At 37.9% G+C, this 124,700-nt stretch overlaps 15 protein-coding genes, 2 long non-coding RNA genes and 2 pseudogenes across 27 annotated transcripts; 7 read left to right on the top strand and 12 right to left on the bottom strand.

The window, feature by feature from the left end:
- Positions 1-6,644: 6,644 nt before the first annotated feature.
- Positions 6,645-11,374, top strand: LOC126602304 (formin-like protein 2). The gene is made up of 4 exons (XM_050269134.1): positions 6,645-8,740; positions 8,852-9,051; positions 9,209-9,453; positions 10,326-11,374. Exons 1-4 carry the CDS (start codon positions 7,284-7,286, stop codon positions 11,154-11,156), a joined length of 2,733 nt encoding a protein of 910 aa, XP_050125091.1. The 5' UTR covers positions 6,645-7,283; the 3' UTR covers positions 11,157-11,374.
- Positions 11,375-11,381: 7 nt separating this feature from the next.
- Positions 11,382-14,851, bottom strand: LOC126602309 (acyl-coenzyme A thioesterase 2, chloroplastic-like). The gene is made up of 5 exons (XM_050269138.1): positions 14,058-14,851; positions 13,287-13,464; positions 12,721-13,190; positions 11,972-12,100; positions 11,382-11,712 (listed from the first exon to the last, which is right to left on the bottom strand). Exons 1-5 carry the CDS (start codon positions 14,673-14,675, stop codon positions 11,560-11,562), a joined length of 1,548 nt encoding a protein of 515 aa, XP_050125095.1. The 5' UTR covers positions 14,676-14,851; the 3' UTR covers positions 11,382-11,559.
- Positions 14,852-15,683: 832 nt separating this feature from the next.
- Positions 15,684-17,481, top strand: LOC126602325 (sm-like protein LSM36B). The gene is made up of 5 exons (XM_050269162.1): positions 15,684-15,739; positions 16,540-16,688; positions 16,868-16,981; positions 17,073-17,181; positions 17,314-17,481. The coding sequence occupies exons 2-4, from the start codon at positions 16,574-16,576 to the stop codon at positions 17,117-17,119; spliced, it is 276 nt and encodes a 91-aa protein (XP_050125119.1). The 5' UTR covers positions 15,684-15,739; positions 16,540-16,573; the 3' UTR covers positions 17,120-17,181; positions 17,314-17,481.
- A 13-nt stretch (positions 17,482-17,494) lies between these two features.
- LOC126602314 (BTB/POZ and TAZ domain-containing protein 3-like) lies at positions 17,495-21,351 on the bottom strand. Of its 4 annotated transcripts, XM_050269147.1 has the most exons (7): positions 21,171-21,351; positions 20,931-21,036; positions 19,191-19,586; positions 18,954-19,084; positions 18,542-18,848; positions 18,085-18,398; positions 17,495-17,779 (listed from the first exon to the last, which is right to left on the bottom strand). In XM_050269147.1, exons 3-7 carry the CDS (start codon positions 19,530-19,532, stop codon positions 17,650-17,652), a joined length of 1,224 nt encoding a protein of 407 aa, XP_050125104.1. In that variant the 5' UTR covers positions 19,533-19,586; positions 20,931-21,036; positions 21,171-21,351; the 3' UTR covers positions 17,495-17,649. The 4 variants fall into 4 exon arrangements, with proteins under 4 accessions (XP_050125104.1, XP_050125103.1, XP_050125105.1 ...); XM_050269146.1 differs by lacking the exon at positions 21,171-21,351 and having other exon boundaries at positions 20,931-21,076; XM_050269148.1 differs by lacking the exon at positions 21,171-21,351 and having other exon boundaries at positions 18,954-19,048; positions 20,931-21,076.
- Positions 21,352-25,188: 3,837 nt separating this feature from the next.
- On the top strand, positions 25,189-46,824 carry LOC126602313 (UDP-glycosyltransferase 74F2-like). The gene is made up of 3 exons (XM_050269145.1): positions 25,189-25,269; positions 44,399-45,007; positions 45,927-46,824. The coding sequence occupies exons 1-3, from the start codon at positions 25,240-25,242 to the stop codon at positions 46,698-46,700; spliced, it is 1,413 nt and encodes a 470-aa protein (XP_050125102.1). The 5' UTR covers positions 25,189-25,239; the 3' UTR covers positions 46,701-46,824.
- Positions 25,240-27,263, top strand: LOC126602312 (UDP-glycosyltransferase 74F2-like). Its single transcript, XM_050269144.1, has 2 exons — positions 25,240-25,878; positions 26,305-27,263. The coding sequence occupies exons 1-2, from the start codon at positions 25,240-25,242 to the stop codon at positions 27,076-27,078; spliced, it is 1,413 nt and encodes a 470-aa protein (XP_050125101.1). The 3' UTR covers positions 27,079-27,263.
- On the bottom strand, positions 31,561-33,639 carry LOC126602327 (uncharacterized). Its single transcript, XR_007616076.1, has 3 exons — positions 33,098-33,639; positions 32,875-32,992; positions 31,561-31,848 (listed from the first exon to the last, which is right to left on the bottom strand). It is a non-coding gene; the product is annotated as an uncharacterized LOC126602327 (long non-coding RNA).
- A 1,877-nt stretch (positions 46,825-48,701) lies between the features above and the next one.
- On the bottom strand, positions 48,702-55,186 carry LOC126602307 (uncharacterized). Its single transcript, XM_050269136.1, has 14 exons — positions 54,397-55,186; positions 53,818-54,130; positions 53,395-53,541; positions 53,220-53,308; positions 53,032-53,124; positions 52,443-52,569; positions 52,186-52,250; positions 51,863-52,037; positions 51,334-51,528; positions 51,143-51,190; positions 49,608-49,754; positions 49,439-49,521; positions 49,221-49,336; positions 48,702-49,046 (listed from the first exon to the last, which is right to left on the bottom strand). Exons 1-14 carry the CDS (start codon positions 54,951-54,953, stop codon positions 48,964-48,966), a joined length of 2,238 nt encoding a protein of 745 aa, XP_050125093.1. The 5' UTR covers positions 54,954-55,186; the 3' UTR covers positions 48,702-48,963.
- Positions 55,187-55,983: 797 nt separating this feature from the next.
- LOC126602323 (40S ribosomal protein S24-1-like) lies at positions 55,984-58,090 on the bottom strand. 2 transcript variants are annotated; one of them, XM_050269159.1, is made up of 6 exons: positions 57,770-58,090; positions 57,505-57,546; positions 56,996-57,166; positions 56,815-56,863; positions 56,360-56,446; positions 55,984-56,266 (listed from the first exon to the last, which is right to left on the bottom strand). In XM_050269159.1, exons 1-6 carry the CDS (start codon positions 57,842-57,844, stop codon positions 56,262-56,264), a joined length of 429 nt encoding a protein of 142 aa, XP_050125116.1. In that variant the 5' UTR covers positions 57,845-58,090; the 3' UTR covers positions 55,984-56,261. The 2 variants fall into 2 exon arrangements, with proteins under 2 accessions (XP_050125116.1, XP_050125117.1); XM_050269160.1 differs by lacking the exon at positions 56,815-56,863 and having other exon boundaries at positions 57,770-57,991.
- A 1,779-nt stretch (positions 58,091-59,869) lies between these two features.
- LOC126602311 (integrin-linked protein kinase 1-like) lies at positions 59,870-64,165 on the bottom strand. Of its 3 annotated transcripts, XM_050269142.1 has the most exons (13): positions 63,608-64,165; positions 63,413-63,562; positions 63,105-63,179; positions 62,889-62,993; positions 62,521-62,606; positions 62,182-62,302; positions 61,995-62,074; positions 61,701-61,763; positions 61,461-61,582; positions 60,956-61,041; positions 60,509-60,633; positions 60,252-60,383; positions 59,870-60,131 (listed from the first exon to the last, which is right to left on the bottom strand). In XM_050269142.1, exons 1-13 carry the CDS (start codon positions 63,845-63,847, stop codon positions 60,125-60,127), a joined length of 1,392 nt encoding a protein of 463 aa, XP_050125099.1. In that variant the 5' UTR covers positions 63,848-64,165; the 3' UTR covers positions 59,870-60,124. The 3 variants fall into 3 exon arrangements, with proteins under 3 accessions (XP_050125099.1, XP_050125100.1, XP_050125098.1); XM_050269143.1 differs by having other exon boundaries at positions 63,512-64,165; XM_050269141.1 differs by having other exon boundaries at positions 63,413-64,164.
- A 3,156-nt stretch (positions 64,166-67,321) lies between these two features.
- LOC126602319 (60S ribosomal protein L2, mitochondrial-like) lies at positions 67,322-69,340 on the bottom strand (annotated as a pseudogene).
- A 4,282-nt stretch (positions 69,341-73,622) lies between these two features.
- LOC126605795 (acetolactate synthase small subunit 2, chloroplastic-like) lies at positions 73,623-77,909 on the top strand. 3 transcript variants are annotated; one of them, XM_050273230.1, is made up of 12 exons: positions 73,624-73,937; positions 74,028-74,241; positions 74,460-74,543; positions 74,644-74,712; positions 74,899-74,982; positions 75,103-75,255; positions 75,709-75,795; positions 75,921-76,025; positions 76,122-76,244; positions 76,749-76,901; positions 77,126-77,191; positions 77,419-77,909. In XM_050273230.1, exons 1-12 carry the CDS (start codon positions 73,681-73,683, stop codon positions 77,500-77,502), a joined length of 1,479 nt encoding a protein of 492 aa, XP_050129187.1. In that variant the 5' UTR covers positions 73,624-73,680; the 3' UTR covers positions 77,503-77,909. The 3 variants fall into 3 exon arrangements, with proteins under 3 accessions (XP_050129189.1, XP_050129188.1, XP_050129187.1); XM_050273232.1 differs by lacking the exons at positions 77,126-77,191; positions 77,419-77,909 and having other exon boundaries at positions 73,623-73,937; positions 76,438-76,788; XM_050273231.1 differs by lacking the exons at positions 76,749-76,901; positions 77,126-77,191; positions 77,419-77,909 and adding an exon at positions 76,486-76,742 and having other exon boundaries at positions 73,623-73,937.
- Positions 77,751-78,984, bottom strand: LOC126605801 (2-alkenal reductase (NADP(+)-dependent)-like; annotated as a pseudogene).
- Positions 78,227-79,288, top strand: LOC126605802 (uncharacterized). The gene is made up of 2 exons (XR_007617041.1): positions 78,227-78,372; positions 78,702-79,288. It is a non-coding gene; the product is annotated as an uncharacterized LOC126605802 (long non-coding RNA).
- A 32-nt stretch (positions 79,289-79,320) lies between these two features.
- LOC126602655 (2-alkenal reductase (NADP(+)-dependent)-like) lies at positions 79,321-82,969 on the bottom strand. Its single transcript, XM_050269572.1, has 5 exons — positions 82,718-82,969; positions 82,506-82,646; positions 80,402-80,518; positions 80,090-80,142; positions 79,321-79,459 (listed from the first exon to the last, which is right to left on the bottom strand). The coding sequence occupies exons 1-5, from the start codon at positions 82,967-82,969 to the stop codon at positions 79,321-79,323; spliced, it is 702 nt and encodes a 233-aa protein (XP_050125529.1).
- A 1,643-nt stretch (positions 82,970-84,612) lies between these two features.
- LOC126605800 (2-alkenal reductase (NADP(+)-dependent)-like) lies at positions 84,613-108,798 on the bottom strand. Of its 2 annotated transcripts, XM_050273239.1 has the most exons (5): positions 88,012-88,403; positions 86,860-87,037; positions 86,004-86,170; positions 85,505-85,587; positions 84,613-85,207 (listed from the first exon to the last, which is right to left on the bottom strand). In XM_050273239.1, the coding sequence occupies exons 1-5, from the start codon at positions 88,252-88,254 to the stop codon at positions 84,829-84,831; spliced, it is 1,050 nt and encodes a 349-aa protein (XP_050129196.1). In that variant the 5' UTR covers positions 88,255-88,403; the 3' UTR covers positions 84,613-84,828. The 2 variants fall into 2 exon arrangements, with proteins under 2 accessions (XP_050129196.1, XP_050129197.1); XM_050273240.1 differs by lacking the exons at positions 85,505-85,587; positions 86,004-86,170; positions 86,860-87,037; positions 88,012-88,403 and adding exons at positions 107,841-108,090; positions 108,172-108,349; positions 108,466-108,798.
- Positions 93,680-94,524, bottom strand: LOC126605594 (outer envelope protein 64, mitochondrial-like). The gene has a single exon (XM_050273001.1). The coding sequence runs from the start codon at positions 94,451-94,453 to the stop codon at positions 93,680-93,682; it is 774 nt and encodes a 257-aa protein (XP_050128958.1). The 5' UTR covers positions 94,454-94,524.
- A 2,537-nt stretch (positions 108,799-111,335) lies between the features above and the next one.
- LOC126602654 (uncharacterized) lies at positions 111,336-111,767 on the top strand. Its single transcript, XM_050269571.1, has one exon. It carries the CDS (start codon positions 111,336-111,338, stop codon positions 111,765-111,767), a length of 432 nt encoding a protein of 143 aa, XP_050125528.1.
- A 7,337-nt stretch (positions 111,768-119,104) lies between these two features.
- On the bottom strand, positions 119,105-121,806 carry LOC126605797 (F-box/kelch-repeat protein At3g06240-like). Of its 2 annotated transcripts, none has more exons than XM_050273235.1 (2): positions 121,662-121,806; positions 119,105-120,848 (listed from the first exon to the last, which is right to left on the bottom strand). In XM_050273235.1, the coding sequence occupies exon 2, from the start codon at positions 120,732-120,734 to the stop codon at positions 119,385-119,387; it is 1,350 nt and encodes a 449-aa protein (XP_050129192.1). In that variant the 5' UTR covers positions 120,735-120,848; positions 121,662-121,806; the 3' UTR covers positions 119,105-119,384. The 2 variants fall into 2 exon arrangements, with proteins under 2 accessions (XP_050129192.1, XP_050129193.1); XM_050273236.1 differs by lacking the exon at positions 121,662-121,806 and adding an exon at positions 120,997-121,072.
- Positions 121,807-124,700: the final 2,894 nt, after the last annotated feature.

Raw genomic sequence — 124,700 nt, 5'->3', positions numbered from 1 at the left:
AATCCATGGTATTGGACTAACACCCACATCACAAGTTTATTACTAAATAATGAAGGCGTCATTTTGAATTATGGTCTAGTGGGGTCTTAGGACGGATTCTCTTTAAAAGCGAATTGGAACTTCATTTTTACTAACTCATTGTGAGGCTCAACCTACTTTCCCACTCTTTTAATGTAGATAATATCGTTTGTTAAAAAAAAACTAAATAATGAAGGTAAGCTAATTGCATGTTATTTTATGTGTTCCCACTTTTTGGAATAGTTGTTACGTGATGTACCATTTTATGATTTAGCTATAAATCGATGTATGTCACTTTTTAAGATATATTTATATAAAATAAATACATGTATTATAATTTAAGTTAAATAATAATATCACGTGACAGTGTTTTAAAATATTTCTCAAAAATGATTGAATACATGTACTTGTGGGCCAGTTTTCCAAGTTGTACACAGTAGTACTACGCCACTATACAAACATGCCTTTTGTGCGTCTGGTTTATCCAATAAAAAGTTGTATCGATTAAGCTTAATCAAATATTAGTTAATGTATTAATATTAACAACTAATCATACTCAATTCGTATTAAGCTAGAAAAGCTACACAGTAAAATGATCACTTGCTCAATATGTGTCGGCACTTTGTCACCCATTATCTTTTATGTTTTGCAAATGCATCATTTTAGTCCTTTTTGTTTTGAATTAGTCAATTTCGTGTTTTGTCAAATTTTCCGTGCCGGTCATTTTCGTTAGTGATAATGTGACACAAACGTGGAACTAGAAAACCAATCGAATTGTGTCATGTGGATTTAAATAAAATTAAAAAAAATTAAAAACCAATAAGAAAAAAAATATAAAAAGATTGATACAAAAAAATGAAACATAAAAATAGGTTGTTATCAGGGAACTTGTGTTATTGTAAAGTAAAATACAAAAGACATGATGGAATTTCGAGAGATTGTAACATGCAATTGAACGTGAATAGAGAAATGCTAACATAGAAATTTGTTACATTCCGGAAATTTTCATGAGAGAGAGAGAGAGAGAGAAAAGGGAGATGTTTCATTATAAAATTGATGTGCAATATGAAAAGTAACATAATTTTTTATTATGCAATGTCTATTCTTCTATCAATGTATTCATTCTTAAAATGTCTTTTTAGTTATGACGAATATTGAAACTTAATAAGTGGACAACACAACAGGATAATTTGAAGTGCGTAAACTTGGCTCTGATAAAAAGGTCGTACCCAGTGCACAAGGCTCCCGCTTTACGCAGGGTCTGGGAGAGGTGAATGTCGGCTAGCCTTACCCCCATTTATAGAGAGGCTGCAACCATTAAAAAAATTAATATTTCACTATAAAATCAATTTATAATAAAAAGTAATCAAACTTACTTATAAGCTGTATAAAATTATTCTCCCGATTAATATGAGATTCATTTTAAGTAGAGTGTTTTGAGAGTAGGCCGAGCAAGCAAATTTGATATATATATATATACACACACACATACATATTGCTTAATGGGAGGGATCCCTATTTTTTTTTTTAAATGAGGACACGGTCTTCACCGTTAGATTTAACTTTAATGAAATTATGTGGTTGAGATTGTATGGCTTGTGTTTTAATCTTAACCTCACAATTTTATTAAAACCAATGGGAAGCGTGTTCCCATTTTTTTAAAAAACATGGGATCCCTGCCCATAAGCAACCTGATATATATATTGTACAGTTTTACAGCAGCTGGAGAATAGTTCTCTCTATCAGTTTAATGTGGTATGGCAGAGTCAGACTAAGGCAGAGAGAGAGAGAGAGGAGCACGACGCGTTTCAAGTTCTGAGGACGTCTGTGAGTAGAAATTTTTTATTACGGAATACCGATGATATATCATGTGTTTTTATGTAAATAGTGAGAAATTTTATTTTTTAAAGTATTAACTTTTTAATATAGATATCTCACAATTTGTATAATGACACGTGATGTACTATCTATTGTGCCGGTCATATTAAAAAAATCTCTCGTCTGTGAGGTGAGGAGGTCAAATCGTGCGTGAACCACGCGTTTAAACTGTGGGACTAGGATTCTCTTCCATTCTCTAATTTTTTTTATTTTGTTTTTCTCTTTTTATAAAAAATTAATATAAAATATTAACGTGACTTAACTGTGACTGTTCAAAAATAAAAAAAAGAAGAGAAAAAATAGAGGGAAAAGAATCTTACCTGTAAACTGTGCCATGCATGCAGTCACTCACTTTATATATGTATAAAGTTTGTACGGCTTGGCATAGCCTACACTTTTGACTACTTTTGCCTTATCTCCAATTTGCCGACGTTTTGACGACTAGCGACTTAATTACATGATATGAAAACACCGTTATAATATTATACTACGACTAGTAGTTTATTTGTGATATGTCACATTGACATGCAAGTGTTTTAACTTTGTAATATTGTTGGGTAATTTCGAGGGAGGAACCGAATGATCAAGATTTTGTTTGCTTGTTTGGTTTGGTTGTTTCAACGTAAATTAATGGATTTGAACCAAAAAAAAAAACACTGTAAATTAATTGAGTAGGACGTCGGCGTGGGGGTGGGAGGGGGAGTGGGAGTGGGCGTGGCCATTGTTTCGTTTGTTTTGTTTCTTTCTCTCTTTTATGTTTGTCTGTAAGTTTTGGCCATAACGTAAAATGCGTTTTGTGGTACTTGAATTCGGCATGGAATGATAGAAAGCGACTTGGTTTTAACTTTATACAAGATGCATGGTGGTGGTGAGGAGTCATTTTCTTTCATGTTTTTTAAAAGCATATATATAGACAAGTTTAATTTGTTAATTAGGGTTTACGTGTTACCATATTTGCTTTCAGTCGATCTCAAAGCCACAACTCATGTCTCATGAGTCATGAGCATGCCATTCTTTCATATATTATTGAAGGGATGGCCACCCCTATATCTCTCTTTTCTCTTCCTGCATGCATGGTCTATAACGCATGCATACGTATGAGCATGCTTGTCTGCTTAAACGCTTGAATGTAGCGTTGGTTCGCGCGTACATGCATACAAATAATGCCGTACGTTAGAATTTGCATTTTCATTCACAAAAGAAGAGTGTTGAGTAGTTACTCAGTACTACGATCTAATAATATTCATCTTTACTTATAAGTGAATGGTTTTAGGTTTGAATCTCGTGGATAACGAATTCGATATCAAATTAGATTACTCATTGTGTGGCTAAACCAAACTCTCTCATCCCTTTAGCGTAAAATATAACGTTGTACTGAAGAAGAAAAATTGGGGAGTACGTATTTGAATGTGTAGTAGATCGTACGTCCTAATATTTAATGTCTCTCCTAAAAACTGTTTGTGGACAAATTAGTTCAGATCATATATAACACACTACTTCATGACTTGAACAGTATACAGCAACGTTAATAATTTGATGGACCGACCTATTAATTATTGTAACAACACTCTTAATTGTGTTCCAGTGGATCCCCATCTTCCCGGCTAGTGTTTTTAGGGTTATATACCCCGTAACGACTCGTAAATTGTTTGTTTTTATATTTATTTAATTTGTTCTTTGTAGCATTTTGAAGTAGGTGTATGCATGAAAGGGAACCGATCCCAATAATTTGAACCCAATAATCATTTGATTTGACTTTTTGAAATTTGATCTAACGGTTACAGTTATTATAATTTTTAGAAAAATTCTCTGTTTGTAATCGTTATATCAAATTTCAATGGTCCGTATCATTTTATCCTTAGGCTCATATTATTGGGCTCTAGAGGGGATCCGGTTCCACATGAAAGAACCTAACTCAATTTCAAAATATGTCACTTAGAACTACGGTATAATGATATTCCTCTTTACTTAAAAGTGAAAGGTTTTAGGTTCAATTCTTGATAAAGACGAATTTGAACTATATTATTACTAGCACATTGTAAGGTTTAGCCTACTCCCCTACTCTCTTAGTGTAAATAATTAGGAAAACTAATGAAAATGGCTTGAAAACTTTGAGTTTTAATGATAAGGACAAAATAAAAGGTAAAGTGAATAGTACCAGGATTGACTTTTTAGTGTAAAAATGTGGTTTTTCGTTAAAGTGAACAGTACCGGATGCTTTTCGTTAAAATTCCCTAAATAATTTTGTTTGTTCAAAACAAAAAAACCTCAATTTCAAAATATAAATTATCGATCCTTTTTAAGGTCTAATAATTAATTGTTTTTACGTAAACTAGTAAAGTGTAAATAAAGGGCTTTAAAATTTATATTTAGCAATTGATGGCTTGGGTCAAAACTAAGATTCTCATAAGTTTAGTTTTGTTGTTTTATCTATATTCTTTAAGCAAAAAACACTTTTGAGTTTTTGTTAACCGCTTGCGCTTTTGTAGAAAATATCAAGGGACAGATTTGTGACACTCATCTTTTGTAATTTATTTCAATTATCCGATTGGTCTACATTTTATAACATTATTGATAGATCATCTCTATAAAAAAATCAGACAAATCGAAAATCAATGAAGGAAATGAACGAATACGGTTTTGTAAAGAAACACTAAATTTAATCTAATGGTCATATGGTTTTAAATTTTGAATTTTTTTTATATGATCTTTAAAATGCATTACAGAGTGAACCTTACAAAAACGTATATAAAAAATTGTATAAAAAAATATGCCAAGAAGAGTACACACACACATATATAATATATTTGTATATATAGATATATTAAATCCCGCAACTACTTTAGTATCAATGTATATATAGTTTGGCAGCGTTACGGGTATAATGGAAGATATATATAGCTACTAAAAGCCACCACCGGATGGTCCCAACAAGTAGTCTATGATCCATTATCCATACCAAATTCTGAAGGCTGCCAAAAACTTTTTCATTTACCTTTCCATTTTTGTTTATTTTTTAGGATATTATTGATGATACATTACCGACATGAAAAAAAATAGAGGACAATATGCAAGGAAATAGGGTGGCAAATTCTCAGTCAAACCAAAATGGTAATTTTTGGTTTGACTTGATTTGGGGCCTCACATTTACGATTTAGTTGTCACCCTTTACTATTTATTTATCATCTTATAAATTGATATTTTTAATATAACTAGCATATGCCTACAATTTTTTTTAATACATCCATATTTTTACATTAATAGAATAGGAAGTTCGGTTAAGCTACATAATGAAAATCCTAATTTGGTATCGAATTCGCCATCTACGAGGTTCGAACTTAAAACCTCTCATTTCAAAGTGAAAAAAAATATTACCAGACTGTAGTACTGAGTGTTATCTACCTACACACTTCTTTTTTTTGTGTGTTAACGTTTTATATTTTGTTTTTAAAATGGGGAGGGAGAGAGGGAGAGAGAGAAGGTGGGAATGGGAGTGAGAAGAGAGGTTTTTATTGTTTTTTTCAAAATTTTAGTATTAGATATATGCTAAAATTAGGTAATGCTTTAATAAAAAAAACAACAAAATTTAATTTAATTTTGTGAAACTACAGCCCATAAATTTTTTTTTATAATAAAAGACTAAATAGTCTTTTTTCCGTCTTTTAGTTGAATTTAGTTAAGATATTAGAGATTAGAATGTTTATGCAATGGGGCTCCATATGTGTTTAAAAGGGAAGAGATCCCCTCCGGATCTCTCCCACCAAGTCCTAGGGATCCGAAGATCCGGACCATTGAAATTTGATCAAACGAGTAGAATTATTATAATTTCTAGAAGGCCTTCTGTTTGTAACTATTGAATCAAATTTCAAGGGTCCGAATTGCCGGATCCTGAGGACTTGATGTGAGAGATCCGAATGAGATCTCTTTCCTGTTTAAAATTGCTAAAGATTGTTAGGTTGATGATTAAACTATATTACCATAAACAAAATAAGCAAAATAATACTGGATGCGTTCACTTTATATGAAAGAATCTAAGGAGAATTTGTGTTTATTCTTACAAAGAAGATTTTAAAAGCATAAATAAATACTTTTTAAACAAAGATACGACCCCACTCCACTCCAATTGATGTTGTTTAACTTTATTTGTCTCGATAAAAAGCTTAGATAATGTAATGCCTGATTAAACTATCATCAAACGCAGATTAACAAACAAAAGTTTTGCTAATCATTTTGGTTTTTGTAACACCAGAAAAATATTAATGAATATTCAAAAATCGAAAAGCCTCACCTCACCTCACCTCACTCCTCCTCAGCCTCTCCGCCCAAGACACCACGGTGCACCAGTCACCAGGTGGTGAGGTGGCCACAGGCAGGCACCCAGTGGAGAAACGTCCCCCTCGCACTAAAGATCCGTGGGATCCCCTCGTCCCCTCATAAAAAGGCTTTTCCCTTCTTTCCTTCTATCTCAGTTACCAGTGATCAGTGACACTGTGACAGTACCAGAACAAGCTCAAAATTTTACCACTTTTCTCAAGTTGTGCAACCTTCACTAAAATCTACTTGCTTCCGAAGCAATGATTTAACGGTTAAAATTTTCACGATATAAGATAATTGGGAGTATTTTAGAAAAAGTTTGAGATGTGAAAAGATAAGAAAAGAAAAATGGTAAAACAGCTAATGCAAATGTGGAATCCTGAATCTTCAGCAGTGCAGTGAGCGAGTTGTGTGATAATTGCAAGAATCTTTCACACAATGGCACAGCCAAAAGAAAACTCCAAATCCCAATAAAAGCTAGGCATTTCAGTCTCTTACAAATTTTAATCTCTTTCTCTCTCTACTCTCTCCCGCTCCCTACTGCAGAGAAAATATTTTCATTGTGACCGAAACACAATTGATACATCACATGTTTTAATAGAAATGATGAGAAATTTTATTTTTTAAGATATTAACTTTTTAGCATATATATTTCATCATTTATATAATAACAAATGATGTATCATCTCGTGTACCGTTCATAAAAAAATCTCTCTACTGCAAGCTATCGTCTTTACCTTTCTTCTCTGAGTTTACAGGCTCATAATTATCACCTCCACTTTTCTTACCGTATTTCTCTCTCTTTCTCTCTCTTTCTCTCTCTCTCTCTCGCTCCCTCCATAGGTGAAAACTGAAAGCGAAAGGAGTAGTAGGTCACTGTAATGGCCTGAAATCTGGACAACTACCATTCTCTTTTGTTTCTTCTGCTCACAACCGCCACCGCCACCGCCATAACCATGTAGACTCTTTACCCCTCTCTTACTCTCTCTCTCTCTAGCTCTCAGAGCTACAACGTTCTTTTCCTACAACAAAGCACTGTAAAATAAAGACGCTTTTGAACTCCAACCACCACAATGCCACCTCTCAGTCTGCTGATGATCCTCTTGCTCACGTTGCTCTACTTCACCACCACCGCCACTTGTTACCGCCACCTCCTCCACCAGCCCCTTTTCCCCTTAGAGTCTTCCCCTCCAACCCAACCTCCATTCTTCTCTCCCCAGTCCCACCCAACCCAAATTCCCAAACTACCCTTCTCTTCCTCCTCCTCAACCCCTCCCCTAAAACCTTTCTTTCCCTCCTCCTCCTCTCACTCCCCACCGCCCCCTCCCTCCCCTACTTCCCTCACCTCCTTCCCCGCCAACATTTCCTCTATCCTCTTACCCAAAAACTCCTCCTCCTCCTCCTCTTCCCACCGCCACGTCATTGCCATCGCCATCTCTGTTTCTGTCACTGCCTTCATCCTCATCGCCTCCGCCGCTGCATTTCTGTACTACCGTCGACGCCGGCAGCCTAACCCTACCATACCCGACGATAAGGCCTCCAGAAACGACAGTCTCCGTCTGTTCCCGCCAAACACCGCCTCCTCCGACGCGGTTCACAATCATCGTAGTAGTACGCCCAATACCAGCAGAGAGTTCCTCTACCTCGGAACCTTAGTTAGTCCCCGACAAGGAACCGACGAGGAAAACGTTGCGAACACGAGCAATGCGGGCTTGGCGTTCGGGGTGTCGAGCCACTCTGCCTCGCCGCCGTATCAGAGACTGGGCTCGCCGGAGCTGAAGCCACTTCCGCCACTTCCCAAGCACAATTGCAGACGGAGCTTCAAGAATTCCCAACTGGGTTCCGATGATGATGAAGAGGAGTTCTTTTCCCCCAGAGGGTCTTCCGCGAGTCCCAAACATGGTAGCGGAAGAATAACAAGCCCTGACAGAGTGTTTAAAGCCGTCGATGGCGTAAACATCGGAAGTAGAAGCTTCAATTCGAGAACTGCGTCATACCCATGTTCGAAATCTGCTTCCCCAGCAAGTTCTTGGTCTCACACGGTCTCGCCGGCGTTGAATTTGAGCCCCAGAAGCTTGAAATCGAAGTCGCCGGACTTAGTAATCAATTTCTCAGCTCCGTCGCGGCCTCCTCCGATACCAGTGTCATCGTCCCCATGCTTCTCTTCGTCGTCCTCAAGAAATTCTGACCTTATCGGGCTGAAGAACCACTCTCCAGAGATAAATAAGAGTTTTGTTCCGGTAAGACTTCCACCTCCGCCTCCGCCACTGTCACCACCGAGGTTTTGGGAAGCCCCGGCGGGTCCAAGTCGCAACACAGGGCCACCGGTTCTTATCACTCCTTCCCGGCCGGCTGTGCCTCAGAATTCGGGACCCATTTTGGCGGGTGAAAGTTCAGAGAGCAACGAGATGGTGGAAAAGAATGATGAGACTCCAACAAAGCCAAAGCTGAAACCTTTACATTGGGATAAAGTTAGGGCCAGCTCAGACCGCGCCATGGTGTGGGATCACTTGAAATCCAGCTCTTTTCAGTAAGACAAGAACAAACTCTTGGCCGTTTCTTTTCTGTCGATTTCCGGCGCTAAAAGTCGGATCCTTTAGCTTTTTGTTGCATTTGCCTTTTAGTGAATTTTGTGTTGCAGGTTGAATGAGGAGATGATTGAGACATTGTTTATGGTAAACAATTCGGGTTTGACACCGAATGACAATGTCCGGCGACAGATTCTTCCTTCTGTGAATCAGGAGAACCGTGTGCTTGATCCGAAGAAGTCTCAGAACATTGCAATTTTGTTGAGGGCGCTTAATGTTACCATTGATGAAGTCTGTGAAGCGCTTTTGGAAGGTAAGTAGTGATATTAGATGCTTGCTTATTGCATTTTGTCCAATTTTAACATGTTCATCTTGAATTAGTGATGTTGCACATCGCAATTCAAGTTCCGAAATGAAGTTTGATTGAATTTGTTTGCATTTATATGAACTTTTGTAAATTTTGCAAGCAGGTAATTCAGATGGACTTGGGACAGAACTTCTTGAAAGTCTATTAAAGATGGCTCCAACCAAAGAGGAAGAACGGAAACTAAGAGAGTTCAAAGATGAATCACCTTTTAAGCTTGGCCCAGCTGAGAAATTTCTGAAGGCGGTGCTCGATATACCTTTCGCGTTTAAGAGGGTGGATGCAATGCTCTACATTGCCAATTTTGATTCAGAAGTAGATTATCTGAAAAGGTCTTTCGAGACTGTGGGGGTAAATCTTGTAGTCTCTTTTTACTTATCATTCGACGGTGCAATAATATCTATTTTGTTGATTCATTCTCATCCTCAAATATCTTGTTGGAGGTAGCTAATGAGCATCTATCTGTTTAAATTCAAACCCTCCTGTCGTTGATGATGGGCAGAAAGACTTGAGTTCATGCCTCATGATCTTTATACAAATAAAAAAGTTGAACAGTTAAAAAGTATTATTTTTTGGGTGCCTTCCCTCTTTTATTTTAAAATTTTTGTACAAAGGAACTGATTTTGAACTATGTTCAGTTTATTGTCGTGTTTGGTTCTGGTCATCTTCTCTTGGTCACTTTCCACTTCCAGTTCCAGTTAATCCTTTTTCGATTTTCGTTATGGTCCAATCAATTTAACTATTAGTGCTAATCCTAGCCAGTTAATTCTGTCTCGTGTTGTACGCTGTTCAGGATGCGGATTTTTTTTCATCATCTTGTTCTTGAAATCTGATTAACGTGGTTTAAAGAACTTGGTGATTGTTACAACTGTGGGCATTGTGCTGCTCAAAAGGATGATTGGCCTGTCTGCTGTATTCAACATCTCTGTTTACCCTATCGTAGAAGCTGACTGTATACAGAAAACTAAGAGAGTTCAGTAAACATGTTTATATGATTGCAAAAAATGAGTTCTCTGTCTTATTTTATGGTGTGAATTATTGTATTAATTGTAATTCATGTTACTGAACTCTTTCAGTCATCTTAAGTAATGTCAATTTCATAGGCCTAAACGAAAGTGATGTAGTTTTCCTTGCAATTCATATTTACATATGCTTCTCAACTTTGCCCGAGTTATTCTGCATAAATATTACCAGCTATTTCTGATATAACTCCCTTAATACAGGCAGCTTGCGAAGAATTAAGGAACAGCAAAATGTTCCTGAAGCTTCTTGAAGCGGTGCTCAAAACTGGGAACCGGATGAATGTTGGCACTAACCGTGGCGATGCCCATGCCTTCAAGCTAGACACACTTCTCAAGCTTGTAGATGTGAAGGGAACAGATGGGAAAACTACTCTCTTACATTTTGTTGTGCAGGAAATCATCAGAGCTGAAGGTTCTCGTCTCTCAGGCATGAATCAGAATCAAATAGCTGAGGAAAGCCAACAAACTTCCTTCCGGGATGATGTCGAGTTTAGGAAGCTTGGCCTGCAAGTTGTTTCAGGATTGAGTGGGGAGCTCACCAGTGTAAAGAAGGCTGCTACGATGGATTCAGATGTACTTAGCAATGAAGTTGCAAAAATTGCTGCTGGAATTACGAAAATAGCAGAAGTTGTAAAATTGATCGAAGGCAGTGCATCGAAGGAGAGTAGCAAAAAGTTCTTCGAGTCCATGAGCGGGTTCTTGAACAAGGCAGGGGAAGAAATTGTAAGGATTCAAGCTCAAGAGAAAGTTGCATTCTCTATGGTAAAGGACTTAACAGAATATTTCCATGGGAACTCGGTAAGGGAAGAAGCTCATCCCTTCCGAATTTTCACGGTGGTGAGAGATTTTCTTTCTATTCTAGATCAGGCGTGCAAGGTGGTCGGAAAAGTTAATGAAAGAACTATAGTTGGGTCAGCCCGTCAATTCCCCAGGGTTCCGAATGCAACCCTTCCACCGTTTTTTCCAGAGCTCGGTGCAAAGCAGCATTATGGTTCCTCGGATGATGAAACCGTGCTTCGACATAGTGCTTGATTTTACGCTGGCTGGAGCTTTTGATGGATTGATTACCGTTTTAGGTTAAGCACCCTGCCTTGTACTTTATATATAATACACAAGATTTTGGATTTGTTCATCTTGTGTAATATATATTGAGGAAATTAGATCAGAAGATGTAATAAGTTGTAGCAGCACAATATTTTGGTCTGATGTGTAAATTTATTTAGTTATATTTCCAGCTTGTGGTTCACCAACTGCAGATTTATTTTTTATTTTTTATTTATTCCCAATTCTCTCATCCATTGCATTTGATTTTTGAAATATTATAGTTAAATACAAAATGTGCAAAGATTATTGATGCTCTGCTCAAATTTACACAAAAATGTCTTCACTTGACTGGAGGATTTCCACTGATGCTTGCCTTCCCTCCTTGCCAAGTTCACAATGCAGCAAACTGGGAGTTCTCAGCATCCATTCGTTCAATCACCCGCCATGCTTCCTCTTCCGTAGAAGGAACTACATTTCGAATCCGGATCCCATCCTTCATGGCTTCAGGAGGGACAGAGAATGTGAAGTAGAATTTGTTTGATACCTGCTCAAACATATAGCAGACATAAAACGAAATTTAAGTATCTACATGTTCCCAGATCGAAGCCTTAGTAAAGCAGGGAAAGGATTTTCCTTTTGTAATTCCTACGGACAGCATTTCATCTTTCGTACAATTTGAGATACGATATCTGCCTGGAGAAATTTTTTTACAGAGATGAGAGAAAATGGCGATGAATAGATTCATTTGAAAGGCTTGGTGGAAAAGCTGCCTTCAGAATGTTGTTGCTAACTCAGGTACTCACCTCACTGGACCTAAGCTCAGGCTGTGTAACATGAGCAACGACTTCCACATTTATTAGAGGTTCAGCTGGGTTCTCAAGTTCTGTATAGAGAACACAAGACTTCAACCGGAGAAAGTTTCCTACATCGACCTGCATCAGCAAAGTAAATATCATTAATCCCCCAAAACCAGACCATTATTTGGTGTATCAGTGTATCAGTTCAGTTTGTATTCCCAGATACTATTTTCTAAATCATTCTTTTGCTATGTGGAGGGGCAGTTGACAAGTTGCAATCTAACCACATGAAGTTTAACAAGGGAAGAACACAACTCAATATCAGATTAAAAGGTTATCCAAGCCATGATCACATACAAAGAGAATAACAAGACTGCAGATTAACTTTGGATGCGGCATTTACTAATAATTAACCGAAGACAATATGTCATTCCATTCTTGCGTTACAATTCGGTATATACACAACCATATTGGACTCCTATTAGTAGAAGGGAACTGAGTGACATATTCCCCGAATCAGATAGGGGAAAAACAAAGAAACCAATAGCAAGAGCTCATGTTTGCTCATAGTACAATCAATAAGTGCGATAGTTTTCAATCATAAACTAATGTGTTTATTTATATCCTGTGCTATCCTAAAATGATACTTATTCAGCATGATATGTCTCTAGACAGACAGAGAATTAAAACAATGCTCATGGTACCATTCCAGTTGGATTATAAGATATTGATAGGTAATAGGCTCAGTTACTTACAGGTCTAACAAAATCAACATGATCAACTTCCAGGAAGTGTGGTGCTACACCAGCAAATGCATATGTTGTTGAGAAGGCAATTTCAAATGCTCTTCGCATCAAAAATCCTCCAAAGATCCGACCATGGATGTTCCTCTGCTGTGGCTGGCAAATAAAGGAGTTCTGGAGGCAAGTATCCCTTATTAGAATGCTGTCTCGGTCTGCCAGTGCTGGCATGTCACAGAAAACTCGACCTTCGGCTAACAGGGCGTTGAGTCTGTCTGTGTCCTGGTTTTCTGTATCTGTTTTACGTTCAGCTCTCTTCTTTTTCCTCATTTTATTCCTCTTATCTGCTTCTTCCCAGAGCAATTTTTCTCTCTCTGTCTCAGGCGATATCTGGTTAACCGGAGCTGATTTTCCAGACTTAGAATCACGGGCTACAAATGTGAAGTTTGCAACAAGAGCAGCAGACTCTGATGTGTAAGAGGATCCTGCAAGTCAAGTTTCGATAGTCAGCACATGATAAATAAATCTGATATATTTTAGCAACAAGAAACTACAATATTTGGTTATGTAAACTTCAGTACCCTGCAAAGATTGAGTCACTTCCAGCTGAATCTCCATGGATGACTTCCCAACCCATACGACAGCACCGCCTATATTCAAATCCGTGTCGACAAGGATAGGTTTTTTCATAACCATCTTGTCAACAGAAGCAGTCACCAATAGCAGAGGCCTTCTCGTGCCATCTTCATAGCAGCAGTGCTGGTCAAGTTAAGAAAAACACCAGGATCATTTTTAAAGAAGTGGCAACACTCATTTACAAATCGAACTAAAAATATAACTCGTTACAGAGAAGGCTTATTCGTGCTAGCCTCACAAACCAATGCTACACATTTCGAAAAGTTCAGGCATTTACAAATCTAACAATTTAGTTAGAGGATTAAACCGAAACTTGGGTAAAGATATAGTTCATGGACTAATGCTTCAATTTACTAAAGGAACCATTTAACCAGCTTTTCTTAACAATCCAAATTCCAAACCTGCAAAAAACAAACAAATACTTACTCTCAATTGCAAAATCTAATAATGCAGTTCGAGGATCGAATTGAAATTTGGGTAATAGTTCTGGGACTAATGCTTCAATTTATTCAAGAACAAAAACCGAGTTATCAACTGTTTGTTTTCCCTACCAATCCGAATTAATGCTTCAATTTATTCAAGAACAAAAACCGAGTTATCAACTGTTTGTTTTCGCTACCAATCCGAATTCCAAACCCGAAAGAAATCAAACAAAAACATACTCCATTGCAGCAAGAATTGAACAAATCTTTTAAATAATTGACTTAAATTGGTACCTTGAATGCAATGGTTCCAGCAAGAGCATCGAGATCCTCAAGCAATTTCCCCATCCTAATCCCATTCCAGGGGTTCCTGTACTGCTCTCTCAGTTTATAATCAGACGAAAACTTGTACAGAATACTGGTCCTGCTCTGCGCTGGAGTCCTTGCCACCAATTCACTCTGCGGAGGCGCGTCACTCAGTGCATCCCCATACATTTCCGATCTCGCTTCCCACAGGGCATTTGTGACAGGCGAGCTGTACATTCCAGGCCACAAACTGATCGGTTTTCGAATGGAAGAGCCGGCATCGATGGGCTGCGAACTGTCGTAGGATGAAGTGTCGGTGGAAACAACCGGCATTGGCTGAGAAGGGTCTGAATTTGCGGCTGAGAAGGGCCTGGTTTGAGTGAATGGCGGCGGAATAGGACCGAAAGGTGGGATTTTGAAGGTGGGTTTGGGGTGCTGTATGGGATTTGGTATGTGGGTAGTGGGTGATTCAGGTGGGTATGGTGAGGAAATTGTTGGGTTTGGATTTGGAGTGAGAGTGAAGTAGGAGGCGAGTGATTGGAAGGATGAAGATTTGGAATTGGGGGTGAAGAGGAGGTGGGGAAGTGGTTTTCTGAGTGGTGTCATGGTGGTTCTATGTGTGGAGAGAGAGAGAGAGAGAGAGAGAGAGAGAGAGAACGTCAGTCACATTCTGTGCGTACTGGAATAGGGAGGAAGGAAGGATCCGTTCCACTTTTGTAGCTGCAGGATGCTAATTTCTGGTAACTAGTACGATCGCCGCGCGAAATGGACGTGTTGGCGTTGGCGGCTTAAAAAGTGTTTTTATGATTTAAAAATATAAATATTGGGTCGATTTTTTTATTTTCTAAACCAAGCGCTCTTTTTTTGGTCAATAAATCAAGCGTATTCAGAAATACTTTAATTTGTTTAAAAGTATATTTGGTTATTTGAGTTTGTTTGGATGTGTTTTAAAATGATTGAAAGAATTTTTAGGGAAAATATTTTTAGGTTTCAAAAGCACGTAAAGTGTTTTTTGCAAGAAGCACCAGTTATGTGCTTCTTGAAGGAAGCACTTCAAGTGTTTTTCTATAATTTGCTTGCATTTTTACTAAGAATTGGTTCAAAAAATATTTTCATAAAAAACGCTTTTAATAATTTTAAAAGTACATACAAACGACAACACAGACTCTAATTTTTTTATAATTTACGAAAAGTAGAATTTGGCTTCTGATGCATACGCAGCAGGTAGAAATACTGCGATAGTCAATTAATCTAACACACAAGAAATAGTTAAAAGGACGAAGAATTGAAATACAAAGCTTCAATGCATGCGTTTACTACTTGAATTATAAATTTCTTGCAAAGAAACATATATTCAATGCATGTTTTATTTATTTATTTTTTATGGTGAATAATGCTAATTAACGTGATTATGTCCACGTCTGCAACTGCGGTTTTGACCCAGGCAAAAATAACGAAAAAAAAAAAAAAAAAAAAACTTGGTGGATGCAACAATAAGGCCCAATCACGGAGGTTGGAGGTGGGCTTACAAAATACACCCCAAGGTCCAAAATTGCCACCCTCATATATAAAGCTCTGTTGCAGTGAGGGCTTGCCGGTTAAAGTTAATCTCCCTCTCTCGCGCTCTCTCAAAAGTTGAAGCACCGGCAGCGGCAGCAGCACCAACAAAGGTGAGTGCTTTGATCCGTGTTATATTTCACACCATTTTTGTTTCCTCTTCTTTTTGTCTCAGCTGTTATGTCAACTACTCCTTATGATTTTTCAGTTTACAGATTTAAGGGATTTTCTGAACTTGCCCATTTTAGGGTTCTTGAAATTGAGCTATTGCCTGGATAAAGGTTAATTTTGAGATGCTTGTGACGATGAAAATGCAAAATTGGATAAACTCTGTAGCAGCATAAATGTGTTAAAGGACTTTTTTTGCGGAGAGTTTGTTGATTCCTTGGGTTGGGTCTGGCTCTTTTGATCTTCTTTTATTTTTTATTGAAAAAAAAAAAATGGTTATCCTTTGCTTGGGTACTTAATTTACATGGCTTGTTTCAAAGGCGTATACTTTATAATCAAAAGGATTATTCTTTTAGCACCCTTTGAGGTGTGGAATCGAGTAATTCTTCCAGAAAATAATTTGGAGGCTTATGTAGACCTGTAGACTTGATGCTCGTTACGCATCTCACGTTAGGTCATAGATAGTGTCTGTGTTAGCGTTAGAGTTAATCATCTGATACCAACAAGCTAAAATTCTTTGTTTGGATGGTCTTGTGTAAGAGTCACCCGGTTTGGTGAAGAACGTATTTACTGTTTTTTGCAATGCGATGATTGGTTGATGTGTCTGTTCGTCTCAGCAGCTCCGCTTTTGCAGTTCTTTCGGATATGTACTAGTAATTCATCATGATGGAGGTTTCTTGTCTTTCTGAGTTGTTGTCTTCTTTAGTGTTTGAATTTGGTTGGTTATGATTTGATATCATTTCAGGAGGTGCGAGCAGTTAAGATTTAGGATAGAAAAAATGAGTGGAGGTGGAGAGAAAGGGACAGGAACCACAAAAACTCCAGCAGATTTCCTCAAGTCAATTCGTGGGCGACCGGTTGTTGTAAAACTGAATTCTGGTGTTGACTATCGAGGTCTGTTTCTTTATTTCTTTTTTCATGTCTATTGATTTTTCTTTTCTCGCCTTTTCACTCTTGTTTTGTTGTATTATCTGGGATCAACATATTATCGACAAAGTTTGCAAGGTTATTTTATGTAGTAGGATTCAAGCTGAAGGGACCAGTTGTTTTGATGTCTTAAATTTCTTGTGCAGGTATCCTTGCGTGTCTGGACGGGTATATGAATATAGCAATGGAACAGACCGAAGAATATGTCAATGGACAGTTGAAAAATAAGTATGGCGATGCTTTTATTCGTGGAAATAATGGTAATTATCGAAGCATTATCTCTTTGTTTTTCTCTTTAGTGTTGCCTCCGCGAGAAAATAATTGGATTTTTGTATATTTGCATTAATGCAGTTCTATACATTAGTACGACGAAGAGAAATGTAGCCGACGGGGCTTAATTGTGATGTTATGAAGCCATGTAGATCATCTGCTGCCATGCTTTATGCAGTTATATTGTAATGTAAGCTTACATGGGATCATTCATGAGAAGGAAACAGAACTACTCGACTCGATACATTTTTTACAGTATCTGTTTTGGTAACTGTTATTTTGATGTGAATTCTTAATATTCTGATTTAAGTCTGGCTTCCAGGGATGATGATTCTATAAGTCTCCTTCAACGAAGATTACGGCGTTGCTTCACAGAGTTTCTTTGCTAGTTTATGCTTGAGGTCGACTTTTTCTACGCATAACGTTGTAAGACTTTCTGTATCAAAATGACATGGTCATCATCCAATTGAAATATCTTGGCTTACAAGAACTGCAGTGAGAGCTATTGACTAACAGCGTCGGATGTTTATTACATTTATTCGACCCCAAAAGAGAGACGATTCTTGGTACAATTCCCTTGGTTTACATTCTTGACACATTGCTTTAGTGAATGAGGATGGGTCTTTTTTGATACATTTTGCTTTTGAAACACAAGAGGTCATGAAAAACGTGAGCGCCAACCTGAGATAGGTCCCAGGGTATCCTTTGCTGCTACCACTTTACTCACCAACAGCGTCCATTTAGCCTCGTCTTTCTTGGTCTGCTGCTGCATTTTTTCCTTCAAATGCCTGAAACCACAAGAAGTGTAGTCATGACGATGACGACTCCAACCATCAAACCCGAGTTGCGTCATTCCCTAACATGACAAAGTAAAATACAACTCCGGCAGTAACAATATTGATCAGAGGTCGTGACTGGGACGGTGTAAAGTGGGGATATGATGGTGCCATAGAACCATTTCAGTAAAAAATTTCAAAAACCTTTCAAAGGGTAGTACTGACCAAATGCAGACCAAACATAAACTCAAATTCCAGTTTCTTACCCTGAAAACGTAGGGCAAAGAAAGAAGTGCAAGTGGAATTCTAATGCGTACCTACACAAAGGGACCTTGCATGATTCAGGGTCGTTGCAAATACGAGAATGCAGTTCAAGAAGCTGCCACATGCGTTTGCAGTGACCACATCCACCAGGAACCCGGGCTTTACAGCTGGAGAAATGACGAACTAAGGTCTCAAGCCCCTTGCAAGCAGGAAAACCACAGGCCACTTGGCTTCCCTTAAACACCTTGTCACGGGGACCTATAGTCCTACATCCATCCCTGCATATGTGAAGGAGGGCTTCCATTGCCTCGTACAGTTGCAAGTACACTTTTTTCTCTTCCTTTTTCTTCAACCTCTCTTCTTTCCTCTAGCACAAAAATTTGAATCCATGATCTTAAAATTAAATGAGATATCATCTCGAAACCTAACATACATGTATTTTTTGTTTCTTCCCCCAACAAATACAGAGGTAAGGTAAGATATTTGAAAAAGGAAGAAAAACTAGCTTACAGAATCTGCTTCAACAACAAACTCTAGCAGCTCTTGTTCAAGTGCAGGATAAACTCGCTTCATCACTTTCCAGCCTTCGGTTGATGATATGGCTTTAAAGTCCTTCACAATCATGCGTACACAAATTAAGGATAGCCGCGGTGCATCACAGTTCCTCGCCAATTGAAGCACATCGACAACATTTTCTTTCGTAATCCATCCCTGCTCAAGAATACATATGCAAACTCTTTTCAATGATGGAACTGAGTAGGAGTGTGACAAAACCAACAGATGGAGAACAAATTTCTTCATCTCTTCCTTTTCATAGCTGCATAGGAGACACGAGAAAATGTTTCACGAAATTTGGCTAGAATAAGAAATTAAGAATTAAAAAGGGAAGGGAATCTAACTGAACAACATAGCTCCAACATACCAGGATGAGTAAAGAAAACGAATGAATGTATAGACTGCTTCATACGGTACCCCAGGAATCTTAATGTATCTCATACAATTTTTAGCTTTTGATTGCTGCAGGAATTTACCGAGCACCGGTGACGCAACAGTCTGCATATTCAACACAAAAAGAAACTTTCTAGCCACATCCTGACCTAGAAATTTCATTCAGGATTTCCAAAGGAATAAAATTGTGGGGTCAATTCAGATAACTTACCAGAACACTAGAATGGACTGGAATACACGATCCGTCCTCTGTGCAAATATAGACATCAGCACCATATGCTTCTTTAAAAAGCTTGTCCCATGTATCCAGTGTTTCATCTGGGACATAGCAACGCTGTGAAAGCCTTTTGAAGTGCTTATTTTGTGTATATGCTTTACTAGGGACAGGAGGTGGTTTTGGGATATTATGGCTACAGGACATAGAAGAGGTTGGGTCTTCCAGAACAGGTAAAATGTCGTCTGGGTTCTCTTCCTCTATACTTATATTGAAAGATCCAGAAAAGGTTTCGCTAGTTGAGGACGGCCAGGGTGAGTCAAGAGTAGGTGAAGCCATCGGCTATTGTGGTTTATCTAAAATAACTATAAGAAAAAAGGTATGATAGAAGATCTGCACAAAAAAAAAAAAAAAACGAGCTTAAGACACGCTCTAAATAGTTTTCAATGTTCTAACACAAATTGTAATTACACTAAGATGAAACAGCGCATGGAATATATCTCCTACAATACTTAATAACAAAAGATATTTCGGAAAAAATGATCTACTTATAGGTATGGCTTGAATGGTATCTCATGGTTGGATCCTAACATGAAAATCCACTAAACAAGTAATGTCAACAACTGCAAACGAAAGAAAGAAAAGACTTTGATGCCTCATATAGGAAAAGAATAAATTGCAGAAGCCGTATTGACTGCTAAAATTACTTGTGAAATGGAGGAACATTAGAAATTTCTTTTGTGCCAATCTCAAAACCGGCGATGCAGGAAAGATATGTTCCCCAAACCAGAACGACTGCTAAAATTAACAAGAAGATGGTTGAAAACACTTTGGTTATACCTTACATGCTCCAGTTTACAGGAAACAAGGCATCAACGAATCTAGACACGAATGTAAAAGTTTTTAACTTCAGCCGTACCGTGGATATATTTCTTAATCCCAAGTATGATAACAACACTAATTAAAAAGTAATCGTACTCGGTAAGCAAAAATTAAAATAACACATCTGAGACAAATGTCTAAACTTGCTCGTGCAACGCTGATTTAATTATTAAAATAAGACACAAGAGACTGAGAAAAGGGCCGAAAGGCTGATCCCAGTGGGTTCGGTTCGGTTTTTTGCCGAAAACAGAACCAAAATTACTATTTCATCCGGTTCAGTTTTTTGTTTGCTTAGGATTTTTCGACTTCGGTTCGGGTTTTTTTCATTTTTTAACCCACCCCTAGATCCCAAATGCACCAACTACCAGGAGGATCCCAAGGTTTCTCCAATTACATCCGTTTATCGTACATTGTACTGTCAGAAATCATTGTAAATTTTTTTATTTAAAATTGAATATAAACAGTACTTGATAAAAATTAACTGCACGATGAACATATATGATTATAAGATCCCCGGAATCCTCACAAAGAGGATCCGGCGAGGATCCTCTCTCTCTCTCCATCGACTAAACCTAATCCAATCTTCTTTCAACACAGTTTACAACATTCACATTTTTTATATATTAAAAAAAAAAAAAAAAAAAGCTAGTTGATAGGCTAAAAGTAAAGGACAAATTTTTATTCTTTTACTGTAAATAATAGAGCTAGTTCATATGCTTAGTACTATAAAAATTCACAGGAAAAATGGATTGAATGAACAAACTTTGCCAGCTAATTAACTGGATTGTATTAGTCCTAATGCCCTGTTTGGCTATCGAGAAAATTCAAGAAAATTCAAGAAAATCTGAATCATACCTTAGATAAAAAAAAGCAAATCTTCTCAGAAAAATTCTAGATTTGCGCCGATCTTCTCCACAATCCTGTCACTCATGCTAGATACACACTCAAATGCCAAACGAAGCTGAAACCAACAAAATAATCAAAAAAAATTAATGAATTAAACGAAACTGTAAGAGTCATAATAAAATTATCTCCAAAATCTACCAAAAAAAAATCAATAAAAACCTAGAGAAAACTGGGAAATTAAGAAATCACCTGGAAGAGCGATTGGATGACTGGAGGATGTGAGAAATAAGAGGGCTCGAATTCGATGAATGCGTACAGTGTTGGAAAGCGGAAAGAGATGAAGCGCACGGGATTGCAGAGGAAGAAGAAATGAGTCGGTGACAGCGACGGACGTGTGTCTTTCTTCTCCTAAAATACGAGGGAAGTTGCTGCATAAACCATACTCGTCTGTTATTTATTGCTCACTTTTTCCTTTTTTTTTTAATATTTATTTTTTTCATTTAATAAATTTATTGAGATTTTAAGTTATTCTTTGAAATTTAAGTATACTCAATCAGAATTGTAAGATAATTTATTAAAATTCTTAGAAATTCAGTTGTATTCAGTTATAATTTTAAACAAATTTATAACATTTTAGTTGTATTTAATTAGAAATTAATTTTTTTTAAATCTTAAAAGTAATGAATTGAAGAGAATTTGAAATTTTTTATAATATATTTTAAGCATTTAAAAATTTTACTAAAAATAGAAACCAATTTATTGGTTGGATATTTTTCCTTCATGAAGGGTGCTAATTTTGGTAATGAGATTCGCATCAGCGACCAACTCATTAGGAGTCAACTTCATAGTAATCGATAGGACTGAAGCTTAGCACAAGTGGATAGTAACGTCAATGCTAGTTGTTGCCGTCGTAAGGATAAGAATTTAGGGGGTAATCAGAAGTCGTTACGAGATATTTCTAAATACTCATACAATATCACGTTGTATGTAAAGTTAAATTGTATGATGTTTTGTATTTTGATTTTAAATATCTAGCGGTAAGTATTATCTAGTGAGATGTTATATTTTGAACAAAGTTGGTTATGCATGTGCATATTATATAAACACTCTTTCTAAAATCTAGAAATGCCAAAATTGTTCGTTAGAAATTTTATGAATCCCCACAATCCTTGCCCAATTGCCAAATATCGGGGAGTTCGTAACCACTAATTATACACATAAGTAGGGTTATTGTCAAGTATTAAAAAGATAAAAAATAGAAAGAAAATGGAAATTGTTGCGGTAGAAAGAAAATGGAAACAAAATTGGAAATTGTATTTACCCAAAATAAAAAGGAGAAATTTTTAGTGAAAAGAGCTAATTTGACAATACATTGATATTTATTACCGAGCACTTTATGCTATCATTTTTTAGCTTGATTTAATAAAAAAATGTTACATGTTTTTTTAAATTAAAAAAAATTATGACATGTTTATTTTTTTTTTTAAACAATATGAAATAAAACAAGTTATGAAATAAAATATGATAACACAACAAATTATGCTATTATTTTTTTAAACAATAAAACAAGTGTTATTTTATTCATAGACAAATTGAAATGTAAAGAGTGCCACGTGGATGGGTAGGGAGAGAACAAATGTTTGGACGGCTACGACCTACGGAGAGAGGGGGAGGAAGGGGGAGGAATAACGGCGATCAACTAGTCGGAAAGGGGTAAGGTAGAACTGACAGGATTAGAAGTTCATGAATCGTGTTCATTTATCGTATATCGTACGATCAGTTTTTATGAGGTATTGTTTGTATTTAATTTTAAATAAAAATACTTAAAATAATTTCTGATTACACGATGTACGATAAACGAATCCGATTCATGGATTCCCGAAATTTTCACAAAGAGGATTCGGCGAGGATCCGAATTCAAGACAGAATGCCGCATGGGAATGGAAAAAGATGGGGGTGGGTATGGGTATGGTAGACTACATTGTCACGGCAAGTGAACATGTGATAGAGAAGCTAACATATGATAGAGAAGCTAACATATAACTCGTGTGGAAGTGCTTTCAAAATGATTGAAAACGTTTTTAAAGAAAATATTTTTTGGTTTCAAAATCATTTCAAGTGTTTTTCCAATATTCACTTGCATTTTTATTAGAATTGATTCCAAAAATATTTTCACTAAAAGTGTTTTCAGTCATTTTAATAACACTTCCAAACGAACCCATATATTCTTGTATCATTAACATGAGATGAGACGCTAGAGTTTTGCTCTCTTAAAATCCTTATTTTTTAAGGATATGTAAGGACCAAATGCATTTTTTTTAACAAACGATATCATATGCACTAAGGGGTGGGGGTAGACTTGGCCTCACAATGAGCTAACAATAATATAGTTCAAATTTACCTTTAGAGAGAATCGAACCTAAGATCTCCCATTTACAAGTGAAGAATAATATCACTAGACCGTAATACTAATTGGCAGCCACTGGAATAAATTAGTTTCAAACTTTCGATTAAAAGGCTTAAAATATTTGACAATTTAATAAAGCAAAATCAACTTCCATGAACCATTACAAATCTCTTTTATTTTATTTATCAAATATTTTAAGTCTTTAAATCTAAATTAATATAATATTTTGCCTAATATGCCTTTGATTCTCATATGTTCTCAAGATGAGAACCTTAAGAGAGCAGGACTGTAAGTAACTATAGTGACTGTGTACTCGTGTTATGTAAATTTGTCTTCTCAAATCAAAGAAAAACACTTAAAACTAATAAATTATCGCAAGCACTACCAATTACATATATGATTATCTTGTTTTAAAGTAATACAGTGTTCATCCACTAGATGATTGTTATGCACTCATGAACGCACTCCCCAATTACAGATATGATTATCTTGTTTTAAAGTAATACACTGTTCATCCACTAGATGATTGTTATGTAGTGTCATCAGTTGAAAAATATAATCTATCCTCCTTCAAACCTGATCATATACACTATTATATATATATATTGGCCAAATGGACTTTCATATATTGTTATTTAGTGAGTTGTGTCTATCGATTGAAAGTTGAAACCAAACAAAGTGTTAATTGAATTTAGATGTATGTATTTGTACTGTACTTTATCATTACATATCGTTTCAATAAAAAATAAAATATCACTCGGAAATAAATTCATACGTAATATTATATTATTAAATTAAAACGGGACAATGACTATAAACAAGTTTATCATAACAAACTCCCACTTAATGGGTTACAAGCTAGAAAGTTTGAGATTTAGTTACATATTCAAGAGGCGTTTTTCAAAGTCCACGTTATGGACGGACCACATGTCCTTGGCATTTTCTAATTATTGAATAGGGCTAATGAAGAATGGTGATTGCTTGAATTTGAAAGGTTGGACCAATGGCCTTAAATAGCACCCAATCTAGTTAGTAGCTTGTACTTAAGACTCGGCTCGATATCATCGATCTTATTCACCTACGGACGTGTCCGCATTGTCATTGTCATCCATGTCATTATTATTATTTCTTTACATAACTTTCGATACACATTTTGTACGGTTTTAGTAATACATTTCAGTAATCTGAACCGTCTATTAAAATCATTAAGGCATTCATTTGTAGTAAAGAAAATGAAAAAATACGGCTCTACAAATAATCCTAAACCTTTAATCCAAAGCATAGTTTCAAATTTGCGTGATTTTAGTAGACATGATCTTGAAGAAAATACCTAAAAGATAGACTGTTCAAATCGTTGAAATACATTACGGATTTGGCTCCACAAAAACAAGTATAAAAAATTATAAAAAAATTAATGGTGTCACTGATCCGTTTGCATAGATAAAATGCTAAAAACGAATAAAGATGTTGGGAAAGGATTTCAATGAATAAAACCTAAAGTCGTCCTATTACGTGGGATTGGGATAAAATAAGAATGTTGGGAAAGGGTTTCAATGAATAAAACCTACCGGTCATCCTATTGCTGTTGGGAAAGGGTTTCAATGAATAAAACCTAACGGTCATCCTATTGCATGGAATAGGGTTAAAACGCAAAAAATAAGTAAAAGTGTTGAATTTTATCACTAAATATTTATTTTTAGTATAAACAATATTTTACATTTTTAATCTCCTACATAATAAAATTCGTACATCTTTGACGTGAAACTCTACCCTCCAATACTTGATTCACTAGATATTTGAATAATTGACTATTTGGTGTTCTATAGATTGTATATATATGCTTACCATTTAAACATTGCTTGGGTCGTCCAAATTAAGAGAGAGAGAGAGAGAGAGAGAGAGAGAGATCAAATGGAAGGTGATAAAGGTTATAGAGCTCACCTGTTGGCAGTTCCTTATCCTGCTCAAGGTCACATAAACCCGTTGCTCCAATTCTGCAAGCGCGTTTCCTCTAAGGGCAAGGGCATCAAAGTGACTCTAGCCAACACCGTCTTCATCGCCAACTCGTTGCAGAGCACATCATCGGGCTCCGTCTACTTCGACACCATCTCCGATGGCTACGACGAAGGCGGCTTTGCTCAAGCTGGGAGCGTCGCCGACTATCTATCCCGGATGGAAGCCGTGGGATCCAAAACCCTAGCCGAGCTCATTAAAAAGCACCAAAACTCACCCCAACCTATAGATTGCATTGTTTACGATCCCTTTTTACCTTGGGCTTTGGAAGTAGCCAAACAATTTGGTATGCTTGCCTGTGCCTTTTTTACTCAAACATGCACGGTTAATTACACTTACTATCTCCAGCATCATGGGAAACTGACGATTTCTTCTGTTCCGGGGTTGCATGACGTGCTTGAGCCTCGAGATTTCCCGTCCTTCATTTCTGTCCCGGGCTCGTTTCCAGCTTACTTTGAGATGGTGTTGAACCAATTTTCTAACACCCACAAAGCTGATTTCATTTTTGCAAATACTTTCTACAAGTTAGAGCAAGAGGTACGTCTCGCTCTATAATATTTTTAATTTTTAGTTTTCACTTGTTTGGTAATTGTTTCTAAGTGAAAACCAAGATAAGCCAAAATATTGAAAAGTCGTATATAAAACTAGTTTTATTTATTTATTTTAAATTGAAAACAGTTATCAAACAAGTTTCTAATTTTTAATACACGTGAAACTATAAATGAAATATAAATATCAGATGATCGTTGATTAACTAGTAATTCTATTTACCAACTAGTAATTCTATTTACCCACATGATATGTCGTGACATAAATTTGTCAGGAGTGTGACCCTTTTGTATGCCTAAATATCATTATTCAAAATCATTATTGTTACTAAGTTTTTTTTTTGGTGGTAGATCAATATATAATTGATTTGTCAAAGTAACTAATATGTAATATGAAATAATTATGCTAGGACAGGCGGTGGATTCCATGTCAAAAGATTGTCCAAATTTGTTGACAATAGGGCCAACAATTCCATCTTCTTACTTGGACAATAGCATCAAAGACGACAAGGATTACGGGGTCCATCTTTTCAAGTCCGACTCGACCTGCACAGACTGGCTCAACACCAAGCCCGCAGGCTCGGTTGTATACGTGGCCTTTGGTAGCATGGCCAATCTAAGTGACAAGCAGATGGAGGAGCTTGCATTTGGGCTGAAGGAAAGCGGCTTCCACTTCTTGTGGGTGGTTAGGCCTTCGGGGGAGGCAGAGCTTCCCTCCAAGTTTGTCGAAGAGACAAGTAATAGCGGTCAAGGGTTAGTAGTAAAATGGAGCCCTCAGTTGGAGGTGCTGTCGCATGCGGCGGTGGGATGTTTTTTCACACACGGCGGGTGGAATTCGACGATCGAGGCATTAAGCTTGGGAGTGCCAATGATTGCAATGCCGCAGTGGACCGACCAGCCTACTAATTCCAAGCTAGTTGAGGATGTTTGGAAGGTTGGTGTTAGAGTGAAGGTTTATGATCATGATCATGATGAGATAAACGATCGCGGTGAGAATGTTAATGGGATGGTAGGAAGAGAAGAGTTTAAGCGTTGCATTAGGAAAGTGATGGAAGATGAGGAGGATGGGATTGAAATGAAAAAGAATGCAAAGAAATGGAGGGAGTTGGCAATAGAGGCTGTGAGTGACGGTGGCACTTCGGACAAAAACATCCAAGAATTCGTGTCCAAATTGACAACCGCAGCCTAAACCCTACAATCTATTTATATTCTTCTCACATGTCAGTGAGAAGTTTTATATTCAATAAAAGCGACGATTTTAATATTTGATTTCTGTTAATGTGCTATCAAACATATTGTTGCTTTTAAAATGCATGTGAATAGCCATGTAAATAAAAGGGGTGGAAAGCCATGCATGGGTGCGACACTTACCAACTAGTCTCTCAACTACTGCTCTTCGCCAGCGGCATAAGATGGATTGTATAGGCCGAAACCGGTCGAGTGAGTGAGTGAGAGAGAATTAGCCATGCAATATGTATGCTTGGCCATGGGGGTATGATTTCCTTCTAGATATATACATACATACATACATATATATATATATATATATATATGTAAATATATAAAAGGAAATACACAAATAATCCGCAAAAGTTGACTGGATCGGAAGCAGTCCCTCCTCCCAGAATTGGATCCCTTCCGAGGCAACTCCTCGGGATCCTCTAACGTGGGCCGTTGGATTTTAATCCAACGGCTACAAATAGGGGGCTTTAATCCAACGGCTACAAATAGGGGGCCCCTCTAAAGTTATAATGATTGTAGCCGTTAGATAAAATTTCAATGGTCCAGATGGACCGGTCAGGAGGGTCCCCACCCTATGCTCAGGAGGGGATCTGGTTTCGGTGTGGCAGACTACACCGTCACGGCAAGTGAAAATATGATAGAGAAGCTAACATATGATTTGTTTGGAAGTGTTTTCAAAATGGTTGAAAACGTTTTTAAAGAAAATATGTTTTGGTTTCAAAAGCACTTCAAGTGTTTTTTCAAGATTCACTTGCATTTTTTTAGGATTGGTTCCAAAAATATTTGTACAAAAAATACTTTCAGTTATTTTAATAGTACTTTTAAACAAGCTCATATATTCTTGTATCATTAACATGAGATGAGACGCTAGAGTCTTGCTCTCTTAAAATCCTCATTTTAAGGACATGTAAGGACCAAATGCATTTTTTTTAACAAACGATATCATCTAAACTAAGGGGTGGGGGTAGGCTTGGCCTCATAATTAGGGATAGACAACGGTTATGGCAGGCGGGTAACCGCGGTTATTTATCCATAACTGTTTATTCTCATACCCACATAACCGTTTACCCGTTGGGTAATTGTCTAACTGTTATACCCATACCCATAACCATTTATAAATGGTTAACCATATCCATAACTGTGTACCCATTTAATCGTAACCGTTTATTACCCGTTTACCCATTTATCATTTTTTAACCCGTTTATCCTTTCTTTTTTTACCATTTACTCTTTTTTCACCCGTCTACGTGTTTTTTTAACAACTGGAAAATTAAAAAAGAAAAATTTGTCATAATTTTATTTTTCTAACAATTAAACACCGTTATACCATTGATGAGTCAATATTATACATTCATCATACATTTCTGCATTTTAATTTTTAAGTCCTTATACCATTGATGAGTCAATATTATACCATATACTTTACCTTAATCTTAGTATTAATTTATTGGTTATTTTGGTAGAATTTTGATCATTTGTTATGTATTTTCAATGTAGGACATTCGACTTCCTCTGGAGCAAAAAGTAACCAAACGGATGAATTTTGGAGTGATTCCAATTGGAGGATGTTCGTGAGCCTTTCAAGATGATTGTATCAAAATATCAGATTTTCTACCAAGTCGTTTGACCGTGACAATGAAATTAAGGCCTAACGCGCAGCTTTCCCAGATTGACATTTCTGGACATTTGGGGTATTTTAGAGGTCAAGATGACATATTTTGAAGAAGATTCCTTCTGATGATTTGTAGGGGACGTCTTCAGCTTTAAAAAAGAGACATTTTGGACCAAATCGGAGTTGATTTGGTCTGTCAAAAGACTAATTTTCTGAGAAATCTGAATTTCAGTTTAAATAGAAAACCTTTTATTTTATGTTTTATTATTTTATTATGTTTCCTAGTTTTATTCTAAGACATTTTAGGGTTTTATTTTGTATTAGTATAAATAAGATAGGATAAATAGCCAAAATGGTTCCTGAGATTTGCATAACTCATCACTTTGGTCCCTGAGATTCTAAATCAATAAAAGTGGTCCCTGAGATTGTCCACCATCCATCATTTTAGTCATTCCATTAAAAACTCTGTTAAATGTCCCGAAACTCTTGGCCTGAAGTTTGGGCAATTTTCAAAGTTTCGTAACTTAATCGTTTCTTAACCAAATTCGACCCATAATATATCAAAATGAAGATAGTAAAGTGTAGAATAAGATTATACCTATTTGAAAGCCCAAAGGTTGCTGGAGATGGCCGGAAAATAGCCTCAAAGTTGACTGGTCTGAGCGAAAACTGGAAAACTCGCCGGAAACTGGGCAAACTTTAAATATTCATAACTTCTTCAATACTCAACGAAATCAAGTGATTCAAAAATGAAAATCATACTTCTCAACGATACGAAAAGAATGGTACCTTTTTTGATTGCTAAATAGTCGTGGTTTAGCCGAAACACGGCTCGAAAGTGGATAACTCGAAACCAAGACAGCCACTTTCGAGCCGTTTTCAGGCCAAACCAAGGTGAGTTAGTAGTAAAAAAAAGGTACCATTCTCTTTGTCTCATTGAGAAGTATGATTTTTGTTTTTCAATCACTTGATTTTGTTGAATATTGAAGAAATTATGAACGTTTAAAGTTTACCTCGTTTCCGGCGAGTTTTCAAGTTTTCCCTCGGATCAGTCAACTTTGAGGCTATTTTCCGGCCATTTCCGGAAACCATTGGGCTTCCAAATGGATATGATCTTATTCTACACTTTCATATCTTCATTTTGATATATTATGGGTCGAATTTGGTTAAGAAACGATTGAGTTATGAAGCTTTGAAAATTGCCCAAATTTCTGGCCAAGAGCTCTGAGACACTTAACGGAAGTACCAAAATGATGGATGGTGGACAATCTCAGGGACCACCTTTATTGATTTGGAATCTCAGGGACCAAAGTGATGAGTTATGCAAATCTCAGGGACCATTTTGGCTATTTAGCCAATAAGATATTTAGCCATTAGGGTTAAAGGAGAAGGAGAACGCACTATTTTGGAGCTTTCAAGTTTATTTTTAAGGTGTTTTCTATCCATGTTCTTAATAATATTTTGTTTTATGATTATTCATAACTAGTTTCGTTTGCTAGGGCGAGGTCACAAGCCTTAGCAAGAATATGTAGTTTCTTTTCAATTTACTTATGATATTATGCATGCAAGTTTTGAATTATTAATCACTGTGTTTTAAACTATCTAATTGTCTTGATGGTTGGCTACCATTAGGATATTTAGAAAAGTAATTTGATGCAATTTTGGTGGAGGGTTGTCCCTGGAATTGGCGCTGGCTTCTTGTGATTAATATGTGTAACTACTTAGGATGGACGACACATCTTAAGGGTTATATGGTTTTTCAAAAGGATTTCACAAAACTTAATGAGTCTTGCATGTTCACATTCGATCTGGATGCCACGGACAGGTTGCATGTTAGATATACGTTATATGTTGGAGGTTTCAAGTAGGGCATACTTTAGGAAAACCTAACCTTCAAAATATGCATGTGTAATTCATAAGTAATTGGAAGAACTATATAGGATTGTTAAGGTGATAGCGAAACCCTAGTGCTAAAATTTATTTTCAAAACTATTTTATTTGGTTTTTTTTACTTTCCCAATTTATTTAATTGTTTTTAATTAAATTCGTTTTTAATATTTTAGGTCATTAAATCACCTTTTTCTAAATTTTGTTTTCAAATAATTAATTAAGATTTGGTTTTAATATAAATTATTCATTCAATCGCTGCGAAAAATGACATTGCTTGAGCTGCTATACTACGACAACCTCGTACTCTTACAAGTATTTTTAAATGTTTTTATCCCTACTTTTGCAGGTGCTAAAAATCCCTATCAAGAAATTGGTACCGTTGCGGGAGATTGTTTCAAATAATTTGTGTTTATCATATTCTTAGTTAATTATTTTTGTATATATCTTTTTATTTACTTGATTTTATTTTTATTTTTGTAGGCTTGTTAATTTTGAGAGCAATTCAATGATGGAGCCACTACCAGGACCACCTTTATGGGTTTCTTTCACAAAACAGGCCTTCTATGGATTTAAACCTACAATTTGTGCCCTTTGTTGTTCAAATACCCATGGAATTTTGCAATGCCCTGATAGGAAATATTTTCCAGACTATGTGAAGGAGCATATTAATATGAGGAACAAGTCACTTTGGCGTTGGAATGATCCCACTTTTGATTACTATGCTCCATATTTGAAAAAGCATCCTGGTTTTAGATGGGGAGGTACTCAACAACCTTTTGAGCAGCCTAATGTGCCACAAGATTCAAAGGAATGGTGTGTAATTCAGACACCCCAATGTGCAACGAGATATGAGTACATGCAGGAAAACGCCAGAATTGAAGAGCAATCTACCAGTTACTCGTGCCCAATGGAGGACAAAGCACATGCTGATCCTGAAATTCCCACAGAACCATTTACTGCCCAAGTTTATATGCCACACATACCACATCAAGAGGCTACAAAGAAACAAACGAGGCTGCCGGAATTCATCATAACTGACGTGTTGCAAGGGGTTGTTTATAACAAATCAGAATCTGGAAATTCACATGACAGCACATACACGGCATCAAATTTAAAGCAAATCTGGGCAGGTCAGGTCCATCCAGCAGGCTACATTCTACAACGGGAAGAAGAAAAAGCTTAACAGCAGCCCAATCTTTCGTCAAGACATTCAACCTATACAAAAATTGTGGGTATTAAATACAAGATTGAAGTTAGTTCAAGGGAAACACAAGCATCGATTGAGGGGATCCTATTTGATCACAAAGATTCATTCACATAGAAGGGCAAGTACAAAGAATTCAACCACTGATAAACAACAACTCATTCCATATCTACTGTTGCCGTATGATTCTATCAAGAAGTGGTTAACTCTAAGAGAACAAGTGACGTGATCACAAACCTCATTCCAATCCGTCTAGCTATTGACGTTAACTAAAACGCTTAGTGGGAGACAATCCAATTTTTCTAAACTCTTTTCTTTTTATTTTCGTCCATTTTATTTTCTTCCTTTTAGTCTATATCACAAAAATTAAAAATTAAAAAAAGAATCAGAAAACTGAAAACCACAAAAACAGCAATTTTTCTTTGGTAATCAGTATTTTATTCTAATTAGATTTTTAATGTGTGATCTTTGCAGGTTGCATTCGGAACTGATTCGGCCTAATCTCAACTAAATCTCAACTACGGGTGTGCAATCAACATTTATTCACCCCAGCACATTCATCATCCATTCTTCTACATGCATGGGATTAGGCAGCGCCGATACGAAGAAAAATATGAGTTGAGATTCGGCAATGCGTACCGTGGGGTTTGCTTGGAAGCTTCTACACTACTTGGATCCACTTACTTCACACTCTTTCCCATGAAATTAGTTTAGGGATCGTTCAACAATTTTCTAAGTACACGGTTCTACAATCGGGGATCCAAGTGTGCAAAAGGGTCCGCATATCGCAGATCAAATTTCATGCAAAATTTTGCTCAACATGCACCATCAGGAAACATGCACAAACACAAAGGAAAATTACGAGCAAGCAGAGATCATATTCATACACGGATACACAGGCCCAAAATCATACAGTTCATTATATTCAGCAATTTTAAACCAACATACGCATATAACACATTCACAGATCAAGCTAATTCCTGCTTGAATGTAAAAAAAAAAAAAAAAAAAAAAAAAAAAAGAGGGCATATATATACCTTATAATCTCGGATCCGCAGGTTTTTGATATCTCCGCTCCCAATTTTGACCGTTGGATCTATGATTTTCCGTCATTCCTTCATTTTTCACGGTCTCTTCATTTACCAAAAGAGATTCCTACCACATGACACAAACATGCAAGAGAGATTAGTATCGATTTTGCTCTGATTCTAAGTCACAAGAAGAAATTGAGAAGAAATGGGGGAAATGATGGCGGCATACCTCTGTGGCGTCGGAATGGTACAGGAAATCTGCTGAGAATCAACGAAGATGAGAGAACAGGGGCTGGGGAGGAGTTGAGATTAAGTTTGGGGGTTGTGGCTCGGATCTGAGAGTTCTAGAGAGGAAGCTTTGGTTTTGATTGCAGCAACCAAGGTTTTTATGAAAGGAAGAGCAATGAAAGAAAATGAGTGGAGGAGCGTTCGGCTCTGGGCTCGCGGTATGGCGATGGCAGACAAAGGCATGTATATTACCTGGGTTCTCGATGAAATGGGCTGGTGCATTCTTTGTTTACGTGGGCTCTTCATGGCTTTTTGTTCGGCCATCAAATTATCAAGCAGCAAGTTTCTACTTCCAGCCCAGGTGTTGTTGTTCCTTTTCTTTTCGTTTTTGTTATTTATTCTTGTTATTTTTTATTTTTTATATATTTTTTAATCTTTTGTCGACTGTTTGTTTCTTTGATTAGTTAGTTGTTTTTGTCGGTCATTTTTCTTTATTCTTTCTTTATGTGTTTCTTTTTCCACACCTTGAGAACAGGGGCTGGGGAGGAGTTGAGATTAAGTTTGGGGGTGGGAAATAGATTTTTAGATTTTTAATTTTTGAGTTGAATTAAAAAATAAAAAATTTCATTTTTTTAGTTAATATCCATAGATTACTTTAACGTTATAACAAATGGACAAAAGCCTTACGCGCCCACGATGAAGGGGGGGGCTTTGGCCGAAGAACCTCCGATGCCAAAGTTAGAATTTTAGAGAGAAATAGTGTTTAGAGTGTTTTGGAATTTTTGCAAGAGATTTGGAATGAGTGTTTGGTAAAAATGGGTGACTATTTATAGGACCAAATTGGTCCACATCTTCAAGAAATGGCCGGCCCTTTTCTTTGTGCTTTGGGATGAATTTTGTGGTTTTATTAGCCACTTTATTGGCTAATAAAATATAATAGAAATAAATGGGAAGTTACCCAATTGAATGACTAGCATTATTTGGCTAATAAAGTGGAAGAAATTTGAAAAGGTGTGGAGCAAAGAGAGGGAATGTGGCCGGTCTACTAGGTGGGATTTTAGGGTTTATTTTAGGTTTAATTAGCCAATTAATTGGCTAATTAAATATGAAAGGAAATGTTTTAGTATTTATGGTATTGATTGGCTAATTTAAAAGGGAAGGAAAGGTGGAAAAGGTAGAAAAAGGTGATGGAATAGGCTTTGAATGGGGTAGCCGGCCCTATATCATTTTTTAGGTTTGAGTGGATGTTTCAAATTGATAATTAAGGGATGATTTTAGGAGATATGGGAAGAATATATTATTTAGATAATTAATTAACTAAATAATATATTAGGGAAATTAAGTTTTGGAAATAATTACCTAAAATAAGATAATTTGGAATTGGTTACCTCTTTTGGAGCATTTTTGAATTGGTTGAGGATGATTACCCACTACTTGCGCGTAGGAATCCCGGTATGCCTCAAGGGTATTTTTGTCCTCTTCCGTTCAAAAGTCCACGTGTCGCCTAGCGAATATTTTTGGCTCCACAATGGACATGATGAAAGTTAATCCCATAGTAGAGTCTTTTCTATTTATTGTTGCTTAGACACTAATTCATGAGTTATACTTTGAAAATTTGCACATTCACATCAACATGGTTTGTGGGGAGTGAAATTGCAACACTTACTTTTAGTCTAAGTTTAATTTTAATTTTTGTTTTAAGTAAAGTGAGTTCTTGTTATAAATAAAGTAATAATTGTTCCACCTGAGACTTTGCTTAGTAACCGGGCCAATCCTGCCTAATCAGTAGTGATTCTTGAGTCAAACGGTAGAGTTTTGGCATGGAGTAGGGTGGTTAGTTGGTTTCGTAGCTTTTTAAGCTCAAGTAAGTAAAGTCCTTAGGGGTGTTCTACACCTAGTGCCCTAAAGCCTTAGTGGTTTGGGAGTCATTGACCTAAAACTCGCTACATGGGTTGGATCGAAAGTTTAAGTGAACCAACATTGCACGACTACTACTGTTACTAGAAAAATAAAAATATAAAAAGAGATTCGAAAAAAAAAAGGAAAAAAAAGAGAAAAAAAATATTTGATATATATATATAGTTAGCACATGTGGAATAAAGAGGATGAAAAGTAAGAGTTTTAGTCAAGTCTCCTTAACTATGTTGATTTACTTTACACCAAAGGAAGTTCATGAATTCTTTTCTAATTGATTATAAATGGCTTAGACTCTATGGTGCGATTCGTTGGAACTTTTGGAAAGATGTTCTAATTTTTAACGTCTTCTATGGATTGCAACTTGAAAGTGAAATTTTGTCTCAGTTGAGTTTTAATAAAGTTTTTAAGTTTGTTAGCTTTTATTTTTGTTTTCTAGTTTTATTTTGCTTGACGACAAGCAAAAAGCTAAGTTTAGGGGTATTTTGATAGTCAATATTATACCATATACTTTACCCTAATCTTAGTATTAATTTATTGGTTATTTTGGTAGAATTTTGATACTTTGTTATGTATTTTCAATGTAAGACATTCGACTTCCTCTGGAGCAAAAAGTAACCAAACAGATGAATTTTGGAGTGATCCCAATTGGAGAATGTTCATGAGTCTTTCAAGATGATTGTATCAGAATTCCAGATTTTTCTACCTAGTCGTTTGACCATGGCAATGAAATTAAGGCCCAATGCACAGCTTTCCCATATTAACATTTATGGACATTTTGGGTATGTTGGAGGTCAAGATGTCATATTTTGAAGAATATTCCTTCTGATAATTTTTAGGGGACGTCTTCAGATTTAAAAAGAGACATTTTGAGACCAAATCGGAGTTAATTTGGTCCGTCAAAAGACTGATTTTCTGAGAAGTCCGAATTTTAGTTTAAATATGAAACCTTTTATTTTCTTTTTATTATTTTATTATGTTTCCTAGTTTTATTCTAAGACCTTTTAGGGTTTTATTTTTTATTAGTATAAATAAGATATTTAGCCATTAGGGTTAAAGGAGGAGGAGAACGTACTATTTTGGAGCTTTCAAGTTTATTTTCAGAATGTTTTCCATCTATGTTCTTAATAATATTTTGTTTTATGATTATTCGTAACTAGTTTCATTTGTTAGGACGAGGCCACGAGCCTTAGCAAGAATATGTAGTTTCTTTTTAATTTACTTATGATATTATACATGTAAGTTTTGAATTATTAATCAATGTGCTTTAAAGTATCTAATTGTCTCGATGATTGGTCACCATTAGGATATTTAGAAAAGTAATTTGATGCAATTCTAGCTGAGGGTTGTCCCTGGAATTGGCACTGACTTCTTGTGGTTAATATGTGTAACTACTTAGGATGGACGACACACCTTAAGGGTTGTATGGTTTTTCAAAGAATTTCACAAAACTTAATTAGTCTTGCATGTTCACATTCGATCTGGATGCCACGGACGGGTTGCATGTTAGATATACGTTCTATGTTGGAGGTTTCAAGTAGGGCATACTTTAGGAAAACCTAACCTTCAAAATATGCATGTGTAATTCATAAGTAATTGGAAGAACTACGTAGGATTGTTGTTAAGGTGACGGCGAAACCCTAGTGCTTAAATTTATTTTCAAAACTATTTTCTTTGGTTTACTTTACTTTCCCAATTTATTTAATTGTTTTTAATTAAATTCGTTTTTAATATTTTAGGTCATTAAATCACCTTTTTCTAAACTTTGTTTTCAAATAATTAATTAAGATTTGGTTTTAATATAAATTATTGATTCAATCCCTACAGAAAACGACCTTGCTTGAGCTGCTATACTACGACAATCTTGTACTCTTGCAAGTATTTTTATGTGTTTTTATTCCTACTTTTGCAGGTGGTAAAAATCCCTATCAACCATTCCAATAATTGAAATAATAATTTACGGACAATATTTTTAACTATTAACAATGAAGGTAATATAAAATTTGCTAAGTATTATTGGGTTATGAAAACTGTTAAAAGACAATATTCTTGGATTATTTAACTCAGAATGCAAAGTATATTAACATAATATATATAATGGACCATGAAATTTAAAGTGGCTAAGGAAAACTTCCCAGTGAGTCACCCATCATGGGATTGCTCTCGCGCGCTACTCGCTTAACTTCAGAGTTTCGATAGAACTCGAGACCAGTGAGCTCCTAAAAGACATCGTGCTAGGTAGGGATGAGAATATAAGAATCACTCATCTTGGCAATGTGGGATCTTACAATTAACCATTACAAATCTCTTTTATTTTTTATTTTTTTTATTATTGTTTTTATCAAACTGTCAAATATCTTTGAATCTAAACTAATATAATATTGTGGCTAATATGCATTTGGTTCTCACATGTTCTCAAAATGAGAACCTTAAAAGAGTAAGACTATAAGATGCTATCTTGAATGTGCACACGTGTCATATAAATTTGTCTTCTCAAATCAAAGAAAAACACTTAAAACTAATATTATTGTCACAATAGCACTACCAATTACATATATGATTATATTGTTTTCAAGTAAGGAAATCTTTAAGAGAAGGGATCCTCACTTTATTTTATTTTATTTTATTTTATTTATAAAAATAGGGATTAATTGTGGGATCCACATAACATCGAACTATAATAATCCGAACTGTCTATTTTTCAAGTTACACCCCATATATCATCCTTGTAAAATATTAGCTAAATCGGAAATATTTAAGACATATAATTGTGTTCAAAGAAATTAACGAATACTTTGTTTTATAAGAAACCGTGAAATTTTATCTTGATAATTAAATAGGCAAATGATTTCGGATTGATTTGAATTTTTGCAAGGATGAAAAATGAATCGAGACTTACAAAATAAACGGTTCGGATCGTTAAAGTTCGATGTGAAGTGAACCTCACATCTAATCCCTATTTAAAAAAAAAATAGAAACCCCTTTGCATAAAAGACCTGTTCAAGTAATACACTGTTCATCCGCTAGATTATTATGTAGTGTCATCAGTTGAAAAATAGAATCTCTCCTTCTCCAAACCGATCATATACGCTGCTATTATTATTATTATTATTATTATATATTCGCCAAATGGACTTTCATGTACCATTAAAGCCTGAAAAGTATGGTCATGCTTATGAAGAGATTTTTCAATGTGCTTGGTACACATGATGGTACACCACATGTCATTAACAAATGATAGGACATGTGTGCTAAAAAATTAATAACTTAAAAAATAAAATTTTCCATCATTTATATTAAAATACGTGATGTACCACTTCTGTTTTCGTAAAGATTGATTCGTCATGAAATAGAATCAAAAGAGCTGGTCTTTTGCATGAAAACTTGACTCTTTTTTTTTGGCGAACGCATGAAAACTTGACTTTCTTGTTCTAACTTAGACATCATCTTAAATTGTGACACATTAATGGAATGAGACCTTACATAGACTTATATGTAAGTTGAGTTATTCCCTATATTACCAATTATTTTTAGTTTTATAAAAGAACCTTAACTTCTTCATGGTATCAGAGTAGATTGTCCCACGTGTGAAGTCAAACAGTCACACACGTTCCACGTCATCCCGTTGTGTTATCCACGTGTTATGCTTGAAAATTCGCCACATGTGAAGGAGCGTGTTGAGAATGAGACACATATTGATGGGAGGAGAGACTTTGCATAAACTTATAAGTTAAGCTACATCCTACATTGCCAATTAATTTTATAGTGGAACGTCAACTTCTTCACAAACATATATTAAGTTTAGTGAGTTGTGTCTATCGATTGAAAGTTCAAACCAAACAAAGTGTTAATTGAGTTTAAACGTATGTATTTGTACTTTAGTTTATCATTACATGTCGTTTCAATGAAAAAATATAATATCACTCGGAAATAAATTTATACGTAACATTATATTATTAAATTAAAACGGGAAAATGACTAGAAACACGTTTATCATCACAAGCTCCCACTTAATGGGTTACAAGCTAGAAACATTGAGAAGGCGTTTTTCAAAGCCCACGTTATGGACGGACCACATGTCCTTTGCATTTTCTAATTATTGAATTTTGATTTGTTTATTTATATGGATCTCCCAAGTCGGCAAATGGAATATCTCTAGCTTAAATATGATTAATGAGTCAAGAACCAATTAAAATAGGGCTAATGAAGAATGGTGATTGCTTGAAGTTGAACGGTAGGACCAATGGCCTTTAAATAGCACCCAAATCTAGTTAGTAGCTTGTCCTTAAGACTGGGCTCGGTATCATCGATCTTATTCACCTACGGACATGTCCGCATTGTCATTGTCATCCATCTCATAATTTTTTTTACATAACTTTTGATAAACATTTTATACGGTTTTCGTAATACATTTCAGTAATCCAAATCGTCTATTAAAATCATTAAGACTATTTGTAGTAAAGAAAATGAACAAATACGGCTCTACAAAGAACCCTAAACCCTTAATCCAAAACACGGTTTTAAATTTGGGTGATTTTAACAGATATGATCTTTGAGAAAATACCTAAAAGATAGACGGTTCAAATCATTGAAAAATATTACGGATTTGGCTCCTCAAAAACATATGTAAAAAATTGTAAAAAAAAATTGGTGTCATTGATCTGTCTGCATAGATAAAATGCAAACAAACGAATAAAGATGTTGGGAAGGGATTTCAATGAATAAAACCTAAAGTCGTCATATTACGTGGGATTGGGATAAAATAGGGTGCGTTTGGTACGCAGACGGGACGGGACGAATGTGTAATTTTTGAAAAAGACATGGGGTATATTTGTCTTAAAATGGTAAAACATTGTGTTCCACATACGTGGAACAAACCCGTTCCAGGGGGGAGGTGGAACGCAAAAACACCCAAAATTTGTCCCGTGGAACAGCTCGTTCCACCCATTTTTGGCGCACCAAACGCGGGACGGAACGCCTCGTCCCGTTCCGTCCCGTCCCGTCCCACGTACCAAACGCACCCATAAGGATGCTGGCCCGAAAGGGTTTCAATGAATAAAACCTAACGGTCATCCTATTGCATGGAATAGGGTTTTTTTTTTTTAAACAAAAAAATTTAATAAAAGTGTTGAATTTTATCACTAAATATTTATTTTTAGTATAAACGATATTTTACATTTTTAATCTCGTACATAATAAAATTCGTACATCTTCGACGTGGAACTCTACCCTCCAATACTTGATTCACTAGATATTTGAATAATTGACTATTTGGTTTCTATTTGGTCTGCCTTGCCCAATATATATATTTCTATAGGACAAGGATTGTATGCCCTCCTTGTTCCCGTGCCCTCCCATATCATCCTGTTTGTGTGGTCACGGTTAAGTCACGTCAACATTTTATATTAATATTTATTTTTGTCTTATTATCTCTATAAAAAATAATATAAAATGTTGACGTGGCTTAACCGTGACCACACAAAACAGAAGGGCACAGGAGGGCATGGGAACAAAGAGGGCAGACAATCCTTGTCCATTTCTGCAACTTCGCATTTATTATCTCTTTTTCGAGGAATGGGCCTTCGTTACTACCAGGCAACTACAATGGCAATGGCATCCCCTTTTTCCTCTGTCTCTCTCTCAAATGGAAGGGGATGATCAAGACGTGGCATACTGTAAGCCAAAAGCAACCAAAATATGCTTCCAGGAATGGGCCCTCGTTACTACCATCAGGCAATGGCATCCCCCTTTTCCTTTGCCTCTCTCTCAAATGGAAGGGGATGATTAACACGTGACATAATGTAAACCAAAAGCAACCAGAAAATGCTTTAAATACTAGACTTCAAAGTGATAGGAAGAAGAAGCACGGATAATGGACATGTAGATATAAGAAACAATAAGAGAGAAATAAAATAATAACATGCATAGAAAAGAAAACCCACTTTCAGAGAGAGAGAGAGAAGTTACAACAGCCAGTGTGAGAGTTCATGAGAAAAACTATATATATAATAGGGGTGTGCTATCCACACACCCCTTTTTACTTCTCACACACCCCTTGTTGGTTTTTACCCTTTGATCTTCTTTAATTCATCCGATCCGACGGCCGAAAATTAAAAAGGTGTGTAAGAAGTAAAAAGGGGTCTGTGGATATCACACCCCATATAATAAACAATCACCAATTGTTGTACCTTGTGGATAAACACATTGGTTTTTGGACAAAAAAATGATAAAACAAATAGACTGCATGACAAAACAAATTGTTATAGTTGTTAGTGTTAACGACATAACAAAAGGTGAAATTAGTACAGAGGAAGAGAAAGAATTGGTAGAGAGAAACATGAGAGATTGTATTGATTGATTAGAAAAAATGTATACAACTGAACTTAAGGAAATGATAGCTATACAATCTCTTATATAGCCATATATCTCAATTACAATAATACCCTTCTAACTATATTTCTATTATATCAGTTATTACTCCCCCTCAAACTAAACTTGGAGTATCCAAGTGAAGTTTGAAATAGCCAAGTATTTGAGACTGATCTAGACAAATTCTAAAGCAACAAGAGAATGACACTCTTGACAAATTCTAAGGCACCAAGAGAATGACACTCTTGACAAATTCTAAGTAACAAGAGAATGACACTCTTGACAAATTCTAAGGCAACAAGAGAATGACACTCTTGACTGACAAATTCTAAGTAACAAGAGAATGACACTCTTGACAAATTCTAAGTAACAAGAGAATGACACTCTTGACAAATTCTAAGGCAACAAGAGAATGACACTCTTGACTGACAAATTCTAAGTAACAAGAGAATGACACTCTTGACAAATTCTAAGTAACAAGAGAATGACACTCTTGACAAATTCTAAAGCAACATGAAAATGACACTCTTGACAAATTCTATGGAATCAAAGAAAGAATTATACTTTCTTAACCATCAAGAAAGATTGACACTTTCTTGAAATCTTGTAATCCAACAAAAACACTAAATGAAACAGTAGTTTATCCCAGCAGCCACACCAACTTCTGCTCCCAATTCAGCTACTCCAAAAAATACTTCCTTATCATCCATTTCATCAAAGCCTTCGATTCCCATGGCCACAAGTATCTCCCAGTACACTCTCAGCTGCTCGCTTTAGCTCTCAAATTGTTACATGCAGTGGCATAACTACTACTTCACCAGGTGGCAGCCCCCTCTTGAATTTGATAAAGCACATCATTGTATACATCAACTCCTCAACTTCAGGAAATAGAGTTGTTGATTGAAAAGAATGAGCAACTATCTTTTTCCCAAGTTCCGAGACCTTAACCTCATCTGCAAGATCATGAACTGTACACTCCAAAACCCGAGTTGATGGGTTCCCTGCACGACACACAATGTGATTCCCAACTATCACATTATTCATTAATTTCAGCACATAATCCAAAAGACCAGTATCTCCAGTATGTTAAGCGAGCTGCATCTCACACATCTTGCCGGGTTAACCCTCTATGACCACTCTCTTTCTTTTCTTGTAATGTATTCACAATCACATCCGCTGCAAACTCGAGTCTTCTTGTAGGCCATCTGTTATCCATGTCACCTTGTTGAATACCCAAAGAAAACTCCAATTGGTAGGGCCATTTTACATAATCCAACAATATTCTTGAAATTGGGAGCACAACAGAAACACAAATACCCAAATCTTGAACAAGTATACTTCCAAAAGACAACACAAGCCACAACCAAGTAGTAGAGCTGTAATTCTTAACCAGCAACAAAAAACTTGAAAAACCCATAAAATATCCATTCTAATTGTTCAAGAATTCAGAGAAAAGGGACTGAAAACATAACCTTCACATGAAACTTTTGAGTTGGGTATTTCGACAAACACCTGGAGTGCACCCATGTCTGATCTTTCTTCCATACCAGAGAATAAAGAATTCACTGACCCATTTCTTCAAACAGTTGGAGTGCACAGAATTAGAACATAAAGAGCTTCCAATATTTGCAATCTTGAACAAACAAACACCACTAAAGAATTCAGAAAGTGATTTGAGTTGACCACCAAAAAGAAAGAACTATATCGAATACGCCTATGAATCCATGCACCGACTACCCAGCACTCAGGAAAGGCACTGACCTTCAGAATTTGAGTCTCTAATAACAACGGCATGCCAGATAGGGAAGGGCCGCGGAGAGCCAATTCCAGTGCAAAGTCCAATCCTAACAAAGAAAGATCGAATCTTTCACAAGCAACAACATCTGATCTTTTCTTGTTCATAATTTCTTGGCAACCAAACAGATGAACAAAGAAGGTTCCAAGCGACAAGAAAGAGAATATCTGACTGAGAAACCAAGCACAGATCCGATTGCGATAGTAATAAGCAACACCGACGACGCCCATATTTGCACCCAGAAACACCTCCTAGTCGTCTATTAGGGTGAATAACACGAAGATCAAAGAGGAATAAGCTCCAATCGAGTGAAAAAGCACCAAAATTCCAAAAACTTGGCCTCGACCCAGACCAAATTTCGAACACGATACTCTTAACGGACTGAAATAAGAGAAACCCAGATGAAAAATTGAGGTTCTTGATCCCAAGAATCCGAAAAAAAAACATTGAATAGGAGAATCTCTCACAGAGTTGGGGTGAAATCTCTCTCGGTGGTGAAATCTCAAAAGTATTCCTTCGAAACAGAAACTAATGGAAAATTGGAAAGAAACTAAGCTAGAAACAGATGAAAAATAATGAAAAATGGAACCACCAGAATCAATGGCGTGAGCTGGTGGCTCTGATACCATGTTAACTACATTGCAAAAGGTGAAATTAGTACAAAGGAAGAGAAAGAATCGGTAGAGAGAAACATGAGAGATTGTATTGATTGATTAAAGAAAATGTATACAATTGAACTTAAGGAAATGATAGCTATACAATCCCATATATAGCCATATATCTCAATTACAATAATACCCTTCTAACTATATTTCTATTATATCAGTTATTAGTTAGGAGTTAAATCCAGCCACATATTTTGTGGTGCAAAAAAGCAAAAATAAAATTATAAAAACTAATTGTTCCAAAAAAAGGGAAAAATGATTAAAAAATGTGCGTGGGTTTTGAAAAGCAAAGAACCACAGATGATGGAGAACGGCACCAGAAAGCAGAAAGGGCAAAATGGCCAACTAACTGCACGATTCCAGAAAAGGGCAAAAAATTACTCAGCAAGCGAGGGACAAAACCGGGTGGGCACTGTTAATGAACAGTAACCATCCTCTGAGCTTTAGTATATATAGAATATATATGCTTACCATTTAAACATTGCTTGGGTCGTCCAAATTAAGAGAGAGAGAGAGAGAGAGAGATCAAATGGAAGGTGATAAAGGTTATAGAGCTCACGTGTTGGCAGTTCCTTATCCTGCTCAAGGTCACATAAACCCGTTGCTCCAATTCTGCAAGCGCGTTTCCTCTAAGGGCAAGGGCATCAAAGTGACTCTAGCCAACACCGTCTTCATCGCCAACTCGTTGCAGCGCACATCATCGGGCTCCGTCTACTTCGATACCATCTCCGATGGCTACGACGAAGGCGGCTTTGCTCAAGCTGGGAGCGTCGCCGACTATCTATCCCGGATGGAAGCCGTGGGATCCAAAACCCTAGCCGAGCTCATTAAAAAGCACCAAAACTCACCCCAACCTATAGATTGCATTGTTTACGATCCCTTTTTACCTTGGGCTTTGGAAGTAGCCAAACAATTTGGTATGCTTGCCTGTGCCTTTTTTACTCAAACATGCACGGTTAATTACACTTACCATCTCCAGCATCATGGGAAACTGACGATTTCTTCTGTTCCGGGGTTGCATGACGTGCTTGAGCCTCGAGACTTCCCGTCCTTCATTTCTGTCCCGGGCTCATATCCAGCTTACTTTGAGATGGTGTTGAACCAATTTTCTAACACCCACAAAGCTGATTTCAATTTTGTCAATACTTTCTACAAGTTAGAGCAAGAGGTAAGTCTCGCTCTATAATATTTTTAATTTTTAGTTATCAGTGTTTGGGTATTGTTTCTAAGTGAAAACCAAAATAAGTGAAAATATTGAAAAGTCATATATAAAACTAGTTTTTTTTTTTTTAATTGAAAACAGTTATCAAACAAGTTTCTAATTTTTAATAAACGTGAAACTGGAAATGAAATATAATTATCAGATGATCATTGATTAACTAGTAATTCTATTTTTACCCACAAGAGTGATATGTCGTGACATCAATTTGTCAAGAGTGTGACTCTTTTGTATGCCTAAATACAAGGTTCTAAAAGACGATAGGCGCTAGTCGGGTGGCGGGTTGGGGCCTAGTGTCTAGGCAGGCTCCTAGGTGAACTAGACGGATTTAATTAAATCTATTATAATAGATTTAATTAAATCTATTATATATATAATTTCATCATAAAATACAAAATAGAATGACATATATGTTATTAGCTATTGGGACATAATGAAAACATGGGGAACAAGTTTATAATGTGTGTTCATTTAAGTATTTAACAAGTCTATTACAATTTAATGGAAAAAATAAAACGCAAAATGAAAGTTATATATTTTCTATCTAAGTGAATCACAATCTAGGCGAGTCTGGGCGTGCTAGGCGAGCGCCTAGGCGGGTGCGTCAATACGTCTAGGCGCCCTTTCTTAATTTTCAAATGCCTATACATTAATCGGGGCAGTGCCAGCCAACTAGTGCTTAGACAGGGTCTAGGCGGCGCTAGGAAGAGATTTTTAGAATAGTGCCTAAATATCATTATTCAAAATAATTTTTGTTAATGCTTATATTAAGTGAGTTTTTTGTTTGTTTTTGTTTTTGTGGTAGATCAGTATATAATTGATTTGTCAAGTAACTAATATGTAATATGAAATAATTATGCAAGTACAGGCGGTGGAATCCATGTCAAAAGATTGTCCAAACTTGTTGACAATAGGGCCAACAATTCCATCTTTTTACTTGGACAATAGCATCAAAGACGACAAGGATTACGGGGTCCATCTTTTCAAGTTCGACTCGACCTGCACAGACTGGCTCAACACCAAGCCAGCAGGCTCGGTTGTATACGTGGCGTTTGGTAGCATGGCCAATCTAAGTGACAAGCAGATGGAGGAGCTTGCATTTGGGCTGAAGGAAAGCGGCTTCCACTTCTTGTGGGTGGTTAGGCCTTCGGAGGAGGCAAAGCTTCCCTCCAAGTTTGTCGAAGAGACGAGTAATAGTGGTCAAGGGTTAGTAGTAAAATGGAGCCCTCAGTTGGAGGTGCTGTCGCATGCGGCGGTGGGATGTTTTTTCACACACGGCGGGTGGAATTCGACGATTGAGGCATTAAGCTTGGGAGTGCCAATGATTGCAATGCCGCAGTGGACCGACCAGCCTACTAATTCCAAGCTAGTTGAGGATGTTTGGAAGGTTGGTGTTAGAGTGAAGGTTTATGATCATGATAATGATGAGATAAACGATCGCGGTGAGAATGTTACTGGGGTGGTCGGAAGAGAAGAGTTTAAGCGTTGCATTAGGAAAGTGATGGAAGATGAGAAGGATGGGATTGAAATGAAAAAGAATGCAAAGAAATGGAGGGAGTTGGCAATAGAGGCTGTGAGTGACGGTGGCACTTCGGACAAAAACATCCAAGAATTCGTGTCCAAATTGACAACCGCAGCCTAAACCCTACAATCTATTTATATTCTTCTCACATTTCAGTGAGAAGTCTTATATTCGATAAAAGTGACGGTTTTAATATTTGATTTATGGTAATATGCTATCAAACATATTAATTGTTGCCTTTAAATTGCATGTGATTAGCCATGTAAATGAAAGGGGTGGAAAGCCATGCATGGGTGCGACACTTACCAACTAGTTTCTCAACTACTACTCTTTGCCAACGGCATAAGATTGGTGAGTTAAGTTGATTGTATAGGCCGAAACCGATCAAGTGAGTGAATGAGAGAGAATTAGCCATGCAATATTGTATGCTTGGCCATGGGGGTATGATTTCCTTCTAGATATATACATACATACATACATATATATGTATATGTATATATATGTATATATATAAAAGGAAATACACAAATAATCCGCAAAAGTCGATTGGATTGGAAGCAGTCCCTCCTCCCCCTCATGACTTGGAGCCTTGCAGGGTACGTACTGGCAAGTTGGCATACGAAGTTAGTGGTAGGTTAACACCCACTGTCCACAATTATTTCTTCAACTCTTGCTACATTGCTCGTGTATATTACAATTTTATTCGATATCCACGTGCTTCACTCGTGTGCAATAACCTTCATTTTTGGTTGTTGGCAAATTGAAAATAATATGAAGTACGTACGTAGGATGTAAGTGTTTGGTTGTTGACATATTGAATTCATGAAATGATGAAGTCTCTCATATAAATGGATCCCGAACCTGTACACTGAGTGTCAGTCAATTGGTAAATAAATAAATAAGATAAAAAATGATACGATTAATACTTTGTTACTGAATGTCCACACTTACCGTCACTATCGAGGTAGCGACATTTAACAATCGCTAGCGTCATAACGATCCTCCCTTTTCAAATTTTTTATTTTTTATTTCTTGCTAATGTTTCTTTTATTTCTCTTACCATAACAACAAACTATCATATTCATATTCTTCAAAATATATATTTCCATGCACAATTTATTATAATTCATATTTAAACACTTGTAATCAACAATTTAAAACCTAAACTTAAAGACATTTGAATTTAATAGTGGTTACTCAAATAAAGTAACATAGGAAAAGAACAAACTCAAAGGAAAAAACAAAAATGTAGAAAATAGACAAATAAATTGAAATAGGGAAAGATCGGTACCACACTACCGATCCTAGCTCAGTCGTACTAAAATCATTTATCTATTTATTTTCACTTTAACCACACCGTGAAGACTTTCCGTTAAGATTCTTGAGGGCATAGAACCCCATCCTAAAGTTTTGAAAATTAAGGTAAAATTTTCCGTTGATATCCTTGAGGGTTGAACCCCTTTTAAACAATTAATGTTTTGGGCGTCACTAATATGTCTTTCACTTATTTTTTTAATTTTCAGCTTAAATATTATACTAAATATATATTTGTTACTCAATAAATTGTAAATCCGCTTCCAAATGCCATATAAAGTTTTCCAAACGCTCAAGGAAAATATTTTGCAAAATAAAAAATTTTGAATTTTAACAAAATAGTGGGTGTTAGGCAGGTTTGACACACGCAAAACTAAACGGACTCCGCGCACGTAGAACAAGGCGAACTTGGACGCAAGGAAAGCAAGGTGGGCTCCGCACACGCAAAACAAACAAGACAAAATAACTGTGTATTGGGCAGGTCATGGAAAACAATGATCATCTCCTAAGTAATTACATAGCATATATAACTACGTACATTAGGATTCCAGTACTTGGTAATAAAAGAACTCTAGTATTAAAATTTTGATCGAGATCTTATGTGTTTTTTTTAGTAACATGCATGATTCGTTGTAGACCGGCCTCATTTGTAGTCTGGCTCACCTAATGTTTTACAACACATCAACTTTGATTCTTTTCGTAATCCTCTTCATCATCAATATATTGTCACTTTTCCATCAAAACGAATATCTTGTAGGTTCCTACTCCAAGCAAATAAGAAGTGATTCCCGAAATTCAACCAAGATCTTTGAACTTTCAAGAATGCATTTTTATATTTCTCATGGTAAGTACAAAAGATATTTGACAGCAGTAAGCTCTCTCTCTCTCTCTCTCTCTCAAACGGACCGGTAGAAGAAGATTAAAAAGCACTTCTGTATGTACGGAAAACGAAACCTATAGGATACGATAGGATTGGATAGGACAGGATATAAGCTAACGGGTTCACACATCATCAACCTCTCATGACAAAAGTGAGAGCTGGGATATGCATGCCATGCTACCATCTACTCTAAACTCTCTCGTCTTCTGCTGAGTTTGCATCTTCAGACCGACCTCCCAATCTCACAATGTCTTCCACAAGAATTTTCCCATCTGCGACAACACAACACAACACGACAAGAATCATCAATCATCAAAATCATGAATCATATCAATGCATTTGGAGACGAGAACGACATTAATTAATCGGAGATGCATTCGTGAGAATGCATGAGACAAGCCTATATTCAGGAGAACAGATGAGATAAGTCTAGCAGAAGAACCAACCTTTATCTTTTGAAAGGTTGCCTATGAGTTCTTGGACACCCTCCTTGCCTAAAGTATTCTTCAAGTAGTTCGCAGCAGCTGCAACCTCCTCAGGAGTTACTTTCCCATCAAAATCCCTGAACACATATCGAAACGATTAACTGCAAGAAGAAACAAATGACAACACCATCCATCGAGGTTGAAGAGTGGGAAGACATGAACGACAAATGACAATTCACCTGTCAAGTAATCGCCAGCGATCACCAATTTGAGCATCTACATCATCAATTTCCTTTTCAAGATTGTGAAGCATCGAATCAACCTGAAATACACAAAAGAAAAAAAAAATCCATTAAGTGAACAATGATAAACATGTTATAAGAGAGAAGTTGGAATTGAATTTCTAACCTTGTCTATGAGCGCTGATGAAATCCCACTATCACCTTCCGCCTCAGCAGTACTGTCACTTTCATCTCGAGCAGCTTTGTATGCCTTTAAGGCATCCTTTTCACCATCTGTACCCTCTTTATCCACCACGCTATTGTAAAGTTCAATCTGGAAAGATCAAAGAAATCATCTTAAGCAAAGCATCCTTCTGACTTAGTGCATGCATAAGAAAGCTCGTAATTAAATGCCATTAAAAGTAGGGTAAAAGACTGTTTACTACCCTCATGTTTTGTGGTTTTCAACATTTAGTACATCAAGTTTTTTTCGTCTCAGATTCATACCTAAAGTGTAAATTTTGGGACAGTCTCATACATCCGTTAGTCAAACTGTTAAATTTGCCGTTAATTGTGCGTGTCATCCATGTTTTTTTTTCTTTTCTTTTCTTCTTTCTTCTGCATTTTTTTTTCTTCCTCCTTCTCCTTCTTCTTCCTCCGAATCTGGGGAAGTTTTTTATATATTTATTTATTTTTTTTTTCTTCTTTTTTCTTCTTCTTCCTCCTTTTTCCTCCTTCTTTCTTCTTCTTCTTCTTCTTCTTCTTCCTCCGACTACAACCCTTTTTTTTTTTTTTTTTTTTCTTCCTCCTTCCTTCCACTTCTTCTCCTTCTTCTTCCTCAAATTTGGGGAAGATGAAGGTTTTTTTTTTTTTTTTGAGGAAGAAGGAGAAGAAGGGGAAGGAAGAAGGAGGAAGGAAGAAGGAGAAGGAGGAAGGAAAAAAAGAAAAAAAGAAAAAAAAAGAAGTTGCAGTCGGAGGAGGAAGAAGAAGAAGAAAGAGGAAGGAGGAAGAAGAAGAAGAAAGAGGAAGGAGGAAGAAGAAGAAAGAAGAAAAAAGAAAAAACAAAGAAAAAAAAAATTCCCCAGATTCGGAGGAAGAAGAAGAAGGAGACGGAGAAGGAAGAAGGAGAAGAAGGGGAAGGAAGAAGGAGGAAGGAAGAAGGAGAAGGAGGAAGAAAAAAAAAGTTGCAGAAGAAGGAAGAAGAAGGAAGAAGAAGAAAGAAGAAAAAAAAAAAAAATGTGGATGACACGTGGCACCCAATCATGGCGCCACGTCATAATTAACGACAGATTTAACAGTTTGACTAATGGATGTATGAGACTGTCCCAAAATTTACACTTTAGGTATGAATCTGAGACGAAAAAAACTTGATGTACTAAATGTTGAAAACCACAAAACATGAAGGTAGTAAACAGTCTTTTACCTTTGAAAGTATTAACAAATGTCAATCTGCACAGTCTTCAAACAAAAAGGGACAAAAGCATAAAGAACATCAACATCATCCAAGTTCTTCCATATAAAAAGCAAGCATAGAAATGACTCAGAACTGGAGGCAATATTTATGATGCATGGTCCTTCTAATTAACTGCAAGCAGTTATCCCTCCCAATGTTTCTGCTGCATATATTGAGCAAGGGAAGACTACCAGGCATACCAAAGATAAATGCTTTCATCTTAAAAAATATCCAATATAAATTAAGAGCAATTAAAGGTTTTAAATTACCTCCTTATTGACAAGCCTCAGGAACTCTTCACGTTCTCTACTCACAGACTGAAATATTATTCAACAAACAAAATATTAAGAAACTGTTAAGCTTACAGCGTGGATGATTACGCTTGAAATTTTGGTAGAGGAAAAAGAAGAGAGTACACTCCACAATAAAAATATTGAGAGTTATTCAGTCCAGTCCTTACAGATGCGGAAGCCAAAACAGCCAATGCACGACTTATTTCACAGAGCTTCTCTTGCTTTTCTAGTGTCCTTGCCCTGGCTTGTTCTTGTGCTTCTTTGGCTGTTGGAATAGTCATCTCCTTCAATGCCTTATCCTCTTCTTTGGCTTTAGATTCTTTCATTCTGGCTAGCTCTTCTTCCTCTCTCTGTTCCTCCTCCTGTCACATAATAATTCAGAAAGCCACTCAGTACAAATAAGGATCAACCACACAGAGACAGAAGTGAACGGTTACATCAAAATTAATTCTTCAACGAAGGTTATCTAAGTCAGATGATAGTCATAACATTTTATTTCAGGAGTTTTTCTTCGGCACTATAATTTGTGTTTTTCTTTTTGATTACTCATCCTTTTTCTGGGTTCCAAATTCAGACAACCCCAAACTAAATGCTTCAAAACTGGCTATAAAAATACAGACACACATTTAGTTCTGGTTACTAAAACGCTAAAAGCTATCTATAAGACCGTCAAAATGGAAAACAAACAATTTCAACCTTGATCTTTTCTTCCTGCATCTCAAGGAACTCCAATTTCCTCCTCCTTTCAGATACAGAGTCTTCCGAGGGCAACGATGTAACACCAACAGTATCCACCACTTCATCTGGCAAAGAAGACAGTGTAGCTCGAACGGCGTCAGCTGGCATCAACCTTCCAGACACAATGAAGGCTCTGCATTATGCACATCAAACAAGAACTAAGTTAAACTGGCTCCAGTATCAAGATATACATGAACTGTAGGGCTTCTGAATGTAAAAGCAATAATAAGGAATTAAACAAACCCAAAGAGTTAGGTGTGCATTATGGAGCCTAAGAATACCTGGAAAGGATCAAAAGCGAAGATGGCATGGAGTGATTGAGAGACAAATCCAACCAATCATGAAGCTACATGATGACATTAATGAATAAATGAGGACAGAGATCAGTTTTGATATATCATAAATCACCAAGCTCCATTAACCACTTATGAAACTGAAAAGTATATTCAGACTCAAAGTTGCCAAAAAAAGGTATTGGAAGTTTCAACCACCTAATCTGCAATCGAAGAAAGGAGTATCTGGTCTAAGCATGGTATACCTGCTGGCGCATATCTTCCACAGAACGCAAACCAAGCATTCCGCGCTCCCTGCATTCCTCCCGCAGCTCATCTTCTGTAAGGGATTCCACACCTTCTTCTTGAATTAACTTATCATCAGCCTTAATCCTGACAAAAAAAAAATGTTGATAAACATTAAAACAAAACTCAATTTGTCAGTTCCTTTTTCAGAATATAGGTTGAAAAACTCTTGCATGTTCGTCTATTTACTTCATGTTTAAGTTTATATGTAGCTAATTCAAATACCAATTAGGGATAACAGCATTTTCAAGTAGTTCTTTATGTTCACAGTAAGAAATTCTTCGATCAAATTCTTTAACAAGATAGTATATGCTCTTCTTGAAAAAAAGAGTATGTCCCTAGTGATTTACTAAAGGTTTCATTGATGAACTAAGAAAAAATATATCAAAGAAAGATGACCAAGCTTGAACCAAGACCTAATTGGGCAGAGCACAGCATGAGGAGCCTAATAAATAGCTCTAATTTAAGATTAACTTTACTATTCTTGTTTCTAAAAAAAGGCTACAACAAAAAAAATGTACATCTAATATGCAAAGATATGCATCTCACCGCTGGAGTCTTTTCCGGAGCATATATCGCAAATATGCATCTGTTCCATAAGGGCTAATGTTCATATATTTGCACATACTGACTAACCGAGGCCTGCATGCCACGGAAAATAGAGTTATTAACTTCACCGACATGCATCCCATCACATTCAAACACTAAAACCTTGAGCATTCATGATAAATGATAACCTGCTGATGTTATCAAGGGTAAGTTCATCATTAAACAACTTGGCAAACCCCAAAATCTCCTCGTTAGAAACACGTCCACCCGTTCTAACCTACACATAGAAATTGACAGGTTTGCATACAAGAAATATTGGAGAAACAAACATGGAAAGTTTACCATAGGAACCGAAATCCTCACTTTGTTTAAAAATTCATCTAGATCTTCTGCTGTTTGCTTAATTTCTCCACTCCTTGAGTTTTGAACTTCCTTTGCCATTTCTTTGGCCGTGTCTTGGAGGAACTTAGCATATTCGATTCTTGCCTTTAGCCTCCTTTTCAATGCTTCCTACAAATTGATAAGAAAGTTGAAATCGAACATACTACAACATAAGGGGAAAAAGCAAAGCCCCTAAGCATATGTGAATACCTAAGTTAGTATTAGAAAAATACTACAATACGAAACAAACTATGTGTACATGAATTGAAAACATAAGTTGGTAGGAGAATGGACATGCAGAGACATGACGTGGATCATGCAGGCACGCATTTAAGCAAACTCTAGAACAAAAGTAGGTGTCATTCAGAGTCCAAGCTAAATCGATTACGAATATACAGTCCGTACCTCTTCCTTCAATTTGTCTTGAAAAGTTGATGGCAGCATGTTGGGGAACAATTTGAGGAAAACTGGCAGCAAAAATTCCATGAAAGGAACGATGATGAAAACCGACAACGGAACTAGCCTAAAGATATCAGCTGTTGTGCGGGTGAGCTGTTGTCTCTCCCTTCTAGAGAGAGTCTTGCCGCCAGCAAGCTTTAGCAGCAATCTCGAACAAATCCTTACATCAGCACCCAGAAGCTTAATACCCAACCAATAATGCTGCAATGTGGATATAAATTCCTTTTTCCAGTGAACAAGTTTCTTGGCCCAGTCTTCCCTGCATAATCAAACAACCATGAAAACCAGCATTTGTGAAGATGAAATAATCTTGGATTAAAAGAAGAAATCTTGTTGATTAAAAGAGCCAACAAATGGGCTGACGTGGGCGTAGCCACACTTTCTAGAGTGGATATGCTTCCGGTATGCTGCCCACTTCAAACTCCTCCGCAATTTAGATTAGTTTAAAGTAGAATATCGCAATTTAGATTAGTTTAAGATAGAATATCGGAAAAAGATGAAAGATTTTAAGCTATATATTCTAACCTGCTCATGGAAGCCACAGCTCTCAAAGCAGGGCCAATTCCCAGGATGGTGGCCCAAACTTTCTGCAACATGGGTTTGACAGCCTTTTCCTTGAGAGACTCTTGCAATTTCTTGGCCTTGGCGGCTTTCGCAGTGCTCAACCCCTGGACAGCTTGATCGCAGTCCTCCGGAGACGCCTCCTTTCTTTTTTTGGCAGCCAAACGCTGGTTGTCCTCGTCATCACTGGGACTCCCAGCCTCAGGAGGCTTGGCGGGCGCCGCCGCTGCAGCAGTGGACGCATTTCGAATCGCCTGCGACATCCACCGCTGATGTATCCCCATTGGCGAGATATAGACATACCCCAATCGCCGGAATTCGTCTTTTGCCACGGAAACTTTATCATCGCCGTCGTTGTTGCTGCTGCTCTTAAGCGTGACGATACTGCTGAAGCCCCTGGACTCCAGATTCTGATCGCCATGGGAATGCCCGAGCCACCGGAATCCAGGGCTGGCGCGGGACGACGCCGTTACATAGTCGGTGACGATTCTCTTCCTCCTGAAGATCGCTGTGGAAGCCATTTCTCAACTTCTGCACTGAATTTCAGATCTCACGCATAATCAACTGCAGCACACAGGTGAAACAATGTCGTTTCGGGGTTTCTAAAACCCTCTCGATCGAAATTAAAAACCTGAAACCCTTCTCTTCGAAAGTAAATTACTTCAGGGTTTAGGGTTTATATATTATCAATTAATAAGTAAATTTTTAGAGCAACAAAATTGACCGTTCCAACCCAAATTATCCTTTTAAGCAAATCCCGGAAAATAAGAAAAATACTGACTTTTTATCCAAGAAAATCACGCTGTTAAAGTAACAAAATTAGAGAGTTTGTGGTGCACACTGCACGGATGAAGTTTTTATTTGTTTTAGAAACTTTATAATTTGTTTCAGTATAAATTTATTATCTAAACTAATAATTAACAAATAAAATTTTGTCAACTAAAAGATAAAAAGAAGTGAAACTATTCAGTGTGTAGATATATGCTAGTTAGATAATAAATAATGTCACATGAAAGATAAGTAACTTTAGCAGGGCTAATCGTATAGTTTTTGTGTTAGAATAACATTTTTGCAATTGAATAAAAATAAAGGTATTGGTTGATTTTTCTTGAATTTGTAAAGAACTGTCAATTTTTTTCTCAAAAGTTTAATTTTAGCTAATAACACCCTATACTATTGCCATTGGCCCATTTTCCTCTAACTTTTAATTTAGCTGATTACCGCTTGAACTTTTATAAAAATTCAAGAGGCCCATTAGATAAATCAAAGTAAGAAATTGATAGCTTCTTAAAAGTTCAATGAAAATAGACAAATACCTCAAAAAAAAAAAGAAAAAAAAGGAAGGGAATACTTGTGAAGCCTGTGAAGGGATATGGTCAAAGATTCGTTTATACATGCTGAATTCTCAGTCAAATTGATAGATCTTTGGCAATAAACAAGGCATAAGGAAAATAAATATCATGGAGCATTCTTTGGTTGCAACTTGCAACACATCCGTAGACACAAACTACAATCAACGAATTTGCAAATTTGCGACGATATTCTGCGTAGTTTCTTGTCTTGAATTAAGGCAAATGGTCTCCGATTAATTTTCATGATTAAAAGTCTAAAAGCACGATCAATATAAGGGCGGAAAAACAAAAAAATAATAAAAATCTGAGGATTAAACGCTGTAAAATCACAACATAAGCCTCAACTCAATCGTCAGAACTTTTACAGGGACCAAGAGACACAGAGGTTGATGCAGAAACATGCTGCGACGAACACATGCAGCCTCAGAATGTGTACAAGCTCATTTCTTCTTCCCGCCCTTGGCAGCATCACCAGCCTTAGTCTGCGCAAAACAACGCAATATTAGGTGAATCACAAAAACGGTACCACAAAAGAGTTGGGGCACTGAAAACAGAACAAGACTCTTTTTTTTTACCTTCTTTACTCCGCGGATCTTCTTGGCTCTGTTCTTCCTTTCCTTGAGTTGTTTCCTTGACTTCTCCACCTTTGTATCCAATCCATTCTGCAAAAGTAGCCATGGTTGAGCGACTGAGAGAGAGTGCTAAAGATAGACTCTCGGCGTGTGTAGTTATAAAGGATTCAAGAGACAAACCCCCAAGGATACGAGCATTTCCAGCCAAACCAAAAACACACGCAACAAGTAAAAGATACTATTGACCAAAATCATAGCATCGCAATTTGACACATAACAAATGACTGTTAACTTGGGAAGGATTGCAAAGCCTACTTCTATAGCATTCAAAACCATTATATACCAGACGCAGAAGCATTGACAAATCAGACTCTTCAAATTCTATAAGGTCTTCCCGTGAAAGGTGATAGATTAGAGGATCGAAAAAAACTAATCAACATAAGTTAAAACAGATTCACCTCCTTTATAACCCTTTTGTCTGCAGTTTATAATAGCCTGAAAGGGCCCCTTCATCAAACTCAAACGATTAAAAAAAATGCAATGAGTGCACATTTTGAATGACGAGAAATAAACTTATGTCGAAGCATAAGGAACTGCGATTTACATGCGATGTGCGTGAGAAAAAGAAGGTAAAGTTACCCTGATCAGCCTGTACTTGGGCTCGTACTTCTTTGCATTCTCAACAGAATCATAAATCAAACCAAAACCAGTGGATTTCCCTCCTCCAAAATGGGTGCGGAACTTGAAAACAAAGATGGCATTTGGATCCCTCACTTCATACAATCTTGCCAGTTTCTCCTTCAACTCCGCCTACATTACGCCATGAAACAGAAATTCTTTTCAGCCGACAGAACAAACAATCCGCCCAGAGAAAAAATAAAGCCACAACTAGAGAAAAGGTGAGATTAACAACACGAACAACTAAACATCGTCGATATAGTGCAACCCAAACCTCCAAACCATTGTCTAAGATTCAAAACATTTCTTTACAACAACCAAGCCTTACCCCTACTAAGTGGGGTGGCTGTATGAGCTGCCCTCGATTCTGCGCCAAGTCTTACAAAATAACATGTAGCTCAACAGTACTAGAATTTTCAGGAGGAAAATGTTAACACTAACATTAGAAAATTAAAGAACGGAAAACAAACCTTGGAAACATTCGGTCTTCCTGGATGCAGAACATCGATAACCTGCACGAAGCAAAGGATTTACAAACTCAAAGTTAAAACGTAGAAATACGTTGCTTTTCTGGGCAATGCTTTTTACAGCTAGATTTACGATTCCACTTCGGCAGCACAGTTGAACTCGAGATTCAGTTTATGATATGGGATTGTTTGGTTGGATATTTTTCTTGGTTTCTCCTACGTTTTTTTCTAGTTGACCAACCAGGAGAATAGTTGGTAGAAGACTCACGAACTGCTTTCTGGAGAGGAGACGATTGGTCATGAACTTCCTCGTTCGGATCGTCACCGCCTTGCTATCCGCCATGGCTGTCTTTCTCCACCGTGTGTTTCAAATTTCAATTTCTGCGCCTCCGCTCTTCTTTCCCTCCTGTGTGCGCGTGCGTTGTGAGCTTTTTCGCCAGGGAAGGAGGGGTAGGGTTTTAGGGTTTCTACTTACTAGAGTTGAAGACATGTTGGGCCGCTCTCTCCAAAATATTAATCTCAACCCAAAGCCCACCGATTTTCTTTTATTAAATTAAAAACACCAATTAAAATTTTAAATAACTTTTTTCGTGAAACTAATTTTGTTGCGGATGCCCTGGCTTCTGTGGGGCATTCCTCTCCTAGAGGCTAGCACGATCGTTCGTCAACATCCGTTGCCTAGTAGTAAGTCTCGTTCAGCTCGGTTATGATTTTGCTTGTTCTTTTTGCCCTAGAAGCTATTCTTTGTAATTGTTATTTCCGTCTCAAAATATGTTATTCCGCCTAGTAAAATTCTAAATGTATGTTCCAATTTTCTCCTTTATTCTTAAAAAAAATAAAAAATTCCACACCATCGTTTCCTTTTTGCTAAACTTTTATCTTCTTTCCCAAAAATTAAATTGAATAAATTAAAAAAAAATCAAGAAGTAAAGACGCAATGGTCAGATCATCGAGGGTGCCAAACACAATCAGAGGAAGTCGAACAAAAGTTTTTAATTAAATTGAGAAAGTGGCATGACACAATTTAAAGCTGGTCAGGTTAAAGATAGCAAGAAAGCCATAAAAAGGCTTATAGGATTATCAACGTACGTATGTACACTATATATAGTATAACGCAGTGAAATTGATCATGTACAAGAAGATAAAACTATCCTCTTAAATAATAATCATGTAGATGGCAATGCAGCAGCTGCAGGTTGCGACTGCGAGTCAACCAGGATGGACCACAGAACATGCACATCTTCGCACGGACAAGACCTCACGTCCTTGTACAATATATATATCCCCTTTCCTGCATTTTGTAAAGAATCAAACTGAGAGCCGGAGATTAAGAGGAAAGAGGTTAGATAGAATTAGATTGCAGAAGGAGAAACGAGGAATTGCGTACGCTTTCTGTGGCTCGAGTGCAGACGATCCCAGAGCTTCTTCAACGGGGAGCCGAGGGAGTGAAGCCACCCCATTGGAAGGATGGAATGAATGGGGAAGAAGGTGGGAAGAACTTATAGGGTTTAAATGGTGGGTTTGCTTTGCAATCATGCTACGAAAATATATATGACTCTTGTTGACGAGTCTTTGTCACATCCTTTCTCTCCCCCTCTACCAAATTAGGAGCAAAATAAAAACAACCCCTTCTCATTTCTCAATTAACCATTTTTTTCTTCCTTTCACACTTGAAAACTCCTATTCCTTCCTTCCAACATAATCATATTGGTGCTTGCTTGTGCCGCAAGCCTCCCTCTCACAGTTAATTAGTCGGTTTCTTTTGTGTTCCTTTTCGGGTGCCCTTGTTAACACGAATAGTTTCTGAAAGTTTCAGCCTTTTCTTCTGAAGTTAGTGATAAGGTGTATTAGTCGTAGTAGTTAGAGATAATGTAGTAAGGATACAAGCAAGATATTGGATTAGTCTTCCGCTTCAACGTGAAGGAACCCACCTTTCACATTACATTTAAATTATATGCAAACAGTTGTTAAAAAAGTGGATGGCTTTTTAACCGATGAATCTTCTAGGAAAATGCTCGATTAATTCGGATAAAACGGTGATTAAGACCGAATAATTGCATAAGCAAACGATTACTTATGAAGATAATTAATCTGAGATGATTGGTTTACAATACAAATTTACAGACACGTGTGGTTAATTTGTCTACGTTATGGGCTCCATCTTCACCCAAAGGAAAAGCAACTTCAGAAAGGCTTCTTCTTCTTCTATACACTTTACAGGTCGTACAATAACATCAGTTTATAGATCGTTTCTTTTCGCTGCAAAATGCAGTGATTCATCAGCAAATCGAAGGGATTCGGATGCAATGAGATTATAATTTGGGAGTACGTTATTATGTGCGTGCGCGCGTAAGTAAAACAAATCATCTACAGGAAAAGAAAATTTCTTTTTCGCACAGGAATCTGATACATACTAGAAAGGAACTGTTCCAGCTCCTTGGCAAACAAAGATTATGGGATAGTAATCCAACTTTTTACGTAGGCTGACTCGATTTCTTAGTCTAAACCAAAGCCCCCCCCCTCTTGATTCTTAATTACATTGCAACGTCGAGCCCCAAGCACCTAGTCTACGCCCAAGTCCTTTTCTCTATTCATTTTCCAATGGAACTGAGACCGCCTCCTCTTATTTCCTGCATATCATCAAATCATATAATGCGTTACAGTGCAGTAAGAAAATGAAATCTACAACTTGTCCGTGTGCGAGAGAAAATACTATGAACCTTTAGAAGATACACAGAAGATAGACGTACCAAGGAAGCTTAAACGTGTCCTTCCACCAGCCCTGCTTTGAGCAATTCGAAACTATCTTGTCCAACCGTATAATAATCTCCGAGAAGATGGGCCTCATAACAGGTTCTGGATTCCAACATTCCTCAATCAACCTGCATGCATATCATTTTAGCATCATCAATTAAGCATTACAATTCCCCTTTCAGATACGACGAGAAAAAGTTATTGCATGTTAATTAGCAGACCATGCGGTGACTTGTATTGAAATCAAACTTACTCTTTTACTACAGGGGGATAACCCTTTGATTTGGTCCTCAGCTGCGGTCTTTTTCCTTCCAAACACATCAGTTTCGCAGCCTCTTCCATAGGCTTGGGATGGAATGGTTGTAATCCCTCAACCATCTATGAGAAAACAAAGCCACACAAAGACAAGTTATTATTTATTTCCAAATAATAAGCAACAATGTAATTGTTTTCCACACAAGATGAAAAGAGAAAACCATCCACAAAATTCCCCCAAACCATTGGTGTTTTAAAATAAGAATTCAAAAGTCAATGTCTGCAAGAGTGCTACGGTCACAGCAAAGTTTTTATGTGTACTGTGTAAGCTTGAGAAAGCAAAGTACATTCTAGAAACCCCAGGAAAGTAAACTAATTTAGAAGTGCTGAACTGACAATGAATTATACTTGATAACACAATGAAGACAGTAAAAATGAAAGTTACCTCATATAATATAAGACCGAAAGAGTACGCATCCACACTTTTGGTGAAAATTTCATCTTTGTAGATCTCAGGTGCCACATATAAACCTAGAATGAAAGAGGACAAATTATAATTCAAGTCCTGATGACGAGTTTCAGATGAGTAGATCTAGTCTTCTTTTTGCAAAAAACAGAAATATACAATGTTTTGAGAGCAACATGCACATCCTGTATACACTAATCGCATGTAGTAGTTGTGTAGATTGATCAGCTTTTGTCTAATTAAATGATTCGAAAATGATTCTTCCTATAATCTAGATTTTCCCAGAAATTAAGAACTTGCGCTCCTATAGAGTCGAAGAGAAAATTTCCTTCTCAAAGAGCGAAAGTTAAGCAACAATCAGAATCCAAAATTTTTAATTATGAATATATTTCTACTTGTAAAGACCGAATAATTTTATCATAGAGTGCAGATAATGAGAGATGAATTCAAGGCAAGAAAGTGATTCAGTGGTACAAGAACTTACTTGAAAGGTCAGTGTCAGCCCAAGGCTGTGCTAGTTTTGCTTTGTCAGGTGAGATTTTTGACAATCTTAACAAGCCAAATCCAGCTACTTTCAGTTGACCTCCATTATCGAGCAAAATATTTCTGGCACCTTACCAAAATTTCAAATATTAAATAACGGTACATCCCAACCAGAACCATCAAAAAATTAATAGGCAGTTATTACACCTATTACATCAACTTATGCATTTGGTTGTCTTACTTTGGCTTTAAATCACAGTGGATTACTGGGTCTGGTTTACATTCATGAAGATAATTCACGCCCCTGGTAACAAGCATAAGAAAAGAAAAATGTCATAAATGTGAATTGGCTGAACCTAGCTAGACAGTTAGAAGGAAGAACATGCTTGAGGTACTCATAGATATATAAACCATATGATACGATTTATGTGCTTGTCATCTGAACATAAAACTTTTTTTTTTTTTGTGTATGCTGAATTTCTATTTGAATGGGGAAGTTTTTAAAAGAATAATTGGCAGAAAAACAAATACATGCCTTGCAATGTCAAGAGCAAATCTTAGGGCTTTTGATGGAGATAAGCGCCCTTTCTTTTGAAGATAGCTCCCCAAGTCACCCTGAAATATCACCATCAAAGCATTGCCAAGTCATGGTTAAGATATTTGAGTGTATATGAGTGCACGCACGCACACACATTCAATATATATGCAGAGAGAGAGCTTACTTTCGAATGATACTCTGAAACAATCATCATCGGTATATTTTGGGTAACGGCACCAACAAATTGAACGACATTAGGATGCCGAACCTTCTCTAACAACTCCAGCTCATGTTTGAAAGCATTACTGTCGGATTTAAGGAAATATGAAGAAAGAATGCATCATAAAACCATATAAGTCTATAACATAAAAATGTGCCATCCCACACTGAACTAATGGCTCTGCAAATAACTAAGGAGCAATTCAATTTCAAACAACAAGAAGATTACATATGTTGTACTACTTTAGAAATAAGTGGTAGTACAACATCACCTAAACGGTTTTCAGGGGATGAGAGTACATACATGCTTTCAGGGTCTGTATAGCAATCCTTGTCAAGTATCTTTACAGAAACCTTCGTACCATTCCATTTAGCCACTTGATACGATCCCTGTTGAGAACAAAGGGAGAAATATATCAGCAATCTGTCTAGACAAGAAAGCACACATTAATTGTCTTGCCGATCTGCAACATTACGCACATCCTGATAGGAGTTCAATAATAAGGGACTCAGACTTCCAATTTTCCCGAGTACAAAGAAACCGCTTTCAATTCACCCGAAGACTTGAGGCATGTCATAACTACTACTACCACTACTAGACTGGAGCATATATGAACAGTGAAAAGCAGAGCAGAATCTACAAATGGTGGAGAAAAGGAGAAAAGGGACAACCTTTGTGATACCATCACTCTTTCGAACGTGAAGCTCTAACGGATTGAGCTCATACTCTGGAACTTCTCGAGGATTCGCAACAGTCATTGGTGTCTTCCTGATTTTCTAGAAAATAAAAACAAAGAGAACACGACAAATGTATTAATCTCCATCTGCAGACAGGCTAAATTTTTCAATCCGAGAGAAAGAAAGAAGCTGATCGGACTATATACATACCGGAACTTTGGCTCCACGGGATTTCAGAATATTGTAAACTTCCGTGTTCCCGTAATACTTAGCATCTACAGCTGCCTGTCCACATTGAACACATTTGTAATATTCAATCTCCCACATTATAATATCACAAATTACGAACTTGTAAGCATATGTTTTTCTTCTTAATTCGATTTACAATCATAATAATCTAATTAAAATTTGATTAATTTAAACAAACACATCAACACACAGAGAATTAATGGAAAGGATAATTAGATTGATTCATCGCCGTAAGACAGATAACAAAGAGCGTAATAAGGAAGCAGTACCGTGCTGCCCCAGCGATCCCGAGCATCGATATTGGCCTTGCGGGAGAGCAACAGCCTAGCAACCTCGACGTGGCCCTCGCAGGCAGCGATATGGAGCGCCGTACGGCCGTCCAAATCGATGCTGTTGACGTCGACGCCTTGATTGAGGAGGTCCTCGACGCCGTGGACGTCGCCGCGGCAGGCGAGGAAAAGGAGGTTCATGGTGGAGTCGAGATTCTCGGGGACGGAGAGATCAACGTCGTCGTCATCGTCGTGGGAAGGGCTGCGGCGGATGGGGTCGAGGGAGGACTGCCTGCCGAAGCTGAAGCGCAAGTTGTTCCTCCTGGGGTCGAGCGAGGATTGGCGGGAGAACTGGCGACTGAGGTTCCGGCGCAGCGACCCCGTCGAGAACTGCCGTGATATCCCCCGCTTCAGCTGCGCCGCGATGTTCTCCATTTGAATATATTCAATGGAAGAAGTATGCGCATGCAGCAGCAGCTGTTGTACAATTACATTTACAGATACACGATCATCTCTGTCATCTCCTTCTTATTTTTGTTGGGGATCAACTTGTTACTGGTAATGCTGGTGGCGGTGGTGGGGTCGGGAATCGGGATCGAGAGCTTCAATGTGGGGGCTCTGAGAGAGGGGGTTAAGCTCTCGATTCCAATCGACGCGGTGAGAGGAGGAAATGAGTTCTCCAACGAGAGAGCGAGAGAGAGAGAGAGAGAGAGAGATCCGAGTGGGGCGCCACGCACGCATTCAAGAGAGAGAGAGAGATAAATGGGTGTAATTTTATGCCCCCGGTTTCCAGTTCCACAAACTGCCGCGGAAAAGCCGGTTTGGATACTTCCTTTTTTTTTATATTTTTCTTTTTCTTTTTTGGACGTATAAAACGCGGCAAAGCTACAGTTTGCTTCATTTTCTGTTATTATCGTGTCATTATTCAAGAGCAATTACCTGTGACAAAATTACACGTAATTGCTTTTTTAATTCATTTTATTTATGGGAATCCGGATCCTTGGATGATTCTTTTTATGAGGATGCAAAAGATTCATGAATCGTATCCGTTTATTGTACATCGTGTGATTAGAAATTATTTTAAATATTTTTATTTAAAATTAAACACAAATAGTACCTGACAAAAACTGATCACATAATTTATAATAAACGAACACAATTTACGAATTCTCATGATCCTCACCAAAATTATGCGGAGGATCCTGTTGTTATTTATGGTCCGGCTGAATTTAGTTTGATTTGGTATTGTACTGTGTACACGCACAGCAGCATATGAGAATGACATGGATTAAGCCTAAAAGAGGAATTGGCGGCCTCTGTGTTGGTTCTTTTTTAAAGGCGTGATATCCACACACTTCTTTTTACTTCTCACACACTTCTCATTAATTTTTGTCATTTGATCTTCTTCAATTCATTTAATCCAACAACCGAAAATTAAAAGAGTATGTGAATAGCACACTCCCTTTTTTATTCCAACATGTAAATTTGTAAAAATAGACTATTTTGTGGTTAGTTTTTCGGCTATTGTTTGCTCAAGTCATAATGCCTTTTATGGCACAATTACGACGTTGTATCATTATTTTGAAATAGACCTTTGCCATGTACATTCTCTTCAAGTGTATTTTACGTGTAATTTCCCATCCCCTCCCTTCACTTCAATTATTTAGCAAAAACGAATGTGGCTATGTTTACATGAAAGGGATTTTGACTTGAAGTTTAGATCTTGACATTTTTGTTTTTGTTTTTTAGACTTTGGATTGGAATGAATGCGATGACTAGATGATGGATGAGGCCACTTGTAAGTCAGTGGATCGAGTCGACCAGGTCAACACTGACAATCGGACAAGCTTTACACACAAGTTGAATAAACCTGTCCCTTTGATCCATTCAACCATCTTATCATAGTCTCACTAGAGGATCCTAGTGCACGTCATGACGCTATTCAACTCATTTTACTTTTCACACAATTTTGTTAGTTTTTATTTATTGATATTTTTCTCTTTATTCAATCTGATAGTCGAAAATTAAAAAATGTATAAGAGGTAAAAATAAATGTATAAATAGCACCACCTCCTAGAATATCGTGTCATGAACTGAATGAAAGATACAAGAAGTTAGAGCAGCTCCAGCGGGAGCTCCTGCTCGAGGGACAGGCTCCGGAACAGGGCTTGATTGCCCGAGGGAGGAAGTCCAGCGTTGGCTGGCGAGGGAGCCCGAGCACCCCCGAGCGCCAGGCCCGTCGATTCTCGCCGGCCCGAGAGCCTGAGGTGGGTCTGACGTTAGCTGACGTCAGACGCCTGTTTTAATGTTTTTTTTTTCTGTCGAGCCTCGAACTCCTCCAACATCTCGCCGATCTCGTCCACTATCCCCATCCTCTCCAGCTCCAGCGGTGGTCACGGTGGAGGAGGAGAAGGAGTTGACGGAAGATTCGGAGCATGCGATTTCGGCACCAAAATTGTGATCTGATGATGCATGCAAGAGAATGAGAGAGATTAAAGAGAGAGAGAGGTTTCAGAAATGAGGGGGGTTGCGTCGTAGAGAGAGAGAGAGAGAGAGAGAGAGAGAGAGAGAAATGAGAGACAGAGGGCTAGGAAACATGAAGAGTGTTCTGGAAAAAAATGAGAGAATGGTTGTCGGTTGAGTTTGGAAAAATGAAATGGAAAAGGAATAGGAAAAAAGAAAAAGGAAAACAATTAAAAATGATTTTGTATTATTTTATAAATAAATAAAATACTAATATTTTATTGTCAATTGCCCCGGCTATTCAGTGCAGGGGTGGAGATGCAAAAGACAATTGCCAGGGGAATGCACTATTTATTAAGGGCGGTTACTGTTCATTGGGTGGATTAAATAGTGAATAGCCTGGAGGGAGGGCTCCTACACTGGAGTTGCTCTTAGGAGAAGAGAGATTTTTTAGTGTGCCGGAAACACGGAGCGGTACCATACATGTAATTATGTAAGTAGTGGAAAGTTTTCTTTTGAAGTGTTCCTCCAATTGTTTTGTTACATGTGACGTGCTATTCCGTAGTCCATATTGTTGTCATTATTTCTCAAGGTTCGACCTAAAATCATTGAAACTGCCAGCCAGACTGTAGAGAAAAATTCACATTTCACAGGGATGGATTGTATACCTACCAACCCCATTTACACGTGGAGATAGAGCGATCAATTCCACCGCCCAAAATGTTATTCGTTGCCATTCTCCAGTACTCCCAAATCCCACCAAACAAAGAGGAATCTGACTATATACATATACATATACATATATGTATATACACACACATATAAAGGGAAGCACTATGTACATGGGATGCCCACTACAATAATTTATGCTACCACTTCATCCCAACAAGAATACCCATCCACTGAAATCCCAATTTTCTTCTCTAACAAAACCAAGGATTAAGGAAGATCATGTCACTCAAACCTTATTGGATCAGGCAAGATCAATTCAATTTCTCTATGTTACAGAAGAGGCCCTCAAACAAGGTAAACTTTTGCCGTGGGTGATGAAATAAGGTGAATTTTCATTCTAATTAATCAAGTGTGTGTTTCTCATCAAGACAGCCCTAGCTCTACAAACCTATCGCCTATCAAACAATTCTAAAAGGCCAATGAATTCTGAAATGTTACATATCTTGATGCGTACATGGCATGCCTATCATTTCTCAAAGCATGGGCGATGAGCCTATGTTAGAAACAAAACCAAACTAAACATCTGCGATACTTACAAAAACAAACATCGGGGATGAAACTTCAAATATCATTGTCTATCACCAAGTCAACTTAATACCTTGGTAAACTTTAACAAATGCAACCTGGAATTGATTCAGGTAATCAACATCAAACACACTCGATACCAAATCGTTAAGATAAGGTAAAATGCATTTATCCAAAAGATAGTCACAGTTAAAGCAACTAAGCTATTTACACAGCTTAGTCCAGAAAACCAACATTTTCAGTAATTTGGCAAGGGAATAAGGTATGCAAACCTTGAATATCTTCTTATGAGTTAAACATCTACGTGCGACTTTTATTGCCATCTTAACTCATCACAAAGCTAACTTCCACACTAGTGTCAACATAAAGTGAATGATAAAGCATTACTTTCTACGCTTGTTGGACAGGTCTTGTACCCACCCTTGGTAGGCTTTCCCCAAGGTGTTTGAGAAGCTTTCCCATGAGACCCACTACTCTTGCTCTTACCCTCAACTCCACCATGAGGATGATCAACTAGATTCATTGCCACTCCTCGAATCGTTGGTCTGATACCTCGCCACCGGTTTTGCCCAGCCTTATAGAGTTTCTTGGGCTTATTTCCATCACTTGGGACTGTACCAATCGTAGCCCGACGCTTAGCATCAATCCATTTTTCAACACCTGAAGGCAATCTTACTAAACACCTTGAAGCAGTGGGTTCTTTCAAAAATCTTTGCAAAAGTGCCTAGTGTTCGAACTAACTTGCCACCTTGGCATGGGTTAATTTCGATGCTATGTATTTTGGCTTGAATGTGCATATCAGCAAGAGGCATGCACCTTCCGTATTGTGAATTGATATCATAGTGAAACAACTGATTACTTGAACCAGCTACATCTGTAGAAAGTATAACAATACAAGTAAAGTTTGTTTGCGGCAACTAGATCAATGCAATTAAAAGGAAAGGCTTTTCCTAGTTTTTCAGATGGCTCACGGAAAGCAAAACCGCAAAATGGACACAACCATGATCAGGATCATTGCTAAAAATAATATGGGTGCAAACTGCAAAGGTAGTTTACAGTGCAGAAGAAAGAGACGACGCTAAAGAGAATGAAATGAAATAGCACAATATCAACATCGAGAAGACGATTGTTCATTTATGGATACAACGGTTATTTATTGATCATTGTTTTGTTTAAGACAAACAGAACAAATGTATTGTTTCTCAAGTAGAAACATCCCACATTCCACAAACTATGGCAAAAACATCCCTCGAAATACAACTATTCATTCATCGAACTCTAGCCGCCTACTGCCTACTGGCTCTGCCATAACTTTCTGCTTAACCCTATATAGCATTGACCTTGTAGTTGTCAGGGTATTTCTCCTAATTTTTTCAACTAAAAAGCTTTCCTATAGAAATTATGCAGACAATAACTTCACTCAAGAATTCACTTCAAATTTGCATAACCAATAATTGAAATCCTAATATTGTTTCCCTCTTTAATTTCTTAGAAACCAAACAGCAATATGGCTTAAACCTCCAACCCAATGAACTTAACATGCAAGCTTAAACATCTTTACCAGCTCCAATCAGCTAATTTAACAACAATTTGGCTTAAACATCCCACGCTTAACATGCAAGCTTAAACATTTTTACAACTCCAATCAGCTAATTTAAATTAATCTGAAATGTGGAATAGGAAATGCGGAAATAGCATGAAAGGAAATACCGGTGGACAGAGTGTGAGCGGGGGCGGTGACGTTGATGACGTTGGAGTGTCATAGGAGCCTACTCAATAGGGAAGACGAAGCTACTCCAGCTCTCCACACCGCCATTCAATCTACCTCTAGGGTTTCCTCCTCGTTTCTTGTTTGTTCACGCTGCCGAATTCAATCGGTGCTCGGTTCCTACCCAACTAAGAGGAGAGTGAGTTCAAAGCCTCGTTCAGCAGTTCGGTTGAATACGATAAATGGTAGTATTGACTAAATTAGTCGGACGTTTGACAATTGAACCAGATTAATTTCTATATTGGATAATACATTGGATTATAATAATTTTTTAAAAATATTTCACAGAATAATTGTTGTTAAAATGAAAAAAAAAAAGAGAAAAACAAAGAAAAACAGAGAAAAAAAATGAATTAAACATCATTATAGAAAAAAATTTAAAAATAAAAAATAAAAAGGGGATTAAACATCACCATCTTCCCCACGGAAGAATCTTTGAAACCCAAGCAACCATTACACCAACAACAAAAATAAAAAAAACCCCAGCCATTACACCAACAGAAAAAAAAAAAAAAAAAAAAAAGAGTTTTAACGAAAAACTCCTTTCACTTTTAATGAAAAACCATATTTTTATCTTTATCTGCTATTATTTACTACATCTTTATTTGTAATTTATCATTAAAACTAAAGTTAGTTTGGACTTTTTGTTAGTTGCCTTAAAAAAAACCCAACCAACTTTTGATATCGTTGCCACCTTCAATTTCTTTCAAATTCAGAAACCAATTAAAACCTCCAAATTTGCAGAAGCAACCTCCAAATTACAGAATCGATGGTCACTCGCGCACCCAGCAAACTGCAATTTCGTGCTTTACAGGGAAATCGGTGTTACTCTCTCTCTCTCTCTCTCTCTCACACACACACAGCTTCTAATCCATTAAAACTAAAAACCCAGATGAGATTTCTCCCATTCTGATTTGATCTGCCACTATAGGTGTATGAACAAGAATGGCGTGACGTGGTTTCGATTCGGCACCTCTGGTTTTGTGTTTGTATCTACTTGATGTTGATTGGCAGTGATGAGGGAGAAATAGAGGGATTTGGATTGTCTGTCCTCCCCATTTTATGCCCTTCCCATGCCCTTCTATATTCTGTGGTCACGGTTAAGCCACGTCAACATTTTATATTTATTTTTTTATAAAAATAATAAGATAAAAAGTAAAGGGAATATAAAATATTGACGTGGCTTAACCGTCACCACAAAAATAGGAAGGCATGTGGAGGGTATGGGATGGGGACGGCAAACAATCCAAGTCCGAAAGAGAGAGAGAGAGCAGTAATTCCTTGATTGAGGAGTTTGCGATGCGCATGAGCGAACGTTGGCGTGAACCCGACTAATTATACAAACGATTTGGGGAGGATAAGTAGCCGGGTGTAAGGTGTATTAAATTAGCAGAGCCAGACTAATTATCAGGTGGCTATTTAATCCAAACAGACACCAAACACCGTACTTCGTATTATCAGTACTATCCGGTGCCTTATACGGTGTGCCAAACATGACCTAAAGGTTTAGGTTACGATTTGGGCCTAGCCCAAAATAAGCTAGTTACAATATCATCAGAACTTTTATACTAAGTGGTGGGAGCCCAAAACAAGCCACTTATAATAGACTAGCAATTATGGAGTTTAAAGTCACATATGTCAATAAACAAACCTAAGACCTCTCATTTGCAAGTGAAGGAAAATACACTAAACCATAGTATTAAGTGGAAGGAACCGCTGTTTTAAGTTCATAATAATAAAATTGTATTTGTTTGTAGTCAATTTTCTTCAGTTTATTCATAAGTTTGTTATTCTCTGTATATTAATCAATTTAATTTTCAACTAGACCTAAACCTGAAGACATGTCAAGTGTAACTGAAAGAAGCACCATACTTTCTTCATTACAAATTCGTTGAGTATACAAGGACTAAACATATTAAGTTGTTAAACTATCGTATAAGCATCATGAAAATAAAACAGGAACACTCTCATTGATCTTGCAATCATCAATAAAGAATCATTGCTATGTATCACTTCTAGCCATTGGCGGAGGGAGTAAAGGACCAAGGATTGCCTGGGCCTATCCTGGCTTTCCAAAACAAATATATATATTAGGGAATTATGCATCTTTCTATTGCTAGCTTTCCAAAACAAATATATATTAGGGAATTATGCATCTTTCTATTGCTTCAAGTCCTGCTTTCCAAGTTTCAAGCATAACCCCATCTCCCAATTAGTTTTAATATTTTATCTAGCTATCTCCTTAACACAAATTAATAGCATTTAAAATCAAAGCAATATTTCGCCTTTCTTTGAATAGAAAACATTCAATTTTAATTATGAAAATTAAAAAAAAAAATCCCCTTTTCTTTTTGAACTCTCATACATTTTATAATCCTAAATTGGAAATCTATTCAACAAATAAGTTTTCAATTTCTTTGTTTCTCTATTGTTTCTTCTCTATTCTACATATTACATGAGAGTTATTGTTCGTAAAGTTTTAATTTATCTCATTGAATTTAATAGTATAGGCAGCAGGTTATAATAAAACGATTTTAAAATATAAAAACTCATCAAGGATAATTATAATTTTTGTGTGTATGTAATATTATATGTGCATATGTTGATTTGAACATTTGATTTTGATATATATATTAGCCTTGTAAATACCATCCGCTTAAAAAAAAAAAAAAAAAAACCTTTATGAGAGGCCCCTCCTCACCAAAAATTCTAGCTCCGCCAATGCTTCTAGCATATCTTGAACTTCCTCCTATAGTTCTTAGCCCAAAAACAAACAATACAAGACCCCATTACCACCTCAACAATGAAAAACAAATGTGGCTCAAGTATTCAAGTTTGTGAATTAAGTCATGGTTGATACAAAGGTCTGTCCTTAGTAAGGCAAGAGAGCAATCACAACTACAAACACTCTTGTCGCTTGAGCAAAAAAACGTCCACAAAGAAAAAAGAGAAATAGGGGATTAATATTGCCTTTTAAAAGTGAAACGACCAGGTCACTTCTTTCTCTTTCCCCCGTATTTCCCATATTTTTTTTGTCTTCTACTACCATAACAGATGCAGTAGGCTTGGCTATCAAATACTTACATGAGTTGCTGCCACTATAAAGATAAGTAGATCAGACGTGCAAGACTCGGATCCTTGGAGGGAAAATATAATTGGTTCAGCAAAGTCGCTTTTAGTGAGAGTTGAAAAGTCATCTTATATTTAAGGGATGAAAAATTTAAAAAGGGGTGTGATATTCACACACACTTTTTTACTTCTCACACACCCTTCTAATTTTCAGCCATCGGATCGGATGAAATGAAGAAGATCAACGGACATATATTAACAAATGGTGTGTGAGAAGTAAAAAGTCGTGTGTGGATAGCACATCCCTTTAAAAATCTGACATTGAAAAAAATATGGGCTATTTATAAATTTTCACAACTTATGAGGATAATGCCTAAAATAAAAGCTGAGAATAAATTTTTTTGGTGACTTACAATTAGAGAGTAAATTAGTCGAAGCTTCTTTTTGTTATAAATTATTCTCCTTTCTTATAAGGTAGTTAAAAAAATATTTCATCGCAGCTTTCTGCCTTTGGCTTTGGAATTGGCGACAATCCTTTTTGGTCTCTTCTTTCTCTTTCCCCTCCATGTTTCTCATATTTTTCTTTGTGATCGTTCTTTAGCTCCAACAACAAGAGTGTATATAGTTGTGGTTATTCTCTTGTCTTAATAAGGAGAGACCTTTGTAGCATCTATGACCTAATGTGCAAACTTGAATCTTTGAGCAGCATTTGTTGTTCATTGTTGAGGTGATGAGTTTTTTGTATTGTTTGTTGTTTTGTGCCCATAGCTAAGAATTGTAGGAGGAAGCTCAATTTATGTTGGAAGTGACTTATAGTAATACGTTCTTTATAGATAGTTGCAAGATCAATAGAGAAGTGCTACCGTCCCTTATGATGCTTATATGATAGTCTAACAGCTTAACATGTTTAGTCTTTGTATTCTCGTTGAATTTGTAATGGAGAAAGTATGGTGCTTTTCCTAGTTACGCTTGACATTTCTTCGGATTTAGGTTTAGTTGAAAATGAAGTTGACAAATGTACAGGAAATAACAAACTAATGAATGAATCAGAAAATATAACTTTATTATTAATTTAAAACATAGATTACCATAACAACTACAAAACCCGAAAGAATTACATTGTGACTGACTTATTCTTAACTGAATTACATTACATGCTATCTATAGAGAACTAATCATTAATCCCTAGTAAACAAGAAAACAAAACCCTAATTATGTTTAGTTATTTTCTTTTAATTTTTTAATTTTTAAAATTTTTGTTGTCAAATAAATTTTTTTAATAAAAAAACTCACTCATTTGGATAGGAATGAGGATTATTTTCGGCTCTTTTTTGTGAGAATCTCGGAAATCCTCTAATTATGTCCGTTTAGTGGAGACAATTTTCGTCAGTACTGTTTATATTCAATTTTAAATAAAAAAAATTTACAATAATTTTTAATTGTACGATATACAATAAACGGATGTGATTTGAAGAGATTATCCGGTGAGAATTCTTTGGATAGGACCATAATACCAGGTCCCACGTCAATACCTGCCAGGCCAAGATTTAGAGTGGGACCAACGAAGATACTGAAGGAGTGTAGCGAAGCTGACCCGACCAACCCCAAAGGGTGTTATCGTCAATCGAATTTAGCTCGATATAAAATTCACAGCTTTGAAAAGTACAACAAAAGCCACACTAGCAGCTCTCTCCCTCTCTCGGTCACTCCAATGGCGACTATTTCTTCTGCTCCGATTCGCACTCCGAACTTCTCTTCGTCCTCCTCCTCTTCCTCCTCGGAGCACCTCCAATTCCTCAGCTTCTCTGAAACGCTGTCGTTTCCTCTGACGAGTTCAGCTTCGAGATCAATAAGCCACAGCCATGGCCGCCCCAAGCAACTCGCCGTCTCCGCTAGAAGCGTCGACGAGAATATCGCCGATAACGCCTTCTCTTCCAACGGCTCTCCTCCTTCCACCACCCGCTCCAAGTATGCATGCGTTATATATAAATGTAAATTTGCGTTTTCGTTAAAAAGATTAAATTTAATTTAATTAGTGATTACTGATTGATTAATCAGGGTGAGAAGGCACACGATTTCGGTGTTCGTTGGGGATGAAAGTGGAATGATAAATCGGATTGCGGGAGTGTTCGCTCGGAGGGGATACAACATCGAGTCCCTGGCTGTTGGTCTGAACAGGGACAAAGCTCTCTTCACTATCGTCGTCTCCGGGACCGAAAGGGTCTTACGCCAAGTAATCGAGCAGCTTAACAAGCTCGTCAATGTTATGAAGGTTTAGCTTCTAATCTACTACAAGTTTCTCATTAATTAATGCATTAAACTGTTAATTACTCTATGTAAAGTGTGACCTGCAGATTGCAGATTATATGAGCTAATATTTAGGATTTATCTGATCACTTTTGCTGCAATGTGTTAAGTGTGGAGTGCAGTTGTAATCATTTTGGTCGACTGATTTATCAGTTTGTTTGTTTATTATAATGCGGCGGGTAGGTTGAAGATATCTCAAATGAGCCGCAGGTAGAGCGCGAACTAGTGCTTATAAAAGTAAATTCCGATCCAAGATATCATGCCGAGGTAGTTACAGAGTCATCCCTGGTATTAGACATAGCTAGTTTTGCTCAAGGTTTTGAAATGTGTTTGTTTACGATTTTCTGTTTTTGTTTATATTTACCAGATCAAGTGGTTAGTGAGTATCTTTAGAGCGAAGATTGTGGATATCTCGGAACACTCAGTAACCATTGAGGTAATGATTGGTAAATGTTCAGTGCAGATAGCATCTCTAGGCAGGCCTTTCGTTGAGACAAAGTGAATATTCATACTTACTCCATTATTTATAGGACTGAGCATCTGTACATTGATTTCCAGTTTGACTTTTACTCAAGTTCCAAGACCAAGTTAGATATTTTGTGTTAATTTTTTTGTGATATAGGTGACAGGAGATCCTGGGAAGATGGTTGCTCTGCAAGGAAATTTAAGCAAGTTTGGGATCAGAGAAGTTGCCAGAACCGGAAAGGTGCCAATTTAATCGAGCATCATTGGAATTCTAGTTGTTTTCTTCTTCGCCTGAGATCTCATATTAGTCTTTTAGTGATATATGTCATGCGCAAAAATATTTTGTTGTTTTCGCCTGTAGATTGCCTTGAGGAGGGAAAAGTTGGGAGCATCTGCTCCATTTTGGCGATATTCAGCAGCTTCATATCCTGATCTTGAGAGAACAGTTCCTGTTGATGCTCTTGTAGGGGTTGAAAACGGATTAGTTAATGCTGAATCTGATGTGTCTTCTGAGGTATTTTCTTCCTCAGCCTTTGGTTTGATTAGTCCTCATCAAAAGCATCTACTGTACTCTTTTTTTTGTTTCCCATGCTTCTTACAATTTGATGAGAGTACGTATGAGGCTAACCCTTTTCTGTGGAACAAATGGGAATTGTTAGGAAACTGCTTCTGTAGATTACTTGATTTGATACTATTATTTCAGTTTCAATATATAGAATTCCATCCTTTAATCATAAGGCCTTTCACCATACAAGAGTCATTATGAAACTTTTGCTACAGCTATATTATCGGTTGTTAAGCTGTTGCTACATTTCAATCTCATGAAAATACCAATCATTAAATGCAATCTTTCCTCTTTTTTATTTTTTATTTATTTTTATATTGAAACAGTGATTCTATCATTTTTGTATGTAACTGCAAATCATCATTGGCTTGTCAATTAATACGTATACATTTGTTCATGAAGGGTGATGTTTATCCTGTGGAGCCATCTGATACCTTTACTGTCAAGCAAGTTCTTGATGCTCACTGGGGTGTTCTCAATGATGAAGATGTAAGTAAATCATATAATCGTGAATGGTAATTTTTCAGTTTCTATCTCTTTCAATGGGGTTCTAGTCCTACCCTATCATAGTCACTGAGTTTTGTTGATTATTTTTCTTTGAGCTATGCTTTCAGACTAATGGCCTTCGATCGCACACTTTATCCATGCTTGTAAATGATGTTCCTGGGGTTCTCTACATTCTTACTGGCGTTTTTGCTCGAAGGGGTTATAACATTCAGGTATATTTTCTTCTTCTGTTATTCCCTCCTTTCTGTCTTCTATTCAGGTGGAAGTTTTTAGGCATCTGTTTAAACGAGCTGATTTATTGCTACCAGAGTTTAGCTGTTGGCCATGCGGAAGTTGAGGGGCAATCTCGCATTACTACTGTTGTTCCTGGTACAGATGAATCAATTAGCAAGTTGGTGCAGCAGCTTTATAAGCTTGTCGATATTCATAATGTAAGATTGTTAACTATTCTAAAGATTGCATTTTCTTGCTATGTTAAAGAAAATATGTTGGTTCTCATCTGTTGTGATTAATGCAATGAATAATTAAAATGCTATAGGGTTAATGCAAATATAGTCTATGCATGTTTTGTCTGCACTGTCTGAGTCTTGAATTCACATTTTGACCTAAATCGCCTGATTGTAGTCTCCCCTTCATTCAAAATCTTGTTACTTGTAAATGCTGGTTGAATAGCCTGGGAGCATGGAACATCATCAGTCTGTTGTCATCTCCACAACTGACTAAGTCACTCACGGATATGACGGAGGAAAAGAAAGAGAATCAGATATAACTGGAGATGGTTCAAACCCGGAAGTCTGGCGCTTAGATGGCTCATCTCCTTGGCTTCATAACTCCTTTGCACCCTTGACTTCTGTCAGAATAGTCTTTATTATGTTTACGTTAAGAATGGTGGCCTTGTTGTGAATGACAAACTTTATAACTTTTGACTTGTTCAGGTTCAAGATCTTACCAATTTGCCATTTGCTGAGCGGGAACTGATGTTGATTAAAATTGCTGTGGATGCTGTCGCTCGAAGAGATGTACTTGATATTGGCAAGATTTTTAGGGCCAAGGCTGTTGACGTTTCTGACCACACAATAACCCTTGAGGTGAATATGCCCTTTTCATATATATAATTAGGGGGATAAACCTCGCTTGCTATGACCCGACATGTATTGCATGTATTAAAGAGAATAGTCACGCTATATATTACTTTAGGATGATGTATGTGGGTGATGATGGATGCTAAGGGGCCATTTTACGTTGTTAGAGGACAGATCTCACTGTCGGTAACTTCGCACTGATCATATTTACTTGATTCGTTTATGTCCAGCTTACGGGAGACTTAAACAAGATGGTTGCATTGCAGAGATTGTTAGAGCCTTATGGAATTTGTGAGGTTTGTCCTGCAATCTTTAGTCAAGTCTTGAAAATTTTGATTAAGGGCAGCTTGCATTATGAGTCTTTGCTTACTTCCGTGGACGCCATATATTTTCTTGGCTATAGTCTATGAGCTGACTTCTTAAGCAATCACAAACTTATATTTTTCCTCTAGAATTTTTCGGGTGTCATTACTAGAGTCTATGAGCTGACTCCTCAAACGATAATGCTTTGTGGATCTTGCAGGTGGCGCGTACTGGACGAATTGCACTGGTGCGTGAGTCGGGTGTGGATTCGAAACACCTCCGTGGATATTCTTTGCCTCTGTAGTTTGCACTTGCAGGTTGAGAATGATTTTGGAAACTTGAATGAGAGCACTTCTAAATGCGTGCAAGGTGCGCAATCTTGTGCATACATATGAGTCTATGGCAGACGCCGAGCTGGAGGTCGCAATCAGACCGACTAGTACAACTTCTGTGCTTACACTTTTATTGCAGATCACCTTCTGCAAGGATTTTTGTTTGCATTTTTTTAGTCCGCGGAACTTATTTATTTTCGTTACTAGAAGATAATCTCCGTTTGCTGAAATAGAACAATGCAAGTATTCGGAACATTACACTAGTATAGCCGAGCTGTTATGTGCGTCTTTCTCTGTTCAAATTTCATCATCTGTGTTTAGAAATAGCCTGCGTATAAATACCGCGTAAGCGGAACCCCATTCCGTTTGACTGATGAAAGGTTTTGTGAGTATATATGCAGGTAGAGTACTACATTATGAATGTTTTGTTTGAGTAGAAAGGAATGAATGTTAATATCGTGTCACTCCTTGGAAACTAAGACAAGTTGCTTTCCGACATTGTGGCCGGAGAAGAGGCCAGCGAGGGCCTTGGGAGCGTTGTCAAGGCCTTCAGCAATGTCTTCCACGTAAGTTATTTTGCCTTGTTTGATGTAGGATATAACCAGCTCTAGGAACTTTGGATAAAGGTTAAAGTGATCGGCCACGATGAACCCTTCCATTCCATGCACACCCGATTCCCGATCAAGTACATCAAATTCTGCACACCTTCGGTCTGGCTACCGTCTAACTGCGAGATCATACCACACTCTATGATCCGCCCTCCATACCTCATGTTTAGCAGCACTGCATCCAGCATCTTTCCCCCAACATTCACAAAGTATATGTCAATGCCTTCCGGAAAGGTACACCCACATTTCATCGTATACTTTTCTTCGAATGGATGTTTGGGAAAGGGAAATCAAACTCAGGATCTCGGGTACAGGGGTGAATGCACTTAAATAGACCTCAGTTATTAGACTAACCTTTTCAGAGTAGCAACCAAGCCGGTCTCTTCCTTATAGTTGAAAGCTTCGTCAAATCCGAACTTGTTCTTTAGCAAATCGACCTTATATATTGTAAATAGTTTGTAAGGAGATCTATTGAAAGCCACTGAAAAAAGGAAGCGGTTTTGATTGCTGCTCGCAATTAGCATATGAAATTAACTTTTAAGTTACCTTTTCTTTGCTTCCAGCAGTTCCAACAACGTAGCAACCCAGCAATTTGGCAAACTGGCCAAGAAGCTGTCCAACCGCTCCAGATGCGGCTGAGACGAAGACTCTCTCCCCCTGCTCCGGTGAGCAAATCTTTAAGAAACCGGCATAAGCAGTCACACCATTCATGCCTAGAACTATAGCACTAGAAGCAAACCTAGGGCTATAGTAAGCAGTCATACCATTGCATGTCGGCGGTGACTGATTGCATGTCTGGATTCTTTCGGGAAGCCGTATCACCTGCTTGTTGCTCGTCACTTCCATTTTTTTACTAGAAATTGCTTCAGTTCTTGCGAACCGAGCCGATCGTGGAATGTGTAAATGCGATGTGAGCAATCAGCAATGTCCGCCGTGCCAAAGCAAATACCGAAAACCTTGGAGCATATCTACAAAGAGGACAAAGACATGAGTTTCTCGTCAACAGCCACATGCTCACACCGTCGCACATTTCAACTTACTCTTTCTCAGTTTTACGAAGCTTTAAAATAATAGTTTGATTCTGATCAACTTACCTTTTTAAAGCTGCATCCAAATCAGGTTCTTCTATATAATTGAAACCGTTGTCAAACCCAAACTTGTTCTTCCAGCACTTCCAACAACCTAGCAACCCAAAAACTTTGCAAATTGGCCAACAAGCTGCTGACCTACTGCTCCAGATGCTGCTGAAACAAAGACCGTCTCTCCCATCTTAGGATTGCAGACCTCATAAAAACCAGCATAAGCAGCATTCCAGGCATACCTACAAAAAATGAATACTTTAGATGAGCGTTGTGGATCAAGTAAATATATCATGCATGGCAAAAGCATATAACTGAACATTTGGTTGAATTAATTAGGATGGATCGCTTCAACAATTGCATTCAATCAGAGAACAATGCTACAGATCCATATGACCAACTGGACCAGAATTACATTATGCTAAAAAAATTCCGTACTTCCAAATCAAACTACTAATTACGAAATGGAATATGGGACATCGGTTTGTAAAGATCTAGTTTACAAAGAGCTGTAAGAATTAGCAAATCAGTTCACTTCAAGTATTATAATAGAGGTCACTGGAGGCAGAACACAACTAGAGATACAACCATACAGAATCATTCTGTGAGGGAATGCTATTTTTTAGCATGAGAATAGTCCAATGAAACTATGGTACTCAAAGATGCAACAAGATTCTATACCGTTTGGTACGCAGATGGGACGGAACATATGATGTAAATATTGAAAAAGATAAGGAGAAATTTTGTCATAAAATGTTATAAATTTGTGTTCCACGGATGTGGAACGGGTCGTTCCATGGGGAAGAGGCGGAACGAAAAATTAGCCAAATTTCGTCCCATGGGACAACCCGTTCCACAGTTTTTAGGTGCACCAAACGTGGGACGGAACGGCTTGTCCCGTCTCATCCCACGTACCAAATGGTACCTGACATACAAAAATGATTCATGAATGTCATCCAACGGGTTAGGCCCTTGTCAAGTTCAGGGTCCTTAGCTCGCAATATTCAAGTACCATCATAAAAGATACAAGACTTGAGATAGCTGCTTGTGGCAGAACAATTTTTTTTAAAAAAATAAATCCAGAGGCAAGGGAAATAGCACTAGCCAATATACATAGCAGCATACCAAGAATTCCAGTATAGTAAGAGAGAGGCACTTCAGTGTGCTGAATCTTAAACAAAGACTCTTGCAGTAATGACACTGTATTCCTCCCACCCGGTCATTCCCCAAATCAAATCGCCTTTCTTAAACTTGGGATCCCCGGATTCCAAAACTTTGGCAACTCCATATCCGACTATAGGCTGCCACACCAGCATTTCAATATCAAATACGTCAAATAAAACTACAACATTGAATAGATCGCTATCCTCTTTGGTTTATACATTGCATAACAAAGCTTTTTCGTTGGACAAAATGCATAGTTAATAAGTAAAGGAAGCTGTGTCTCAGTATTGATAAGATTTAAGTTTTAACTGATACAAGTTGTCTCAAACTATATAAATCATTGTATCATCAAAAAGGGCGAATTATAAGTTGTCTCAAACTATATAAATCATTAAAACGAAAAGGCTATCTAAACATCAAGATTAATAATTGGGTTCCCTAGTTCCATTGTACTCCACTAATATTACATCAGAAATGCCTAAAGGATTCAATTTTTTTATTTATATATTTTTGGCTTTTTATTCAAAATGGTACATGAGATTGACATAATTCCTCATTTTGGTTCTGAGATTTAAAATCGACAGAAGGGGCCTCTAAGGCTGTCCACCGCCAATCATTTGGTCTTTTGTGAGATAATCCCTGTTCAATTGAGTATTTTTGTCAAATCAACTTCTCCCTTGAATTGTCATAGAAGGACCAAAATGATTGACGGTGCACAATCATCACTTCTATCGATTTTAAATCTAAAAAATAGTGAGGAATTTTAACAATCTTGTGGATTATTTTTTTCACACAATATTCTAAATTGCTCAAGCACCCAATTCGAACTTGAATAAAAGGGAAAGGGCACGCCCTAGCCTAACCTAAAGTATTCAACTTTGATTTAAAACAAATTATTAGAGCTAACTCCACCGCAAAGACCTCCTAGGGCTATTCACTATTTAATCCACCAAGTGAACAGTAACTGCCCTTAATGAACAGTAACTACCTTTTACATCTCCACCCCTACACTGAGTAGCCCTGGCAATAGGCAATAAAATATTAGTGTTTTTTTTATTTATAATTAATATTATATTATTTACTTTGTATAAATTAATATTATATTATTAATTTATCTTTTCCTTTTGGAAATCTCTTCCCATCTTTCGAAACTTCTACCATTTTTTTTTCTTGTTCATTCCCATTCTCTCACTCCCCTCTCTCTCATTGTCTTCCCTTTTTTCTTCGGCCAACTGTCTCCCTCCCCGCTTTCTTTTTCTCCCCGTTTCTCCTTGTTTTCTTCCTCAAAGGAGGAAGCTGTGGATTTTGCATCTGATATGGATCGAAAGACCAACAAGTCTTTCTTCTTGTTCCTCAAAGCAGAGAGAGAGCACTGCAAATTCAAAATCACATATCAAATTTATACTATAATTTATGTTTTACAACTCCAAATTTGATTTCGTTTTTTCCTACAAATTTCTGGAGAAGAGCACTGCAAGGTAATTGACTTCTGGGTTTACCACATAATTTGATATTTTGTGTAATTCGGATTTATAAGCTTTAATCTTTGAATTGAAGTGTTGTTCATGGTGGATTAAGCTTATTGGAAGCTTAACTGGACAAGTTCATTGCTGAAGCAAATAGGGGGTTGGGTTCGCGGGACGGAGATCGGCGAGTGCTCCTTCTGATTTGATGACTGGAGAAGGGGTTGCAACTCATGTACGAAGGAGAAGGCAAGATTTGGTGACTGGGACTCCTATCTAAGGCAATCCAATCTAGTATTTAAAGAAGCCAAACAAACGTGCCCTTAATGGTTAAATTTTGTTCTTTTCGCTGTGCATACTTTCTGTTTCGTTTTTCCAGAATCCAGCAAGCTCTGTGACCAATCCCAGCCAATCTCGACCACTGTTGTTACTTATAGTGGTAGAATCTTGTTCATTTTCATTTTAGCATCATTTTTATGCTTAAATTACAATTTTTAATGGAGTTTTAAGTCGAGATCGGAATCGGGATGAATCCCTGCCAAATATTCTGGTGTTCTCATTCGAGGGTTCCGGTGACCTATGTTTTAAATCGTGGCTAAAGTCACCCTGACGTCAACCTTGCATCACTTGGGCCTAATGCTCTCTGGCGGTTTATTCCCGCCTGGCCTATCCACCGGGCCTCCCTCGAGCCCCATCGCCCGCATGGGCTGGAGTTGCTAGCTGGGGCAATTAGGTTGGAGCAACAACCGGTCCACCGAGCTATTGAATACGGTGGAGCTGCTCTTAGTAAGGCAGTCAGAGGCTGTAGAGGCAGAAAGTCAAAAAGAAGAAATTACACTAAAATCATATAAGATAATATATACAGTGATTGACCGAACCGGCGTTGAATGAATCGACATAATTGGTGCCCAGTTCACGCTTGGTCATGCAGCCTCTCATACAAGGGTCGCAGTACAAGTATAGGTTCTTCACCGAAACCCCTTTGGAACCTTCTGGAAGCTTGAGCTTGGTGGTGGTGGTGGTGAGTTGCATGTCAGATTCTTTGGGGAAGCTAGTCACATGGTCTCTCGGTAGAGTCAGTACCACCTGTTTGTTGCTGATCACTTCCTCTGTACTTGCCGCCATTGAGATTGATTCTCTCTCTGTAGGCGTAAGACGATATAAGCAATGCTACTGCTGATGATTGCAAAGCAATGGGAATGGGAATTGCAAGCGGTGGAAAATAAAAAATCTCCCATAGATATATAACGATAATAAACGACTTATCATTTACTCCAACCGAAATGTCAAAATTGACATGAAAAAAACAAAATTAAGCTGACACAGACAAAAATATGTGAAATTTGAAACTACCTTCGAATATAATTTTTTGCAATTTCTAAAAACATCCACTTGCCTTATTATTTTTACTAGCCTCTCCGCGTTTTTTTTTGGTTTGCTGGTGTCATTTTTTTTAGAACGTGAACATCAATGCATAAAGGGTGCTGTAAAATGAAGCTTTTGATGACAGGAGTAGGGGACCTTGGCCTCGTACTTCTTCTAAAGCTTAATTTGCTGGGCCTCAATCCCTAATCTTACTTTCCTAGAATTCAAGACTGGAAAAACACAAAATGGAGAACATAATAAATCTTTCTTCCTTTCTCTCTCATGCAAAATGTCAAATATCTACCCAAGTCCTTAAATCAAAATTTTCAGATTCATAAGTTTTCAGCCAAAGTTATAGGCTAACTAGGGATGAACTCCTAATATATGAAGCAAGCAACATATGGACAACATGTACATATGTAAACATAGTGTCTACGTGTGAAATCAAAGCCATACTTGCCACCCATTTGCTTGCACTTGATGCTTTAGATTTTCATGGTTAATCTACAAGTAATGATGATAAAATAAGAAGTTTAACTATAATGCACAATTCCAAATATAAAGGTTGTAAGCAATTTACCTAAGTACGTTCAAGAATCCTTTAAGATAGACATCGTGGTTTGTATATTGTTGTTCAAAATAATCATTGAAAACAGTAATATAAAATAAGGATCCTAATTAAAATAACAAAATTGCTTAGAAAGTTTAGAAATAACATTTGCATCGTACTTTGTATATTATTTAGAGATGCAAATTGTGCATTTTTTTTCATGAACGTATGTTGGAAGTTTTTGCAAATTGGTCATAGAACTTTTTTCCATATAAGGCAATTGAATCTTTTCCAACTTACACGAATGCAAAATTATTTTTCACCCTCCCTCTAAGGATACACATCTGCTAGTCACCGAAGTCATGATACTGGCCGTTGGATCCTCTCCTGAGCTTGGTAGGTTAAGCCTTTTGAGCAAAGCACACGAACTGTTGGATTTTAATCCAACGGATACAAACAAAAGGATCTTCTAAAAGTTATAATAATTGTAACCGTTGAATTTTGATCCAACGGCTTGTGTGCTTTGCGTAGGAGGCACAGCGAAGGATCCAAATCTGAAAGCCGAGACTTGTACTTTCCAACTTGTTTGCTTATTCAATATTTTGACAAGGAGGGTCCGTTAGCCAAAAAGTAAAAAGAAAAGTCAACATTCATTTGACATACCACTTAGGACTAGTAAGATCTAGTATTATTCTTCTTCATTTATAAGTGAGATGTCTTAGGTTCAATTCTTGCCAAAAGCAAATTTGAACCACATTATTACTAACCCATTGTGAAGCTGTCCCTTCCTCTTAATGTAGATAATATCCTTTATTCAATAAATAAAAAAAACCTCTTACACAATTGAAAGATCTACTAAACTTAGTGCTTGATATCATTAAGGAAGTCGAAAGACATTTATTTATAGCTTAAGGTAAGAGATCAAGCACAGTTCTCGTCGAGATAATATGCTTGCCCTAAACCTGTAGAATATGAACTTGTAAATGTCAAAGCATTTGCATTTCACACTAGACGATTACACCATATAGCTAAAGGGTGATACTTCGGAGGCATGGAGAGCCTGATGAAATCATTCACGGGAAACCACAACCACCTGCTTTCCTACATTGCGGCCGGCATAGAGCCCTATCAGAGCGGCTGGAGCGCTCTCAAGTCCTTCCACTACGTCTTCCACATACGTTATCTTCCCTTCTTTTATTGCCGGCAGAACCATTTCAAGAAACTTCTCGTAAAGATGGTAGTAACTAAAAACCAGGAAACCTTGCATGCGAACCTGTTTACTGATCAGATATATTAAATTGCGACAACCTTCAGGCTCGTCAATGTTGTACTGCGATATCAACCCACAAACTGCAATCCGGCCATGGACCCTCATGTTTTGTAGCACTGCATCAAGCATTTCCCCCCCAACGTTTTCAAAGTATATGTCAATGCCTTCAGGAAAGTACCTGGTGAGAAAATCACAATTTTAGACTAAGCAAACACTGAAAACCATGGAACATATCTACAAAGAGGACAAAGACATGAGTTTTTCGTCAACAGCCACATGCTCACACTGTTGCGCATTTCAACTTACTCTCACTGTTTTAGGATTGGCGGCTAAATCACTAAATCTTGATGATGTTAGAGATTGCTAATGCCTTTTATTGGACTTTCCCCTTGTAATTAAGACATAAGTTAAAGCTTTAAAATAATAGTTTGATAGTCAAAGCTATAAAATAATAGTTTGATTCTGATCAACTGACCTTTTCAAAGCTGCATCCAAATCAGGTTCTTCTTTATAATTGAAAGCGTTGTCAAACCCAAACTTGTTCTTCAGCAGATCAACCTAAACTCAGAAATGATACGATATTATTAAAATATGCCAAGAATGGGTATAAAATAGTCATTTGTAATACGTAAATTGTAGAATGAGAACAGGAAAGCTCATAGATGCACATTCTGTGCGATTTTCTAAGTTGCATATGCTTACGATTTCATATGATATGAACATTTTGCCAACAAGATGAGACAGCAGGTTAAAGCTGAATTTACTAACTTGATTATGAAGATAAAGGGTCAGCAATATCTTTACTTTCCAACATGTTCTCTCTTATTTTCCTGTTTTCTATTAGTCAAAACGTTTCCAGTCACAAATTTGGCACACATCACTAACTCGTGTTTCTAAAACAAGGATAATCATCCAATGGAGTTGCAATCACAGAAATGCCAACTAAGATAGAGTTGGAATCGACCATAACTCACCTTTTCTTTGCTTCCAGCACTTCCAACAACATAGCAACCCAACAACTTTGCAAATTGGCCAACAAGCTGACCTACTGCTCCAGATGCTGCTGAAACGAAGACCGTCTCTCCCTTCTTGGGATTGCAGATCTCATAAAACCCAGCATAAGCAGTCATTCCAGGCATACCTACATAAAATGGATACATTGATGAGCATTGAGCATCCAGTAAATATATCATGCATTACAAAGCCATATAACTGAATATTTGGATGAATTAATTAGGATGGATCGCTTCAACAATTGCATTCAACATGAGAACAATGCTACAGATCCATATGACCAATTGAACTAGAATTACGTTATGCTAAATAATTTCCGTACTTCCAAATCAAATTACTAATTATGAAAAGAATATGGGACATCTGTTGTAAAGATCTAGTTTACAAAGAGATTTGAGAATTAACAAATCAGTTCACTTCAAGTAGTATAATAGATGTCACTGGAGTGGAGGCAGATCACAACTAGGGATATATACAACCATACAGAATCCTTCCATGAGGAAATGCTACTTTTAATAAAAAGATTATTATGACACAATCTATTCGCTCCTGAAGTTAGCATGAGAATAGTCCAATGAAACTAGGGTACTCAAACATGCAACAAGAATTCAATACAATCCATGACATACAAAAATGATTCACGAATTTCATCCAACGGGTTAGGCCCTTGTGAAGTTCAGGTTCCTTAGCTCGCTATATTCAAGTACCATCATAAAAGATACAAGACTTTGAGATAGCTGCTTGTGGCATAACAAAATTTTAAAAAATAAATCCAAAGGCAAGGAAAATAGCAATAACCAATATATAACAACATACCAAGAATTCCAGTATAGTAAGAGAGAGGCACATCAGTGTGCTGAATCTTAAACAAAGACTCTGTTGAAGTGATGACGCTGTATTCCTCCCACCCGGTCATTCCCCAAATCAATTCGCCTTTCTTAAACTTGGGATCCCCGGATTCCAAAACTTTGGCGACTCCATATCCGACTATAGGCTGCCACACCAGCATTTCAATAATCAAACACGTCAAATAAAACTACAACATCGAATAGATGCTATCCTTTTTATGATCTGTACATAGCATAAACAAAGCTTTTTCGTTGGATAGAATGCCAATTAATAAGGAAGCTATGTCTCAGTATTGATAAGATATAACTGATATAAGTATAGCATTGTATCATCAAAAACCGCGAATTACAAGTTGTCTCAAACTATATAAATCATTAAAACAGCCCCAAAACCACAAACAAGATAAATTTGGATTACACCATCCGAACAAAAAGGCTATCTACAAAACAAGATTAATAATTGGGTTCTTCATCAGTTCCGTTTGTACTACATGAGAAATGCCTCAAGGATTCAATTTTATTTATATATTTTACAATACGGTATTCGAATTATGGTATTCAATCGTGATTTTAAGTGAGTCTCTGAAATCTAGATGTATTTAATCAAATTATAAAGGATGTTATAACATTCTGGGTGTATTTCATTAGAAATTGATTTTAAAAGATTTTAAAAAGTTGCGGAATTGGAGAGAATTAGAGAGATTTCTAAGTGTAATTTAAACATGCTCAAATTTCACAGATATCCCTGAGCATTCGAGAGAATTCACTCAAAATTGTACTTAAAATCTTTATAAATCAATTAAACTTCATCAAAATTCATGAATTTATAAATCCATTAAAATCCCTCTGATCCCAATTGAACAACCCTAAATTACGGAGCCCCTAATTTTGAAATTGAATAAAAGTGGAAGGGCACACCGCGTTACCAACTATCCTAACCTAGAGATATAAAAGTATTCAACTTTGATTTGAAACAAAATATTAAAAAGGCAGGCAGAGACTCTACAGGCAGATAGACTAAATTTGTAGACTAAACAAAATTGAGTTAAAACGAAGAAATTACACTAAAAATAATAAAATAATTAGAGAGAGATGTAAGATAATATATACAGTGACTGACCGAACCGGCGTCGAAGGAATCAACATAACTGGCGCCAGGTTCACGCTTGGTCATGCGGCTTCTCATATAAGGGTCGCAGGACAAGTAGAGGTTCTTCACCAGAACCCCTTTGGAACCTTCTGGAAGCCTGAGCTTGGTGGTGGCGGTGGTGAGTTGCATGTCAGATTCTTTGGGGAAGCCGGTCACATAGTCTTTCAGTATCACCTGTTTGTTGCTGATCACTCCCTCTGTACTCGCCGCCATTGAGATTGGTCCTCTGTGTGTGTGTGTGTGTGTGTGTGTGTGTGTTTGTGTAGGCGGAGGGTGATTTGAGCAATGCTGCTGCTGGTGGTTTTAAATCGATGGGAATGGGAATGGGAATTGGTAGAGGTGGAAAGCGAAGAATATTAAATATTAAGCGAAGAATATTAAGGGCGGCAATGGCGTAAGCTCGGAGCCGCTTTGAGTGTATATTCTTGACACGTGTGGGATTAGAACAAATTAAGGCCGCATGTCCGCGAGGAGAGTCAAGACTGTTGAAAATTTTTTAGTTGTAACGGAAACACAAGTGATAAACCACGTGTTTTAATAAAAGTTGTGAGAATTTATTTTTTAAATTATTAACTTTTTAGCACACATATCCCACTATTTATATAATGACATGTGATTTATCATTCAATATACCGGTCACACTTAAAAATCTCTGTGAGACTGTTCCATTCCAACTTTGTTGCTCGTTCAACGTCACAAGTTTCACAAGTTTCACAATTACAATTTCCTTTTTCTTTTTCCATATATCGGATATATCACAACCACAATTTTCAAATTCAAATTATACTTTGTAAATGTAAATTTATACTTCCTATTACATAAAATCATCATCATAATTATGTGTACTTCCGTATGGACTACTTTTTTTTTTATTCTCCTAAAATAATAATTGTGACAGCCCTGTGAACACGAAATTTTCCTGAAACGAACGAGACAAGAACAACGTGCACAAAATAATATTTGTATTTTGATGATTTTGAGTTACAATCTCTCTCAAATTTGATCATCTGATTCGATCTCCGTAAGGTGTGTGCGATTGATCCAAAGGGCCGTTGGGCTTGATCTAAGGATGAATGTTTTCAAGGGCCGTGGGCTTGATCTTGAAGGTGGATTTGAGCGGATCTTCAAGGAGCCGTTGGGGCTTGATCTTGAGGATGGATGATTGTTGATCCAAGGGCCGTCGGAGCTTGATCTTGGAAGAACGATGAACGAAGAACGCTTTCTTCAAGGGCCGTCGGGGCTTGATCTTGAAGAACGATGAACGAAGAACGCTTTCTTGATTCTTCGGGAACCTGGATGCTTGAGAGCTTCGGAGTTTCAGAACTTCAGAGCTTCAAGGTGTAATATGAAAATTTCCTTTCCGAAATGAATGAAATTGGCTTCTATTTATAGAATTTTCCAAGGCCTAATTTTGAATATAATATTCCAAATAAAATAAGTCATTTCTGCCAGGTGTTGACACGTGTCCTATTTGATGACTTTTCCAACTTATTTCGTTTTTTGTTTAGACATACGCTACGTGTAAAATTTATGTAATACATGAGCGTCGACACTTTGATTTATCGGTCAACATTCATTTACCGAAATTTCGATGTCTACAAATGCCCCCACTTCAAGGCGTGTCGTATACATGTGCTTGTCACGTGTAGGAGATGCGTTTTGAAGTCCCTTACTGTAGATGTCGATCCAAGGGCCATCGAGGCTTGATCTTGAATTGGGCTGGAGATTTCTTCAAGAGCCGTCGAGGCTTGATCTTGAAGGTTGAATTTAGACCACAAGGAGCTTCATGTGGTAGATGATCTTTGACTTTGGTAGTGGATGAATTGACACGTATTTGTTTTTGCGCTTGTTGACTTTCCACAGCTTCGATCTTGAATTGGGTTTGATTCAAGGGTGGTGGACACTTGATCTTGAATCGGACTTGTGATTTCCTCAAGGGCCTTCGAGGCTTGATCTTGAATTTGGCTAGAAGCTTCTTCAAGGGCCGTTGAGGCTTGATTCTTGAAGGTTGACTTGAACACATGACAAGCAGGCACGAGGTGAAGGTGTTGGTCTGTTTCTTTCTTCAATCTTTCCAAGTGCCGACCGATTGCTTTCTTTCTACTTGTCCCGCAGGCAAGAGCAAGGGTAAGAAAAAAGCATGCCATGAGATATCTTTGCTTTCGACTCTGATGATATAAGGTACTTTTGCTTTTGAAGAAGTTGTGGATGAATCAGCACGTGCTTTGTTGTGCTTGTCTCCACATGCTTCAATGTATCATTTTCCTTTGCCTTATCTATTCTTCTAGGAGAATGTGGCATCTTCTTGAGTTCTTCAGTTCAGACTTCTTTTACTGAGTTGACTGTGCAGGCTGCATTCTTCTTTGCTTGTTTCTTCAGGCAGATGTGGCAGCTTCTTGAGTTCCTCAACTCGGACTCCTTCTGCTGGTTGACTGTGCAGGCTGCATTCTTCTCTGCTTGTTCCTTCTACACGTTGTCTCCACATGCTGCAAGGTATCATTTTCACTTGCCTTATCTGTTCTCCAGGCAGATGTGGCAGCTTCTTTTGAAGTATAGCAGCAGTGGAAGACGAGTACTCGAGAGTAATACCATGTAAGCAACTGGGCAAAGGTTCCAGGTAGTCGATTCCTTACCCGAGTTTGAGTGGAGGTTCCGACATATTATTTTCTTTATCCTTGTCTTTGCAGGTAAGAACAAGGATAAAGGAAAGGATGGGGAGAAATCATGATATGAGATACTCTTGCTTTCTACCCTAGTGATATGAGATACTTTTGCTTTGGTGTCATTTGTTTGCAGAGGTACCCCAAGGAATAAGAAACACTGAGTAACCCGAAAGGCTTCGTTGGGAAGGCATTCTCGGAGATGAAGAAAGGTTCTCGGAGATGAAGAAAGGTTTTGTATGTCTGCCTTGCTATGGAGGGTGAATGTGGACAGTTGTAGGAAATTCTTTAGTACCTGTAGAGGTACTATTCTTTTACTCGTGTCGGCAATCAATGCGTGATTGATCAGTATGGCTTCACGTGCTTTCTTCTTTATCAGAAATCTTCGACAAATTATCTGTAATTTCCGTCAAGCTGAGTGTGCATGTGACAGGTGTTGACGAGGCTGAAAAAGACTGTCGCCTCTTCGATATCTGGGATCGACGCTTCGACAAATTGCCCGTGATTTCCGCAAAGCTGAGTTTACGCGTGAAGGGTGCTGATGCGTCTGTAAAAGCAAGATGCTTCTCCAATTTCTGAGCTTGCCTCTTCGATTTTTGAATTGGCCTATTCGAATTCTGAGCTCGCCTCTTCGATCTTTGAAATCCCGTCGAGTGCTGATTTTTATAGAGGCACGCAGTTCGTTTCAAATCACACTTGAATTTTCGCTTGTAGAAACTCCCTTCTTGCACTTTTAAGATCTTGATTTGTCCGACCTCTTCTTTCTTCAACACCTTTGAAAATGTCTGGGCCCTCCGACCGTCGTTTTGATTTGAACCTTGGTGAAGAGGCAGCCCCGCCTTCTCCAGATAACATATGGCGCCCATCCTTCATATCCCCTACTGGTCATCTTACCGTTGGGGATTCGATGATGAAGAATGATATGACCGCTGCGGTGGTGGCCCGGAACCTTGTCACTCCCAAAGATAACAGACTACTTTCCAAACGGTCTGATGAGTTGGCTGTTAAGGATTCTCTGGCTCTCAGTGTGCAGTGTGTAGGTTCTGTGTCTAATATGGCCCAACGCCTATTTGCTCGAACCCGTCAAGTTGAATCATTGGCTGCTGAGGTGATGAGTCTCAAACAGTAGATTAGAGGGCTTAAGCATGAGAATAAACAGTTGCACAGGCTCGCACATAACTATGCTACAAATATGAAGAAGAAGATTGACCATATGCAGGAATCTGATGGTTAGATTTTACTTGATCATCAGAGGTTTGTGGGTTTGTTCCAACAACATTTGCCTTCGTCTTCTGGGGCTGTACCGCATAATGAAGCTCCAAATGATCAACCTTCGGTGCCTCCTCCTCCTGGGGTTCCGCTGAGTGATGAGGCGCCAAACAGCCAACGTCCGGCGCGTCTTCTTCCTAGAGCTTCGCCGAGTTGTGAGGCTTCACTTGATCGTCCTTGAAAATCCCCTCCTGTAAATTTGATTTGACCCTTTTTTTTATATATATTTTTTAGGTATGTATAATTCAAATTTATGTAAAATTCCCAGAAAAATAAATAAAATGGACTTTATTTCTCTCAATGCATTTGTTTTTGTTTTTGTTTTTTTTTGTATACATACATATATTATTTACATATATATATATATATATATTTTTTTTTTTTTCACGTGGACTGATCCACCAAAACCCTTTCCCTTTTTTTTTGCATGGTGCTAGCCACCAAGAATCCATTTACTTCTTTATATATATATATATATATATATATATATATACATATATATATTTATTTATTTATTTTTGTTTCTTCTTTTCCGTCTGCTTTCGGTGCTGACCACCACCAATTGTGCAAATGGTGTGGCACAATTCTCCTCTTTTGTCATGCATCCACTACCATATATATTATATATTATTATACATCTTTTTTTATATGGTGCGGATGTACCAAAGATCAAAACATTTTTTTTATTATCATATATATATATTTTTTGGCCTTTAATCATGGTATTGTCCACTACTCCAAAACTTTTATTATTATTATATATATATATATATATATATATATATATATATATATATATATATTTTAGGGTGGTGGCTGACACCATCATTATATTTTTATTTTTTTTATTTTTTTTCGCTTTCAGTGCTGGGTGCACAAATTTTTTTATTTTATTTTTTCATGCACACATACATACATGCGTACATACATATTATATATTATTATACATCTTTTTTTATATGGTGCGGATGTACCAAAGATCAAAACATTTTTTTTTATTATCATATATATATATATATATATATTTTTTTTTTTTTGGCTTTTAATCATGGTATTGTCCACTACTCCAAAAATTTTATTATATATATATATATATATATATATATATATATATATATATATATGTATATTTTAGGGTGGTGGCTGACACCATCATTATATATTTTTATTTTTTTTTATTTTTTTTCGCTTTCAGTGCTAGGTGCACAAATTTTTTTTTCATGCACACATACATACATACGTACATATATATATATATATATAGGGTGCGGGATAGGAGCTTGGAGATGGGTTCGGCGGATGAGGGCTCGAAGTTGATGCCGACGTTGTGGCGACGGAAGCGTTTTGCAGCAACGTTGTGAGCCCTGACGTCCGTTTGGCTGCGGGACCATCCATTTGTACTTGGAGGAAGGGAGCTTCCAGGACTCGACCTCGAAGCCGCCGGTGCTGCTGCTGTTGCTGAGCTTTGAGTAAAGAAGCGCACTGCTCGTGTTGATGTTGTCGATGCGGTCGGGGAGAATGATCAGCTGGGGAGAAAAAACTGGGTTGCTGCTTCCCCTTCTTCATCTGAATCTTCTGCCTCTCAGCAGTGCTCAACTCAGTCGCACGTTTTCCACTCCCTTCATCGCATGTTGGACCATCTCTGGTTTCTGTCATCAAGGACTTAGCTGCCGCATTACCCTGCTGCCCATTACCCTTTTATTGACATCTCAGTCTTCATCCCATTTCCCGACGTTCACAACCTCATCGAGCAGCTCCTGTATCGCCTTCAAGTGCTTTGAGCTCAACAGCACGCTCTGCATACCCGAAACCCCATTCGCCACACCGAAAGCCGTCGAAGTTGACCTACTCGAAACCCGAGTATCTTCTCCAGCGGTACCTCTCTTTCGGCGAAGGTCTCCTGGAACGAACCAAAACCCGCTTGCTGCGATTAAGAAGGAGGTCGTGCGGCTGGCTTGGAGGTTGGTACCTGGATAGATGTTCGATTGCTTTGCTGACAACATGTACTGTCTTCTCCGTAGGAACTTTTTAGAAAGCTGAAAGAGATCATCGGAAAAAATAAGGTGTCTCGCCCTTTTAGGTTCCACAAAATTCAGTTGAAGTAAAACATGTCCAACACGATATAGAATAGATGGATCGCGGGCAAAGATTCCAACAACGTCTAAACTTTGTGAATTTGGCAAAACTTCAAGCATAGATACAACCCCATGGGATGGTCGGTACCCAATGACACCACAAAATGATGCTGGAATTCTAACACATCCAGTTGTATCAGTTCCAAGAGCAAAGTCAACAAGACCGGCTGCAACAGCCATGGCAGAACCACAGGAAGAACCTCCCGGAATATGGGATTGTAATTGGGGATTCACATGCGTTCCGTAATGCACATTCTCACCAGTAATCCCAAAGCTGAGCTCATCCATGACGGTGTGGCCATGGCAAGTAGCCCCATTTTTTAGCAGAGTCGTCTTCACAAACGCCATCTTGGTCGCTGCTTCATGCGTTCGTGCCTAATCGGGACTCCCAAACCCCGTCACATTTCCCTTCACATCAAATATGTTAGAAATGGCGAATGAGAGAGAGGAAAGGGGCTGAGTGGGAGAGAGAGAGAGAGGAAGATCGAGGATATTGATGACGGTTGGTTGGGTCCAGCAACCTCTTTATGTTCAAATAATTCGCAGCCAGGATAAGATCAAAGAGTGTGGCTTGGTCGACTTTGATGAATTTGGTGTCCTTTCATCAGCATGACCCTATCGACGAATAAGAAGAAGCAGAATAAGCCTATTGCACGGCCCATGGCGTCAACCGGTCTCTGGGCTTTAACTCTCTTTCTGTCGATGGAGACGAGGCTGGGGTGGCCCAATTCCTTTATGTTATTTTCTTTGTCTTTTTTTTTCTTCTTTTTGCAGAAACTGTATTTCCTTTTTTTTTATTTGCATTTGTAATAAATTTGTCTTTCATTAATAAAACCCTTATTTTTATTTTGATGTGATGCTAGGAATCTTTAATCTTGGAGAAGGCAGAGCGTGATGTTGGAACCTTCATGAAGCTTTCAGAGACGTGGTATTTGGAGTGAGCAAGATGTGGGCATATCTGTGCTTTCTGTTGCCTAGGGTTTGTGCAAGAGACTGCAACAGGGTTTCGCTATGTAGTGCCTTTTGATCACAGTTTTCCCTCGGTGGTGCGCTGCCGTGTGGTGCTGTGCAAGAGACTGCAGTGGGGCTTCGCTGTGTAATGCCTTTTGGTCACAGTTTTCCCTTGGTGGTGACGTTGCCGTGCGGTGTAAAAAAACTGTTTGCGTAATCGCTGCGGGGTTGCGTAGTGCGATTGCGTGGAATTTTGGTTTCTTTGCTACTGTAGCGTGCTTTGAAGGACCGTCTTATAGCTGCCCTATTTGCCAATGCTGCTTGGAGCTTGTTCTAGTGTGTCACCTTTACCTTGTGGGTTTGTGCAAAAGACTGCAGCAAGTTTATGCTATGTAGTGCCTTTTGGTCACAACTTTCCTCGGTGGGGGACGTTGCCATGCATATTGACCTTGCTGCTTGCCATGGGCTCTTTGCCGCTGCTGCTTGGAGCTTGTTCCAGTGCGTCACCTTTACCTTGTGGGGTTGTGCAAAAGACTGCAGTGAATTTATGTTGTGTAGTGCCTTTTCGTCACAACTTTCCTCGGTGGGGGACGTTGCCGTGCATATTGACCTTGTTGCTTGCCATGGGCTCTTTGCCGCTGCTGCTTGGAGCTTGTTCCAGTGCATCACCTTTACCTTGTGGGGTTGTGCAAAAGACTGCAGCGAGTTTATGCTGTGTAGTGCCTTTTGGTCACAACTTTCCTCGGTGGTGATGTTGGCGTAATGCTCACCTTTGTAATACGGCTTTGTAACCAAATCATTCCTTTAAAGAAATAAAGTATTCATATTTTGAATTTGCTTTTTATTCTTCAAAGTGTTTGTTTTTTTTATGATGATGTGACTGTACTTGAAGTTTTGAAGTTTCAAGTTGCCTACGTACTCTTTCAAAGAAAAGATCAAGTCATAACGTAGTTCAAATGAGTGATGAATTTAACAGTGATTTTGATGATGATTTTGCTGTACACAGTTTATGCTCTTGCGGGCCAAGAGCTTTGGTTCGTGCAGTTTAGGCTCGTGCGAACAAGGAGTGTTAGTTGTCGCCTTTTAGGGGTAGTAGCGCTTCAAGAATCTTCCATTGATAGGGCCGATCTTCAAGCCGTCTTCTGCCATGATTAAGTAGGCGCCGTTGGTGTAGACCTCTTGTATTACGTATGGTCCATCCCACTTTGATGTGAACTTGCTTTTTGTCTTGTGAGTTGTGATGATAGGCCTACGCAATGCGAGGACGAGATCTCCCATTTGAAAAGAACGAGGGAAAACTTTCTTGTTGAAGGCCTTGGAGAGTCGTGCTTGATAACATTCCAAGTGTTGCTGGGCTTCGAGTCTTTTCTCATCTAGCGCTTCCAGCTCTTGAAGGCGCAACTTTGCATTCTATTCGTCAGTCAAGCCTTCTTGTATAGCCATCATTAGCGAGGGGATTTGACTTTCGAGCGGTAGAACAGCTTCCACACCATATACGAGAGAATAAGGTGTAGCTCGGGTAGGTGTTCTATATGTCGTTCTGTATGCCCAAAGTTTTTCGCCTATTCTTTCATGCCAGTCTTTCTTTGTTCTGCCGATTACCTTATTCAGGAGGTTGCACAATGTCTTGTTGAATGCTTCTGCAAGACCGTTGGCCGGAGCATGATACATGGAGGATTTGTGTTGCTTGAACTTGTATTTCTCGCAGAGCTCGTCCACGAGTCGGTTGGAGAACTGTTTTCCATTGTCAGTGACAATGTAGCGATGTACACCATATCGATGGATGATATGTTCCTTGATGAAACGGACGACAGTTTCCTTCTTGACTTCCTTCAGGGGTATAGCTTCAGCCCACTTGGAGAAGTAATCTGTTGAAGCCAGGATGTAAGCTTCTCCCGCAGATGACTTTGGCGCAATTGGTCATACGATGTCCAATCCACATGCATCGAATGGCCATGAAGCAGTTGTGGGATGTAATGGTTCAGGCGGTTGATGTATGAAGTTGGCGTGAAATTGGCAGGCTTGGTACATTTTGGCATGTTCTAGGCAGTCTTTTACCATGCTTGGCCAGTAGTAACCCATTCTTTTGAGCTGGAAATGAAGCTTCAGTCCGGACTGATGCGCCCCACATATTCCTGAGTGTGCTTCTTCCATGGCTTGATTGGCTTCTTCCTCGCCTAGGCATCTCAGAAGTACTCTTTCAAAAGATCGCCGGTAGAGTGTCCTTTTGTAATAGAGGAAGCGATGTGCTCGTCGACGTTTTCAGAGCGGTGTTTTGGATCATCTGGAAGTATTTCATGCTCCAAGTAGTTAATCAGAGGCTATCTCCATTCTTCAACGTTGACCGAAAGTATTGAAATAATGTTTGTATCACACTCAGTACCATTTCAGTGACAAGCGGGATTACCCATCTTTGGCAGACTGGCACGTTTGCAGCTTCGTTTTTTCCTAATGTCATGCTCGAGGCTAGGTTGGCGAGAGCGTCTGCCATTTGATTCTCTTTTCTTGGCACGTGTTCTAGTGTTACGGCCTCAAACCTTTGTAGTAATTGTGTTGCCAGCCGGAAGTATGGGACGAGATCATCTTTCCTCACCTCATATTCAGTCAGGAGTTGATTGATTATGAGCTTGGAGTCGCCATATATCTCAAGGGCTGTGATTTCCATGTTGATTGCCATTTGGAGCCCGATGATCAGTGTTTGGTACTCAACGACGTTGTTGGAGCATAATTCGCTTAGTTGGAATGAATAAGGTAGTATTTGCCTTTGTGGTGACATGAATACTACTCCTGCCCCCGCTCCGTCTGCTCGTGCAGATCCGTCGAAGAACATCGTCCATGTCGGGAATATGTCGATGTAGAACACCTCATCGTCAGGCAAGTCGTCTGAAATTTTCCAATCGGTTGGGATTGGATGGTTGGCAAGGAAGTCTGCTAGTGCTTGTCCCTTGACGGCTTTAGCTGGGACGTAGATGATCTCGTATTGATTGAGAAGCAATGCCCATTTAGCTAATCGCCCTGTCAAAACTGGCTTGGACATGACGTATTTGACCTGGTCAGCTTTAGCAACCAAGTGGATGGTGTAAGCATGCATGTAATGTCTGAGCTTCTGGATGGCAAACATCAAGGCAAGACACATTTTTTTCTATTGGGGAGTAGTTTAACTCAGCGCCGGTGAGCGTTCGACTGAGGTAGTAGAACGCTCATTCTTTCTGGGATTCATTTTCTTGTGCCAAGAGTGCTCCAACTGAACTTTCCTGAGCAGCGATGTACAATATGAGCGGTTTCCCTGGTACAGGCGCCCCCATGACAGGTGGACTTGATAAATACTTCTTTATGCTTTCAAAAGCATTGTTGCATGCTTTGTCCCATACGAACGGAACATCTTTCTTCATGAGTCGACTGAACGGTTGACAACGCCCTGCAAGGTTGGAGATGAAGCGTCTGATGAAGGCTAGCCGTCCTTGTAGACTTTTCAACTCGTGCAGGTTTCTTGGCTCGGGCATGCTTTGAATGGCCTTGATCTTTGATTGGTCCACTTCAATGCCACGATGCTTGACAATGAAGCCAAGGAACTTTCTAGATATGACGCCAAATGCACATTTTAACGGGTTCATCTTGAGGTTGTATTTTCGCAACCTTTCGAACACTACTCGCAAATCCTTCAAATGATCTAATCTTTTCTTTGTCTTGACCACCAAATCATCTACATAGCATTCTACGTTCTTGTGTAGCATGTCATTGAAGATCTTCTGCATTGCGCGTTGACATGTAGCTCCAGCATTCTTTAGACCAAAGGGCATCACCTTGTAGCAGTAGATACCTTTTGGAGTGTGGAATGCTGTTAGTTCCTCATCTTCAAGAGCCATACGAATTTGATTGTATCCAGAAGAGTCATCCATGAATGATAGTGCCTCATGGCCAGTGGTTGCGTCCATCATGATTTCAATGATTGGCAAGGGGAAGTCATCCTTTGGGCAAACATCATTGAGGTCTCGGAAGTCTACGCAAACACGTATTTGTCCAGATTTCTTGAGGACTATGACGATGTTGGAGATCCACTTGGGGTATTGCACCTCTCGAATGAAGCCTGCTTCGATCAACTTGTCAATCTCAGCCTCGATTTGTGGGATGAGCTCAGATCGATAGCGTCTTTGAGTTTGCTTTATTGGTTGAGTTCCAGGCTTGACTGCAAGATGATGCACATCAATGATAGGGTCGAGGGCGGGCATTTCCTTGTAGGTCTAAGCAAAGACGTCCTTGTACTCTAATAGCAGCTGGTAATACTTCTCTATCTCGTCTGCACTTAGTAACTCACGAAGATAGGCTTTGGTTCCTCACTTGTGCCTAAGTTGAGTTCGTTGAGATCGTCAACTGTGGCTTGCCCCCCATCTTCGAGTTGTGACGGCGCTGTAATAACATCTTCCTCGAGGATTTCATCTTCTTCATCTTCTTGGATTGTGATGTGGGAGACGTCTTGGGCCTCTTCTTCGGTGTTGACCCCTTGAGTTTGTGGGCATGAAGATTGTCCAGTGTGGATGATGGTGCGCCTTTTTACTTTCAGTGATCCAACTGTGTTAACCTCCAAAATTGTTTGGCGCTTCATTCTTGAAGGAATGGAACTTCGAACGTCATCTTTTTCTGCCAGACGATCGATCTTTTCTACTTCTGGTGTCGTCTTTCTCATTCTCGAAGGCTCTTTGGCTTCTTCAAGTCTTTCCATAACTGACTGTCGTGGAGGAAAGCTAGTCGTATTGCTTTGCTTCTTAGGTTTCGACAACCTTTTGAAAACAGAGCTTCGAGATGCTGACGTGTTAAGCCTTTTGAAGACGGAAGTTCTGTTTTGACCGCCAATGAGTTTAGTTGCCGAAACTCAGGGCCTTGAACGATTCATTCTATCAAATACTGACGTCTGGGGGGCAGGTTGAGGCTCTTCTTTATTTTGTATAATGCTCACGCTGATGTGTTGAGCGCTAGCATTTTTTGTCTTGCTGGAGATCTTCACCGGTGCATTTGGTGTGAAGCCAAGTCCAGCTTTGTTGTTATTGACCCCGTAACCATGCTCCTCCAACTTCTTCTGAGTTTTAGTGAGATCACGTTTGTTGTCTTTGATGGTCTTCAAACCTTTTTTTCCCAAATTTGCAGAGGAAGTGAAGTTGTACCCAGCTTTAGACATGAGTTTGTAGGCGTTTGGATCAAAACCTTCTTCGGTTGGGAGAAAGCTTGGTTCTACCCCTTTTGGTAGGCCTTTTATGAAGCCTTGTGATGGTCCTACAACCTTAGTGTCGCTTAGCTGTGTTAAAGGTAAAATTGCATTCGTTTTAAGCAACTTTACATTATCCATGTGCCGCTGTGCATCGGCTTTGCTTGCTGCAGTTTCAAACGGGGATTGACCATTCTTTCTTCTAGACGTCGGGATGTATCAAAAAACGGGTATGTTTGGTCCATTTGAGGGCGTTCTACTCCCTTTGGTTGTTGCAGGTTTAGCAAGCTCATCGTTGTTTTTGCTTGAAGATGGCATAACTTATTCTTCTTGCTTCTTGGGCACGGCTTGCCACTCCTGTTTTTTAGGTATTGCTTTGCCCATGGATTTGATCTCTTTTGGAAAAGTTTCGGGCACCATGTCTTCATCCATGTAGAACTTAGCGTTTGCGAAATGTGATTCGGCTTTGGTGAATGGCTTGGTGTCGCCATAAATCACCTTCACTCATTCTCGATAAAATTTTAAGCATTGGTGAAGGGTGTACGGTACTACTCCATTTGCATGGATCCAAGGCCTTCCTAAGAGAAAACCGTAGGAAGTTCTTGCATCAATCACGTGGAATATTGTGCTTGACTTGAGTTCACCAATGGTCATCTCCACTCGGATCATGCCCATCGCTCTTTGTCCTTCTTGGTTAAAACCTTGGATTAGTAGACGGCTTAGGGATAGTTCATCCACCTTGATGTCGATTGTGGTCATTGTTGACTTTGGCATGATATTTATGGCTGATCCGCCATCCACAAGCATGCGGCTGACTTTGTGCTCCCTTACGTACCCAGAGACGAATAGAGGTTGGCTGTGAGGCTTGGATCCTAGCAGCAAGTCTTCATCGGTGAAGTGGATTGCGTCCTTGGCGGCACAGCATGTGGCACATTCATATGGCCGAAGCTTCAAGCTTTCGTTCTTGCTTTCTTGCACTTTATGGTCGTCGGGACTTGCCAAGACCGCTGCTAGTGCTTTTCGTATCTCTTTTGACAACCGGAGCGCTCATTCGATGCTAAGGTGTGTTGGCAGACCTTCTTCAGTTGTAAGAGTCTTTTCCCCCTCAGTGGTGACAGTTTTTCCTTTTGAGGGTTCTTCCATTTCTACTTCGACCATGTGACATGCAGTGATAGTGCACTGTTGGAAGAAGTCATCTGGGAAGTATTCGTGCAAGGAGACGGGAATACGTGGCTCTTGCTCCATAGGTTCCCCAGCATATGTTGGCTTAGCAACTCTTATGTTTCTTTTAGGCTTCCTATTGTTGCGGTGGCGGTGCTTTCTCGCTTGCTCCCTATTTGGCCTTATAGCTTGTGGTCTTGGCTTCCTCGTCTTCTTATAGGTCACCAATGTCCACCCTTCTTCATTATCGATAAGTGCATCCTGGTCGTTTGCCCCCAATGATGGTTGTGCAGAAGGTGCCGTGTAGCTTGTGCATTGATAGGATTGGTCAGGCATTTCTTGAAGAGGCACGGGATCAAAAGATCCGAACACGATCGTAGTGGTGTGCGTTGCGGCTGTGTCTTCTAGGTCGAGCTCAATCTGCCCTTGCTGTGCCAACTTCATGATGAGTTCTTTTAGGATGAAACACTTGCTCACATGATGACCCACGATACGATGGTACTTGCAGTACTTGGGATCGTTAACGCAATTCATCTCTTCGGGGCGTTTGCATTTAGGCAACTCAATCACCTTCTTCTCCAGCAGGTCGTCCAGCATTGCGTCCATGTCAGAGTCTGAAAAAGGGTATAACTTCTGCTCCAGTTCCCTCAAGGTGTTTTTGTACCTATCTTGGGTGTGGGAAGGCTCACTTCTTTTTATCTCCTTTGCTTTGTTATTGAAGGAGATTTTGACGGGTGTGGACGAGGTCTTGATAGAGGTGGTATTGGTGGTAAAAGCTTCCTTGGTGGGTTTTTTCCCATGATTGTCTGTTCTTGAAGTAAACACTTTATCCCTTTTGAAATCGGTGATTAGCTCATTCTTTCCATGGTGGGCGATGCTCAGCTCCATGTCGTGGGCACGGGTGGCTAATTCTTCAAAAGTCCGTGGTTTGATACCTTGAAGGATGTATTGTAAACCCCATTGCATGCCCTGGATACACATCTCGATTGAAGAAATCTCAGAGAGCCTGTCCTTACAGTCGAGGCTTAGATTACGCCATCAGTTGCTGTAGTCCATGACTGGTTCTTCCCTCCATTGCTTCGTGCTCGTCAGCTCTAGCATGCTCACAGTGCGGCGGGTACTGTAGAAGCGGTTAAGGAATTCTCTTTCCAACTGTTCCTAGCTGTTGATGGACTCGGGCTCCAGGTCTGTGTACCACTCAAAGGCGTTTCCTTTTAACGAGCGCATAAACTGCTTGGCGATCCTTCCGTCCCTGCATTGTTGCAGGTTTCGACGAAATGTGCGACATGTTGCTTCGGGTTTCCTTTTCCTTCAAATTGCATAAACTTCGGCGGTTGATAACCCCTCGGCATCCTTAAGGCATCGATCTTCCTGGAGTAAGGCTTTGAGTACAACGTGGAGGCATGTGAGCTCTATTCGTATTGCACCTTGACCGTGCTGGCTATCATCTCCTGTAACTGCTTGATGGAGAGAGATCCCATGAGCGCTGTTGTTTGGTCTAGCTTCAGCTTTTCTTCAGCTTTCTCCACTATAGGCTCATCTTCTTCGTCGTCTTCTTTCTTCAAATGATCAATCTTTGGGTTGGGTTTCTCGCCATCCTGCGCCTTCAGTCGGTTGACGAGTCCTGCAATTTGCAAGTTTTTTTCTTCCATAGTTCAGGTTAGCCTTGCAATTGCTTCATTCATCTGAGCCAGCTGTTCATCGATTGAAGTTGCTCCGGTAGCCATAACTTGTATGGATGTGCTGTCGCTTGAGTCAGCATCGGAAAACAAAGACTTGGAGTGCTTCTTCGGGCTTTCCTCCCTTGGCGCCCTTAGCGAGGCCAGGGTGATCACAGGTTCGTACCTCGGGTGCTCTTGTTCCTTCGGCAGGGTTGATGTAGGGGTGGAAGAGGAGGCAACAAGAGCTTTTTCCTTGCTTCGAGTTATGATGCCTGAAATGGCGCCGCTTGTGGGAAAGATGCTCTTGTTCTTCGCGTTGGTTGTGGGAACAGCTTGAGCCTTCCTTGATGCCATTGATTTTGGAAGTGTGCTCGAATTTCTTGAACGGAGAAAGAGATGAGAGGTAGAGATAATCCCACCAGGCGTGCCAAATTTGTGAACACGAAATTTTCCTGAAACGAACGAGACAAGAACAACGTGCACAAAATAATATTTGTATTTTGATGATTTTGAGTTACAATCTCTCTCAAATTTGATCCTCTGATTCGATCTCCGTAAGGTGTGTGCGATTGATCCAAAGGGCCGTTGGGCTTAATCTAAGGATGAACGTTTTTCAAGGGCCGTGGGCTTGATCTTGAAGGTGGATTTGAGCGGATCTTCAAGGAGCCGTTGGGGCTTGATCTTGAGGATGAATGATTGTTGATCCAAGGACCGTCGGGGCTTGATCTTGGAAGAACGATGAATGAAGAATGCTTTCTTCAAGGGCCTTCGGGGCTTGATCTTGAAGGTGGATGATTGTTGATCCAAGGGCCGTCGAGACTTGATCTTGGAAGAACGATGAACGAATAGCGCTTTCTTCAAGGGCCGTCGGGGCTTGATCTTGAAGAACGATGAACGAAGAACGCTTTCTTGATTCTTCGGGAACCTGGATGCTTGAGAGCTTCGGAGTTTCAGAACTTCAGAGCTTCAAGGTGTAATATGAAAATTTCCTTTCCGAAATGAATGAAATTGGCTTCTATTTATAGAATTTTCCTAGGCCTAATTTTGAATATAATATTCCAGATGAAATAAGTCATTTCTGCCAGGTGTTGACACGTGTCCTATTTGATGACTTTTCCAACTTATTTCGATTTTTTGTTTAGACATATGCTACGTGTAAAATTTATGTAATACATGAGCGTCGACACTTTGATTTATCGGTCAACATTCATTTACCGAAATTTCGATGTCTACAAGCCCGTCCCTGATTTTAAGAGTTTTAAAGTTTTAATAAAGGATTTTACAAAAACTGCCCGTTGAGGTACGCGCATTATTCGAGGTTAATCGTTGTGTTGTGCCTTCTAAGATTTGTTTTCTTGACATATCCTCGTAGTACTCGTCGCTACGAACGTGTGGGTGCTGACGGTTCGTTATTTGGAGTTATAACGAAAAAGATTTTAAAGTTTGAAGTTTGGGCATTTTATAAATTTTATTATTAAAATTTGGATGACCCAGATTTAATGAAGAATTAAATTGATGGCTTGGATGTAAGGAAAACAAAAATAAATAAATATAAGTGAAAGAAGGTTTTTGTGTGTGTGTGTGTGCGTGAGAGGAAGAAACAGAGGAAGGAGATTGGGCAGAAATGCCCATTTGGGACAAGAGAGAAGAAGACATCAGGAGGAGAGAGAGAAGCCGACCAATCGGAACAGAGGAAAGGAGGAAAGGAGAGAGGGCGAGAAGCGGAGGAGAGAAGATCAGAAAACGGGTTTTCCCCCAACCTGTTTACCCGCGACACCTACACCCAAATTCCGACGATTTTCACCGGAATTCTCACAAATTGGATCAAGGTACCACTTCCAATCAACACCTAGGCCTTCCCTCTTCATGTTTCACCCAAAAAATCATGAAATTTGATGGTGAATTGGTGAAGAACGCACCCGTGGTGCCGCGACTTTCTTGTCCAAATTCTTCAAATCTTGAAATGTTTTCTTTCAATTACTAACACCATTAGCATTCCCTTAGGACCTATAACAAATCCCAAGCATTGGTTGGGACGACGGAGTTGATTTGAAGACGAATTGGAACTCACCCAATTCTAGGGTCCGCATGGATTTTGGTGAAATTGAAGTGTTTCCAGACAAAATTGGCCTTGGCCTCAGGTATAAAGTTTACTCTACTCATTGAGATCTTCGATTCTGTATTTTTTGAGAATTTTTGGAAATAGTTGGATTTTTCGGCGAGCCAGGGCGGCCGAACACCACCCATGGCGGCCCGTGCGGCGGCGCGTGGCCAATGGCCCCCCAATGTCATTCTTAGCATGTGTTTAAGGTTCTAGGTTCAGTTTTGATAATTGTTGGACGTAAATTGAGTAATTGAACCTAAGTTCGTTACGATTCGTGTTTAGGTAAAAATATGAATTGACGATCCGACCGTTGGATCGTCACCAAACTTTGATACGTTGTAATACGTAATATTTGAGGATTATAGGAACTTACGGATCGGGAATCCGATATACGGATCTTTCGGAATTGGAGTTGTAAGTTCATAATGTAGAATGTTAACCGTCACTTGGTTTTGGAAATTGACGGAGATCCGACCGTTGGATGGTAATGAAATTTTTGGATGATGTCCTAGAGGTATATTGTGGACCTCTGGAAGTTATGGATTTGAAATCTGAGTTGCAGATCTTCCGAATCGAACTACGTAGTGACGTGTCTTATATAAGTTATATATTCTATCGATATGAATTCTGAGGTTGGATTTGATTATTGTTCTAGGCGCTGATCGTCACGACGCCTTGATGTGTGGTGCTAGGGAGTTGTTGGGCGAACTCCAGGTGAGTGGGCAGTTTTTGTTTTTCGTATTACCTATATACTATTAATTGTCCCAGAAATTGAATTTATATGAAAGTATGTTTTCAATTGCCATGATGCATATTATAAATTATATGAATTGATATTGATGCATATATATATGTGAATTGGTGCTGTGGACGCACAAGTGAGTATCAGGTGAGTTTATATGGTTTATATGAATGAATGATGATGTGAATTATGTTGAGAGCTCGTAACCTGCACCCATGGTGGTAGTGCTTATGTTATTCACCCTGCATCACACGCTCACCTTGGATCCAAGTAGATGCTAGTCATACAGACCACTAGAGGTGGTTCCGACATGCCAGTCGTACAGACCATTAGAGGGGTTCCGACTGGTAGGTGACCTTAGATTATGTGCACAGATGATTAATGAGAGAAGCACTAGAGCATATTATTTCACCATCTTAGTCGTACAGACTACTATAGGTAGTTCCGACTTATGTGCAGTGTAGTGCCGTACAGATCACAGTTGGTGACTCCGGCAGGGCCGTACAGGTCACAGTTGGTGACTCCGGCTGGATGGGATATTGAGCTATAGAATCAGCTGTACAGGACCACTGTAGGGTCTCCGTTTGATTTATTAATTCACCTGTTATATTGATGCATCCATATTCTGTTATTGACATTTATGGCATGGCATGATTTCTGGATTTTGATAAAGATTGATGATTTGAGATATATGAGGTTATATATACTATTATGTTATTTTCTGGGAAAGTATACAGGTTTTACAGTGAGGGATTAGAAATGTTTTAAAGGAAATGTTTTCGAAAAACTTTGTTTTACTGACCCACTCAATTTTGTTTTGCGCCCCTCCAGGTTCTAGATAGCAGAGTTTTGGTGGCCACGAGGAATCCAATGGTGTTCTGACAGAATTCACAAAAGTAGGACTCACCCTCGGGTGTTTCATCTTAGTAATTGTATCTTTAAAGCTTCCGAACTGTGTAAATGGTTACGTCACTCTCACGTGACGACCAGCATGCCCTTCTTCGGGACGGGGTGTGTCAATAATCTTCACTTCTTTTTTTATTTTTTTTTTTGAAAAATAAAAATCTTTCAACTCATGCATAATATGTGACTTTACGCGAAGTTACCATTCAATGTTAATTCAAAGATTATTTTGTGAAATGGGCCTAAAACCTAAACAAAACTAGAAGGTTACATTTAGGCCTAGAAATGTTATCGTTTTTTTTTTTTAAATGGGACTAGCTAGTAGTTTTGCCACTACAATCTACTTTTCAGGGACAGAGAAAACTCACAAAGGTATTTAAACTTCTCCCCTAACCCACTATCGTGTGATTTTCACCTGAGCCAGAAATCAAACCCAAAACGTGACGTATGAAACTACAAATTCTATCACTTAGGAGGTTCCTAAGTTATAAATCAAAATTTATTTCCAAAAGATATAGAAAGCACTTATTTTTATTTTTTTACAATGCACAAGGAACAACTCAAATGAAGGCCACAAACTGAGTTAACGAATAACCATAGATAGATGGATAGAGTGGGAGGAGGTGAATGTAAATCAGTGGCCAGCAAGTGCAACCACTTGTTTTCCAACGTTGCGACCATTGAAGAGTCCAACCAAGGCTGCCGGACCATTCTCGAGGCCTTCAACTATGTCTTCCACATACACCAATTTCCCTTGTCGGATGTGTGGCAGCACAAACTCATAGTATTCGGGGACAATGTGATCGTAATCGCGATGAGTAAATCCGTGTATATGCAGCCGCTTGAAAATAATCTGCATCACGTTTTTAATCCCCTGAGTCTCGGGAAGATTGTACTGCGAAATCATTCCGCACATGGCCATGCGACCGTGTTCTCTCATGTTGAGTAGCACGGCATCAAGCAGTTTCCCGCCAACATGCTCAAAGTAGACGTCGATTCCTTGAGGAAAGTACCTTTTCAAAGCTGCGTCTAAATCATGCTCCTCCTTGTAATTGAAAGCCTCATCGAACCCTATCTTGTTCTTCAGCAGATCAACCTTTTCTTTACTCCCAGCACTTCCAACGACATAACAACCTGCCAATTTTGCAAATTGTCCGACGAGCTGACCTACTGCACCAGATGCTGCGGACACAAAAACGTACTCTCCTTTCTTAGGTCGACATACTTCAAAGAAACCCGCATACGCAGTCTTACCGGCCATACCTGCATGAGCATCCACCAAGTGTTTTAGCGCACGAAAATAGTCATTATAAGCGCGCCTGCATGAGAAAGTGCTATACTTACCGAGAATTCCAGTGTAGTAGGAAAGGGGTACGTCGGTGTGGTGGATTTTGATGAGGCTTTGAGGGTTTGGGAGGAGGCTGTACTCTTCCCATCTGGTTAGCCCCCATACCAAGTCACCTTCTTTAAATTCTGGATGACTTGAATCCAAAACTTTAGCCACGCCATATCCACAAATTGGCTGTATTCAAAATAAGGGAACTTTCATTGATTTTACTTGCATCAAAATTTCCATCAAGTTTTAAAAAATTAAGAATGTGTAAAAAGTTAAAATGTGATAGTAAAAACATGACTTACAGAGCCAGGAGAAGGATAAATGTATTTACTCATTCTCTGATCTGATTTCATGATAAGAAATCGCATCATGGGATCGCAGGACAAGTAGAGGTTCTTCACCAAAACCACGTTTGAATCTTGTGGAGGAACCTTCAAACTTAAGGTATTAGTTGTGACATACATGTCTGATTCCGTAGGAGACCGGCCATTAACGAAGTCCCTCAGAAGCACCTGCTTGTTGCTCATCACTTGTGCCATTGCTATATAGCAACTTATTAGGGCCTAATTTGTCTTTCCCTCTTCAAGTCTTAAGCTGCAGTATGAGCAAAATTTGTAGTTTGTTTCCTGATCTGCTGGTTATTAGCAGATATTGTATTTAAGCTATATATTTATAGCACAATCTGCAGCTTCTTTTAGTCACGTTTCTCAAACAATATGACTTTTTCTTTTCAGTCACGTAATTGCTTACGAGAGGGAAGAGGTAACTGGGCTGTTTTGTTGTGTTGGAATATGGTGAATTTTGGTTACGTAATAAATTAGTACAATCAAGCTAGCTAGCTTTTACAGGTGTGATGTCCAAATTAAACCATGACAATTTCACTTAATCACCATGTCTTGTTTGTTGCATCGTAATCAAACTTAAACAAGTTATCTTTTGGTCAGAATGTCAACAATTAATGTCAAATCAAGTCATTTGCCAAATCCTTTTTGTCTTCTTCGTTCTATGATTGTTACTTTTATGGAACTGTCTTTAGTTTTTGTTCTTGCCGAAGTAGCGCAAGCTTTTTGGACTTCCGGTGATGATCACTTTTCTATACTATTTTACAATTTATTGTCCATAAAAATTTGAGTATAAGGCATATTAAAGAAGAAGATATTAGTAGAGCTGCCTTATAAAAGGGCAGCTTTCACAAATTGAATGGGCTGTTTTGTAAGAGAGTCATGTTTTTATAAGAAATGCCTTACAAATAGCGTGAACGGACGTTACGGACCCCATTTTCCAAATTTTTCTCCGCATCGAGGGTATGTATGTATTGTTTTTTTTCATCAATTCCTTCCATCTTCTTTTTCTCTTTTTTATATAAAAACATTATGTGAATAAAAGTAAGGTTTCACCACAAAATCAACTGGTAACTTAAGGTATAGTCCAATTATTTATAAGCAATGTAGTGGTGATTCGGGAAAAATTGTTTGGGTGGTGACTTGTAAAAACAAACATTTCTTTGACAACTTAAAAATTAAATTATAGTCCATCATTCATAATTCATGAAACAAATAATATTACAAACTACGATTATTCATTATAAGCAACAATTTTACAGCATGATTTCGTATTTGAAAATGTTGTATTATAACTTCATTACCAATGCAAGAAAAGTGGAATTTTATACGGTCTGGAATTGGGGTTGGGATTTGGTTAAAATTTGGATTTTAAAGATCTGGGGTTATATATATATGTCTAGACTAGAAGCTAAAGTTTTTTTTTTTTTAAGCGGTCAGGTCTCATTATATATATATAATGACTTGGTTTCACTGCGTGCAAAGCTGCGGATCAGCAGCAAAAGAGACTTTGTGTCAGCAACAAAGGAGTAGCACAAAATGCCCTGCCCTGCCATACCTAATGTTCATTGAGGCATTTCATCAAGCAGGGCATATCTCAAGGACAACTCGAAGCTTTAAAGGGGCCTAACTTAAGTCTTCCATTGAGGTTTGTCATATTTAGGAGGGTTCCTCCCGCCCCTTAGTGGTCAGCTAACCTTTCTTTCCCCAATGTGAGATTCGCTCTCAACACTATGGAAAGTAAAAGATGTTGGATTTGTTCGGCATAAATCAACCTTATTATGGTCTACTGCATGTAATAGGAATGTATCATTATAGAATAATATATATTGTGATTTAGTTACCCAAAAATATCAATCCTATATTTGGGGTCTTATATAGGAAATATGATTGATGTAATCCTTATATGATTATGATTATGATACATTATTTGGAGGTCAAGAAAGTAGATTTAATGTTTCCTTTATGGATGGAACTTTATAATCTTTGGCCTACATAAATACCGGTCCCTATGAACCCTAAAAACACACGACAAGAGCTTCCCATAGAGCATTGTGTTAAGGTTAGGAATTCATAGAAGGTTTGGTATTCTCGGAACAATTATTTTCATGGCTGCTGCAGGAAACAAATCAGGTTAGGGTTTCTTTCATTATTTTATGTACTGTTGTTTATGCATGCAGTGTTCTAGTCATATAACCACATTAAGATAACAATTGGTATCAGAGCCATAGGTTATATGGTTAAAACCTGCAAATCACAGTTATAAACAATGCTCGTATAATCTGCTAAATGAACGGTGCATTAGTACCTATAAAGTCTGTGTGATCAGTATATATATATATATATATATATATATATATATATATATATATATATATATATTACCCGATTAGAACATATATTCAAGCCCTAGCCGTTTATCGTGAAATAGCTGAGTAATATAATCAAGTTATTGTTCACAATTGCATTCGAAATCATAACGTGAAAGCAGTTCATCTGCTTATAGGTGTTGATCATGTTTTCATGGTTAGACTTTGAATGGCGTAACATGATATATACATTATACTAGTTGTGGTTTTTTCTATCTGCTCATATGTGTTAGAAACTGCCATGAAAGTACCTGATATAATGTATATGTTAGTGTTAGAAACATTTTAATTCATCTGCTCCTAAGTGTTGAATTAATCTTGTCTTATAAAGTTTATTGGGAGGTTTAATTTTTAAAGTATGCACGTCACACATCAGTTATGAATGCCGTGAACACAGTTCGAACCTTAAGCGGTACAAACTACCAAAAGTGGAAGCAAGACTTAGACATATGCCTGGGGTTAATGGATCTTGACATAGCTATCAGGGAGGACTCTCCCCCAGAACCTGCTGCGGATGCAACTGTGGATGTCAAGGCCAAGCACAAAAGGTGGTTGAAAGCAAATCGTATTGCTCTTCTGGTAATCAAAAAGTCCATGTCTGACACAGTGAGGGGAGGAATACCAGATTCTAAGAATGCAAAGGAGTATCTGCCCTCGATCCATGAGAAATTCAAAGAATCAGACAAAGCTGAAACAGGTAATCTCATGAATGACCTTATGTCAAAGAAATATAATGGTATGGGATGTGTAAGAGAGCATATACTGGAATTGCTTGACATTGGTGCAAAACTGAATGCACTGGATGTTCCTATGAGTGATCCATTCCTGGTTCATGGAGCACTTAATTCATTACCTAATGAATACTCCAAATTGAAGAGCACATATAATGCATAGAAAGAAAAGTGGAGTTTGAATGAATTAATTGCTATATGCATGCATGAAGAACAACACATCAGGTCTGAGATAGTTGATAAGAAGATCAACATGGTAACTGAGTTCAAGAACAATGTTCAGAAGCAAGAAAGTGGGAAGGACACATCGAAGCTTGGAGTGAATAAAAACTCCAAGAGCACCAAAGGGAAGTGTTTCTTTTGCAAGAAACCTGGCCATATGAAGAGAAACTGTCAGAAATATAAGAAGTGCCTCGACAGTGGCAAGGGAAAAGGTAATATTGCAATTTATAGAGCTGAAGTATTAGTTTGTTTTGAATCAAATAACATTGAATTTGATAAAGCTTCATGGTGGGTTGACAGTGGTGCTTCAATACATGTGACAAATTCTTTGCAGGGGTTCATAAACAAGAGGGTGCCAAGAAAGGATGAAATCTCAGTGATCGTGGGAACTGGAGAAAAAGCCGCTGTCAAGTTCATTGGAACAGTTAGAAATAAGCTAGAGTCTGGTTTTATTTTGGAATTACAAGATGTATGTTATGTACCTTTAATTAGAAGGAACTTAGTATCAGTTAGTCAACTTGTTAAGAAAAATTTCGAGTTATCAATAAATGACAGTGGCTTCATTATTTACCAAGATTTGCAAGTTATTGGAAATGGTTTTCATATTGGTGGCATGTTTCAACTTAATTGCAAAGAATCTTGTTACATGGCTAACATGGTTGTACAGAAAAGACTTAATCAAAGTGAGACATCATCGACTCTCTGGCACAAAAGATTGGGACACATATCGATTGAGAGGGTTAAGACCCTAAGTAAAACTGGTATATTGCTAGAGCTAGAATTAGATCACTATGTCACATGTATTGAATGCATAAAAGGAAAAATGGTTAACTCACACAAAAAGGAGGCAACTAGAAGCAATGATCTCCTTGAACTTGTGCACGTGGATATATGTGGACCTTTCCCCACTTCAACATATGATGGTTATAAGTATTTTATAACTTTCATAGATGACTACTCGAGGTATTGTCACTTATATTTGTTTCTTAAAAATCAAGTGCACTTATGGCTTTTAAAAATTACAAGGCTGAGGTAGAGAAACAGTTAGAGAAAAGAATTAAGGTGGTGAGATCCGACAGAGGGGGTGAATACTACGGAAGATATACTGAGCATGGTAGAAACCTTGGACCCTTTGCACTTTAGTTGCAAAATGAAGGGATACTAGCTCAATACACGAATCCTGGTACTCCACAACAAAATGGAGTGTCAGAAAGGAAGAATCGTACATTAAAGGACATGGTAAGAAGCATGATGAGTGCAATGAATCTGCCAATGTACTTGTGGGGTGATGTTATTAAGACTGCAAACTACATATCCAATAGAGTTCCCAGCAAATCTGTGTCTACCACACCCTTTGAATTGTGGTACAAAAGAAAGCCAAGTCTGCAACATTTGAGAATTTGGGGTTGTAAGGCTGAGGCAAGAGTTTATAACCCTCAAGAAAGAAAGCTAGACCCTAAGACAATGAGCTGTTACTTCGTGGGATATCCTTAGGAATTTCTTTCCATTTCCATTCGCATCTTTAATGGGTCCTCGATAACCCAAGAAGGACAATTACGGGAATTTCTTCCCACCTCCAAACATGAATAAAAGGAAATTGAGATAAGCCTAATGGCTTCCATCTCACCGTTTCCATTTACCAATAAATAAGACATCTTCTCACATATTCAGTGACATCCCATTCATACAATGTTAGTAATAAAATAGACAAAAACAGTGGTACAATTTAATACTGTCAGTATGCATGACGTACGGTGAAATGTAAGCCTCACCAAAAATTTTCCCTTTTCCAACTTCATCGCCTTTAGGCAAAAGCAACTTGTTTCGTATCAAGAGAGTTCCTATTTCACGAAGAGAAAACGATAGTGGTCCTGGATAGCTCTAATGAAAGTAAGCTGCCCATGGGGTTTTCCGACTAAGAGCATCAGCTACGACAATTGCCTGACCATGATGGTACTCTAAGGTGCAATCGATTCACCGATGAGTTCCATCCACCTCTTCAATCACAACTCAAGTATTTCTGTGTGAAAACACATTACACTTCTTTGATCAAAAGGATGCAACATTTCTCACTACAGAGAAAACGTCACCAGATTTTACAACAATGAAGATCTTTATCAATTCTAGGTCAAAGATAGGATAGTCTACATCAAGCGGTCCCAATCGTCATGAGGTACATGCGTAACTCGATTATGCTGCATCAGCATGCAACCAAACATTTAATAATAGACCACCGTAAAATTCGAAAAGTGTAAGAACTACGATCAGATGAGACAATACCTCGTTGTCAGAACTTCGTTCACCGTCAGCATCGCAATAAAGTTGATTGGTTTCTTAGCCAGAAAGGAAATAGGTCTGAGCTCAAAGATTAGTTAAGAACTGCTGATAGGATTTGACAAGACCAAAGACATTTCGTATTTCACAACATCTTGTGAGGATTTTCAATTTCCAATGGTCGTAACCCCTTTTGGAAATTGATGAGAATAACATCTGCTATCAAAGAAACTCCCAAGAAGAGTATCTACTCTAAATCCAAAAAATGTTAATTTGATGTAAAATTGATTGTCGATGTTTAGTAAACTTGACCTCGTGGTTGGAGTAAGCAAAAAGGTTATCGATAGAACAATAGCCGAGAATTGTTCTAAAGATCCAAACGAATTTCCTCAGCGGGAGCGAGTCCGAGGACATTGATGCGATCCCACCAAACTAACACTTACTAAACTTTGTAACAACTAGCGTTTACTCGCTTTCTCTAACACAAACTTCATAACAATCCATGGTAAAAATATTCAGATTTAAACCCTTGTGGTAAAGACTGTTAAGATTCAAGTCCAAAATTTCCGTCAACTCTCCGTTAATATTGCCCCCTCCTCCCCCGACCCCCTATACACTTTCGACTTTCCTCTCTCTCTCTCTCTCTCTCTCTCTCTCTCTCTCTCTCTTTCCAGGTTCCCTTCGTTGTTCATGCCATTGTTGATGAACAAATCATCATATGAGAATGAGCGGCAATAAGATTTCAGGTCAAATCCCTCCTAAGATTAGGCAATTGAAAGTTAGAAACAACTGCAGGTTCCGAGCCTGAACAGGAACAACTTGACGAGTGATTCCAACCAAAAAGATTACCGAGTTTTGGTTGGTCCTGTTTTGGATGATGAAATACTGTCATTTGTTAGATGTTTGAGGGTCAGTGGGTCATTGAGCTAGTTGACTTGGCACTATTAAGCGGTACCTTCTACATCTGGTAGCCATGCAGCACTATCAAGATTCCTATGAGTATACCATGTTTTATTACTTGACATAATCCAGATTCCTATGAAATAACAAACAAGCAATCCAATTAAAGCTCCCACATAAGAAAGGATAACTAAAATATTCAATTTTACTTGGATTGGCTAGTTCTGCATAAAAAAAAAATCTAGTCGCTTTGGTGGACAAAAGAATTTTGAATGAAATTGAAGCATGGAGCAAAGGATTCATATCCTTTGACTGAAATGATTATTTTTCTCTTTTGGTTATGAAGGCAGAATAGGTTTAAAAAGAAAGTTGACGAAAATGTTAATTTTGAGCTTGAAACCTAACAGACTTCACCACGAGGGTTTAAATTTATTTTTTTTCACCACATTCCTGATTACCTTATCACCACGGGAATCATTAATCCAATTATGCCTAAATGCAAAATGTCAATAAATAAAAACTAATTCATTTGAATTCAAATGTGTATTAAAAATTACAATATTTTTCATAAAAAAAATTATATAAGAAAAAGACATTGAATGACATTAAATAGAGTTTAGGGACTAAAATTAAATTTTAATCTTGTATAAAATATTTTTCTTATCTTATTTAAAGATTAAAATTTAATTTTCTATTTTCTTAAACTAATGACGTGATGTGAGCGCTGGTGTCGGCACAAGTCCACATACATGGCCTGATGAATGATGAAGACATCTTTTAATATGTTTCGGATTTTTTTACCTAAAATAAACATGGCCTGATGAATGATGAAGACATCTTTTAATATGTTTCGGATTTTTTTACCTAAAATAAAATTTTTAAAAAAATGTTGGATTTTACTGTAAAACGGGATTCGTGGTCAAGGACGCCGGTTGGCATTTTGTTTTGCTACATTGTTTTTGCAAGTGGCGAATGGTAATTTAATTGCGGATAAGATTAGCCTCCCTTGGGCTGGCTAGTGGCTAATAATTTGGGCAGTCCTTTGTGGTCCAATAGCTTTGTTTTTGCGAAGCGTGAGTTTTGTGCGGGGTGTGCAGGTTCCGTCTGAAACATTAATATCTAGTTTTGTATTGTTGTGTTTTTTTTTAAAAAACTCATTTCTGTTGTGTTGTAAGAGTAAATAATTGTAAAATAAAGTGGTTGAGTATTTGATTAATTTTTTTTTTTTTTGTAAAAGTGTTTTTAACAAAAAAAAAATGTCATAGTATTTAATAAACTTTTATATAAATTGCTGTGAATATGTTAAATGATTAAAACTAATATGATATTTAATTTGATATAATAATTGTCAAAGAAAATAAGGTATGGGTAATGATTGTAATTTTGTAAAATATGTGGGATATCCTTGCCATTTGAAAATTTCATTATATTGGCACTGATTGCTATGCTTTTAAAAAAACACTTTTTTTAGAAAAATAATATACCATGCTTCTGTTTTTCTATGCTTTTCTACTGTCATTGGTATTAGTTTTTTTTGAAAAAAAAAACTTTTTTTTTTTACCAAACACATTTGATGTTCCAATTTTTTTAATAAGCTGTTTTTTTTTTAAGCACCACAATCCCAACACAAGCCCCAAGGGTTGTATGCAATTGGGATGGTGAGGGATTTTAATTCTTTTAACGAATCTAGGGATATTCAATTAAAATTTTAAATGATTATCTGAAATTCAATTTGTATTCAACCAAGATTTTAAGATAGTTTATTAAGATTTTAAAGAAATTTATAACATTTCAGGTGTATTCAATTATGAATTTATTTTAAGAAATTTAAAAAGTTGAGGAATTTGAGGGAATTGGAGAGTTTTGTAGTGTATTTTCAACATTCACAAATCTCACATCTCTCCTAAAATTTCGAAGGAATTGAACCAAAATTTTACATGGAATCTCTTCAAATCAATTGAATACACCCTCCGACATAAAAGTACAAGCAAATCGAATTTGACCTGCCATAAAATATACAAATAGGACCCAAACGACGACGTGAATAAGATATGGTTATAGAAAATTGACCCACTATAATACACGAATAAACTCAAACGACGTGAATATGATATTATTATTGAAAATCAATGTCACTTTAATAACATTACATTGATATATTGATATCAAATATCGATGTGATATCCAAACTACATTAACGACATACTAACATGCATAATCCCCTATTACCAATTAATTTTGTAATAAAACATTTTTCTTTCAATTTACAACACACCAACGCAATCTTATAGTTTCAACTCAAAATAACACTAGTAAAAGATATGTCTATTCGGCTGCTGGACATGTCCAAGGGACAAATCCCTATTACAAATTTACAAGAGTTCTCCGTTGAAACACAGATGGCTCAATAAAATAGATATGAGTACACATCATGGGCTTACCTCAATACTTTAAATAGTTCATTTCAAAGTAATTCTCAATAAAATAGATAGGAGTAGATAGGAGTACACATCATTGGCTTACCTCAATACTTTAAATAGTTCATTTTAAAGTAATTCTCAATAAAATAGATAGGAACACATTCAAAGTAATTCTCAATAAAATAGATAGGAGTACACATCATTGGCTTGCCTCAATACTTTAAATAGTTCATTTTAAAGTAATTCTCAATAAAATAGATAGGAGTACACATCATTGGCTTACCTCAATACTTTATTTTTTTTTTAAATAATTCCCAATAAAATAGATATGGGTGCACATCATTGAATACTTTAAGTAGTTCATTTTTATAGTAATTTGTTTTATCAAGAGAGGTATTTTAAAGTTATTAGGTTTAATGTAAGGATAATGTTAGGGAGATTAAATGTCTAAATTAAATTTTGTAAATCAAATGACGTAGACATTGATGATTGATTTATTATTTAAGTATTGATTAATGTACTTATTTCTTATTGGTGACACATCATTTAGTTGGTAAATTTGATTTAGAAATTTAGACTCCTAACATTATTTTTATTGCAACAAATGAAATAAATGAAATATCACTAATAAAAATAAATACGTTAATCAACATTTAAGTAATAATCTAAAAACCACATCATTTGGTCTATAAAATTTGAAGGAAATTTTTTAGGAGCACTAGTTCCCAGTCTAAAGCAATCTGATACCTAGAATATCATCTTTTTAAATGACGTCATCCTTAATACTAATTGAAAATTCCAAATTACCCCATAGGATCTCGAACCTTCCGCCCACTCTCACAGGAAATTTTTTTTCCTGACAAAAATACAAGTGGTAAATTATGTATTTTTATATGAGTGGTAGAAAAATTTATTTTTTGAGTTGTTAACTTTTTAACACACATATCATATTATTTGTTAGTGGCATGTGATGTATCAATTGATGTACCGGTCATACTGAAAAATCTCTTCACCTCACCTATTCCTCCCTTTCATACCTGTCTGTTGCCCTTTCTCTTTCTTTCTCATATCTTTCTTTTTATCCTCCTCCCTTCGTCGGAGAAGAACACGGTTACACGGGAATTTAATCACTTGACCAGCTACTAGATCGGCGGTTGGCGACACCAGATCTGTGGTTGGAGTTGACGCCGAACATCCCTTAGCTTCCATGTCGAAGAAATAGTGGAGAAATAGAAGGAGATGAAAAAGACAAGTAAGAGAAGAGAGAAGATATTCACCGATAAAATCGTCGGTCGGCGATGGAGGTAATTATTTTGTTATAAAATCGTCGGTCGTCGGTCGGTGTGTAGTTGGTGTTGACGAGGTGGTGTGATCGGGACAATTTAGATATTTTGTTTTGATAAAAATTTTAATTGGCATTTTCTTGTTTGAAAACAAAGGAGACAGACGTCAGCTTTTGATTCGTTGAGAACTACAACTGTCTTGTGTGGCGACTTCTGAAAAATTTCTTTTAAAATTTTGAATTTTCTGATTGGATTATTAGTTACGTATAAATTAACGTAATTATTTTCTATTTGGGATGTATTATATGGTTTAAAAATTTAGTGTAGCATTACTCTTAATTTGTATTATAATAATGATTCTATGGTGCTTTATAATATTGTATTCTTTTTAATCTTAGATATTAGTCAAAAACACAAAAATATACTTCATGACATCATAATTTTTTTTAAGGTACATATTTAATTATATCGTGAATCTTTGACTGCCACTGGCTTGAGTCCAACCCATAAGCAAACAAACCAGTTCACGTTGGAAGTGAAATAATGAGGAAGATACAAATTAATATTACAATCATTTGGACAAGATAGTAACTTAATAGTGGATAGCCTGATTTTCTTCTTTCTTTCGCCCTTGTGATTACTGATGATTATCTTTAATTAAGTACGTGATAATACGTTCAGCTATCTGACCATGGAGTATTTCATGGTGGGTGAAGCAAGGCTCTCCATGTACAAAGCCACTTGAGAAGAGTGTACATCCCCGGCAAAGACGGCTCGGAAGTTTCTGTCTGCCGGATTGTAAATGACTAGTTTCCTTTGATGCAAGAGGATTAGCATCTCGCCGTTCTTCAAAATACTCAGAAGTGACATCAGCCCTAGGTATTCAGAATCCATCTTCTGCGGAATGGTAGTGAAAATAGACCAAGATGCCTTGACCCCGTACTCATTCATTAACCACACCTGGTAATCAGACCCATGAGGGCTGTGAAGCATACTCAGCCGCCCTCCTAAAACCCCCAAACCATAGAACGAGAAATTTTTGTCGCCGTCGCCCGGTAGGGGAACTTGCCGGTACGTCTCCTCCGTTATATCGAAAGAAACGATTGAGAAAGGCCTCTCATCATCACCGTTTGCGTAAGCTTGATCAGTAGTCTTTCCGCGGCGGACTGCCCAGTGGAGAGCCCCGTTGAGTAGGGTTCCGACAAGGTTGAACAGAAAGTAAAAAGGCAGGGTTTCGGACCTGGCTCTCCATGTATTGGTCTTCAAAGAATAAATGTCAAGTTGGGTGGCGAAAACGCCGGCCTTGCTTGAAGAAGTGGCCCTCACTATTTTATAGTCTTCCTTGCGCGAATCGTAACCGAAGCCATAGAAATAATCCTTGCCGCAGATTGTCGCCAATTTTGGGGCTGCATGAACCTGCCTGGTGGATGGATTATAAATCATCATATCTTCCGAGTCAACCACCAAACACACTAGGCCGTTACAAGAGCCTACAATCTTCATGTCTTTGACCGGCCGCCTCATTGTCACAGAGTACTCATGCTCCGCCTCCACGACCCTAGTAGTACTATTAACACCAGTTGTGCCGGCTGCTTCTGCCTTCGTTTCTGTTTCTGCCCTTGCTTCTGCTAGACTTTCTCCTTCACCGTCGCCACGGGATGGCAAGGTTGCTGTTGCTGTTGCGGGTGCATCAATAGTAGTGGTATTGAGAACTTGTACGTGGACGGACTGGAGGAGGGACAAAGAGGAGAGCAAGAGTCGTGCTCTTGACGATGTAGTTTTGCCGTGAGCATCATGATCATGAGCACAATCATCGTCATCGTCGTCTTGTTTGGTAGAGCGGATAAGGAGGTGTGACTTGACAAACTTTGGGTCGGAGATGAGAGCAAGCCATGGCTTGCATACGCTTCTGAAACGAAGGAGGGACTTCACCGGCAGTTGCAGCAGAATTTCCTCCACAATCTCATAGGGAAGCTGCCTCTGATCATCGTGTTCATTATGCATATTGGAATGATCCAATAAGGTTCCCATGTGATATACAATTGATTGAGGGAGGCTTGATGAAACTTGAGACTTTGAGTTCCACTATTTATAGAGCAATCACTGCAATAACTTAAGTGCAAGTTGAGAGGTTTGATCCTTCACCTACAAGCAAACTCCATCCGTCATTTTAGCATCTATGTATAAATTAATAAAGGACAACTAGTACTGCAGATTAACTAAACGATAAAGCCAGCTAATTAAACAAATTTTTAACAATATACAATAATAAAATAAGGATTACTTTGTGGACCTTGCATATCAACTCCAGAATGAAGTCAATGATATTTGTATCGACCTTATTGAATAAACATGACCCAAAATATGACTGCCTAGACTAACCTGTACTAATTTGGAGCTACGGATAAGCATAAACAAGGCCTTTATATCATAAGTTGGAAGATAATATGGATTGGAAGCTAGCAATAATATAAAGTTCATGATAGACATATATATGATAACCATGATTTGCTGCCATTCAGCTAACGCATCTTAATTTCAGACATATCACATTACTTTTACATAAAAAATCGATCAGTCTGTTATAAATCATCATTCAAAGTAACATAAAAGTACTTTAACCTGTATACACAAACGACCACATATAATTGTAGGCCGGCCGACTTTGGGATACGTGAGCTTGAAAGATCAACCACTGGTCAATATTTAATCCATACATGTAACACTATTCTCTAACAGGGCTAGCTAATGTATTATGTAATAATACCACCTCCATCTCTATCTAATTATACAACTGACGCATGCATAAATCTATATAACAAAATAAACGTTTACATGCAATTTGATGATGCGATTCCAATCAATACAAAACTGATAACACACGCGTATATATATATATATATGTGTGTGTGTGTGTGTGTATGTATAGTGGTTGTTGAGGTGGGAAGTATAAATTACCTGCAGGTCGGCCGTGATCGGTTGAAGAAATTAATTACGTGAGACTTGGACTACCATTCATTACAAACTGGAAATGGCTTCGTTAATTAGGCAATGTCGTAGGTAATGTGCAAGAAGAATGAATGAGAGATTAAGATGTGTTTGCTGCAATATATACACACACAAGCGTTTGTGTATATATATATATATATATGCCGCAGAGCAAATGGATAGTAATAAATGTAGAAGACCAGATAGAGAGAGAGAGAGAGAGAGAGAGAGAGAGAATAGTAGAGTAGACCCAGCTCGTCGTTAACATTTAGTTGTTCTTAATTTGGTGATGGCGTGCAGCGCTTACTTTGAACTTTCAACCTCGAGTCCATATCATGCCTTGTAGATATTGCCAATTGCCGTGCCAGTCTATCTTTTTCGTGTGTGTCAAACTCTCAAGTGGTGTTGAATATTGGTTAATTATTATAAAATGTCAAACTCTCAAGTGGTGTTGAATATTGGTTCATTATATATCATATGATCAATTTTTGTTAGTTACTATTTATTTTAATTTTAAATAAAAAATATTATTATTATTTTTAACCGTACGATATATGAAGGATCTCCAAAATCCTCTAAAAATGATCCGGAGAGGATCCTCATTCACACACACACATGCTGATCGGTCGTTTAATTTGAATGAAATTAACAATTCCTATTAGCTAGCTGGAAATATTGAATATCTTGTAATTGTCAACGGATGATTACGGTGGTACGGTCGTAACAATTCCTATTAGCTAGCTGGAAATATTGAATATCTTGTAATTGTCAACGGAGGATTACGGTGGTACGGTCGATCCGATACTCTGTTGAAAGTGTCATGTAACTCGCCTCCACGCTTGAATGAGTGTCTGAGACTCCGACGCTATAATATTTGATAATAGCACAAAAAGTTGCTCGAGGGAGGGAGGGAGGGGCCGGAGGGTCAATTCCTTAGCCATAGCATACAACAATACGAACAAACAGACAGTCCACCTTTAACTTTAGCATGTTGAATTTTTCTTCATTAGTTCTTGATTATCATATTCTTAAGGGAATGCATCCGTTCAACATCTAAAATATATATAGTAATGTTAAATAGATTAAATTTGTAAATTATAAGAAATAAGTACATTAATTAATACTTAAATAATAATTAAATCATCAACTTTCATATATATTTAGTTTACAAATTTTTATCTAAGTAATCTCTCTATATTTTTCTTTTAACTTTATACTTTTTTTAGCTGATATTAAGATTAAGCTGCTGCTGCAAGTCCAAGAGATGGGGATGTGAAAGTCAGCCAACAATAAAAAGACCAACAGACAATTTTGAATTAAAATAAAGTTGTCAAAGTGGGAGCCGGTGACTAACAACTCACGCACCATGGCCAGGTCAGGCCACCACCACTTCCTCTCGGTCCCCTCTTGTGCTTCCCAGTTCCCTCCCTTCCACTCAAATAATATCTAGCAAAGTGCATAAGTTGGTGAACATGGCAGATTATTTTATAGCGCAACTTAAACAAGGCATATTATTATATATGGCTAAAGCAACTTGCATTAAAACGATATTCATAAAGACCGCTCTCATACACATCAGAATCAGTGAGAGCAAAGTCAAGCTGCATTTATTATTATTATTATTATCATTACTATTACGTGACACAAGCCGATCGATAAATTCAAAGTGCGAACGCTTTGCTATCTTGTTTCTTCTTTTTATTATACTGTTTGAACCGGCTTTTGCATTATTTATTTATTTTTTTTTTTTTAAAGTAAAAACTGTTAGTAAGTTAGGTTATTCATTCATTTTGGATCTGGAAAGACTATGGAGAATTTCACTCTGTCTGTGGTTATAGTTAGGCCTGGCAATTCCTGACACGACCCGATAACCCGACACGACACGACACGAAATTAACAGGTGTTCGGGTCGACACAATAACGAAACGGGTCGTTATCGGGTAACCCGATAAGCACCTGTTAAGATAACGGGTTTGTTCGGGTATACACGTGGGTAACACGATACACGATAAGCAGAATATTAATTTAATAATTTATAACCCTAAAAAAATACTATAATAATTATATATATATATATATATATTAATTTAACAATTTTATACCCCTAAAAACTATAATAATTATATATATATATATATATATTAAATTAACTATAATAATTATAATAATTATATATACTATAATAATTGACACACCCTAACCCGAAGACTAGGACGTGCTGGCCGTCACGTGAGCGTGACGTAACCATAACGCAAGCGGAAACGATTTAATAATAAAATACGAGTCAACGAAAACCACTAAATGCAGTTATTTACAACCTAGCATTCTATGTGCATGAGAGTGTACTAAACACACATAAACAGAGCATAAGCGTCTAGGTGCAGTCAAGTAGGACCATAACTATTTTACAGCACCCTCGGGTGAATCCTACATTTACTTAGTCTGTCAGAATGCCGAAGCAGTCCTCGTAGGCCACCAACGCCTCAACTATCAACTAGAACCTGGAGGGGCGAAAAACAGAAAACGTGAGTGGGCGAAAATAAAGCTTTTCCAAATCATTTCATAAATCCACAATTATAACCCCTTTTTGGAAAACCTGTATACTTTCCCAGAAAAATAGTGTTTATACCATATTTAGGGCCTCGTATATTTGGGCCTTGGGCCTTGTATTTGGGCCTCACACTAAAGCCCATACTTTGTAAAGGAGGAGGAGCCCCTTATTCTATAAAAGGGGACTCCTACCCTCATTCTAGAGAGAGCTCACTCTCACTCTCGGAGGCCAATTTCTGGAGCCTTCTCACCCCCTCTCAAAGCTCTTCACTCACAGAGTTCCTTCTCTCACAAATACTCTCAGATAAATACATATTCAGTGTGGACGTAGCCCAAACCTTGGGGTGAACCACGATACATCTTGTGTCATTTACATTACATGCAGATTCACGGTCAAATTTACGTTGTACCAAGACCATTCGGTTTTGTGCATCAACATTTGGCGCCGTCTGTGGGAAT

Source organism: Malus sylvestris, chromosome 15, assembly GCF_916048215.2.
Source record: "Malus sylvestris chromosome 15, drMalSylv7.2, whole genome shotgun sequence".
Classification (NCBI taxonomy): Eukaryota; Viridiplantae; Streptophyta; class Magnoliopsida; order Rosales; family Rosaceae; genus Malus; species Malus sylvestris.
Note: the sequence above shows the minus strand (reverse complement) of the source record. Positions and strands in the feature narration are given on the sequence as shown.

What these genes read in the sequence shown, in the direction of transcription:
- LOC126602304 (XM_050269134.1), top strand. Translation starts at nt 7,284, where the DNA reads ATGCCACCTCTCAGTCTGCTGATGATCCTCTTGCTCACGTTGCTCTAC. An exon ending in CTGTGAAGCGCTTTTGGAAG is followed by an intron (nt 9,052 to 9,208) that starts GTAAGTAGTGAT and finishes TTTTGCAAGCAG; the next exon opens with GTAATTCAGATGGACTTGGG. An exon ending in GGTCTTTCGAGACTGTGGGG is followed by an intron (nt 9,454 to 10,325) that starts GTAAATCTTGTA and finishes CCCTTAATACAG; the next exon opens with GCAGCTTGCGAAGAATTAAG.
- LOC126602309 (XM_050269138.1), bottom strand. Translation starts at nt 14,675, where the DNA reads ATGACACCACTCAGAAAACCACTTCCCCACCTCCTCTTCACCCCCAAT. An exon ending in CTGGAACCATTGCATTCAAG is followed by an intron (nt 13,465 to 14,057) that starts GTACCAATTTAA and finishes TAACTTGACCAG; the next exon opens with CACTGCTGCTATGAAGATGG. An exon ending in AGTGACTCAATCTTTGCAGG is followed by an intron (nt 13,191 to 13,286) that starts GTACTGAAGTTT and finishes CTTGACTTGCAG; the next exon opens with GATCCTCTTACACATCAGAG.
- LOC126602325 (XM_050269162.1), top strand. Translation starts at nt 16,574, where the DNA reads ATGAGTGGAGGTGGAGAGAAAGGGACAGGAACCACAAAAACTCCAGCA. An exon ending in TTCTGGTGTTGACTATCGAG is followed by an intron (nt 16,689 to 16,867) that starts GTCTGTTTCTTT and finishes TTTCTTGTGCAG; the next exon opens with GTATCCTTGCGTGTCTGGAC. An exon ending in TTTTATTCGTGGAAATAATG is followed by an intron (nt 16,982 to 17,072) that starts GTAATTATCGAA and finishes GCATTAATGCAG; the next exon opens with TTCTATACATTAGTACGACG.
- LOC126602314 (XM_050269147.1), bottom strand. Translation starts at nt 19,532, where the DNA reads ATGGCTTCACCTACTCTTGACTCACCCTGGCCGTCCTCAACTAGCGAA. An exon ending in CAGTCCATTCTAGTGTTCTG is followed by an intron (nt 19,085 to 19,190) that starts GTAAGTTATCTG and finishes TTGAATATGCAG; the next exon opens with ACTGTTGCGTCACCGGTGCT. An exon ending in TGCAAGGTCCCTTTGTGTAG is followed by an intron (nt 17,780 to 18,084) that starts GTACGCATTAGA and finishes TTGTGGTTTCAG; the next exon opens with GCATTTGAAGGAAAAAATGC.
- LOC126602312 (XM_050269144.1), top strand. Translation starts at nt 25,240, where the DNA reads ATGGAAGGTGATAAAGGTTATAGAGCTCACCTGTTGGCAGTTCCTTAT. An exon ending in TCTACAAGTTAGAGCAAGAG is followed by an intron (nt 25,879 to 26,304) that starts GTACGTCTCGCT and finishes ATGCTAGGACAG; the next exon opens with GCGGTGGATTCCATGTCAAA.
- LOC126602313 (XM_050269145.1), top strand. Translation starts at nt 25,240, where the DNA reads ATGGAAGGTGATAAAGGTTATAGAGCTCAC. An exon ending in ATAAAGGTTATAGAGCTCAC is followed by an intron (nt 25,270 to 44,398) that starts CTGTTGGCAGTT and finishes TATAGAGCTCAC; the next exon opens with GTGTTGGCAGTTCCTTATCC. An exon ending in TCTACAAGTTAGAGCAAGAG is followed by an intron (nt 45,008 to 45,926) that starts GTAAGTCTCGCT and finishes ATGCAAGTACAG; the next exon opens with GCGGTGGAATCCATGTCAAA.
- LOC126602307 (XM_050269136.1), bottom strand. Translation starts at nt 54,953, where the DNA reads ATGGCTTCCACAGCGATCTTCAGGAGGAAGAGAATCGTCACCGACTAT. An exon ending in AAGACAAATTGAAGGAAGAG is followed by an intron (nt 53,542 to 53,817) that starts GTACGGACTGTA and finishes ATCAATTTGTAG; the next exon opens with GAAGCATTGAAAAGGAGGCT. An exon ending in CGCTGGCGATTACTTGACAG is followed by an intron (nt 49,337 to 49,438) that starts GTGAATTGTCAT and finishes ATATGTGTTCAG; the next exon opens with GGATTTTGATGGGAAAGTAA.
- LOC126602323 (XM_050269159.1), bottom strand. Translation starts at nt 57,844, where the DNA reads ATGGCGGATAGCAAGGCGGTGACGATCCGAACGAGGAAGTTCATGACC. An exon ending in GAAGACCGAATGTTTCCAAG is followed by an intron (nt 57,167 to 57,504) that starts GTTTGTTTTCCG and finishes GGCGTAATGTAG; the next exon opens with GCGGAGTTGAAGGAGAAACT. An exon ending in ACAAAAGGGTTATAAAGGAG is followed by an intron (nt 56,447 to 56,814) that starts GTGAATCTGTTT and finishes CTACTTTTGCAG; the next exon opens with AATGGATTGGATACAAAGGT.
- LOC126602311 (XM_050269141.1), bottom strand. Translation starts at nt 63,847, where the DNA reads ATGGAGAACATCGCGGCGCAGCTGAAGCGGGGGATATCACGGCAGTTC. An exon ending in GGGATCGCTGGGGCAGCACG is followed by an intron (nt 63,180 to 63,412) that starts GTACTGCTTCCT and finishes CAATGTGGACAG; the next exon opens with GCAGCTGTAGATGCTAAGTA. An exon ending in TTTCAGAGTATCATTCGAAA is followed by an intron (nt 62,075 to 62,181) that starts GTAAGCTCTCTC and finishes GTGATATTTCAG; the next exon opens with GGTGACTTGGGGAGCTATCT.
- LOC126605795 (XM_050273230.1), top strand. Translation starts at nt 73,681, where the DNA reads ATGGCGACTATTTCTTCTGCTCCGATTCGCACTCCGAACTTCTCTTCG. An exon ending in AATCTGATGTGTCTTCTGAG is followed by an intron (nt 75,256 to 75,708) that starts GTATTTTCTTCC and finishes TTGTTCATGAAG; the next exon opens with GGTGATGTTTATCCTGTGGA. An exon ending in AGCTTGTCGATATTCATAAT is followed by an intron (nt 76,245 to 76,748) that starts GTAAGATTGTTA and finishes TGACTTGTTCAG; the next exon opens with GTTCAAGATCTTACCAATTT.
- LOC126602655 (XM_050269572.1), bottom strand. Translation starts at nt 82,969, where the DNA reads ATGGCGGCAAGTACAGAGGAAGTGATCAGCAACAAACAGGTGGTACTG. An exon ending in ATTCATTCAACGCCGGTTCG is followed by an intron (nt 82,647 to 82,717) that starts GTCAATCACTGT and finishes CTGCCTCTACAG; the next exon opens with CCTCTGACTGCCTTACTAAG. An exon ending in ACAGTGTCATTACTGCAAGA is followed by an intron (nt 80,143 to 80,401) that starts GTCTTTGTTTAA and finishes TTTGTATGTCAG; the next exon opens with GTACCATTTGGTACGTGGGA.
- LOC126605800 (XM_050273239.1), bottom strand. Translation starts at nt 88,254, where the DNA reads ATGGCGGCGAGTACAGAGGGAGTGATCAGCAACAAACAGGTGATACTG. An exon ending in GTGCTGGAAGCAAAGAAAAG is followed by an intron (nt 85,588 to 86,003) that starts GTGAGTTATGGT and finishes TTCTGAGTTTAG; the next exon opens with GTTGATCTGCTGAAGAACAA. An exon ending in TTGGATGCAGCTTTGAAAAG is followed by an intron (nt 85,208 to 85,504) that starts GTCAGTTGATCA and finishes TTTTCTCACCAG; the next exon opens with GTACTTTCCTGAAGGCATTG.
- LOC126605594 (XM_050273001.1), bottom strand. Translation starts at nt 94,453, where the DNA reads ATGGCGTTTGTGAAGACGACTCTGCTAAAAAATGGGGCTACTTGCCAT.
- LOC126602654 (XM_050269571.1), top strand. Translation starts at nt 111,336, where the DNA reads ATGGATCTTGACATAGCTATCAGGGAGGACTCTCCCCCAGAACCTGCT.
- LOC126605797 (XM_050273235.1), bottom strand. Translation starts at nt 120,734, where the DNA reads ATGGGAACCTTATTGGATCATTCCAATATGCATAATGAACACGATGAT.